At 40.4% G+C, this 121,896-nt stretch overlaps 2 protein-coding genes and 1 pseudogene across 20 annotated transcripts; 2 read left to right on the top strand and 1 right to left on the bottom strand.

Annotated features, from left to right (window-relative positions):
* Window positions 1–1,129: 1,129 nt before the first annotated feature.
* On the bottom strand, window positions 1,130–31,723 carry ZNF829 (zinc finger protein 829). Of its 3 annotated transcripts, none has more exons than XM_007996558.3 (6): window positions 31,428–31,723; window positions 30,535–30,659; window positions 30,370–30,427; window positions 28,333–28,459; window positions 27,929–28,024; window positions 1,130–10,500 (listed from the first exon to the last, which is right to left on the bottom strand). In XM_007996558.3, the coding sequence occupies exons 2-6, from the start codon at window positions 30,570–30,572 to the stop codon at window positions 9,521–9,523; spliced, it is 1,299 nt and encodes a 432-aa protein (XP_007994749.3). In that variant the 5' UTR covers window positions 30,573–30,659; window positions 31,428–31,723; the 3' UTR covers window positions 1,130–9,520. The 3 variants fall into 3 exon arrangements, with proteins under 3 accessions (XP_007994749.3, XP_007994752.3, XP_007994750.3); XM_007996561.3 differs by lacking the exon at window positions 31,428–31,723 and adding an exon at window positions 31,213–31,407; XM_007996559.3 differs by lacking the exon at window positions 30,535–30,659 and having other exon boundaries at window positions 31,428–31,722.
* LOC140711865 (large ribosomal subunit protein eL31-like) lies at window positions 18,556–22,355 on the top strand (annotated as a pseudogene).
* On the top strand, window positions 31,716–115,668 carry ZNF568 (zinc finger protein 568). 17 transcript variants are annotated; one of them, XM_037991242.2, is made up of 12 exons: window positions 31,728–31,819; window positions 32,542–32,880; window positions 32,992–33,061; window positions 37,334–37,550; window positions 38,172–38,431; window positions 40,802–40,860; window positions 50,800–50,926; window positions 51,202–51,297; window positions 90,587–90,633; window positions 103,257–103,380; window positions 104,015–104,110; window positions 108,896–115,668. In XM_037991242.2, the coding sequence occupies exons 5-12, from the start codon at window positions 38,356–38,358 to the stop codon at window positions 110,296–110,298; spliced, it is 2,028 nt and encodes a 675-aa protein (XP_037847170.1). In that variant the 5' UTR covers window positions 31,728–31,819; window positions 32,542–32,880; window positions 32,992–33,061; window positions 37,334–37,550; window positions 38,172–38,355; the 3' UTR covers window positions 110,299–115,668. The 17 variants fall into 17 exon arrangements, with proteins under 17 accessions (XP_037847173.1, XP_037847175.1, XP_072872675.1 ...); XM_037991241.2 differs by lacking the exon at window positions 31,728–31,819 and adding an exon at window positions 31,886–31,998; XM_037991245.2 differs by lacking the exon at window positions 32,542–32,880 and having other exon boundaries at window positions 31,716–31,819.
* The last annotated feature ends 6,228 nt before the right edge of the window (window positions 115,669–121,896 follow it).

Below are 121,896 nucleotides of genomic sequence, written 5' to 3'. Positions count from 1 at the left end.
CTGGAGTGCAGTGGCGTGATCTCAGCTCACTGCAGCCTCCACCTCCCAGGTTCAAGCAACTTGCCTGCCTCAGCCTCCTTAGTAGCTGGGACTACAGGCGTGCGTCACCATGCCCGGTTAATTTTTGTATTTTTTAGTAGAGATAGGGTTTCACCATGTTGGCCAGGATGGTCTCGATCTCTTGACCTTGTGATCTGCCCACCTCAGCCTCCCAAAGTGCTGGGATTACAGGTGTCAGCCACTGCACCCGGCCCCATAGTTTTTTAAAAAATTAACTTCTAGATAATTCTTATTTTAATCTTGATTTCTTTTTGATTCACTAGTTATGTAGGTGTCTGTATGTTTGTGTTTCTAAATTTTCAAAAACTTGTCAAAAAGATTTAGCATATGAAATTATAATGTGCGTGATCTGTGAAATTTAATTAAAAAGTTAAAACATTAATTTATTATTTGTGGCCAAATACAAGTTAGGTTTTTAATATGTTTTATAGATATATGATGTGAAATGATATATATTCTCTATAAAACACAAAGTTCTATTTAATTATATTAAGCTTGGTGATTACATTATTTATATATTCTCTGATATTTTATTTGTTTAGTTCTGAAAAGTGGGCACAAAATGCCCATCTATATTATTTCAAGGTCTTCGGTTAATATAGAGGGTTTTTTATGTTTGATTGCTGTATTTTTCACTATGATGTTGAATTCCAATTTCTCTAATATTGAAAATTCTGCTTTGGCCAGTAGAGCCACACTAGGTCTGTTGTGTGTCAGCTTGTTCTAGGTATATGTCCTTATAAACACCATATAGTTAGTGTTTTATTTTTAACCCAATTGGTTTTTGTATTTTAATTGGAGCATGTCATACATCTATAGGCAGGCTTACTCAATTCCTATGAAATCACCTTTTAAAATATATTTTTCTTTTAAACAGCAGAAAAGTAACTAAAATTCTCAAACTCTGTTGGTTTTTCCTATGTAGCTAATCGTCATGGTCATCTAATGCATTGTTTCTCTTCATCTCTCTGTTCCCTAAAGATTGAAGTTTTCTAAGACTCAGCCTTTGACACATTTACTATTTATACTTATTTGTTCCTTGGTGATTTCATCCCAATGGGTTTGTTTCCCTTGAACTCCATACTCATTATATTCAGTAGCCTTCTCTACACTTCTACTTGAATTCATTTTTATTTAGGTATATAAAATACTGATGGGAATAGCATAAATCCTAAGTGTTAAACTTGATGAAGTAATATTGTACACCTATGTAAGCACTGCCCAGACTGACATACATTTACAGCCTAAGAAGGCTTCTTTGTGCTGCTTTGCTGTTAATACTCCACTGCCCAGAAATAACCTCTCTCCTAATTTCCGTAACCACAGATAAGCTTACATGTTTTTCCAATTCATGTAAATGGAATAGTACGCTGAACCCTTTTTGTGTCTGGTTTCTTTTGCTCAACATTATTTCATGCAACAATAAGGATGGCTCTCTCAGACATAATACATTATTCATTTTTATTTATGTAGTGTTTTATGGGAATTGCACTGAGTTAGGGAAACTGCAGTCTGAGGGAAAAGTTTCCACAAGACTCCCCCTCTTTAGGCACCAGCCACAAGTTCAGAGGTTCCAAGGACTACCCATACTTCAGACCAGCTGACTACAAATTTGGGAGTTGTCATGACTACCCTTGATAATTCAGTATAATAATTCACAGAACGCAAGAGAATAGTATACTTGTGATTACAACTTTATTAATTTATTTTTAAAATTTTTTTTGAGATAGAGTCTTGCTGTTGTCACCCCAGCTGCAGTGCAGTGGCACGATCTTGGCTCACTGCAACCTCCCCCTCCTGGGTTCAAGTGATTCTCCAGCCTCAGCCTCCTGAGTAGCTGGGATTACAGGTGCCTGCCACCACACCCAGCTAATTTTTGTACTTTTAGTAGAGACGAGGTTTCACCATGTTGGCCAGGCTAGTCTCAAACTCCTGACCTCAAGTGATCTGCCCGCCTCGGCCTCCCAAAGTGCTGGGATTACAGGCGTGAGCCACTGCGCCTGGCCTATGATTACAGCTTTATTATAGTGAATGGGTACAAATTACAACTAGCTAGAGGAAGAAACACATAGAATGAAGTCTAAGAGGGGTCCAAAGATGAATCTTCTGGTCATCCTATCTCTGTGGAGTCCTGGATGGTGATACCTCCTTCCATCTACAATGTGGAATAATAAAATAGAGTGTTGCAATCCAGGGAAACTCACCCTAGCCTCTGGTTTCCAGTGTTTTTCTTGGGGTTTGATAACATACTGCCCACATAGCTGACCTTTGTCTTTCTGCCCTTCTTGCTGGTTTGTCTAGTACTGTTTATCTGCCATCTCCAGAAGTCAAAACTGAGATAGCATGTCTCAAAGCACTCATCATAAATCACATGCTATACTGTTGGGTGGTCAACAAAGCGCCCAGCCAAACCAAGACACTGCTATTGGGCAGGACATTCCAGAGGCCTAGAGATTACCTCCCAGTACTCACAGCAAAGGCAACACCTCTCTTTGGGTGAAGTTAATTAATCACTATACAGGAATATACTTTGACTTACTCATTCTTTGGTTGATGGGTATCTGTATTGTTTCTATAGCTCTGGGACCTTCTTATATGTGTCTTTATGTAGACATATTTACTCTTTTCTATTGGCGGTATACTTCAGAATGGAATTGCTGAATCAGAGATAGGCCTATATTTAGTAAATGTCAGTTTTCCAAAGTGATTGTACAAATTTACACTCCCACAAAGAATCTGTAAGGGTTTCATTTGCTCTATATACTCTTCACACTTAGTATAGTATAGTCATTCTAATGGGACTATACTAATATGTTAGTTACTAGTTATATATAGAAATATATAACTGTTATATAAGTATGTAGAAAGTTGTATTTTTGGCCGGGCGTGGTGGCTCAAGCCTTTAATCCCAGCACTTTGGGAGGCCGAGATGGGCGGATCACGAGGTCTGGAGATCAAGACCATCCTGGATAACACGGTGAAACCCTGTCTCTACTAAAAATACAAAAAACTAGCTGGACGAGGTGGCGGGCGCCTGTAGTCCCAGCTACTCGGGAGGCTGAGGCAGGAGAATGGCGTAAACCCGGGAGGCGGAGCTTGCAGTGAGCAGAGATCCGGCCACTGCACTCCAGGCTGGGCAACAGAGTGAGACTCCGTCTCAAAAAAAAAAAAAAAAAAAAGTTGTATTTTCACTTCCTAATGACTAATAATGTTGAATACCTTTTCATATGCTTGCTTACTAGCTTTTTTGGTATCTTGTATGCAGGGTTGGTTAGACTTTGGCCGTTTTAAATGCATATCGTGTCTTTTCCTTATTGCTTTGTGTGAGTTCTTTCTGTATTTTGGATCTGGATCTGAGTTGATATGTATGTTGCAAATACCTTTTGCTCTGTGGCATGCATTTCCACTCTCTTAAAGGTATGGGTTGATGAATTGGAGTTTTTAATTAACTCCTATTTATCAGCCTTTTTCTATATATGGTTAGAACTTTGAGTCTTAAATGTTTGTGTGTGTGTGTTTCATGCCTACAAACTCATGAAGGCATTCTTTCTTCCCCTAGAGGTTTTATTTCACCACTTACATCTTGCCTGGGATTACAGGCGTGAGCCACCGCGCCTGGCCTATGATTACAACTTTATTATAGTGAAAGGATACATATTTCAACAAGCCACAGGAAGAGACACATAGAATGGAGTCTGAGACAAGTTTGGTGTACAGTATGAGATTTAGTGGGTCAAGTTGTTTAATTATCAGTACTCCTGCAGATATCCAAGTTAATCCCGCATTATGTATTGAAAAGTAAATTCTTTCCCCCCAGTTATGTTGCAATTCTACCCACCTCTCATCACCTTTCCTGATAACATCCTGATCCTAACCATAGCTATATGTTACTTAGATATTTATAATAACCTCCTGATTTGTCTGTTTGTGTAGCCTTCAGGGCGTTCACAACAGCATAGCCACAGTGATTTAGATGTGATCACTTCTATGCTCAGTTTCTAGAAAATTTAAGCAACAAATAAAGTGGTATTGGATTGTAACCCAAAGTATAAAATAAATATCCATGCATTCATACTGATATGACTATATTATCAGATAAATAACTAAATAAATGGAGGAGATAAATCTCCAGTACAGAATTCCAAATAATTTATGCAGATATTCTGCCCTCAGGGAAGTGGAGCATAGCCCCCTGCTCCTTAAGTATGTGCTGTGCACAGTGACTTCCAAAGACTACTGTATGGGAAAAGGGAGAAAAGAGTAACTTTACACTGGAGAAACTTGACAAACACTCCCTCACTCAGGTGATCAAGACCAACAAAAAGTCATCATGCTGATAGTATGAATCCTTGATATCTATGAGGAAAATGGCACTTAACCTCTGTGATCTTCCTCCTGCAAACAACCTCAGTCTAATCATGACAAAAACATCAGTCAAATCTTAGTGGAGGAACATTCTATGCTATACTGGCCTCCTCAAAATAGTTAAGATCATTTAAAATGAGGAAGAGTGCCAGGCGCTCTGGCTTGTGCCTGTAATCCGAGCACTTTGGAGGCCGAGGAGGGTGGATCACCTGAGGTCAGGAGTTGAAGACCAGCCTGGCCAACATGGTGAAACCCCGTCTCTACTAAAAATAAAAAAATTAGCTGGGCGTGGTGGTTCGCGCCTGTAATCCCAGCTACTCGGGAGGCTGAGGAAGGAGATTTGCTTGAACCTGGGAGGCAGAGATTGCAGTGAGCTGAGACCACGCCATTGTACTCCAGCCTAAGCAACAAAAGGAAACTCCATCTCAAAACAAAAACAAACAACAAACAAAAAAAAAAAAAAAAAAAGGAAGAAACTGTCATAGCCAAGAGTAACCTAAGTAGAAATGATGACTAAATGCAATGTGTTCTCCTGCTTAGAATGCTGGAACAGAAAAAGGAAGAAAAGCTTAAAAACCTAAGAACATTTGGAATAAAGTGTAAGCTTTAGCTAATAATAATGTACCAATACTTGTTCATTAATTGTAACAAATGTACCATATAATATAAGACGTTTTCAGTAGTAGGGGAAACTAGGTGTAGGGTATATGGGAATTCTCTGTATTACTTTTATAATTATTCTGTAAATCTAAAACTGTTGTAAAATAAACTGTATATTTTACAATAGACAGAGAATTAAGTTGAGTACTCAAATTACTTCTAAATGGCCGGGCGCAGTGGCTCACACCCATAATCCCAGCACTTTGGGAGGCCAAGGCAGGCGGATCACGAGGTCAGATTGAGACCATCCTGGCTAACATGGTGAAACCCTGTCTCTACTAAAAATACAAAAAAATTAGCCAGGCATGGTGGCGGGCGCCTGTAGTCCCAGTTACTCGAGAGGCTGAGGCAGGAGAATGGCGTGAACCTGGGAGGCGGAGCTTGCAGTGAGCCGAGATTGTGCCACTGCACTCCAGCCTGGGCAATAGGGTGAGACTCCGTCTCAAAAAAACAAAAAACAAAAAACAAAAAAACCAAATTATTTCTAAATAGTCATTCCTGTGTATCCACAGAGCCAGATTTATCATGATTTGAGTAATGTTATTACATGGAGTCATTTACATCTATGATATTAGATCCATGTTTTACAAAAGGAACACACATAGAGCCCAGACCACTGTTTCCTGACATGCTAGACTAAAACTCAGATTCGAGACTCAGAATCATTTTGGTCCTCTTCAACATTTTACTGCATCTAATTGCACAACTCTACTTGTTGGTTCTCCTGAACTCTAGAGCCAGTAACAGTGACCCCAAAGTAATTCTCATGATTTTGTCTGAGGTACAATTTAAATTCTCGGATGACTCCAAATCTGCAGAAATATTAATATAAAGAGAAAAAATAATAAGGTTATGTGGTGTATAGGAAAAACTGTAAATTTTACATGTGAAAAAGATTTCTGCTTATTAAAAAATACCAAAGAGGCCAAAAGATTAGGAAAAGTTACTGAAACAACACATGACAAACTTACTATATAAAGAAATATATATATTTCTTAAGTATATAAAGAAGTTTGTAATCAGTAAAAATGACCAACAATGTGATGGAGAAACAGAAGAGTTTATAGTAACATGAACATGCCTGTTAAACATCTGAACAAATGATCAGTTTCTCTCATAACATAGAAATAGAAATGAAATTGTAAATTGTTCTCCTGTCTTGTTTGATCAAAAGTTTGATAAAACATTTAATAGCATACATATTCCAGAGAAGATGTTTCCTGCTCTATCTCCCAACACATACAGTGTTACTATCACAATATAGTGTGAAACCGTCAAGGCAAAAATCTTTAATCTCTTTGCCCTGATGATATCTATCTCTACAATATCCAGTACTCCCAGGTCATTCCTCAACCCAGGGCTCTGACGTCAATAAAATTTATACACCCATTTTCTGTTCCCATCTACCACACTAAATTCTTGTGATCTTTCTACTCTGCACTCTGAAATCCACGGTACCTTATTAGCATAATGCCTCAACCTTTTAAAAAAGCATTCTTAATTTGCCTTTAATGGAAAGTGTTGGCTTTTAATGTACCCATTACCTAAATAACATACATTGTACTCAATAGGAAGTTTTTTTGTTGTTGTTGTTTTCTTTGAGATGGAGTCTCGCTCTATTGCCCCCTGGCTGGAGGGCAAGGGCATAATCTCGGCTCACTGCAACCTCCACCTCCCACGTTCAAGCAATTTGCTCTGTTGCCCAGGCTGGAGTGCAATGGCACTATCTCAGCTCACTGCAACCTCCGCTTCTCAGGTTCAAGCAATTCTCTTACCTCAGCCTCCCAAATAGCTGGGACTACAGGCGCCCGCCACCACGCCCAGCCAGTTTTTATATTTTTAGTAGAGATGGGGTTTCACCATGTCAGCCAGGCTGGTCTCAAACTCCTGACCTCAGGTGATCTGCCCACCTTGGCCTCACGAAGTGCTGGGATTACAGGCGTGAGCCACCATGCCTGGCTTGTTTTTTAATTCTGTTTATGTGATGAATCATGTATTGAGTTGCATGTGTTGAGCCATCCTTACACCCCTGGAATAAAATCCACTCGACTGTGCTGTTATTATCTTTTTTGCATAGTTTGATTTGGTTTGCTAGTATTTTGCCGAAGGTTTTGATGTCTATGTTCATCAGGGATATTGGCTTGTAGTTATTTTGTGTGTTTTACCCTTGCCTGGCTTCAGTACCAGGATGACACTGGCTTTGCAAAATGAGTTAGGGAGGATTCCGTCCTGTAATTTTTGGAATAGTTTCAATAGTGCTGGTACTAGTTCTTCCTTGCGTGTCTAGTAGAATTCAGCTGTGAATCTGTCTGGTCCTGGGCTTTTTGTTTTTGCAAGATTTTTTCTATTACTGATTCAATTTCAATACTCATTAGTAGTCTGTTGAGGATTCCTAGTTCTCCCTGGTTCAATCTCGGAAGGTTATGTGTTTCCAGGAATTTATCCACTTCCTCTAGGTTTCCTAATATGTGCATATAGTCTGCTGATTTTTTATATGTCTGTGTTATCAGTTATAATGTCACTTTATTATTTCTGATTGTATTTATTTGAACCTTCTTTTTTTCTTGGTTAATCTAGCTAGTGGTGTCAGTTTTACCTCTGCAAAGAAGCAACTTTTTCTTTTATTGATCTTTTGCATTCTTTTGTTCTCAGTCTCATTTTCGCCTGCTCTGATATTTGTTATTGCTTTTCTTCTGCTAGCTTTGAGTTGGGTTTGTTTTGTTTTTTTTCTAGTTCCTTGAAATGTGACGTTAGGCTATTCATTTGAGATTTTCCTATCTTTTTGGTATAGGCATTTAATGCTATAAAATCCTCTCTTAGCACTGCTTTTGCTATATCTCAGATGTTTTCGTGTGTTGTGTCTCTATTTTCATTTATTTCAAAAAATTTTAAGTTTCCACCTTAGTTTCATCATTGACCCAACAATCATTCAGGAGGAAGCTGTTTAAATTCCATGTAACTGTATAGTTTTGAGATTTCCTCTTGGTATTGATATCTACTTTTAATCCACTGTGGTCAGAGAAGATATTAGATATGATTTTGTTTTATTTAATTTATTGATACTTGCTTTGTGGTCCAGCATATGACTTGTTTTTGAGAATGTTCCGTGCACAGAAGAGAAGAGTATACATTCTGTGATTATTGGGTAGAATGTTCTTCAGATGTCTGTTAGGTTCATTTGGTCTAGAGTCCAATTTAAGTCCAGAGTTTCTTTGTTGATTTCTGTCCCAGTGATCTGTCTAGTGCTGTCAATGGAGTGCTGAAGTCCCCTGCTATTGTTGTATTGCTGTCTATCTCTTTTCTTAGGTCTAGTAGTATTTGTATTATGGATCTGGGTGTTGCAATGTTGGGTGCATACATATTTAGGAATGTTTTATCTTCTTGTTGAATTTATCCTTTATCATTATAAATGGCCTTCTTTGTACTTTTTAATTTTTGTTGGTATAAAGTCTGTTTTGGCCATCGTGGTGGCTCACGTCTGTAATCCCAGCACTTTGGGAGGCCGAGGCGGGCAGATCCATTGAGGTCAGGAGTTCATGACAAGCCTGGCCAACATGGTGAAACCCTGTCTCTACTAACAATACAAAAAAAAAAAAAAAAATAGCCGGGCATGGTAGCACATGCCTGTAATCCCAGCTACTTGGGAGGCTGAGGCACGAGAATCACTTGAACTCAGGAGCTGGAGGTTGCAGTGAACTGAGATTGCACAACTGCACTCCAGCCTGGGCAACAGAGTGAGACTCTGTCTCAAAATAAAGTAAAATAAAATAAAATAAAAATAAAATATATTTGACTAACAATTTATATGTAAAAGGAAATTACAAACATATTAGACAAAATCATTCTAACAGGGTATTATGGGTTGAACTGTGTCCCCTAAAAAGATATGCTGAAGACCTAACCCCTGGTACCGGTAAATGTGACCTTACTGGGAAATAGGGTCTTGACAGATGTAATCAAGTTAAGATGAAGTCACCAGGTAACCCCAATCTAACCTGACTGGTGTCCAAATAAAAGACAAGACATACACAGAGATACACAGGGAGAATGTGTATTTGCATTCACATTCAGACACTGAAGATGGAGGCAGACATTGGAATGATGTATGTAAAAGCCAAGGAATGCCAAGGACTGCCAGCTGTTAACAGAGGTTAAGAAAAAGGCATAGGACAGATCCTCACTCAGAGACCTCAGAAGGAACCCAAACTGTCAGCACCCTTGATTTTAGATTTCCAGGCTCTAAACTGTAAGAGAATAAATTTATCTTGTTTTAAGTCACCAAGTTTTTGGTACTTGGTACTTTGTTATTATATCCTTTAAAAACTATTATGTAGGAGAACCTTTGATAATGTGTATCCTAATTTGTTCTCATTACCTGTTTTTTAAAAAAATATTATAAAGGTTAACAAAACGGTCTTACTTTGCTTTCTGTCATTCAACCAGTATGAATTCCCTCATGGCGAATGAGGTCAGAGCGACTACCAAAAGCCTTTCCACATTCCTTACAGTCATAGGGCTTTTCACCAGTGTGAATTCTCTGATGTCGAGTAAGGTTTGAGCCCTTATTAAAGGCCTTCCCACATTCATTACATTCATATGGTTTTTCATCTGTATGGATTCTCTGATGTTGAATAAGTTCTGAGCTCTGAATAAAGGCCTTTCTACATTCTTCACATTCATAGAGCTTCTCCCCAGCATGAATTCTGTGATGGTTAGTAAGTGTTGAGGCACTATTAAAGGCCTTCCCACACTGCTTACATTCATAAGGTTTCTCACCAGTATGCATTCTCTGATGCTGAATAAGCCTTGAGTGTTGAGTAAAGGCTTTCCCACATTCTTTACATTCATAAGGTTTCTCACCAGTATGAATTCTCAGATGTAGAAAAAGTTGTGAACTTTTAGTAAAGGCTTTTCCACATACTTTGCATTCATAGGGTTTCTCACCAGTGTGAATTCTCTGATGATCATTAAGGTTTGAGCAATACTTAAAGGCTTTTCCGCATTCCTTACATTCATAGGGTTTCTCACCAGTGTGAATCCTCTGATGTTGAGAAAAATATGAACTACAACTAAAAGCCTTGCCACATTCCTTACATTCATAGGGTTTTTTACCAGTGTGAATCATCTGATGTCGAGTAACGAGTAAGCCACGACTAAAGGACTTCCCACACTCCTTAGATTCATAGGGTTTTTCATCAAAATGAATTCTCTGATGTTGAATAAATTGTGATTTCTGATTAAAAGTCTTTCCACATATCTTACATTCCCATGGTTTCTCTTCACTCATAGTTTTTTGAGGTTGAGTAAGAAATGTGGGCTGAATAAAAGTAGTTATGTCTTCATGGGTAAGTATTACTTGACTGAAATGTCTCTTCTTTAGAGATAATATCTTGGTCTCACACATTGATTCCAGATCTGAAAGAAAATACAAAGGCAAATACATTTTCCTATTCTGAGCGAGTTAAAACTTCTAAAAATGAAATGGGAGGATTAAACTGAAAAGAATATCTGAGAAATTACACATTTAGTTTTCAAAGGTGGCTAGGCAATCTGTAAAATTGACAAGAAAAGCATAGACGTTAGGAGAGGTAATAAAAGAAGTTGAGGATATGGATTTGGAAAGTAGATGACCTCTATGATCCTCAAATTTTGGTCTGAACCACAGTCACCTTAAGCCTTGGTGAATACACAGTGTTCAGGCACCATCTTCCATATTATAGAGAGATTCAAATTTTTTATTTTTATTTTTCTTTGCCCCCACCCCAGATCTCCTACAGACGCTGCCTGAGACCCAGCTCTATGTCTCCTCATCATACAGCTCATGGCGCTCCGACTGCAAGGCCATTAGCATGGCCTGGCGGGGTTCAGCTGGAGGGCCATGGAGGAGGACAGGCCAGCAGGATGCCGCCTCTGCTCCAGGGCATGCACCGTGAGTAAGAGATTCTAATTATATACACATGTATAAATATATACTCACATACACAGAGTATGATACTGTATGTTTTGCAATTTGTAGATAATTGTCAGACCTCATCAAAGGACTATTAAGAATAATAAATGTGTTGAAAGGCTTAAATGGCAGGGGTGGGTGGAGTTCAGTGACTGTGCAAGGGTATACTGTCAAATCACTAGCCTCCAACAAATGTAATATGCTGAACACAACTGGTGGGAAGAGTAGACAGGTAAATCTCTTCTGTGCATAAAGCATGATATGGGTTAGGGACTCACTGAAAATAATTTGCTCTGGAATTCTGTGATGTTGACCTTGGGAGAAAGAAATGAATCATTCAAGTCATAGCAGTGACTGAGAAGGAAGACAGCTCAAGTTTGAGACACAAGAGAGTTAAGACAGGATGAAATGTACTCTATGAGAAGAAAGGAAGTCCATGTCAACATATAAACTGTGAGCCCCAGTTCTACGCTTTAAGGCAATTACTTAACCTCTGAGCCCTCTGTTCCTTGTTTATTGAAATGGGAATGACACTTAACTCATGATTGCTAAAAAGATGAAGAATAATGTATGTAAATAATCTGATGTAAAGTAAGCACTCAGTATTGGTAGCTATTATTATAAAAGAATGCCATAGCAAAAACAGATACTGGGCAAATGAAGTGGCTTGAAGACATCAAAATAAAGCCAGCTAGACTATCTCAAGTCCTCCCTCCACGTGATCATTGGCCAAACTTAGTCTGGGTGAGTCCCTAAAAATCTCTTAAAGTTGTCCTTATTTAATTATTGAATCCCCTCTTTCCTGGACCACTACAGGAATCTCCTAATGGTCTCCCCAATATGTTCCAGCACCCTCTAATCCATTCAGCAACTGGTGTGGTATTTTGTCTCGCTTTGCCCTACTGAAAATCTAAACTCCTTGGTAATTACCAAGAAGACTCCAATAATGAGGCTTTTACCTACCTCTCCAACCTTGTGTTATACTCCACTTCCACTTGCTCAAGAAGCCCCAGTCCGTCAAGCACATCAAGTTCTCCCTGCCTCTCAGGGCCTTTCCACACGCATCTCCCCTTTACCTGGCATACCCCTCATCCTATCACCATTGTTGGCCCCGCTAATTGCTGCTCATCATTTGAGCCTCTGCTCAAACAGCATATCTCTAGAAGGCCATAACTGATCTTCAGTCTAAATTATGGTCTTCCTGTTATTAGGCCTCAGATCTTCCGGCTATTTCTTATTAATAGCACTTATTATTTGTAATATTATATAATCTGCACAGATCCAACAAAATCAAGAAATGTTTTATGTTTTCACTAATATATACTCAGCTCCTGGCAAACTACCTAAAGAATTACTGAGGCAATAAATGAGTCTAGATTTATTGTTCTCAAGAATACATTTTTAGAGTGGGGTTACAAGATGGATGACTAGAGGCACCCAGCATTTATCTCCTTCACAAAGAAGGACCAAAACAGCGAGTAGATAATCACACACCAAACTGAGCATCTATGACAGAGCACTGGAATTCAGCAGGGAAGTAACAGGGAACCTCTGAGGCACAAAGAGAGAAGCAAAGCAGTTGGCCTGGCCAGGATCAGCTTGGAGCCCAAGGGAAAGGTAAGGGAGACCACATTCCCACTGTGGACTCCTGCAATCCTAGCCACAAAACAACCCCTCAGGCCTCATGGCCGTAAGACCAGTAAAGGGAGCTGCCCAGTGTCTACACAATACTGTTCTAGATAGAGAGTTCATGCTGGGTCTCTCCCCAAACCCAAGCAACTGCAGCATGGTGCCATTTTGGGAGCCCAGCTCCCACCAGACTACATCCTGCCCTGGGACTCAACAGTTCTTCCATCTCTACATCCATGGAGCTCTGCTGCCTTCTCCCCATGTCCATGTAGAGGGTTGCAGCACTGCAATGATGGCTGGAACCATTGGTGTGGCTAGGTCCCCAGACTCCAGTCCAGCACTCAGAGTCTTACACCCTGGGGAATGAGCAGTACAGCAGAGTTGGAAGCTGCCTTTGGGACAGAGGGAGCTGAAGTGTGTGCTCCCCAGAGCCTGAAAGTCACCTGCCTGGAGCCACTGCCACTGACAGGAACACCACTACTTCCAAGCAGCTGGGTCCCTATGCATCTGCAAGTGCCTTCAGGGGCCTTAAGACTAGTGCTGGGCAGCATCAAAGGGCCTAACATCAAGCCTACCTGGCCCACCAAAGCTGCTGCCTCCGCACATCATCTGAGGGTCTGGGAATTGACCGACCTTGCTGGCCATTGCTGGTGCCCACATGCACCAACCATCCCCGCAAATGAGGAAAGGCAGAGCCAATGTGCCACCAGGGCCTGAGCATGCTATCTGGAGGCATGGGAATTGACCCACCCTACCCACCACAGCCTGAATCCACATGCACCACTTGGAGAGTGAGAAGACAGGGTTTCCATGCCTGGTACTGCCCCTGCCACTGCCTGTATGCAATGTCCAGGGGTGTGGGGATGAATTCACTCCTCACACTGCCACCAATGCCTGAATATGTCTTCTGGGGGCCTAATTATGGGCTTTCTTAGCCTGCCGGTGCCCACCATCTATCGTTTGGGAGCCCAGAGATTGACTCAGCCCACCCACCATCACTAGCATCCATACACCCCTGCCAGTGACCCGAGGACAGGCCAGCCTAGCCTGCTGCCAACACCACTGCAAGCATCAAAATGTACAAACCAACTAGAGGAACAGAGACTGGCCCATCCAGCTTGCCATTGCCACTGCTGGTGCCTGCATATGTTGCTTCAAAGCCCAAAGAGTTGGCTAACTAATGTTATTGTCATAATCAATGCCATATATGCCAACAAGGAGCCCAAGGACCTGCCTTCCTTCCTGGCCCACTGCTGCTACTGCCAGCACCTGAGCAAGCAATCTGGAGGCCCAGGGATCAACCTTCATGGAGCAGCTACCAACAGTGTCTGAATACACCACCTCGGGCCCCATGATCCAGCATGCCCAGGCTATCACCAACACCACTGGGGCCTACAGACCAGCATAGCTGGCATCCCTATCCCAGAAAAGCCTCATCACAGCTTCCACTAACAACCAAACCCTAAGCCACTGAGGAACTCACAGACACTGCTGCCACTGATTGCAGCCAAAGAAATCATATGGAGATTATACCACTGCATCCACCTAGAACAAAGCCAAAACAACCTACCCAACCAACTCTATAAATACATCTACAGGAAAAAGGTTTTCCTTATGAAAACAAATCCATAAAATTGGAAAAAATGACCATAACAAGAAACGTATAGATATCAATGTAAGGATAAAAGAAACATGAGAAAGCATGGAACCATGACATCTCCAAAGTAACACAATAATTCTCCAGCAACAGATTCCAACAAACAATAAATCTATCAAGTACGTGAAAAAGAATTCAAAATAATGATATTAAAGAAGCTCAGTGGGACCCAATAAAACATAGATAAATACCAAAAGAATCAGAAAAAGCAATTCATGATCTGAATGAGAAATTCAGCAGATAGGTATCACGAAAAAGAACCAAACAGAAGTCCTGAAGCTGACAAATTTCAATGAATGAAATAAACACAATTGAGAGCTTCAACAATAGACTAGATCAAGCAGAATAAAGAATTTCTGAACTTGAAGACAGGTTTTTAAAAATAATCCAGGAAGACAAAAGTAAAAAATAATAAGTAATTTTTAAAACTGAAGAAAGCTTAGGTGACATATGGGACATCATAAAGCAACCAAATATTCAAATTTTGGGTACTCTAGAAGGAGAAGAGATGGGCAAAGGCATAAAATCCTATTTAACAAAATAATAACTGAAAACTTTCCAAGTCTTGTAAGCAATACAGACATCCTGATACAGAAGGCTCAATGATGCCCAAATAGATTCAATCCAAAAAGGTCTTCTAAGGTCCATTACAGTCAAACTGTCAAAAGTCAAAGACAAAGAGAATTCTAAAAAAAGCAAGAGAAAGGCATCAAGTCACATATAAGGGAACCCTCAGGCATCAAGTCACATATAAGAGAACCCTCATCAGAGTAGTAGCAGATACCTTGGCAGAAACCTTCCATGCCAGGAAAGAATGGGATGAGATATTCAAAGTGCTAAAAGAAAAAGCACTGTCAGCCAAGAATACTATACCTAGCAAAGCTATCCTTCAAAAATGAAGGAGAAAGTTTTTCCCAGAGAAGCAAAAAACAGAGAAAATTTGTCACAACTAGGGTGACCCTATCAAAAATGGCACAGGGTGTCCTACATCTGGAAGTGAAAGACATATCTACCATCATTAAACAAATGAAAATAAGCTCACTGGTAGAGCAGATATACAAATGGAAAGAGAAAGGACTCAGATGTAACCATTACATAAAACCACCAAACCAAATGATAAGAGAAAAGAAAAAGGATATAAAACAACCATACAAAAAATTAACAGATTAGGAATAAATCCTCACCTATTAATAATAGCCTTGAATGTAAATAGCCAAATTCCCCACTTAAAAGATACAGTCTGGTTGAATGGATAAAATAAATATGACTCACCTATATAGTGGCTGTGAGAAACTCACTTTATCTATAAAATCACAGACAGAAAGTCAAGGGATGAAAAAAAAAGTACTGCACACAAACAGAAACCAAAAGCAAGTGAGAGTAACCGTACTTAAATAAAACAGACATTAAGTAAAAAACTGCAGAAGAGGCAAAGAAGGTCTTTATATAATGATAAAGGGATCAATTCAGCCAGAAGATATAAAATTCTAAATTTATAGGCACCCAACACTGCAGCACCCAGATATATAAGCAAATATTATTAGATCAAAAAAGAGAGATAGGGCTGGGTGTGGTGGCTCATGCCTGTAATCCCAACTTTGGGAGACCAAGGCGGGAGGATCACTTGGGGTCAGGAGTTCAAGACCAGCCTTTCAAACATGACAAAACCCTGTCTCTACTAAAAATACAAAAATAAGCTGGGTGTGGCCAGGCGCAGTGGCTCATGCCTGTAATCCCAGCACTTTGGGAGGCCGGGGCAGGTGGATCACGAGGTCAGGAGATCAAGACCATCCTAGCTAACATGGTAAAACCTCATCTCTACTAAAAATACAAAAAATTAGCCAGGCGTGGTGGTGGGTACCTGTAGTCCCAGCTACTCGGGAGGCTGAGGCAGGAGAATGGCGTGAACCTGGGAGGTGGAGCCTGAAGTGAGCTGGGATTGCACCACTGCACTCCAGTCTGGGCGACAGAGCAAGACTCTGTCTCAAAAAAAAAAAAATTATCTGAGCATGGTGGCATGCACCTGTAATCCAAGCTACTCTGTAGGCTGAGGCAGGAGAACTGCTTGAACCTGGGAGGCAGAGGTTGCAGTGAGCCAATATTGTGCCACTGCACTCCAGCCTGGGCGACAGAGCGAGACTCTGTCTCAATAAAACAACAACAAAAAAAGATAGACTCCCATAAAATAATAGTATGGGACTTCCACATCCCACTCTCAGCATTAGACAGTTCGTCTAGATAGAAAATCAACAGCTTTGGATTTAAACTGGACATTAGACCAAATGGACCTACCAGACACTAACTGAACATTTTATCCAACAGCTGCAGAATACACATTGTTCCCATCAGCACATGGAACATCCTCCAGGAAGAGACCGTATGTTAGGCCATAAGACAAGTTATAACTAATTTTTAAAAATCAAAATCATATCAAGTATCTTCTCAGACTACACTAGAATAAAACTAGTAATCAATAACAAAAACTTTATAAACCACACAAATACATGGAAATTAAACAATATGCTTGCTCATGAATGCCCACTGGGTCAATTAAGAAATTAAAGATCATCAAAGACTACTACAAGCAACTATATGCTAACAAATCAGATAACCTAGAGGAAACAGAAAAATTCCTGGATACATGAAAACCTACCAAGATTGAACCAGGAAGAAACAGAGCAGAAGAACCTGAGCAGACCAATAACAAGTCATGAGATTGAAGCAGTAGTAAAATGTCTCCCAACAAAGAAAAGCCCAAGACTAAATGGCTTTACTGCTGAATCCTACCAAAATTACAAATAACTAACCTAAATTTTTTTCAAACTATTCCAAAAAATGGAAGAGGAGTGAATTCTTCCTAATTCATTCTACGAGGCCAGCATTACCCTCATACCAAAACCAGAGAGGGACACGACGACAACAACAAAAAAGAGTTGATATCCCTCATGAACATAGACCCAAAACCCCTCAATGAAATACTAGCAAACAAAATCCAATAATACAACAAAAAGATACTATACAACGATTAAGTGAGATTTTTCCTGAAAAGTGCAAGGATGGTTCAACATAAGCAAATCAATAACATGATGTATCAGATCAACAGGATGTGGGTCAAAAACCATATGATCAGCTCAATAGATGCAGAGAAAGCATCTGATAAAGTTTAACATCTCTTCATTATAAAAACCTCTCAACAATCAGGCATTAAATAACATACCTTAACATAATAAAGACCATATATGACAAATCTACAGCTAACACCATACTGAATGGGGAAAAGCCGAAAGCCTTTCCTCTAAGAATTGGAACAAGACAAAGAAGCCCACATTCACCACTGCTATTCAATATAGTACTGGAAGTCCTATCCAGAGCAATCAGGCAAGAGAAAGAAATAAAAAGCATCCAGACTGGATAATAGAAAGTCAAACTGTCCCTTTACGGATGACATGATCTTACATATATATAAAAACCTAAAGATGCTACCAAAAATTCTTGGAACTGATCAATGAAATCAGTAAAGTTGCAAGATACAAAATCAATATACAAAAACAAGTAGTAGGCTGGGCATGGTGGCTCACGCCAATAATCGCAGCACTTCAGGAGGCCGAGGTGGGTGGATCACTTGAGGTCATAAGTTTGAGACCAGCCTGGCCAACATGGTGAAACTTGTCTTGACTAAAAATACAAAAATTGGCATTTTTACGGCGTGTATGTGCAGGCACCTGCGGTGTGGTGGCAGGCACCTGTGGCACCTGCGGTCCCACCTACTCAGGAGGCTGAGGCAGAACTGCTTGAACCCAGGAGGCGGAGGCTGCAGAGAGCTGAGATCATGCCATTGCACTCCAGCCTGGAAGACAGAGCAAAACTCCGTCTCAAAAAAACAAAAACAAAAACAAAAAAAGGATTTCTATACATCCACAATAATGAATTAGCTGAAAAACAAATCAAGAAAACAATCCCATTTATTAATATAATAGCTACAAAAAACTACCTAGAAACAAATTTAACCACGAAGTGAAAGACCTCTACAAGGAAAACTGCAAAACACAGATGAAAGAAATTGAATACAACACAAATAAAAAGATATTTACATACTCATGCACTGGAAGAACTATTGTTAAAATGAACATATTTCCCAAAGCAATCTACAGATTCAATGCAATACCTACTTAAATACCAGTCAGTTTTTACATGAACAGCAAAAAAAAAAAAAAAAAAAAATCCTAAAATTTGTAGGGAATCATAAAAGATGCCAAATAGCCGATGCAATCTGTAGCAAAAGAACAAAAGTGGAAGAATCAAACTTCAAAATATACTACAAAGCTGTAATAACCAAAACAGCATAATAAAGGGTACTTTCATAAACAAGGTCCTGTCATAAAAACAGACTCAAAGACCAAAGGAACAGAAGAGAGAACCCACAAATAAATCCATGTATTTATAGTCAACTGATGGTTGACAAAGGTGCCAAGAACAGACATTGGGAAAAGGACACCCTGTTCAATAAATGGTGCTGGGAAAACTGGATATCCATAGAGTGAAGAATGAAACTAGACTATCTCTCACCATATACAAAAATAAACTCAAAATGAATTAAATACTTAACTATAAGACCCCAAACTATAAAACCACTAGAGGAAAACATAGGGGAAACACTTCAGAAGAATACACAAATATATTTTAGATAAGACCTTAAAGATATTTTCAATAAGGGGCAAACAACAAAAAAAAAGACAAATTGGACTATATTGAACTAAAATGCTTATGCACAGCAAAGGAAACAATCAACAGAGTGAAGAGACCTGTAGAATGGCAGAAAATATTTGCAAACTCTTCACCTGAGAAGGGACTAATATCCACAATTCACAAGGAACCAAAAAAACTTAATAGCAGGGCCACAGTGGTTCATAACTGTAATCCCAGCACATTGGGAGGCCAAGTCAGGAGGATCACTTGAGACCAGGAGTTTGAGACCAGCCTGGGGAACATAGGGAGACCCCCATCTCTATAAACAATTTTAAAGTTAGCTAGGTATAGTGGCATGCACCTACAGTCTTAACTACTTAAGAGGCTGGGGTGGTAGAATCCCTTGAGCCTGGGAGTTCAAGGATGCAGTGAGCTGTGGTCATGACACTGTACTCCAGTCTGGCTAACAGTGAAACTCTCTCACATACACAAAAAAAATGACACCGCGCACATTCTATTAGTAAAATAAAAAAAAATATATATATATATATAAAACAATTGATAAATATTCAAAGTGATGGGTATCTAAATACCTTGGTTTGATCCTTATACATTGTATGAATGCATTAATCTATCCCTTGTACTCCATAAATATGTATAATTTGTATCAATAAAAACTTAGAAAAAAAAGCTCATGAGAAATCTAATGTATAGCAGGAGGACTACAGTTAGTAATACTCTATTGTATACTAGAAATTTGTCAGGAAAGTAGGTTTTAAGTACTCTGACCCTAAACAAAAAAAGAAAGAAAAAAATTATAGTTATTTGATATGACCTGATTAACTACAGTAATTATTTCAATATGTATGTGTATCAGAACTTCATGTTGTACACCTAGAATGTATACAATAATTTTAAAAAAAGATTCATATACAAAAATAAATTTTTTTAAACACATATAAAAAAGAGTAACAGTATTTGCTAGCAAAACAGGGTGACTGTAGTCAAAAATAATTTAATCGAACATTTAAAAATAACTAAAAGAGGCCGGGCATGATGGCTCATGTCTGTAATCCCAGCATTTTGGGAGGCTGAGGTGGGTGGATCACTTGAGGTCAGGAGTTCAAGACCAGCCTGGCCAACATGGTAAAACTCCATCTCTACTAAACACACACACACACACACACACACACACACACAGATTAGCTGGGTGTGGTGGTACATGCCTGTAGTCCCAGCTACTTGGGAGGCTGAGGCATGAGAATCACTTGAACCCGGGAGGCAGAAGTTGCAGTGAGCAGAGATCACACCACTGCACTTCAGCCTGGGTGACAGAGTGAGACTCCATCTTAAAAAACAAAACAAAACAAAACAAAACAACCTAAAAACTAAGAGTACAATTAGATTGTAACACAAAGGATAAATGCTTGAGGTGATGGATATCGCATTTCCCCTGATATGAGCATTGCATGCCTGTATCAAAATATCTCATGTAACCCATAAATATACATACCTACTGTGTACCCAAAAAATTAAAAATAAAGATTAATAAATAAATAAAAACACAGGCCAGGTGTGGTGGCTCGCTCCTGTAATCCCAGCACTTTGGAGGGCTGAAGCAGGTGGATCACTTGAAGTCAGGAGTTCAAGACCTGCCTGGCAAACATGGTGAAACATCGTCTCTACCAAAATACAAAAATTAGCTGGATGTGGTAGCATAAGCCTATAATCCCAGCTACTCAGGAGACTGAGGCAAGAGAATTGCTTGAACACAGGAGGTAGAGGTTGCAGTGAACTGACATTGTGCCATTGCACTCTAGCCTGGGCAACAGAGCAAGACTGTCTAAAAAAACAAAAAAAAAAGATAACAAGTGTTAGCAAATGATGTGGAGAAACTGGAACCATCATACACTGCTGGTGGGCATGTAAAATGGTGTAGCCATTTTGGAAAAGAGTCTAGCAGTTCCTCAAATAGCTAAACACAGAGTTATGATATGACCCAGCAATTGTACTCCTGGGTAGAAACCTGAAAGAACTGAAAGCTTATGTCCACACAAAAACTTACAGACATGTTCATACAACATTATTCAAAATAGCCCAAAAGAGGAAACCCAAATGTCCATCAACTGATCAATGGATAAATGTGGTATATCCATAAAATGGAATAGTATTTGGCAATAAAAAGAAATGAAATATTGATACATGCTACAACATGGATGAGCCTTGAAGAGCATTAAGTTATGAAACAGGGAATTTGCAGAAGACCACATATTGTACAATTCCATTTATATGAAATGTCCAGAATAGGCAAATCCATAGAGAAAATCAACTCATGGTTGTGTGGGGCTGGAGAGGGGTGGGAGTAACAGCTAGAGTGTACAGGGGTTTTTCTGAGGTGATAAAAATGTTCTAAAATTGATTATGGTGATGTTTATACAACTGTTAAATTAAAAGTCACTGAACTGTACATTTTATATGGGTTAACTGTATGGTATGTGAATTATACCTTAATAAAGCTGAAAATAAAACAAAAAAATTAAAGGAGTGCTACTCTGGTTCATAGACAGCAGGGGTTAGGCAACTTTTTTATAAAGAGTAAGATAGCAAGTATTTTCAGCTTTGTGGGCTATTCAGGTGTGTGACTGTAGTGCAAAGACAGTCACAGAAAACTTCTACAAGTTTGAATGTGCTAGCCTTAAAAAAAAAACAAGCCTTTCCAACTTGGACCTGGCAGAATGGTTCCCGCAAAGAAGGGAGGCGAGAAGAAAAAGGGCCGTTCTGCAATCAGCAAGGTGGTGACCCGAAAGTACACCATCAATCTGCACAAGCGCATCCATGGAGTGGGCTTTAAGAAGTGTGCCCTCGGGCACTCAAAGAGATTCAGAAATTTGCCATGAAGGAGACGGGAACTCCAGATGTGCGCATTGATACCAGGCTCAACAAAGCTGTCTGGACCAAAGGAATCAGGAATGTCCCATAACGAATCCAGAATGTCCCATAACGAATCCGGAATGTCCCATAATGAATCTGTGTGAGGTTGTCCAGAAAACGTAATGGGGATGACGATTCACCAAATAAGCTCTATACTTTGGTTACCTATGTACCTGTTACCACTTTCAAAAATCTACACAATGGGATGAGAACTAATCACTCACTGATCGTCAAATACATAAAATAATTATAAAATTGCAAACAAAACAAGTTCCCCCCTCCCCCGCAAAAATAACCCCACAACCTCACAACAACTGCTAGCTCAAAAACAAATTTTTAAAAAGACTGGCTTAATAATTCTGGTTTAAAAATAACTATATATCTTCCTCCTGATTTTATCAGTGCAAAATATAAATTTTAAGATTATAAAAACTAGGCTGGATGCTATGGCTTACGCCTGTAATCCCAGCACTTTGGGAGGCCAAGGCAAGCGGATTACTTGAGCTCAGGAGTTCGAGACCAGCCTGGGCAACATGGCAAAATCCCATCTCCACAAAAAAATACAAAAATTAGCTGGTCATGGTGCCATGTACCTGTAGTCCCAGCTACTAGGGACGCTGAGGTGGGAGGGACGCTTGAGCCTGGGAGAGGTGGGTGTGTGGGAGGTTGCAGTGAGCCAAGATGCACCACTACACTCCAGCCTGGGCAACAGAGCCAGACTGTGTCTCAAAATAAAATAAAATGAAATAAAATTATAAAAACTATACAATTATGTGTTAAACCAAATCAAATTATAGTTCTGTCAGACTTTTTGACATCAAAGTAACTGTTGGGCTGGGTACGGAGGCTCACGCCTATAATTCCAGCACTTTGGGAGGCCGAGGCAGGTGGATCACTTGAGGTCAGGAGTTAGAGACCAGCCTGGGCAACATGGTGAAACCTTGTCTCTACTAAAAATACAAAAATTCGCTGGGCATGGTGGCGCACGCCTGTAATCCCAGCTACTCAGGAAGCTGGGACAGGAAAATCGCTTGAACCTGGGAGGTGGAGGTTGCAGTGAGCCGAGATCACACCATTGCACTCCAGCCTGGGCGACAGAGCAAATCTCTGTCTCAAAAAAAAAGAAGAAGAAGAAAAAAAAAGTAACTGTGTTGCTCTGTAGTGTGTCAGTTTAAATATAATAGTCAAGATTTTTAGTTAACTTTAAGACAATGGACATTAAGAAAAATTAACAGATAATCCTCGAAAACCTGGATGATTTCTAACATAAGGTATTAAAACATTGATTCCCAAGAATAGTTTTAACATATATGCCATTATTATTTCATATGTATGCCTTGTTTTTTTATGTTAGAGGATGGCTATACTTTTGGGTAATGTAAATAAATACATGTGGTTCTTTTTGTTTTGTTTTTGGGTCAAGGCTAATTTTAGTTATGGTATGTGCCGGGCACAAATGTGCAAAAAGGCATTTCTGTTCTTTTCATAAAGGCTTATAAGGAATGTGGGTGGCTATGGGGGAGTGGTATCACATGAACTCAGGAGTGTGTTAAAATGTTTATGTATCACAGTTCTGAATTACCTACCTCCCACATTTTTCTGTGATTAAACATTATAATTTGAGTAGCTGAGACTATCTGGGAATAATCATAACAGAAATGTAATAGATATGCTTTTGTTATCAAGGAAATTATAGGTCAGGCGTGGTGGCTCACACCTATAAAACCAGCGCTTTGGGAGGCCAAGGCAGGTAGAACACCTGAAGTCAGGAATTCGAGACCATCCTGGCCAAGAGTGAAACCCTGTCTCTACTAAAAATAAAAAAATTAGCTGGGCATGGTGACAGGTGCCTGTAATCCCAGCTACTCGGGAGGCTGAGGCAGGAGAATCACTTGAACCTGGAAGGCAGAGGTTGCAGTGAGCTGAGATTGTACCACTGCACTCCAGCCTGGGTAACAAGAGGAAAACTCTGTCTAAAAAAAATAACAACAACAATAGTTTTGTCTTTAAAAAACTAGTTGTTCCAAAATGTAAAACTGATACATAAAAAAGACATCTCAGTTTTGATGGGTTTATTTTTAATTCAGTATTTGAACTTGGGAAGAGTATGTAAAAACATTCCTAAGTGACTATTATTAAGCAAAGATGTCAAAATAGAAAGTACAAACTACAATACAAATAAACGTAAGGCATAACACAAATAGGGATGCACATTAAGTAGGTAACAGGAAAGTTATAACAACGTTTGTGTAATCAGGATATAAACTATGAATATTGCTATAGTCAAGATACGTATGGTGATTACCAGAGACCAGCCCTCAACTATCAGAACAAGACATCAGGAAATACTTTTACAGTTTTATGTATCACAAAATGACAAAACAAACATACTATGCAAAAATTGAAGGTAGGTATCAGAAGAATGAAAGTAAGAGTTGAAAATGTATTGTCTTTGATGAGAGGGACCGGGGCAGTCAGGGTAGGAATGTATACACGAAAAAGCAGGCTGCTCTTTTTCTTTTTTCTCTTTTTTTGAGATGGAGTCTCACCTTGTTTCCCACGCTGGAGTGCAGCTGCATGATCTCAGCTCACTGCAACTTTCACCTCCTGGGTTCAAGCGATTCTCTTGCCTTGGCCTCCCAAGTAGCTGGGACTACGGGTGCCTGCCACTATGCCCAGTTAATTTTTTTATTTTTAGTAGAGATGGGGTTTCGCCATGTTGGCCAGGTTGGTTTCAAACTCCTGACCTCAAGTGATCCGCCCACCTCAGCCTCCCAAGTGCTGGGTTTACAGGTGTGAGCCACTACGCCTGGCCTGGGCTGCTGTTTTTCAATATAAGCTTTATAACACTGTGATTTCAAACTCTGTAAATATATTACTTTAATGAAAATTAAATTAATTATTTTAAAATGAAAAAGATAAAATGAAAAAGAGACCACCTTTCAAGTAGAAAGGTACGAGGTTAAGGTAAGATTAAGAAGGGGGTGAATTAGCAAGTTGATAGGGAGGAAGAGTGTTAGGAGACAGAAATAAAATACTTAAAAGCAGCTAAGATCAACTGATAGCTAGGAAAAAGTGAAGATTCATAAACTCCTTCCTAGGTTCCTAGAGCTTCGTTAAATCTAGAATTCTTTCTCCAGGGAGGCATGGATCTTCTATTTCCAATGCTAACTCTATAGGTAACAACATCTACTTCTAGGGCTCCAACCATTAACTTCTACTTGGATGAATTTCCACTTCCATATTTTCTGACTGTTTTACAACTTTCTTCTGAGCTTCCTGTTTGATCTTCTCATTGATGAATCTTATTCTGTAGAAATTATTTACAGCAATGTTCTAGCTCCTGCGTTAGATAACAAGTTTCTTAATAAGCCTACTTATTTTCTAAACTGTACAGCACCTAGCAGACTAGTGTACAAAAGTAAAAAGTCAAACATTTTTACAAGACTTTCTATTTAAAAATCTTAATTCTCCATAAACTGATATTAATATTCTCATGCAAAGTATAACTTGCCATTTTGATTAAGTTTCAAATGACTCTATATAAGCTAATTCTAATTTTTTTTTTTCTTTGAGACTAAGTTTTGCTCTTGTCCCCCAGGTTGGAGAGCAATGGTGCGATCTTGGCTCCCTGCAACATCCGCTTCCCCAGTTCAAGCGATTCTCCTGCCTCAGCCTCCTGAGTAGCTGGGATTACAGGCGCCCGCCACCACGCCTGGCTAATTTTTGTATTGTTAGTAAAGATGGGGTTTCACCATGTTGCCCAGGCTGGTCTCAAACTCCTGACCTCAGGTGATCCACCCACCTCGGCCTCCCAAAGTGCTGGGATTACAGGCATGAGCCACCGTGCCCGGCCCAATTCTAGAATTTACAATGAAAATGCAAAGGACTAAGAAGCAATAGGAGAACTTGCTCTACTAGATACGATTTATTACATGCTACAGTATTAATAAAGTGTGCTATTGGCACAAGGATAGACAAATAAGCCAAAGGAACAGAATTCAGAGACAGACTCACAGAAATAGGAATACATGATTTATGACAAAGGTAGTCCTATAGAGAATGGGAAAAGGACAGTCATCTCAATAAACACTAAGAAGTCAACTGGATATTCACATGGGAAAAAATGAAATTTGACCCCTACCTCACAACACATACAAATACCAGCTTCAGAAAAGTAGATGTAAATGGAAAAAGTAAAACAATAAAGCTACTAGAATATAACATAGGAAATATCTTCATGACCTCAGGTTAGGCAATGATTCCTACCCAGGACACAAAAAAGCAACACTACACAGAAAAAGATAACTGTGACCACATTAAAATTAATTAACTTCTGTTCATCAAAAGATACCACTAAAAGAGTAAAAGATAAGATATAACGTGGTGGGAGATATTTACATCATGTATAACCAAACACAGGGCTGATACATAGAATATAAAAAGAATTCTTTGAAAGCAACAGGAAAAAGATAGACAACTAAGTTTAGCCAAGAAACTGAAACAGGCATGTCACAGAACACACACAGCAGAATAACTAAAATTAAAGGGCCTGGCAATAACAACTGGTAAGAATGTAAGAATGCAGAGCAATGGCAACCTTCATACTGCTAGGAGAACTGCAAATTGGTATAACTACTTTGGAAAATTGGTATATTTACTAAAGTTGAACACATACATATCCTATTGCTCAGTAATTCCACTCCTATGTATATACCTAAAAGATATGTGTACATACATTTGCCAAAAGTTCTACACAGGAACGTTCACAGCAGCATTATGTGTAATAGCTAAAAACTGCAAACAAACCAGCTGTCAACAGTAGAAAGGTCACTTATAGTAATTAATAATATATAAAGCATAATTTAAAATATATTCATAGAATGAAGCAGGACGCAGTGGCTCACGCCTGTAATCCCAGCACTTTGTGAGGCCGAGGCAGGTGGATCACCTGAGGTCAGGAGTTTGATACCAGCCTGGCCAACATGTTGAAACCCTGCTCTACTGAAAATACAAAAAATTAGCTGGGCGTGGTGGCACAGTCCCAGCTACTCGGGGGGCTGAGGCAGGAGAATCGCTTGAACCCGGGAGGCAAAGGTTGCAGTGAGCCGAGATCACACTACTGTACTCCAGCCTGGGCAACAGAGCAAGACTCCATCTCAAAAAATAAATAAATAAATAAATAAATATGCATATATTCATAGAATGAAATACAACATAGCCAATAAGAATGAACTAACACCAGATATATGCAGCACCATAGATATGTCACATAAACAACATGTTGAGCAAAAAAAGCCAAGGGCAAAAGACTAAATACTGTGCAACTGCATCTATATAAAGTTCAGAAATAGGCAAAACGAATCCCTGGTGCTAAATATCAGGATGGTATTTATTTTGGGAGAGGAAAAAGAGGCTGATGATGGGGAAGGGGCAGAGAAGGGGTTCTGAGGTGCTAGTAATGTTCCACTTATTGTCCTAGTAGTGGTTTCACCATTCTCAATTTCACCATGCTATGCAATCATAGTCGTGTAGTTTTATGTGTGTATGTTATCCTTCAATTTCTTTTAAAGAAAGAAATAATCAAATGTTTGATAAATGAAAGAATGAGCTATTAAATCCAGAATGAACTGGTCAAAGACATTAAATAGCTGAAAGTAGATAAAATGAAAACAAGTACAGGGAAAGAAAAAGACACACACACGCACTTACACACATCTATTTCTTAGGGTAGGAGTGTCTACTGTTATACAATTCTAAACGTAGCATATCATAGGAAGGAATGAAACCTAAAATGTGGGCAGAATAATTATAGCATAATTATAGCCAGGGAGGTACTTGCTATATTGGACTAGGGAGAAAGTATGAGGAAAAAAAAGTGGGATACCTCATATGGAAGAGGCTTTGGGCCTTTAAAGGGAGCTTCCTGATAACATCTCAAAAGTATATCTCTTCATAGTCCTGCTCCTGAGCCATCATCTCTTACTTACCTGAACACAGGCCTCTAGTCAGCTCTCTGTCAACCATCCAGGGCTCTTTTCCTTGTTCCAATAAGGAGATCATAGCTGGCTTAGAATTGGAAAGCCCTGCTCACAAGAAAAGACATGGGACATGGTTATGCTGTGGGCTCCCCAGAAATCAGATCGAGTCCCTTAGTGATCAAAGAAAAGATGACACTACAAGAAGGACCAGAGAAAGATAGAGAAGATGAAGCTTCAGCCGCAGCCCATTGGAGCTGCCCACTTCCAACTCTTCCATTCTATTTCAACTCAAACCATTCCTTAGGGAACAGGGAGCAGAAATGCAGCTGGTTACATGAAGCAAATAATTCACAGTGGAGAAAGGAGACATTTACAAGGGCAGACTCTGAATTTTGGGGAATAGTTATCCTTACCCACTGAAACCAGGTTGCTGAAATTCTCCAACATTACTTCTTTGTATAAATTCATCTGACCAGAGTCCAGGCATTCCCATTCCTCTTGAGAGAAGTCTATGGACACATCCCTGAACATCACTGACCCCTGAAACAACAAACATGCTTTCACAATGGAAGGAGAAAAGAAAAAGATGGTGGTAGAGGTGGCAAGAAAGGACAGAGTAAGCAAAATTAAAGGGGGTGAATCCTATCATATCAGAAGATATATGTCCTGTGTACAAAGGGATGTACAAATAGGCTGGACTTTTCCAGTGATAGGAAACAGCATGCATTCAGTTCAATTAGTGAGTTTCTTCCCCCTCTCCACTTTCCCTTTATGCCCCAAGAGAGGGGAAAATGGGAGGGGCTTTCAAACACATCTCATAATACTTGGAGTAAAAATTCAGAATATCAGGGCAAAACAAAAAAGAAAGTTTCTAAAAGCTTCTAGGAAGAAAACACAGATCACGTAAGTTTTCAGGAATCAGAATGGCAATAGACTTCTCAATAGCACCATTTGAAACAAGAAAAAAACCAAGCAATTCCTTTAATATTATAAACGAAAATAAATTCTGAAATAGAATTCTATCTCCAATCAGATTACTAAGCCACTATGAAGATTAAATCAAGACAATTTTAAATCTGCAGGGAATGATAAAAGTATTTCCAATGTGGCTTTTCTTAGGAAGCTACTGGGCTACATGTTCCATCAAAACTAGGGAGTAAATTAGGAAAAAGAAAAGGTACTATATTAAGACACTGGAAAACTAACATGAAAATGGTGATGAAAGTGCCAGTATAATTATAAAAGGCAAATCCTAGAACACCATCCAGCAGCAGACTGAGAGAACAGCATCTAGGAAAAGAAGAAGTAAGGACTATAGGAAAGACATCTCCAAAGAAAACTAAGGAGCTAGTATGTTTGATCATGCAGAAAATATCGACAGGCAACTGACAGCAATGTTAGAGAATTTGAAAAAAATAGCGACACATACATAAAATCAGGCAAAAGAAGAAACAAGGCAATTTACTCTGAGAAGAACACAAATTGTACTGGAAAGAATCAAGGCGGAGCTTGCAGTGAGCTGAGATCCGGCCACTGCACTCCAGCCTGGGCGACAGAGCAAGACTCCGTCTCAAAAAACAAACAAAAAAGAAAGTGAAACTTATGGCTTTAAGCATAAATATAGGAGAGTATCTGCATGTCCTTGGGACAGGGAAGGATTTATTAAATAAGATACAAAAAGCACTAACCATAAAGAAAAAATATTGATAAACTCAGCTTTTTAAAAATTAGAACTTATCATAAAATCATCTTACAGGAAGTGATGAAATCTTCCAAATATTAGGAAAACACAATAAAGGACTGAGATTCAGATTACATAAATAACTCATATGAATCAATAAGAGCTATTCCAAGAGAAAAATGAGTAAAGATTTGAACTGACATGCCACAAAAGATGAAACGCTAAAAACCAATAAACATATGGAATATATTCAATTTTATTATTAATGATGGAGACCCAAATTCAAACCTGTGGGGGTAGGGGGTTGTTAAGTACAGATATATATTCAAATGAGGATTTAAAAGTCTGGCATGTCTGATTTTAAAAAAGTATATACCATAGTTTCTTCAAACGTAGAAAAATATATTTCCCAAGACCATTTGATGACGTGGGATCATATTTATGACACTTTTTTTGTAAAAATGTAGAACATCAAATGGCAAATGAAACAAAATTTGGTTCTTGACAAATAATGAAAATACATTAAAATATTAACACTATCTGAGTGGTCAAATTTTATTTTTTCTTGGTAATGCTGTATTTTTGAGATATCTAAATTAATCATCCTTTTATTTTTAAATCATAATAAATACTTGAGAAGAAAATTCCGCAAGCATAAGTGGAGCAACCATCCTTTTCTGTGATGGGAAAATTATAGGGACCGAGAATTAAATGGCATTCCTTTATTAAGCAAGAATTTTCAGAAGAAAAAGAAGAAACCCTAACACACCTTGGATACTGCTTGTAGAAGTTCATCATGCATTCTTTCCTCCTCTTCTGGGTGACACCTGGAGAAAGGTAAAATTGGGAGAGGGAAGAGTAACTGTGAGACACCAAGTTTTTCTTGGTACCCAAATTAGTCAAGTAAGAGGTCTTCCCCAGCCCCATTACCCACCACACATGGGGAATGGAGATCAGAGGAGAAAGGGGCATCCTGTCCAATTTCAGTGGCTCAGGGGAAAGGCTGTGTTCACTGCAGTCCAGGGTTCGAATCTGACCACCAGACCTCAGAGAGGTTTCCTAGAGACAGAGTTCTGGAGTCACAATCGCACAGTTGACGGGACCCCATACTCATACACAGAATGCCAAATACCGTTAGGGACAGTCACACTTAAATCAAGGCGACATGCACGTCTCACCTGCACACACGGAGCCACACACGGCAACACAGTTACAATCACATACACACCATAGGAAACACACAATTACAGCTGCACAATCGTAGGCACCCCACACTGTCGCAGTCACAATCACACATCACCACGGGTACACACAGCCACAACCCCTCCAGTGACAGGTATCCCATATCCGCACATAAGCCGCAGTGTTATTATCTCCCAGACAATTCCACAGCCTCCCCTCTCTTTTGGAGGGGTGGGGACAGAGTCTTGCTCTGTCGCCAGGCTGGAGTGCAGTGGCGCGATCTCGGCTCACAGCAACCTCCGCCTCCCGGGTTCAAGTGATTCTCCTGCCTCAGCCTCCGAGTAGCTGGGACTACCTGGTAGCTGGGACTACCGGCGCGCGCCACCAACCCCAGCTGATTTTTGTATTTTTAGTAGAGATGGGGTGTCACCATGTTGGCCAGGATGGTCTCGATCTCTTGACCTCGTGATCCGCCCGCCTTGGCCTCCCAAACACAACCTCCCCCTTTCAGGCAGCTCCGCCCACACGGGCCCAAGGCGCCAGCTCCCCACCGGCCTTCGGTATCCTCAACTAAGCCCTTTCCAGTCATCCCGGATGGGAACTTGCAGACCTGAGCCAGTTCTCCTGGGGACCAAAATATCTCACCTCCCAGATCTAAGAGTCCCGCCAGGAGTGACGAAACGTTCGAATTCCTGCGAGAAAAGTGGCAGGCCACCAGGCCCTCTGGGAAATGTAGTCCAGAGCGAGACCCACGCCGATTCCTGTCAGCTCCTCGCCTGGGCCCACCCGAAACGGCTGCTCCCTCAACTCTCAACATCCAGCCGAGCCTCGGAGTTGCGGGTGGCTGTAGCGCTGGGCAATGGAGATGAGCCTCCCCGGGAACCTGGCCCACGCCTCACCCTCACACAGGAAACGCCGACGTGTTCTGGCCGGATGTTGAGTGGGGCCGCGGGGCCTGCTGGGAGGTGTTGTCCTCGGAAACGTCGCGGACGCGGAGGGATGGTTCGGGGCTTTAGGCGTCTGTTCCACACCTATCTGTGGGTCCCCTTCACCCAGAATCTCAGAAACTGCGCGCGGGATGAACATTCGGGTGTTTCCGGCAGGTGACGCTGCCGAGTCCCCGCAGAAGGGGGCGAGCAAGGGACTCGCGGCTGACGGGACACGGAGCCACTTAGGCCCAGAGTGTCCCGAGTAGCGGCAGTGGGGAGTGCTCAGGGTACGCTACTGCTGAGTGGTTGCAGTTGTCGGGACAGAATACTGTGAAGGGAGTTAGTGTGGGTGTGTGGTTGTGTGTGTGAGTGTGACGGCACGAATAATTGTGATGGGGTGATTGTGATGTTTGGTTGCGCGTGATTATGATGAAATGTGTGATATGTGTGTGATTGTGATTAAGGCTCTAGTGAGTGTGAGCGTGGCGAAGTGTGCGTGATTGTAGTATGTCTAGTATGTCTTGAGCTGGCTTCTCTGTAGCATTTGGCATAGTTGATAACGACTTGAAAAACACTTGTTTTTTACTGGTCCTGTCTCCCTGTTGGCCACTCCTCTGTAGTCTCCTTTGCTGCCTTTTTTACCGTAGTCCTTGACCCTACAATTTATGGTTTTCCAGTATTCCTTAGTGAACTTTTCAGGTTCATTATTAGATTATGACTTGCTGCTTTTATGTATATTAGTTAGCTATTGCCGTGATAATAATGATGTCTAAAAACCACCCCTGAACTCAATGCCATACAACAGCAAGTCCTTATTCTCCTGTTCACAGGCTGGCGCGTTGACGGTGTTCAGCTGATCTAGGTGGGGCTTGGTTGAGTGGATAGGCTGCGCGACGAGTTAAGACCTGCTCCGCATCTGTTCTTTCTGGATCTCAGGCCAAAAGCACATTTATTGCCAGGGCATGCTCTGCTCATGATGGGTCACCAGAGCACAAGAGAGATTGCCTTAACCAGAACAAGTCACATGGTTAAGCCTAAAATAAATTATGCCCACAATTGGAGGGCAAAGTTACCTTCCAAAGAGTATGAATATATAATCTATTAGAGGGGGTGAGGAATTGGACTAAAATTCCAATCTACCACCTTAAGAAACATACCTCTTTATCCTGGTGAGTGCCTTTTAGTCCGGGTTCGCTTTTGTCTGATAATATTGCTTTTCAAGTTTTATTGTATTTCTTAAGAATTTCATTTTCTAACCCCTTTGTGTCTTTATGTTTCAGATCTGTGTCTTGTAAGGAGCATATTGCTGGGTTTACATCTGTTTATCACGTTTGACTGTTGTTTTAATAGGTGAGTATAATTCAGTGGCATTTATTATGATTGCTCATAAAAACGTTTTGTTTTCTATTTATTATGCCTTAAACATTTTTGATTGACATATAATAGTTGCACATATATCTTTTTTTATTGGGCAAATTCACCTTATCCCTTTTTCTCCCCTACTTTGGTTTCTGCTATTATCCTTCTATTTTTAATATGCATACTTAACAAAACCTTAAGACTTTAAAATACTTGAACTCCAAAATATCCGCCAATTTCTGTGTTATTCTTGTCTGGTATATTGTTTTCTTCTAGTTTTTGTTGTTGTTGTTTTGTTTTGTTTTGTTTTGTTTTTTGAGACGGAGTCTCGCTCTGTCACCCAGGCTGGAGTGCAGTGGCACGGTCTCGGCTCACTGCAACCTCTGCCTCCTGTTCAAGCGATTCTTCTGCCTCAGCCTCCAGAGTAGCTGGGACTACAGACGCGCCACCACACCCAGCTGAATTTTTGTATTTTTAGTAGAGGCGGGGTTTTACTGTGTTAGCCACCGTGTTAGATCTCCTGACATCGTGATTTGCCCACCTCAGCAACCCAAAGTACTGGGATTATAGGCGTGAACCACTGTGTCTGACCTATTCTCTTCTAGTGTTAAATCCCCAAATTAGTAGTAGTAACTCATTTATTTTATATACGGTTCGTATCCAGGAGGGGTTGGTTTCAGGACCCCTCCATGGATACCAGAATGCACAGATGCTCAAGTCCCTACATCCTTCTGTATACATTAAATCATCTCTAGATTATTTGTAATACCTAATACAATGTAAATGCTATGTAAATCATTGTTACACTTTATTGTTTAGGGAATAATAAAAAAATCTGTACTGTACATGTTCAGTACAGACACAACTATCGTAGGCCTAACTCTATTTTTTATCTGAGGCTGATTGAATCTGAGGATGCAGAACCCGTAGATAAGGAGGACCAACTATAGACATATATATATATTTAATTGTGGTAAAATACACAATGTGGAATTTATCATCTAAACCATGTTTAAGTGTACAGTTCAGTGACATGAAGTACATTCACATTGTTATGGTACCATCACCACCATCCCTCCACAGAACACTTCTTCTTGCAAAACAGAAACCTGGTACCTATCAAACAGTAACTCTCTATCCCCCACTTTCCCCCGGCCTATGGCGTCTACCATTCTACTTTCTGTCTCTGAATTTGACTATTCTAGGTACTTCATATAAGCAGAATCATATGTTGTTTGTCCTTTTGTGACCCTGATTTAACTTAGCGTAATGTCCTCAAGATTCATCCATGTTAGCATGTATTGCAATTTCCTCCCTTTTTAAGGCTGAATAATAAGTATGTCATATATGGATAAACATTTTGTTTATCAGTTTATTCATCATTGGGTACTTGGGCTGCTTCTACCTTTTGGCAATTGCAAGTGACACTGCTACAAACATGGGTATACAACTGAGTCCTTGCTTTCAATTTTTTATATATACATGTGGTAATGTCTGTTTTTAATCTTTGATTGGCATAGTGTTTTTGATAATGACTGAACCATTTTATCAGCATATTTTTGAGTACCTACGATCAAGATCAAAAACAGACAAAAATAAGTCCTTGTTTTCATGGAGTTTATGTTGTGGGGGGTGGGTAGACAGTATATGTAACTAAATTATAGTCATGTGCCGTATATGTATGGACTATATACGTATATGACAGTTGTCCTGTAAGACAGTGGTCCCCAGCCGTTTTAGCGCTAAGGACTGGTTTTGTGGAAGATAATTTTTCCATGGACCAGGGGACGGGAGGGTTATGGTTTCAGGATGAAACTATTTTACCTCAAATCATCAGGCATTAGATTTTCATAAGGAGCAAGCAACCTATATCCCTCGCATGCACAGTTCAAAAGAGGGTTCACACTCCTGTGAGGTCCTGTAATGCCACCACTGATCTGACAGAAGGTGGAACTCAGGCGGTAATGCTCGCTCATCTGTTGCTCACTTCCTGCTGTGTGGCTTGGTTCCTAACCAGGAACCAGTACGGTACCGGTACTAGTACGTGGCCCAGGGGTTGAGGACCCCTGCTGTAAGATTATAATGGAGCTGAAAAATTCCTGTCACCTAGTGACTTTCTAGCCAATATAACACTGTAGCACAATACCATCACTGGTGTTTGCAGTGATGCTGGTGTAAACAAAACTACTCTGCTGCCAGTCAGATAAAAGTATAACATAAAATTATGTGCAGTACCTAATACTTGGTAATGATAATAAATATGTTACTGATTCCTGTGCCTACTATACTATACTTTTTATCATTAGTTTGGAGCATATGCCTATTTATTTAAAAACAGTTAACTGTAAAACAGCCTCAGGTCCTTCAGGAGGTATTCCAGAAGAAGGCATTGTTGTCATAGGATGTGATTGCTCTGTGTGTGTTATTGTCCCTGAAGATCTTCTAGTGGGGCCAGATATGGAGGTGAACGACAATACCAATGATCCTGAACACTGTGTAGGCCTAGGCTAATGGGTGTTTGTATCTTAATTTTTAACAAGAAAATTTTAAAAGTTGAAAAAAAATTTTTAAGAACATAGCTTATAGAATAAGGATATAAAGAAAGAAAATAGCTATGTGCTAAGAGTCAAAAAGTTTTAAAAAATTGAAAAGCTGGCTGGACATGGTGGCTCACCCCTGTAATCCTAGCACTTTGGAAGGCCAAGGCAGGTGGATCACGTGAGGTCAAGAGTTAGAGACCAGGCTGACCAACATGTTGAAACCCCGTCTCTACTAAAAATACAAAAATTAGCCGGGCGTGGTGGCAGATGCCTGTAATCCCAACTACTTGGGAGGCTGAGGGAGGAGAATCGCTTGAACTCAGGAGGCAGAGATCGCAGTGAGCCAAGATCGTGCCATTATGCCAGCCTGGGTGATGGAGCGAGACTCTGTCTCAAAAAAGAAAAATTGAAAAGCTTATAAAGTAACAAAGTTATAGTAAGCCAAGGCTAATTCAACAATTTGAAGAAATAAAAATAATTTTATAAATTTAGCGTAGCCTAAGTGTACAGTGTTTATAAAGTCTACAGTAGTGTATAGTAGTGTCCATGGCCTTTGCATTCACTCACCACTCACTCACTCAGAGCAACTTTCAGTTCTGCAAGTTTCATTCATGGTAAGTGCCCTTTACCACTGTACCATTTTTTATCTTTTATACTATATTTTTACCATTTCTTTCCTGTGTTTAGGTATGTTTAGGTATACAAACACTTACCTTTGTATTGCAGTTGTCTACAGTATTCAGTACAGTAACATGAACAGTACTGTACAGTATACAGTACAGGTTTGTAGCCTAGGAGCAATAGATTGTACCATATAGCACAGGTGGGTAGTAGGCTATGCCATCCACGTTTGTGTAAGTACACTTTTATATTCACACAATGATGAAATTGCCTAATGACACATTTCTCAGAGCATATCTCTGTTGCAAAGTGATGCATGACTATATTAATAGTTTATTAGAAAGTGATCACTGTCAGCCGAGTGTGGTGGCTTATGCGTGTAATCCCAGCATTTTGAGAGGCCAAGACCGGCGGATCACCTGAGATCGGGAGTGAGCTGAGATCGTGCCATTGCACTCCAGCTTGGGCAACAAGAGCGAAACTCCGTCTAAAAAAAAAAAAGAAAGAAAGTGATCAGTGATCACTTTCATGAAAAAAAAGTGAGCGTGTTAGGGGTATTAGGAGGACGTTTCAAGCATAGCACTTCTCAAAACTTATTATAATTGAATGTTTTCTGTTTTATTTGTTTTATTATACAGGGCAAAAATTAATCTATTTTGTTACATATATATATTTTTTTTACCTTTTACCTAATAAAGACTCATAGCAGCTGCTAAATTCGTATATCTTTTTTTTTTTTTTTTTTGAGACGGAGTCTTGCTCTGTTTCTCAGGCTGGAGCGCAGTGGCACGATCTCGGCTCGCTGCAAGCTCTGCCTCCTGGGTTCACGCCATTCTCCTGCCTCAGCCTCCTGAGTAGCTGGGACTGCAGGCGCCAGCCATCACGCCCTGCTAATTTTTTGTGTTTTTAGTAGAGATGGGATTTCACCATGTTAACCAGGATGGTCTGGATCTCCTGACCTCATGATCCTCCCGCCTCGGCCTCCCAAAGTGCTAGGATTACAGGTGTGAGCCACCGCGCCCGGCCTAAATTCATATATCTTAATAGTCATTTCATATATTCATCCAATATTATTGTGACATGAGTATAATTGTCATTTCAGATGAAGAGACTTGGAATTCTAAATTGCAGTTCTCTCTTAACTCAATTGCCAAGATAATACAGAAATGGAATGGAATAGCTGGTCTTTGAATGAAACTCTCTTTCATGCCAAATTTGGAGTTGCTGCAAATCTGGGTGTTTTTTGACTCAGGTTTATATCTGTCACCTCATCGAGCATACACTTTTAGACACATAGAAGATATTTGAAGAACACATAGGTAAACATCACTTTGTTTACACCTCTGGTCAGTGTGTCTAGAGCGTATAAATTACAAATAAGGAAGATTAGTGTTTGAAGCTGTATTAATTATCTATTAGTGTGTAACAAATTACCTCAAAAACTAGTGGCTTAAACAATAATAAACATTATCTCACAATTTCTGTGAGAAATGTCTTCACTGGGTATTTTGGCTTGGGTATCTCATGAAGTCGCAGTCAAGATGTCAGCTGGGCTGCAGTCATCAGAAGGCTGAACTGGGGCTGGAGGATTCACTTCCAAGATAGCTGGCTTCCAAGTTAGTATTAGCTGTCAACAGGAGGCCTCTTCCTAGGGCTGGTTGAGTGTCATCATGGTATGGCAGCTGGCTTCCCTCAACGTACATGATCCAAACATGTAAGACAGAAGCCCTAATGTCTTATAACCTAACCTTAGAAGTCACACACCATCATTTCTGCAATATCCTATTGGTTGTGCAGGTCAAAGATACTCAGGGTGGGAGGGATCTACAAAGGCATGAATACCAGAAGACAGTGATCACGGCGGCCATCTTGGAAGCTGGTTATCATAGGGAGCCAGTGAGAAGGCACCAGGTAAATTAGATTTATATCCTAATCCACAGGTCCTGGCCCCACAAGGATAAAACACATCTGCAGTGCAAATAGAAGTCTGAGGAACAGGTATCTATCATGGGAGGAGACCTGACCTGAGACCTGCCTTAGAGGCTGGAGAGTCCTGAAAGAGATTGGACCCTGGAGTTGCTGGAGCCTGTCTTGACCCTTCTGCCCAGAGCAGGCAAAGTCTGAATGACATCTCAACCTTCAGTGATCAGCAATAGCTGTGTAACAATGGAGCATTTGAGCCACATGATGGAAAGGAAAGGTGAGGTGGCTCATAGGTGGACAGAGCTTAGGAGAGAAGGGTTCTACATCTGGGGACAGTGGAAAGAAATTCATTACTCCTACTGAGAAAGGTCACGTGTGTGAGTTGACTATGCAGGGGAGACGTTTATTTTTAATCTTATTCATTTGACTACTTGAGTTTTTAAAAATTTTGAAATGCAGTTTTTATTTCTTGAAGAGTATATTTAAATAGATCTTTAAATGCTATACTATAACATAAACAAAAGCTTCCTATTCCATCCATCCTCGTCCCCTGTTCCCATTCCTGAAAGGCAACCACTTTGCACATTTTTGTCTCAATATTCTGGTATTCACCTCCTTTTTTTCTAAATAACATTCTTATACTGCTAATGCTTGATTTCTCAGTTTTAGATATTTCCTGTTGATTTTTGATAATGGAGTTAAGGATTTAGCTCTCTTTCACTACCTAACCCCTTCCTTTTCACCTCCACCCCAACACACTCTTTTGCTTGCCCTTCTTTCTAATATGGTATTATTTTTTGGAGGTTGAAGGTTGACCAGATGTCAGGATCTATAAGCATTTTCTTTTGGGCTAGTCAGTTTCCCCAGCAAGAATTCCTAGATTTTGCTTGAGGAGTACAAGCCAGAACTCCCGCTTTTTGGGAGACGAAGGAAGTGGGCATGTTGGGCACCTCATCTTGCAATATGAGAACTTTTATTTAATTCTTTTTTCTTTGCATTGCCTCAACCCCACCTTTATCTGAATCTGATATGCCTGAAATCCAGAGCTTGTCTCATTCAGTATATCTAGAGAAAAAAATATTTTATTTTTCCTGTTGCCAATGTGAGGGAAATGTGACTATGCCATGTTGGGTAAAAGAAGACATCAGGCGGTCTTAACATCTTTTTATGACATCTTACGTTTGGTTTTCTGGTTTTCAACCCTACTCCCAACCTCTAGTCTGCAGAAATAATTAGTAGCTCCATTCCTGAACCTTTCTAGGGTCCTGCCATGGTTTCCCCACCCTCCTCCCACCCTTACTTAAGCTGCACCTTTCTCTGGTTAAGTTAGATACCACTCATTTGTCTGCTCTCTGGCTTCCCACATTTTGTTGACAGCCCTTATCTGTGGAAGTCTTCTATATTCTTTGTCCTTATGAGTTTTAGCCTCCTTTTTTCCTTTATTAACATTATGATTGGTTTGGGAGAGAGTGGAAATATTAATAAATGCAGGTATTCAGGCTTTCATTTTTAACCAAAAGGCCCTGAATTTTTTAGGGGAAAAAATAAATCAAGTTTTTAAAAAATGTCATTAGAATCATGACTGTATTGCATTCTATCATATGAATGTTCTACATTACCTGTAGTCAGTCTCTCATGAAGGTTTTTTTTCTGAGTTCTTTTTTTTGTGGGGAGAGACAGTCTTGCTCTGTCGCTCAGGCTGGAGTGCAGTGGTGCGATCTCAGCTCACTGCAACCTCCGCTTCCTGGGTTCAAGCGATTCTCTTGCCTCAGCCTCCCAAGTAGCTGGGACTATAGGCATGCACCACCAAGCCCAGCTAATTTTTGTATTTTTAGTGGAGACGGGGTTTCGCCATATTGGCCAAGCTGGTCTCGAACTCCTGACCTCGTGATCCGCCCATCTTGGCCTCCCAAAGTGCTGGGATTACAGGCGTGAGCCACTGCCTAGCCCTAAATTCTTTATGGTTAAAAAATAACATTTTAGGCCAGGCGTGGTGTCTCACGCCCGTAAGCCTGGCACTTTGGGAGGCCAAGGCAAATGGATCACTTGAGGTCAGGAGTTCGAAACCAGCCTGGCCAACATGGTGAAACTCTGTCTCTACTAAAAATACAAAAAAGTTAGCCAGGCATGGTGGTGGATGCCTATAATCCCAGCTACTCGGGAGGCTGAGGCAGGAAAATCGCTTGAACCTAGGAGGCAGAGGTTGCGATAAGCGGCGATAGGCCACTGCACTCACTCCAGCCTGGACGACAGAGTGAGACTCCATCTCAAAAAAAAAAAGAAAAAAAAAAAAAACATTTTAAAGGTCATCCCAATCTTTAAATTTTTGGGGTATCTATTATTATGTACTTAAGTTAAACTTCCTGTTAGAGATAAAACAGCAAGATTCTAGGGAGATAAAATATTGCCAATAGATTCACTGGGCACTGTATACTTAGCCCTCCAGAAATCCCCATCAGACCCCATATAATTAAATTAGCTATCCGTGTCCATTTCAGTGTCTCTGTAGCTAGATGGCGGTTAACATTTCTCATTGCTTCAAGGATCATTCATCTGTAGAGGGTCTTATAGCCACCTGGTACTGCAGATTTCTGTATTCCTTTGTCTGAAACTTTGAAGCAAATCTGTTTTGTTTCTCTTCCTTCAGCTTGGTATTCTCAGGAGTCTGCCCTTTCCGAGGAAGAAGAGGATACAACCAGGCCTCTTGTACGTCTTAAGCATTTATTTGTTTCCTGCGTTATTTTGCAGTGTAGTTACGGTGGGTTATTGTAACCTACCAATATGTTGGAAAAAATAAATTGATGAAAATCAAAGTGAGCAAAAATACAGATAGAAAATCAGAACCTGGGGAAATTTGAGATATGGCTGTCCAGAAGCAGGTACATACAGAATTATTAAAGTTGAGTTCAAATTTAAATATGATCTGGAGAGTCAAAGCAAACTGGGACACTTAAGTTTATTCCATAAGTTGCACCATTTATGAGGAAAAACTTACAATTATTTAAGTAAAGAAAAGACTTTTCATTGGCACCTTGGTCAAAAAGAAACTCTAAAGTATAGTTGGACTTCTGTGTCTGTAGATTCTGCATCCATAGATTCAACCAACTGCAAATCAAAAATACTTGAAAAAAAAAATGGGTGGTTGCATCTGTACTGAACATGTACAGACTTTTTTCTTGTCATTCTCTAAACAATATAGTGTAACAACTATTTACGTAGAAATCACACATTAGGTTTTATAAGTAATCTAGGGATGATTTAAAGTATACGGGAGGATGTACATTTGTTATGTACAAATACTACACCGTTTTATATAAGGGACTTGAGCATCTGTGGATTTTGGTGTCCGTGGGGGATCCTGGAACCAATTCTCCATGGTTTCCTAGGGACACCTGTAATTCCTTAATTCTTACAATTTTTAGCTCAGCTTTTAAAAGTCAGTCTTGGCCAAAGTTCAAAAATTTAAATTATCTGGAAGAGGAAGTGGAACACATACCTTTCAAATGATCCTATGTATATATTTCCTTCAATTGAATTTTTAATCCAAGTTGAGCTAAATTATACTAATATTATATGGCAAAGTCTTACAGTTCTGATATCCATAGCTTTTCACATCTTTTTTATGGTCTCAGAAGATACAGTCTTCATCCTCATCTTACAAAATTAAATATTCTCTGCTCTTGATTCTTTTTGTTTCCATCCCTGATGTCACTCACACACCTATATTTTGAATGTTTTCTGCTTAACTGCCTCTTTTTCCTCAGCTTATGTATGTCTTGCCCATCTTGAAACATACACACATACTTCTTTTGACCATAGGATCATATGGCTCATCCAATTACTTCTGTTGGTGCGGTGGCCCTAGACAAACCTCTGTGGCCCTAGACAGGCTTGAGTTTAAATCTCGCCTCAGTGACTTATGAAGTGCATGACTGTGGACAAGTTTCTTAATCTTTTCGTGACTCCGTTGCATCTGTAAGTCTGTAAATGGGGATAATAATGGTGTTTATCCCATAGGAATTTTGGGAGGGTTAAATACATATAACAAGTACCCCATAAATGGTAGGTATTGTTATTTTTTTCTCAGATATTTTTGGTCTGCCATTGGTTGAATCCATGGATATTGAACCCACATATATGGAGGACCAACTGTTACAGCTTTACTGAGTTATTACTATGTGCCAGGTGTATTGTGCTTTACATAGCTTATTTCGTGTAATTATTATCAGAAGTCTATAAAGTACATATTATTTAATTTTTTTAAGATAAAGGAAATGAAGCACAGAGGTTAAGAGGCTTACATAACATTGTGCATCAGTGTGTCATAAACCCAGGATTCAAATCCATACAGTCTGACTCTAGGGCCCACACTTTACATTACTGTACAGATGGAGGCTTATTATGAGTGAAGAAATACAAAAGCCAATTACCTGTTCATATTGTTTGTCTATTTTGTAATAATAGTTTTTTCTCTATTTGAAATTAGAATATTTTAAGAATGCCTATTTCAGTATTAGGACTTGGGATTATGCAGCTACGTTCTCCCAATCTGTCACTTTTATGTTATCATTTATTTTTTGTTGTATAGACACTGAAGTTAGTTATGTTTAATGTATGATAAATATGTACACATAATAGAATTCAATCAAAATATGCAACAATTAATATTTAGTCTTTTTTCATGAGTTGCCAGTGTTGATCTTTTCTAAGATATCTTTCCTAATTAATATTAGATCATTGAGATAATCTCTGTTCAAAGCTTTGTTTTCCATATTTAGTCTTTAATCCAACTGGATTATAATATTGTAATTGGTTTGAGATAGGAATTTACTGATAATTCTATTAGTAGAATTACCTTTGCATGTAGAAGACCAGTTGTTCCAACACCATTTATTAAGTAAATATTTCCTTTGTGATGCCACCTTTACTGTATACATACAGGATTGTTTCTAGGCTTTTACTTTTTCTTTAATCTATTTGTCTACATTTATATCGGTACCATACTTGTATATGTGTGTTTTACATTGGTTTAATTACTATTACTTTATATGGGCAATGATTTTACCACTTCTTTATGCACACACATTATTCTTAGTTTTTCAGAAATTTTTGAGCTACCTTGGGACCTCTGGGCTTCCATTTGATTTTTAGAATTAGTTTATCTAGTTCTAGGAAAAAATCCTGTTGGGGATTTTCGTTGAATTGCACAGACTAATTGAAGAAGAATTGAGCAAAAATACGTATATATAAAAAGAGATATTTATTTATTTATTTATTTATTTATTTATTTATTTATTTATTTATTTTTGGTGATGGAGTCTTGCTTTGTTGCCCAGGCTGGAGAGCAGTGACATGATCTTGGCTCACTGCAACCTCCACCTCCTGGGTTAAGCGATTCTCATGCCTCAGCCTCCCAGGCAGCTGGGATTACAGGTGTACACCACCACGCCTGGCTAAGTTTTTGCATTTTTAGTAGAGATAGGGTTTCACGGTGTTGGCCAGGCTGACCGCAAATGATTCTGACCTCAAGTGATCCACCTGCCTCAGCCTCCCAAAGTACTAGGATTACAGGCATGAGCCATTGCCCCTGTACTGAAATATATTTTCTGTCACAATTAAAGATGTTTAATTGATTATCACATGTTAAATTAATATTGCATTCTCCTGGGATAAATCCTACTTGGTTATGGTCCATAATACTTTTTATATGTTGTTGGATTAGGTTTGTTAGCATTGAGGATTTTTACCTCTCTATTAATAAGACAGAGTGGGCTCTAGTGTTTTTTTGGGGGGAGGTGCGTGTGTGTGTGTGTGTGTGTGTGTGTATGTTATCTTTGTCAGGTTTTAGTATTAGAGTAATACTTGCCTCATAAAAGATGTGTCCCCTCTTTTTATTCATCCTCTTTGTTTTGTTTTGGAAGAGTTTGTAAATAAGTTAGTATTAATTTCTTTGTTGTTTGGTAAAATTCACCAGTGAAGCCATCTGGGCCTGAGTTTTTCTTTTGGGTAGTTTTTTTTTGTTTTTGTTTTTGTTTTAGTAATTCAGTCTCTTGTTACAAGTCTTTTCGTCTTTTCTTTTTGTTTCAGTTTGATCGTTTATGTCTTTCTAGAAATTCACTCATTTCATCTAGTTTGTTGGCATATATTTATTCATAATATCTCTTTGTATTCCTGTTTATTTCTGTACGATTAGTAGTAATATTTCTACTTTCATTCCTGATTTTTGTATTTTGAGTGTTCTTTTTTCTCTGTCAGTCATATTTGTTCATTTTGTCAATTTTTAGTTTTATTGATTCGCTCTAATGTTTTTCTATTCTGAATTTCTTTGATTTCCATTCTAATGTTTGCTTATTTCCTTTTGGTTACTTTGGATTTAGTTTGATCATCTTCTAATATCTTTTTTTTTTTTTTTAATTGAGACAGAGCCTCACTCTCACTCAGGCTCAAGTGCAGTGGCATGATCATGGCTCACTGCAGCCTTGATCTCTCAGGCTCAGGTGATCCTGCCACCTCAGCCCGGTCCCCCAAACTCCCAGTAGCCGAGACTACAGGCATATACCACCATGCCCGACTAAGTTTTTGTATATTTTGTAAAGATGGGGTTTCACCATGTTGCCCAGGGTGGTCTTGAACTCCTGGGCTCAAGCACTTCGCCTGCCTCAGCCTTCCAGAGTGCCAGATTATGAGCACACCCAGTCCTCTTCTAGTATTTTAAGATAGAAAGTTAGTTTATTGATTTGAAATCTTTCTTCTTTCTTAATAAAGTGTTTACAGCAATAGGTTTCCCTCTAAAACTTGCTTTAATGGCATTCCATAAGTTTTAGTATGTTGCACCCTCATTTTCTTTTACTTCAAAGTATTTTGTAATTTCCATTGTGATTTTGTTGATCTATTGGTTATTTCAGAAGATTGTTTAATTTTTACATATTTTTGAATTTCACAAATTTATTTCTGTTAGTGATTTCTAATTTTTATCCATTGTGATCAAGGAACATACTTTACACAATTCTCTTAAAATTTATTGAGGCTTTGTTTTTTTTTTTTTTTAAAGAGACGGATCTTGCTGCATTTCCCTGGCTGAAATGCAGTGACTGTTCAGAAGCATGATTATAGTTCATGATAGCCTTAACCTCCTGGGCTCAAGTGATCCTCTTGCCTCAGCCTCCAGTGTAGCTGGGCCTATTGAGGATTGTTTTATAGACTAACGTATTTTCTATCTTAGAGAGTGCTCTATATACGCTTGAGAGAATGTGTATTCTGTTGCGCAGTGTGTTCTATAGGTGTCTGTTAGGTCTGGTTGGTGTATGGTGTTTGAGTCTTCTATATTCTTGCTTATAATCTGCCTGCTTGTATCCATTATTGAAAGTGGTGTTTGGGCCGGGCACAGGGGCTCACGCCTGTAATCCCAGCACTTTGGGAGGCCGAGGTGGGTGGAGCACAAGGTCAGGAGTTCAAGATCAGCCTGGCCAAGATGGTGAAACCCCGCCTCTACTAAAAATACAAAAATTAGCCGGCTGCGGTGGCAGGAGCCTATAATCCCAGCTACTAAAGAGGCTGAGGCAGGAGAACTGCTTGAACCCAGGCGGCAGAGGTTGCAGTGAGCCAAGATCGCACCACTGTACTCCAGCCTATGCAACAGACTGAGGCTCCAAAAAAAAAAAAAAGTGGTGTTTGGAGTCTCCAAAAATTATTTGTTAAATTGCCCGTTTCTGCCTTCAATTCTGTATTTTTGCTTTATGTATTTTAAGACTGTTAGATGCATATATAATTGTTACATCTTTCTGCCAGATTGACCATTTTGTCATTATAAAATGTCCTTTATCTTTAGTAACACTTTTGTTTTCAATTCTATTTTGTCTGATATTAAATATCCACTCAAGCTTTCTTACGGTTGTTTGTATGCTGTATCTTTTTCCATCACTTTATTTTCAAGCTGTTTGCATATTTGAACCTAAAATGTGTTTCCTATAGACAGCATATAGTTGAATTCCGTTTTTCGATCTAATCTGACAATCTCTGCCTTTTTTAGCCTGTTTAATCCATTCAGAGTTAATGATAACACTAGAATTATTGGGCTATGTCTGCCATTTTCCTTTTTGTTTTCCATATGTCTCATGTCATTTTTTGTTTCTCATTTACTGCTTTCTTTTCACTAAGCGAATATTTTCCGGGTTTTTTTTTTTTTTTTTTTTTTTGAGACGGAGTCTCGCTCTGTCGCCCAGGCTGGAGGTCAGTGGCCGGATCTCAGCTCACTGCAAGCTCCGCCTCCCGGGTTTACGCCATTCTCCTGCCTCAGCCTCCCGAGTAGCTGGGACTACAGGCGCCCGCCACCTCACCCGGCTAGTTTTTTGTATTTTTTTTTTAAGTAGAGACGGGGTTTCACCGTGTTAGCCAGGATGGTCTCGATCTCATGACCTCATGATCCACCCGTCTTGGCCTCCCAAAGTGCTGGGATTACAGGCTTGAGCCACCGTGCCCGGCCTATTTTCCGGTTTTAAATTATAATTTCTTTAATGATTTTTTCACTGTATTTTCTTAGTGGTTGCTCTAGGAGTTGGATACTATATATCTTATCAGAACCTACTTCAGATTTATACTAAGTTACATTAAGATATGGAAATATTAGTCTTATGTAGTTCTATTCCCTCTTCCCTCATTTTGTACTATTATTGTTATATATATTACAAATTTAACCCATTATTATAATTACTACTGCATACAGTGTTGCATCACTTAAAGAAGATGAGAAAAGAGAGCAAATATGTATTATGTTTATTATATTAACCTTATTTACCATTTGTGTTGATTCAAGTTCTAGTAAATCTTGTGTCATTTGCTTACTCTATTCCAAATTTGCTTTGAAGATTCTCTCTTTATCTCTGGTTTTTAACATTTTTGCTATGGTATATCTGACTGTGGGTCTCTTACATTTGTTTTACCTGGAGTTCATTGAGCTTCTTGAATGTATAATGTTTTTTGTCAGATTTGGGAAATGTCCAGCCATTATTTCTTTGAATGTTTTTTCTGCACCTTTCTTCTTCCAGTACTCCTACCGTTCATGTATTGGTGCACTTAATGGTGTTCCACATTTCTCTGAGGCTCTGTTTATTTCTCCTTATTGTTTTTTCCTTTGTTCTTTGGATTGATGATCCCTATCAATCTATCTTTAAGTATGCTGGTTCTTCTGCCAGTTCAGATCTATGACCAAGCCTATCTGGTGAATTTTTTCACTTTGGTTATTGTACTTTTCAATTTTATAATTTCTGTTTGGCTCTTTTTTATATGTAACTTTTGTCACTTTATTGACATTCTCTATTTGATGAGACATTGTCATCAGACCTTCCTTTTTAAAAATAATGATTTCCTTGAGCTCTACAATGGTTGCTTTGAAGTTTTTGTATATTAAATCTGACATGTGGGCCCTCTAACGGGCAGTTTCTGTTGTCTGCTTTTTTTCCGTTGTATGTTTTTCCTTTTCTTGTCTCTTTATCTGTCTGGTAATGTTTTGTTGAAAACTGAATATTAAGGATATATACAGTAGCAACTCTAGATAAAATTTCCTTTTTCTCTTTTCTTGTTTTTGTTGTTCTTTGTTTAGTGACTTGCCTAGATTATTTCAGTGAAGTCTATTTCCCCTGTAGTGTGAAGTCTTTTGTGTCGCTCCTCAAAGGACATAGCCTTGGGCATGTACAAACTCACTCTGGGATGACAGTGGTTCAATCAGGGCTCTTTTTAATTGTCCCTTTCCTGGATCTGTCTTTTTTTCTTTTCTTTCTTTCTTTCTTTTTTTTTTTTTTTAAGACAGTCACCCAGTTGCCCAGACTGGAGTGCAGTGGCACAATCTCGGCTCACTGCACCCTCCACCTCCTGGGTTCAAGCGATTCTCATGCCTCAGCCTCCCAAGCAGTTGGGGTTACAGGCACGGGCTACCACGCCTGGCTAACTTTTGTATTTTTTGGTAGAAACTGGGTTTCACCATGTTGGCCAGGCTGGTCTCGAACTCCTGACATCAAGCGATTCACCTGCCTCAGCCTTCCAAAATGCTGAGATTACAGGTGTGAGCCACCGCACCCGGCTCTGGATCTGTTTTTTAAACTGTCTTAAATTACTCAATCCCTTGAGCATAAATTACTCCACAGTTTGATCTCAGTCTTTTGAGGTTTCTTTTGACCCCAGGAGGGTCCTGTATTGTCTTTCCCTGGTTTTCTGGTTAATTGTCCTGTGCTTTACCTTGCTGCTTTTAATTAAAAGTAGAGCCAGGTATGGTGGCTTGTGCTTGTAATCCAGCTACCTGGGAGGCTGAGGTAGGAGAATAGCTTGAGCCCAGGAGTTTGAGGCTGCAGTGAGCCCTGAATGCACCAGCCTGGGCGACAGAGTGAGACTCTATCTCTAAAAAAATAAAATAAAATAAAACTAATAAATAAATACAAAGAATTACCACCTTCTCTTAATTGCTCTCCACCAAAATCTCCGTTGTTTCTGAGTACGCCTTAAGCTTGAAATTTGCCATAACTCTGTTGCAAATAAATTCATTTCCTTGTCTCTTCACATTTGTCAAGCCTAAAACAAGAAAAATAATACAATTATTCAAATTTGGGATTTAAAAAGAACATGTAATAAACAATAGAATGGTAAGTTTTAAAAAGTTGAGAGGAAAAAACATAAAAAGTTGAGAGGAATTCCACTTCCAGGATAGCAATGGAAAGTATTCCATGGACCTAATCCACAGTAAAACAAGCATAACTGGTAAGAAGCATTTAAACCTGCAGATTGTGGCTCAAATGCCACAGACCTTTATAGTTTTTATTAAGTTTTAGTGGTTTTTTATTATTATTAAATGGTTCTTTATTTGGTATATGCCTTCAGGGCAACTTCCAGAAATTTTAATCTTTAAAAACTTCTCACCAGTGTTTATCTATATATTAAACTTATCAAGGAGTTCTTACCTTCTAAATGGATAATAATAGTAGCTACTTTATAGCCTTATTAGGGGAATTTTAAAAGTTAACGTAACAAAATATTATAGCATTGTCTAGCACATAACAAGTAGTCAGTAGATGACAGTGATAATATTAATGATAGTAATGATCTCAACATCATAGAGATAGTTTCTCAGAGACATTATTCAGCCTTTGGGCCGTGCGTGGTGGCTCACGCCTGTAATCCTAGCACTTTAGGAGGCTGAAGTGGGCAGATCACCTGAGGCCAGGAGTTCAAGACTAGCCTGACCAACATGGTGAAACCCTGTCTCTACTAAAAATACAAAAATTAGCCCGGTGAGGTGGTGGGCACCTGTAATCCCAGCTACTTGGGAGGCTGCTGTAAGAGAATTGCTTGAACCCAGGAGCGGAGGTTGCAGTGAGCCAAGATTGCACCATTGCACTCGGGCCTGGGCGACAGAGCGAGACTCCATCTGAAATATAAAATAAAATAAAATAAAATAAATTCAGCCTTGGGTGATTTCCATTTGTATTTCCCATTTTATCTTGTCCCATTTGTACTATCTCTTTAATAAATTCCCCTAAGTGTGGCTATGCAGGTGCCTTTTTTTTTTTTTTTTTTTTTTCCCTAGAGAACCTTTGCAGTTTAAAAGGTTTTTCTTTATTTCCTTACTTGGATATATAATTATTTTAATGGGAAGAGCTAGACACTATTGATCAAATCACATTCTTTTTTAGAAATTTGGCATTTGTTTGTTGGTTTCTGTTATATCATTCTCATAGATTTAATTCCCATCCTTTGATTGTGAATAAACAAAAGACTAAAACCTCACTCCCTTTCTTCGATGGTTAACTATGGACTCTGTCCTTAGCTGTATTACTCACCATGTATATTTTCTACAGCTGCTCACATCCTTTGGCCATGGATTCAGCTCCTAATTTTAGGTTGATGACTAAAAACTTTTCATCTCCTTTCTTCTTATATCTAACTGCATAGTGAATATTTCCATCCGAAAGTCCTATAGCAAGCTTGTCCAACCCACGACCGGTAGGCCCCTGCAGCCCAGGATAGCTTTGAATGTGGCCCAACACAAATTTGTAAGCTTTCTTAAAAACATTATGAGATTTTTTTGTGATTTATTTATTTATTTATTTAAGCTCATCAGCTGGTGTTAGTGTATTTTACGTGTGGCCCAAGACAATTCTTCCAATGTGGCCCAAGGGAAGCCAAAGATTGGACACCCTATCCTATAGGAATTTCATACTTTACATGTTCAAATTTTCATGCCTCTCCTCCTTCCTCTTGCCTTATTTCTCTTACCTCTCTACTCTCTGCCATGTTCCCCTTCCCCCTAGATCACGTAAACATCTGGACAGGTTCTGAGCCAGTTACCTGTGAGTCACGTTCAATTCTTCCATCTCTGTCACAGCCGAGTAAAAATTAGTGACCACTGACTCTAGCTTCCTGCATAATAGATGATGAATGAATAAGTTTGCTGACTTAATAATTAACATACCCTTCAAGGATATTTCTGCTATGCTTTATTTTCCCTACAATATAATGTAAAATTAGGTAAATATGAAGACCTGATAAGGTTTTTAATGACCTCTGACCCCTGAGTACCAGCAAAACAAGTTCTTACATGTTTTGATCACAATTCCTAATTTTGATGACTTCAGATTAATTAGCATTATGTTTTTACAGGAAACAGTGACATTTAAGGATGTGGCTGTTGACCTTACCCAGGAGGAGTGGGAGCAGATGAAACCTGCTCAAAGGAACTTGTATCGGGATGTGATGCTGGAGAACTACAGCAACCTAGTTACAGTGGGTAAGGTAGCTTGGTAGCTTTGCAATTTAACAGAGAAATTCTTTTCCATTTCTGAAATGTGTGAAGACTGTAACTTGCCAGATAAGCATAGCCTTTCCTTTCTCCACATGACTGTATGTGCTCCACTCTTCAGTGTTAAAGGCTAATTACTTTGTGTCATTGTGTAAGTTTGTTCATCCTCATCTTTTGTAAACCCTCAAACTTGAACTTAGCCCAAGATTTGGATGGTTGTCTCCAGCATTAACATCCACGTCTTTTGCTATTTCTTGTAATAGGCTGTCAAGTCACCAAACCGGATGTGATATTCAAGTTGGAGCAAGAAGAGGAGCCCTGGGTGATGGAGGAAGAAATATTTGGGAGGCACTGTCCAGGTGAATAAGTGAAAAGCAGCTCTGAAAGAGAAAGCCACATGAGAGTTGTTCAGTGAAGGGTTGATACCATTTCACAGTTTCCAAGCTTTTCTATTTTTTTTTTTTTTTTTTAAGACGGAGTCTAGCTCTGTCGCCCAGGCTGGAGTGCAGTGGCCGGATCTCAGCTCACTGCAAGCTCCGCCTCCCGGGTTCCCGCCATTCTCCTGCCTCAGCCTCCCGAGTAGCTGGGACTACAGGCGCCCGCCACCTCGCCTGGCTAGTTTTTCGTATTTTTTAGTAGAGACGGGGTTTCACCGTGTTAGCCAGGATGGTCTCGATCTCCTGACCTCGTGATCCGCCCGTCTCGGCCTCCCAAAGTGCTGGGATTACAGGCTTGAGCCACCGCGCCCGGCCCCAAGATTTTCTTAAAGGCTCTATTCTTCTAGAGTGACAAATGGGATGGAGTGCTTTAGATTACTGTGACATTTTTAGATATTATTCTTCCTATATTGCAGATATTTTCCTCTTTTAAATTGTAGAGGGCCAGTAGTCCTATCCAATTTCGTAATACCATCCTTCCCTAATTCATTCACAGCCTTCCTTTCAGGATTATTGTTCCTCTCTCTATGATCCTTGGGCACTCTCTTTCCTTTATGTTTATGGTTTAATTTCCTTATGCACTCAGTATTTCATGGTTGTGTAGTAATTTTAAAACATGTTTCATACTTAGGTTTCTTTTCATTTCTTTCCTTCTTTCCATTTTAAAAAGCTTCAGACTTGTGTTTGGTTAACAATAGTTTCATTTCCCATTGTACTTCACAACCCTGACAATCCCATGGCTTAGAAATATAAAAGTTTCTGACTTAGAAATCCCATGGCATCTCCTTTCTGCTTATTCCCGCCTTCCATTCCTTTAATTTTTTTGAAAATACACGAGGTCCATACTTGGTTAAAAAATATAAGCAGTATTATACCTATAATACCAATAGTATACCTTTTGTGCAAAAGCAAATCTTATCCTTGACACAGTCCCTTCCTTTCCACAGTTCCATACATTTCTTTTTTGGAGTTATCCTGGCTATTTTTGATTATTTTACCATATGAATTTTAGACTTAATGTCTATTTCCAGAGAAAAACCTGTTCGATTTTTTTTTTTTTTTTTTTTTTTGAGACAGAGTCTCTCTCTGTCGCCCAGGCTGGAGTGCAGTGGCCGGATCTCAGCTCACTGCAAGCACCGCCTCCCGGGTTTATGCCGTTCTCCTGCCTTAGCCTCCCGAGTAGCTGGGACTGCAGGCGTCTGCCACCTCACCCGGCTAGTTTTTTGTATTTTTTAGTAGAGACGGGGTTTCACCATGTTAGCCAGGATGGTCTTGATCTCCTGACCTCGTGATCCGCCCATCTCGGCCTCCCAAAGTGCTGGGATTACATCGAATTTTTATTGGGATTGTGCTAAATATATAAATTAACTTTCAGAAATTTAACATCTCTTTAATGCCAATGTTTTCTGTCTAAGAACACGCTCTGTTCATATTTTCATATCTACTTTTGTGTCCTTTAGAAATGGAGCTTTCCAAGTTTTCCCATTGTTGCTTTTGTATATCTATAATATGGGTAAGAAAGCTATAAAATCATTCTTATTTACAGATAATGAGATTATAGCCCTGGAAAACACAAGAGAACCAATTGAGAAAGTATAACAAATAGTAAGAGAACTCAGTGAGGTGGTAGGATATCAAACTTAACAAATAAAAATCAATAGCTTTCATATATACTTCAACAACCAAATAGAAGATACTAAGGAAAGAAAACTACATTTATAATAGTAAGAACAAAGATGAAATACCATTCTAGGTATGGATATATAACAGTGTACTGAACAAAATCCTGTCTTTATGAGCTTATAATTTCATGGAAACTAGAGTCCCTGAGGTTTTGCATATGGGAAAGTATCTTTTTAACCTTTACATTTGGTTGATAGTTGGCCATGTGTAAAATTCTTGAGCCATACTTTCTTTTCCAAAGAGTTTTGTAGACGTTACCTGAGGGATTTAGACAATTCTCTGTTGTTTCCTAGATTCAAATGTTGCTTGAAGAAGCGTGAAGCGTGATTATTTCCTCTCGTGGGTGACTTATTTTCTGGGATGCCTATAGGTTTCTTTTTCTTTAAAGCTTAAATGACTTTGTGAGGTTATGTCTTGGAATTGATCACTCAGTATCAGCTTTTCCTTTCAACTTGTGGATTCATGGTTTTTGTTCCCTGAAACATCGTCATATAGCTTTCATGCTCATTTCTTTTATGGTTATCATTGTCATCTTTGGATGAAGGTATTTCCTGCTGTACCCACTGTTTACAGAAGGATAGTGTTGAAGACTGTCCAGAAAAATGCTCTGAGTTGGTAAGAAGCCTGGATACCTCACACTGACCTCCTTTATCACACAAGGTTTTGTGTTGAGAGTTGGTTTACCCTTTCATTCTCCCAAGTTAAAGAGAGATTATTATTTGCATATTTCCTGTAGAACTCAGTGTCTCTTCCATCTTCCTATGCTAACAAGCTGCTTATATAAGAATACTGGCTATTCGCATCTCCTTGTTCAGGCCTGCCTTTGTACCATTTGTCAGGGCCAGATGAAGTCCGTTTTGTTCCTGCTGCAATCTTGACATCTGGCAAAAAAAAATGACTCATTAATTCTGCCCACAAGGGGGTGCCTCTGTTTTAGAGAACTCTGTTCCTTGTACTTTTTGTTTGAGATAAGAAACAGAAACTGCTATCTCTGGGTTTCTTCTCTGCCTAATCCAGTCTGTTTTCTGTTCTTTCCTCCTATTCTGGGGATGGAGTTTAGCTGTCTTTAAGGTTCATTGAAGATGTATTTTCTTTTCTTTTTTTTTTTTTTTTTTTGAAGTGGAGTCTTACTCTGTCACCTAGGCTGGAGTGCAGTGGCACAGTCTCAGCTCACTGCAACCTCTGCCTCCTGGGTTCAAGCAATTCTCCTGCCTCAGCCTCCCAAGTAGCTGGGATTACAGGTGTGAGCCACTGCACCTGGTCAGAAGATGTATTTTCTTTTTGTTTCCTCTTCTCCATGTTTGCAGAGTTGAGAGGAGACAGAGATGTTTAATTCTACCATATTGAAACAGGAAGTCCTCTATGCTGTATTTGATCCATTTCACCCTTCTTGGAAATGTCTTTGTGCTTCTTTGTGCTTTTCTAAAGGATTCAAATTCTTCCTTGGTTCTGGTTTATTGTTTATTTCTTCTTCCCTTATAAAATATCTTTTAAATGACTCCTTTCTCAACACTCACTGGACATCACCCAAAGTAGTTCTGAAGTACAATAGACTTCCTTTTCCTCAAAGTACCTTCATGCTATATCTGTGTTCATGCTATTAAATAGGTATTTAACTCTAGAAATGACAGCATTGGAATATGTATCTTTAATGCCTCCAGAATTTTGAAACTCTTCATATCTCTGCCGTTAATTATGAGTGCTCTTACCTAAGTTCTAGCAGTTATTTAACTTTAATCTTATTTTCTAGTAAATGGTCCTCAGTATTTCCAGCCTACATTGGTCTTGCCCTTCTCTCAACTAACATTCTATTACATGTCTACCAGAGTGGTCGGAATCTGAAAACATATTACATCTTCTGTATGTTTTCATATTTTGATGTCTAACACTTGTTTATTAGTCCATCTGGAGAAAGAATAACTTTAATTCTTCCTATAAATGAGTCATGACTGATGCAGAGCTATATTTGGGAAGATTTTCCTTATTTTTGGTTGTTTTAAAATGTTTACCTGCAGATTTTAAAATAAATGTGGAAGAAATCAGGCTAGAGTTAGAAAGACAGGGCATGGTCACACGAGATAGTGTTGAATGTTAAATTGAATGTAAATGCAATTTAGTAAATGACTAAACCAGACAAAGAACACCTAGAAAGTTTTAAGAGAAGGGCTGTAGAAGGAGTAACAAGATTGAGGCTTTCTTTTTCTTTTTGAAAAGAGCTTGGCATTGAAACCATTTTCCTGTAAGATCTATAGATTATTTAGACTTATTAAAAATTAGAAAATATAACAAAATGTTTGGAAAATAAAATTAGCATGTTTGTTTGTGGGGTAAAATTAGAAACATGGCCTGACTGGAGGGGAGAGAAGATTGTAAGAGATTATTGAAATCAAGGATGAGTTTTGCATTGTAGAGTCAGAAAGTTCTGAATTTTGCCAGCATTCATGTTCTCTTTTGCTGTCTTTTATTTTGAAAATTTTGTTGTCAATTTAGTTTAATATTTCCCGTTTAATCACTGAGGCTATAGTTTTGCCCTGTGCATGGTGGCAGCAAGGTTACAATAGTTATAAGCAGAGGCTTATAAGATAACAGAATATGAAGGTTAAAAAACATCTAGTTATTTGGATTTTAAGTTACCCACAGCTGACGGAACTCCAGGGGCATGGAAAACCATTGTAGAAGTAATGATGTAGGAATGTTATCATTTTGGATGATGGTATGAAAGAAAAAAGTTAAAACACAATGGAATTTGATATAAAGGCAGTTTCAGTGTGTAGAAATAAACATAGGATAAGATGATAGGACCTGCTGTTAGAACACTGTGGTAAATCAAAGATGACTTGCCTTCTGATCAGCTTTATACTTTTTATTCAATAAAATTAGACCTCCCTATTTCTAATATGCCTTGTTCTTTAAGCACATATAAAAATGAATCACAATTAGATGGAAAGTTGGAGCTCTCTCCATATTTATTACCAATTTTGGATCGTATTTGGTTTGGACAGACTAATCTTCAATATGTTTATATAGAAATAAAGGAATTTGAACTTTATGAAAATTAATTTGCTTGTGGTATGCAGACTGCATGCAAGATAGACTTGTCAAGATCGTATGACAGTTAATCTAGGCAAAAGTAATGAGAACTTGGGTTATCATTTGTTTCTCTTCACCTAATGTAGCTGTTATTTCTCTCTTATGCCATTTCTTTCCTTTGTAATATGCATTTTTAGTTTTTTCAAAGTATACCTTATACATTACTTGTTTTAGAGAGCCAGTAGAAATATCAGTTTATAGCAATGCTGTGCTCTGACCTCACATTTCACCTCCATTGGTCAATTATTTTTGACTTTTTTAAACTATCTCTTTTGTTGTCGACCTACATATTTTGAAGCAAATGTTTATACTGCTCTGTAATTTTTTTTTTTTTTTCCGAGAAAGAGTCTTGCTCTTGTTGCCCAGGCTGGAGTGCAGTGGCGTGATCTTTGCTCATTGCAACCTCTGCCTCCCAGGTTCAAGTGATTCTCCTGCCTCAGCCTCCCAAGTAACTGGGATCACAGGCATACATCACCACGCCCAGCTAATTTTTTGTATTTAGTAGAGACGGGGTTTCACCATGTTAGTCAGGCTGGTCTTGAACTCCTGACTCGCCTCGGCCTCCCAAAGTGCTGGGATTACAGGTGTGCGCCACCGCACACAGTCTGTAAATGTTTTTGTAGTCATTTTCAAACATAAGAATAGCGAAATAAAGGAGCCGGGCACGGTGGCTCACGCCTGTAATCCCAGCACTTTGGGAGGCTGAGATGGGCAGATCACGAGGTCAGGAGATTGAGGCCATCCTGGCTAATATGGTGAAACACCATCTCTACTAAAAATACAAAAAATGAGCTGGGCGTGGTGGCGGGTGCCTATAGACCCAGCTACTTGGGAGGCTGAGACAGGAGATGGCGTGAACCCAGGTGGTGGAACTTGCAGTGAGCCGAGATCGCGCCGCTGCACTCCAGACTGGGTGACAGAGCCAGACTCCGTCTCAAAAAAAAAAAAAGAATAGAGAGCTAATAGAAGGAATCCTCATGTATTCGTCACTCAGCTTCAACGGTTATTGACATTTTCTTAGATTTGTTTACTCTATCTCTGTCATACCCCCACTCCACTTTTGTTTTGCTTTTTTGCTGAACTACTTTACCTTTTGTTTTAAATACTACTATATGTATTGCCAAGAGTTTTTTAATCCTGCAATATTTCTAACACACTTAACAACATTAGTAATAATTTCATACTATCTACTACTTAGTCTCTGTTATATATTTCATTGTCTCAAGAAAGTTGTTTATGGTTGATTTATTTGAATCAGGATCCAGATAAAATCTGCACATGCTTAGTTCACAGGCTATACAGAAGCAGGCTGTGGGTATAGTTTGCCAACCCCTGCTCTAGATGTACCTTATTCTGGATTTGGCATTTAACCTCCTCCTAGTGGTGTTTATGGCATGCTTCTTTATCCCATTTTTCCTGTAATCTGGCTTTACTCGATGCAGGTTCAAATCTTTGGCAAGTGTACTTCATAGGTGATGCTGTGTACATCCTATTGCATCTTATGTCGGTTTGTCCCACTTACAAATATAATTGAGATTGATCACTAGATTCTTGTGTTGTCAGGCCAAATCCTCCTATGTCAGTGATTTCTATCAACCTTTCACTTAAGGGTTTTAGCACCTATTGACCATCATAGCCTAGATCCATTATTTTATTAGAGCATCTTTCGCTTTTATTAGCTGAAATTCTCTTGTAAAGAAAAACTCTCTCATTAACTATTTCATTTCACTGAATACAGTTTCTCAAGCCAGGAAAAAGAAATACTCTTTCTCTTTAAAAGCTTTTAGAATAATGATTGATGCCCTAGAGGTTTCCAAAATTTGTCAAGTTAAATCATTATAAATTTTTGTAATTTGAGCATCAGAATATATTATAGGCATATAAATAATATTTTTCATATATTATTATTATTATTGGAGACAGAGTCTTGCTTTGTCGCCCAGGCTGGAGAGCAGTGGTGTGATCTCAGCTCACTGCAATATCCGCCTTCAGGGTTCAAGTGAGTCTCGTGCCTCCACCTCCTGAGTAGCTGGGATTACAGGTGTGTGCTACCACACCTGTAATTTTTGAATTTTTTAGCAGAGATTGGGTTTCGCCATGTTGGCCAGGCTGGTCTCAAACTCTTGGTCTCAAAGTAATCAGCCCGCTTTGGCCTCACAAAGTGCTGGGATTACAGTTATGAGCCACCGCACCAGGCCCATATATTAATACTCAAATTGTCTTATCTTTAGCAAGAGGGATCTTTGGCTAATCTCGTAAATTTCCTGCGTCAGACATGGAAATAGCCATTTCTTTAAAAACTTTTATCTCTTTTAGCAGGAAATGATATTGTGGAGACTGTAGTCTGAGTATTATGGTTGCTCTTTAGTACTGAGTTATTGGTTCTATAGCTTTTAAGTGGACAGAGCTAGGAAAAATGCATCTTTTAAAAAGAAAAAAATAGGCCAGGTGCGGTGGCTCATGCCTGTAGTCCCAGCAGTTTGGGAGGTCAAAGCAGGCAAATCACCTGAGGTTGGGAGTTCGAGACCAGCCTGACCAACATGGAGAAAACTCGTCTCTACTAAAAATACAAAATTAGCCGGGCATGGTGGTGCATGCCTGTAATCCCAGCTACTGAGGAGGCTGAGACAGGAGAATAGCTTGAACCTAGAAGGCGGAGGTTGTGGTGAGCTGAGATTGTGCCTTTGCATTCCAGCCTGGACAATAAGAGCAAAACTCCATCTCAAAAAAAAAACAAAAAAGGGCCGGGCGCGGTGGCTCAAGCCTGTAATCCCAGCACTTTGGGAGGCCAAGACGGGCGGATCACGAGGTCAGGATATCGAGACCATCCTGACTAACACGGTGAAACCCCATCTCTACTAAAAAATACAAAAAACTAGCCGGGCGCGGTGGCGGGCGCCTGTAGTCCCAGCTACTCGGGAGGCTGAGGCAGGAGAATGGCGGGAACCCGGGAGGCGGAGCTTGCAGTGAGCCGAGAGAGCGCCACTGCACTCCAGCCTGGGGCACAGAGCCGAGACTCCGTCTCAAAAAAAAAAAAAAAAGAAAAATATATATGAATTTATAGATACGTACAATTAAAATTAAAAAGTATAGGGCCCTTTTACCTTTTATGCTGAAAATCTTGGCTCCTTATTACATTATTTCCTTAGTTCATATATATTTCTCACTCTTGGCACTATTGACATTTTGGGCCAGATAATTCTTAGCTCTAGGGGACTGCCTTGTGTGCTGTGGGACGTTTAGCAGCATGCCTGCTTCTACTCACTGGATAACAGTAGCACCATCCCTCTTTTTCCCCATCATCTTCCCAATTGTGAAAACCAAAAATGTGTGTAGACCTTCCAGACATTGCCAAGTGACCCTTAGGGAGTAACACTGACTAATCTATCTTCTTTCTTTATATATTAGTTTCAAATTATCAGTAATACTAATATTACTAATAATAAAAAGACAACTAAATGTAGTTTAAGATTTCTTTGGGGTTTCCTCCTTAGACTATATTCTAATAGGGATATATAGTCAAACTACTATGTTTAAGGTTACTTGAAGTAATTTTCTATGTGATTATGGCCCTCATTTGATAAGTAGGGTTACTTGTTTCCAGTTTTTTTCTATTTTTAGGGATTGCTTTGACTTTCTTTCTTTTTTTGATTTAATTTTTATTTTTTCATATGTAAAATATGTGCATGATTTTAATGTCAGAACTCTAAAGTTACAGTCAGAGAAGTCATGGTTTCAGGACATGTAAGTGAAAAAAATTCAGTGTACAGAACGTTGTTTAGAATATGCTATCTTTTTTGTGCAAATAGATGGGAAGAGAGACAGAAGAGTGTGTGTTAGTGTGTAAAATATGTATAAAAATTCAATTGGCCCTTGGACAACTTGGGTTTAAACTGCACGGGTCCACTTATATGCTGATTTTCTTACACCTCTGCTACCCAAGACAGCAAGACCAACCTCCTCCTCAGCCTACTCAGTGTGAAGATGATGAGGATGAAGATGTTTAGGATGATCCATTTAATGAATAGTAAATGGATTTTCTCTTCCTAATAACATTTTCTTTTCTCCAGGTTATTTTATTGTAAAAATGCAGTGTATAATACATATACAAAATATGTGTTCATCAACTATGTTTTCAATAAGGCTTCTGGTCAACAGTAGGCTATTATTGGTTAAGTTTTGGGAGAGTCAGAAGTTAGAAACATTTGCAATTATGTGGAGGATTAGCACCCCATCCCCATGTTGTTCAAGGGCCAACTGTACATATGATATATGTGTGTATATGTACTATATATAAGGAAATGTATGATAAATATATGTGTGTGTGTGTGTGTGTTTGTATGTATGTTTTTTTTAATGATGGAAGAATAATACAAGAACTGGCCGGGCGTGGTGGCTCATACCTGTAATCCCAGCACTTTGGGAGGCTGGGGCAGGTGGATCATGAAGTCAGAAGATGGAGACCATCCTGGCCAACATGGTGAATCCCCGTCTCTACTGAAAAACGCAAAAAATTAGCTGGGCGTGGTGGTGTGCGCCTGTAGTTCCAGCTATTGGGGAGGCTGAAGCAGGGGAATCGCTTGAACCAGGGAGGTGGAGGTTGTAGTGAGCCGAGACCGCACCACTGCACTCTGGCCTGGTGACAGAGCGAGACTCTGTCTCAAAATAATAATAATAATAACAATAATAATAATCTAAGAACTAATAAAAATGGTTATCTAGAGGGCAAAGCGGGAATTGGTGTTTCAGGGACAGGGTAGAATCTGGATTTCCCTAAATATGCTGCTGTTTGATAATTTGTCAGTTTTTATCAAATTGATATAAATGGAAGATGAGGTTTAGTAGCGTTATCAATCACTTCTCCTTTCCCTTTTTTCTGGAATATAGATACGTCACAATTTTTAGCTAATTCAGTTTCACCACTTACTTTGTTATGACTGTTGACGTATTGTTTACTACTGAGCCAAGAAATGACTTTTAATTACATATAATTATATAACTTTTTGTCACTCCTAGAGTTACTACTTGTCTTATTTTTCTGTTTTCTATGTATTTTTAATTTAAATGATACCCTCAAAATTCTTTGTTTAAATAAGGAATCCATCATTGTTATTAGTTTACCTCATTTTGATGCCTGAAGGGATAAAAGGGAAATTCTAAACATCTTCCAAAATTCTAAATTTTAAAGAGGATTTAAAAAAAATTTATTTATTTATTTATTTTTTTTCTGAGATGGAGTTTTGCTCTCGTTGCCCAGGCTGGAGTGCAAAGTTGAAATCTCGGCTCACCGCAACGTGCGCCTCCCAGGTTCAAGCGATTCTCCTGCCTCAGCCTCCCAGGTAGCTGGGATTATAGGCATGCGCCACCACGCCCAGCTAATTTTGTATTTTTAGTAGAGATGGGGTTTCTCCATGTTAGTCAGGCTGGTCTCAAACTCCCAGCCTCCGGTGATCCGCCCAGCTTGGCCTCCCAAAGTGCTGGGATTACAGGTGTGAGCCACCATGCCCTGCCTAAGTTTTTTTAACTAGTGGACTACAGAATGGTTGGATCAGAACCTAGAAGGTTTTTTGTTTGTTTGTTTATTTGAGACTGAGTCTCACTCTGTTGTCCAGGCTGGAGTGCAGTGGCACGATCTCGGCTCACTGCAACCTCTGCCTCCCAGGTTCAGGTTCAAGCAGTTCTCCTGCCTCAGCCTGCTGTGTAGCTGGGATTACAAGTGCACACCACCATGCCCAGCTAATTTTTGTATTTTTAGTAGAGATGGAGTTTTGTCATATTGGTCAGGCTGGTCTTGAATTTCTGACCTCAGGTGATCCACCTGCCTCGGCCTCCTAAAGTGTGGGGATTACAGGCGTGAGCTGCTGTGCCCAGGCTGAACCTAGAAGTTTTGTGTGGGGCCCCAAATGGCAGCATCTGTTGTTCCTTTTAATCTTTTTATCTCTTATGTGTAGGTACATGCCAGCATTCATGAGGCTAAATAACAGAATGGGTTTGTTGATCTCACTCATGTTAGAGTGTATGGTGAATCTAAATCACATGGGAACTCTACATGCAGTTATGTCTAGGAAACATAGTTTTAACTGCCTCAGCCTTTACAGGATGGAAAAGCATGGTGGGAGATTGGAATACATGTTACTTAAGCAGATCCATAACTCTTGCCTTGGTGTGTAACTGCTCCCTACTCAGACTTTAATCCTCTTCTTTTTAGTTCCACTCTTATCCTACCCACTCCCCCTTTTTTTGAGATGAGGTCTTGCTGTTTCCCAGACTAGTCTCAAACTCCTGGCCATTAACAACCCTTCCAAATAGCTGGGAATACAGGTACAGCACAACGCATCTGGTTTTTTAAATTAATAAACTTCATCTTTTAGGCTGGTTTTCGGTTCACAACAAAACTGAGCAGTGTACAGAGCTCATGAAAAAGTACGAAGTATATGAATACCCACTGCCCGAGCACACACACAGCCTTCCCCACTGTCAACATCTTGCACCACAGTGGTGTATTTGTTACCGTCAATGAACCTGCATTACTGTTATTATTATACACATCATTATTACCCAAAGTCCGTAATTTACATTAGGATCACTCCTGGTGTTGTACATTCCATGGGTTTTGATAAATGTATAATGACTCAGATCCATTATAGTATGGTACAGAATACTTTCACTGCCCTAAAACTCCCCTGTCTTCCCCCTATTTATTCCTTCCTCTCCCATAAGCTCTGACAACCACTGATATGTTTACTGGTCATGATTTTGCCTTTTCCAGTTTGGAATCATACAGTAGGTGGCCTTTTCCAGTGGGCTTCTTTCACTTAGCAACATGCATTTAAGGTTCCTCCATGTCTTCTTATAACTTGATGGCACATGTTTTTATCATTGATGAGTATTTCATTGTCAAGATGTACCACAGTTTATCCATTCGCCTAGTAAAGGGCATCTTCCAAGTGTTGGCAATTAGGAATAAAGCTACTGTAAATATCCATGTGCAGGTTTTTGTATGGACATAAGTTTTCAACTCACTGGGGTAAATACCAAGCATGGTTGCTGAATAATATGGTAATAGTATGTCTAATTTTGTAAGAAACTGCCAGACTGTCTTCCAAAGTGGCTATACCATTTTGCAGTCCCACCAGCAATGAGTGAGAGTTCCTATTGCTCTGCAAATTTGTCAGCCTTTGACTTACTATTTGCAGCAGGGGTTTTTTTGTTGTTGTTGATTTTTTTTTTTCAGATTTCCTGTATAGATGATCACATCACCTGTGAACAAAGACAGTTCTTGTTTCGTTTTTCCTTCCTAATCTGAATAGCTTTTATTTCCTTTTCTTGTTGCATTCGGTAGGACTTCTAGTACAATGTTAAAAAGCAGTAATGCAAGGGAACATCCTTGCCTTGTGCTTGTTTATCCCTACCTTTTGAGTGCCTGGATTCTCCAATTCTTGAGGCTTTCCAGTGATTTTTGGCCAAATCACTTTGTTGCTTATTGTCATTTGCATCTTCATGATACTTTAACTTTATAGCTTTGCTATTCTGTTTATGGTTCTCTAAATGCTTCTCATCCTGCAGTATTATGTTAAAATCTCTTGTTCACCTTTTTTACACTCATGTCTCCTTTTTCTTATGGATTTAACCCTTTATTCTTTCACTATCATTTTAATGGAATTTTAGGAAGGAGGAAAACTACTTGCATTCAAGCCAGTGTGTTTAATCACAAATGTTAATTTTGCTCTTTAGCCGTTTGACTCCCTATCAGTCATTTTTGTGTTCACCCTTTCATTTTAATTATTCTATTCATTTTGCTGATTTCTGCACTGTTTTTGGACACTTTACAAATCAATCAAAGCTACTTGGACCTACAGATACCAGTTTTTGTCTCCATATGTTTGATGTAGTAGTTAACTTCTCAAACCTTAGGAACTAGGAACATTTACTCTTAGCTTTCTTTCATATTGGTTGACTAGGCCAACATCAAAGATTAAACCCCACATTAGCCAATTTCTGATATGTTACTAACAGTATAGTGGTAGAATAATTCACAAGTAATAATTTCTGGTCCTCCATTTTAGAAGTTTGGGAAGTTGATGAACAGATCAAGAAGCAACAGGAAACGCTTGTGAGGAAAGTCACATCCATCTCCAAGAAAATTCTGATAAAGGAAAAAGTCATTGAATGTAAAAAAGTTGCAAAAATATTTCCTCTGAGTTCAGACATTGTTACTTCAAGACAAAGCTTCTGTGACCATGACTTACTTGATAAGGGTTTGGAGCATAATTTAGACTTACTTAGATATGAGAAAGGCTGTATAAGAGAGAAACAGAATGGATGTAATGAGTTTGGGAAACCATTTTACCATTGTGCATCCTATGTTGTAACCCCCTTTAAATGTAATCAGTGTGGACAAGACTTCAGTCATAAATTTGACCTCATTAGACATGAGCGAATTCATGCTGGAGAGAAACCTTACGAATGTAAAGAATGTGGAAAAGCCTTCAGTAGGAAGGAAAATCTTATTACACATCAGAAAATTCATACTGGGGAAAAACCGTATAAGTGTAATGAATGTGGAAAAGCTTTCATTCAGATGTCAAACCTTATTAGACACCAGAGAATTCATACTGGGGAGAAACCTTATGCATGTAAGGATTGTTGGAAAGCCTTCAGTCAGAAATCAAATCTCATTGAACATGAGCGAATTCACACTGGAGAGAAACCCTATGAATGTAAGGAATGTGGGAAATCCTTCAGCCAGAAGCAAAATCTTATTGAGCATGAGAAAATTCATACTGGGGAGAAACCGTATGCATGTAATGAATGTGGTAGAGCTTTTTCTCGAATGTCATCTGTTACGCTACATATGAGAAGTCACACGGGGGAGAAACCCTATAAATGTAATAAATGTGGAAAAGCTTTCTCTCAATGCTCAGTATTTATTATACATATGAGAAGTCACACTGGTGAGAAACCCTATGTATGTAGCGAATGTGGGAAAGCCTTCTCTCAAAGTTCATCCCTTACCGTACATATGCGAAATCATACAGCTGAGAAACCCTATGAATGTAAGGAATGTGGAAAAGCCTTCAGCAGGAAAGAAAATCTCATTACACATCAGAAAATTCACACTGGAGAGAAACCTTATGAATGCAGTGAATGTGGGAAAGCATTTATTCAGATGTCAAACCTCATTCGACACCAGAGAATTCATACGGGTGAGAAACCCTATGCATGTACAGTGTGTGGAAAAGCCTTTAGTCAGAAATCCAACCTCACTGAACATGAGAAAATTCATACTGGAGAGAAACCTTATCATTGTAATCAATGTGGGAAAGCTTTCAGTCAGAGACAAAATCTTCTTGAGCATGAAAAAATTCATACGGGAGAGAAACCATTCAAATGTAATGAATGTGGTAAAGCCTTCTCTCGAATCTCATCCCTCACTCTTCATGTGAGAAGTCACACAGGGGAGAAACCCTATGAATGTAATAAATGCGGGAAAGCCTTTTCTCAGTGCTCATTACTTATTATACATATGAGAAGTCATACTGGTGAGAAACCCTTTGAATGTAATGAATGTGGGAAAGCCTTCTCTCAAAGAGCATCCCTTTCTATACATAAGAGAGGTCATACAGGTGAGAGACACCGAGTATATTAAATGAAGGAAGCCCTCTTAAATTCAACCCATGTTTTACTTAAAATATCTTGGCATAAGCTCAAAAAACCAGGATCTTTATGGGAAAATGTTAATACTTTGTTAAAAGACGTAAGACTGGAATAAATGGAGAGAAATACCATATACATAGATGGAAAAACCCCGTATTATAAAAACCTCAATTCTAAAAATCTATAGACTGAATGCACTTCCAAACAAAATCTACTAAGAATCTAGGATCTTTCAAAAATGATTACAAAATTCATGTGAAGTAGAAGTGTATGGATTGCTGAGACAATTTTGAAAAGAACAGAGGAAACACCCTCACTGTATGATATAAAGTTATAGTCATTTAAAAATGTGTGGTATTAGTACATTAGTAGGTAAATAGGCGGATTTTAAAGAATAGAATATCCAGAAGCAGACTCATGAATATATGGGAACTTGGGGTATGTTAGACCTGACATCATGAATTAGTAGGGAAATGATGACCTAGTCAATAAAATTGCTGGGAATATTTGACTCTCCGTATTAGAGGAAATAAAATTACAACATTATGACATATTAAAAAATAAATAATTTTTTTTTTTTTTTTTTTTTTTTTTTTTTTTTTTTGAGACAAGGGTCTCACTCTGTCGCCCAGGCTGGAGTACAGTGGTGCAATCTCAGCTCACTGCAGCCTTTCTGCCTCCTGGGTTCCTTTTTTTTTTTTTGGTATTTTTAGTAAAGATGGGATTTCACCATGTTGGCCAGGCTAGTCTTGAACTCCTGACCTCAAGAGATCTTCCCCCTTGGCGTCCCAAAGTGCTGGGGTTTAGAGGCTTGAGCCACTGTGCCTGTCTAAAAGATTAATATTCTAAAGGATTTAAATACTGGAATCTGAAAAGCCAAACTGAAACCATTGGAAGAAAATAGAGGTTATTGTCTATGACGTTGAGGCCAGGGAGCCTTTTTTAAAAAAAAAAAAAAAAAAAAGGACTCTGTAATTCCACTTCTAGGTATACATCCTATAGAAACTCACAAATAATGCATAAGAAATATTTATATGATATATGTACGTATGTATAACCAGATGCAGTGGCACATGCCTATAATCCCAGCTACTTTGGAGGCTGATAGAAGAAGATAACTTGAGCTCAGGAGTTCAAGACCAGCCTGGGAAACATAGCAAGACCCAATCTCTTAAAAAAAAGAAATATATAGACATATATCTGCCTTGAAAATAACCTGTTCATCATTGGGGTAATGATGAATAAAATATGATGTATTCAAATGATAGAATAGTATACAGCACTTAAAACAGTGACCCAGATCCGTATTGTATAACATGGATAGTTAAAACAATGTTGAGTAAAAAAATCAAAATACAAATGAAACATTGTATAATAATATTTATGTAAATTGGAATGAAATCATTTATAAAGAACAACTGTTTCTATTATTGAAAAGTGTATGTTAAACTATTTAAAATAGAATAGAAGGATACATACCCAATTATTGATAGCATTGTCTCTGGAGATTGAATTTGAGGCTGTTGATTAAAAGGAGACTTGAGCTTTGCTTGTAATTTTTATGCCTTAAAAAAAGACTGGTAGCATATAAAATAAATCTTAAAAGCTAATGATACACAATGATAATATGAATGTTTACTTGTAACAGTGTTTTTCTAGTTCTTTCTCAGAATAGGCCAAGGGAAGCCTATGCCCATAGAAGGAAATGTTATAATGGATTCATATGCCCTATCAGATGCTCAACTATTTTATGAAAAATATCTCTAGAAAATTAGCAATTAGAATATTCCTGTTTATTATATAATGTGAAATTAGCACATTTTAGCAACTTGATGATGCTGTTTTTTTATATTTTAACGTTTCTGAAATTGGACTCCTTTCAACTGATGATATCTTAGATTCAAGTAAATAATTATTAAAACTTTGAAAATCAGATGGCAGTATAACAAATGAAATGTGTTTTTATTTACTAGCTCAGGGCATCATGTCTACTACTCATGGTGCCTGTCCTCTCAGTGTAGCCAGTATTATTAGACAGCAAATTTATTAGGTTCATAGCTAACTGATTACTGATATATTTAGTCATTGTGGAGAGATTAAGATTTTTCCTGAGAAAGTGACTTTGCAATATTTGTTTTCTTGCCCTGTAATTTTTCATACAACCAGCATAGGCATTAATATCATTGTTAATTATAACAATATTTTGAAATGAGAAATCATTTATTTCCTGAGTTGGCCATAAGCAATTGTGTAAAAGTGTGTTGGTCTTAACCTAGAGACCATTTTATTCTTTTTACAACTCTTGACTTACACAGCCCATCCAGTTTTGGTTGGAAATGGTGGTGAACTCAGATCGTGAACACTAATAATAGAGTTCCTCTTGAAGGGTCTCATTCTTTGTAACAATACATGAACCAACCCTTACAGAGGTGATGTTTTTATTATGCCATCTCTACACTATTATTTGGTATACAATACAGAAAGCTGCTGATGCCTTTTTAAAAAGGAGATAGGGCCAGACGCAGTAGCTCAAGCCTGTAAACCCAGCCCTTTGGGAGGCCGAGGTGGACGGATCACCTGAGGTCAGGAATTCAAGACCAGCCTGGCCAACAGGATGAAACCTCAACTCTATTAAAAATACAAAAATTAGCCAGGCATGGTGGCGGGCGCCTGTAATCCCACCTACTCAGGAGACTGAGGCAGGAGAATTGCTGGAACCCGGGAGGCAGAGGTTGCAGTGAGCCAAGATCGTGCCACTGCACTCCAGCCTGGATGACAGAGTAAGACCCTTTCTCAAAAAAATAAAAAATAAAAATAAAAAGGAGATAGGCTGGGTGTGGTGGCTCATGCCTGTAATCCCAGCACTTTGGGAGGCCTAGGCAGGCAGATTACCTGAGGTCAGGAGTTCGAGACCAGCCTGGCCAATATGGTGAAACCGCACCTTTACTAAAGATACAAAAATTAGCCGGGTGTGGTGGTGTGTGCCTGTAATCCCAGCTACTCAGGAGGCTGAGGCAGGAGAATCACTTGAACCTAGGGAGGTGGAGGTTGCAGTGAGCCAAGATCACGCCAGTGCACTTCAGCCTGGGCAACACAGCAAGACTCTGCCTCAAAAGAATAAAAATAATAAAAAGGAGATAAAAATAGGGGGTGTTTATGAAAAGGGATCTTTAGCTTTTATGATTGAACATGAACTACATTTGTTTGAAGTTAATTTCCCAAAAGTAAATCTCAAACTAAGGTTGTGAAGTACAACCGTGACTATCAGTTTTGATTGTTATTAGGTATTTTTGAAGACAGATGGTGACTTAACAGCAGGGACTGACTTTAGTGAAAACAATTACAACTTACTAAAACTGAAATATCTAAATGAGTATTATCATTTCATAGTCCCTTCTTCACTAAGTTTGTTTTTTTTTTTTTTTTTTTTTTTTTTTTTTTTTTTTTTTTGAGGCGGAGTCTTCACTCTGTCACCCAGGCTGAAGTGCAGTGGCTCGATCTCGGCTCACTGCAAGCTCCGCCTCCTGGGTTAGCGCCATTCTCCTGCCTCAGCCTCCCGAGTAGCTGGGACTACAGGCGCCCACCACTGCGCCCGGCTAATTTTTTGTATTTTAGTAGAGACGGGGTTTCACCGTGTTAGCCAGGATGGTCTCGATCTCCTGACCTCGTGATCCGCCCGCCTCGGCCTCCCAAAGTGCAGGGATTACAGGCGTGAGCCACCGCGCCCGGCCTTTTTTTTTTTTTTTTTTGAGACGGAGTCTCGCGCTCTCGCCCAGGCTGGAGTGCAGTGGCCGGATCTCAGCTCACTACAAGCTCCGCCTCCCGGGTTTACGCCATTCTCCCGCCTCAGCCTCCCGAGTAGCTGGGACTACAGGCGCCTGCCACCTCGCCCGGCTAGTTTTTTGTATTTTTTTAGTAGAGACGGGGTTTCATCGTGTTAGCCAGGATGGTCTCGATCTCCTGACCTCGTGATCCGCCCATCTCGGCCTCCCAAAGTGCTGGGATTACAGGCTTGAGCCACCGCGCCCGGCCCTTCACTAAGTTTTATACTAAATCCAGTTTTGCCAGCATACCCAATATTTATGTGTAAACTGTTTTTTGGTCTTTTTTTTTGAGACAAAGTCTTGCTCTGTCACCCAGGCTGGAGAGCAGTGGCGTGATCTCGGCTCACTGCAACCTCTGCCTCCTGGGTTCAAGTGATTCTCCTGCCTTAGCCTTCTGAGCAGCTGGGACCACAGGCACGCGCCACCATGCCTAATTTTTTTTTTTTTTTTTTTTTGGTATTTTTAATGGAACTGGGGTTTCACCATGTTGGCCAGGCTGGTCTTGAACTCCTGACCTCAGGTGATCCGCACCTCCGCCTCCCAAAGTGCTGGGATTACAGGCGTTGAGCCACTGCGCCAGCCTGTAAACTTTTTTTTTTTGGAGAGGGAGTCTCCCTCTGTCGCCCAGGCTGGATTGCAGTGGCATGATCTTGGCTCACTGTAGCCTCTACCTCCTGGGCTCAAGCGATTCTCCTGCCTCAGTCTCCTGAATAGCTGGGACTATAGGCACCCGCCCAGCTAATTTTTGTATTTTAGTAGAGACAGGGTTTCATTATGTAGGTCAAGCTGGTCTGTGAGCCACCATGCCCAGCCTGTAAACCTTTTTTCAAAAAATAGTTTTCACATTTCATGTATCCACACAAGTAACCCCTGTATAAGTATTTGTGAGACATTTTTTTTTTTTTTGGTCTAAACAGTTGTTTTTCTTTGTGATTTTTCTTTTTAATTTTTGTTTTTGTTTTGGCCTGTACTTTATATGCCTTAAATCCTCTGCCCCTTTCTTTACATAGCTTTGGAGTCAACAGAGAAATGTAAAATTCCACTTAAGGCCCATAAGGACAATCTTAGATTTCTCTTTTGGCCTCTCTCACCCCAGTAAGACTGGCCGAGCCTATCAGGTGAGGTAAAGTGCCTCAGAATAGGTCTAAAAGGGTGTTTTACTGACCTTGTGTCAGCAAGCAGATGATCTGGTCTTTGTAAATTCATTTTTTCCTTCTGTCCTAAGGGGTAGAAATAATAAGATAGATATAAGTGACTGAGATAAACTTTGAAAAAAATCATTAATTAAATCATGGTGAATTCTTTTTTACCTGAACACACTTGAGTTACTGCCTAGAGAGTTTCCATTCTAGAGTTGAGACTTCGTAAGAGGTCCAGTTCCTGTGAATGGCCTCAACACACACAGAATAAAATATACTAATAGTGGCTTGGATTAGACATAGCAGTAGAAATTGGTAGATTTCAGATACATTTTGGAGGTGATTCGACATAATGAGTTCATATGAAAGATGAGGAGTAAAGAGATAAAGGATAACTCCTATGTTTTAATGGAAAGAAACTGGCTGGACGGCGGACCATTTGCTAAAAATGCAGCAGGTTGGGGAGAAATATTTTAGGGTAGAGGTTGGGGGTGGAATCAAGATGTGTGATGGACTTTCTTTTCAGCTGTTTCCCAGAAGCACGCTTTGAGATGAGGATTCCTATGCAAGTGATTTATTAAGGAAGTGCTTTCAGTAAGAGGGGTAAGAGAATGGAGGAAGCAGAATAAGAAAGAGAAGTAAGTCAAGGGTATGATTGCAGGCACAGTCCTGCCACGGATGATTTCATCCTGATCCCTGTGGGAACTCGAGTGTAAGCTATGCCTCAGACTTTTCAAGATTCCACCTTCAGGACTGAGGCACTTGTGCTGCCAACTTTTGAGAATCCTGGCTGCTGACAACTCACAGCTAAATTCCTCTAAGGAATTGCTGTTGGATGAAAGGAGCTGCCTTATGCAAGGTTACACTGTCTCCCTGCAGGCAGCTTGGCCCACGTTGCCTCAGTTTAGAGCAACTCTGAAGAGCAGTTACAGCTCTAGAGCTCCCCAGGGAACAAATTTCAACTGCATCAGTTTAATTTCTGTTTCCATCCAATTCTGCTTTATTCATTTCCTTACTGCTGATGTTCCCAAGAGCTCTCCCCAATAAACTCTACCATAGATTTCCGCCTCAGATTCTCTTTTCCTGGGAAACTGACAAAACAGTCGGCATTTTGCAACAGTAGTCCTCAAATTGAAATTTATTTTTTTTATTTTTTTTTTTTTTTGTGAGACAGGGTCTCACTCTGCTGCCCAGGCTGGAGTATGTGATGCAGTCTTGGCTCACTGAAACCTCTGCCTCCCAGGTGCAAGCAATTCTCATGCCTCAGCCTTCTGAGTAGCTGGGATTACAGGTGTGCACCACCATGCTCAGATAAATTTTTGTATTTTTAGTAGAGATGGGGTTTCACTATGTTGGCTAGGCTGGTCTTGAACTCCTGTCCTCAAATGATCTGCCCACCTCGTTCTCCCAAAGTGCTGGGATTACAGGTGTGAGCCATAGCACCCAACCGAAAATCATTTTTGATTCATTTGAAACTAATAAACTCATTACATGTTAATATAAATAATAAATTTTTATGAAATTATGAAAATTATTTCCAAAACAAAAAAAAATTGCATCATTGTTACACAATTTTCAAATACTTTAAATTACTTAAAAGCAGACAGCTGGGTTTTCATATCTGCTTCTACATTCAGTCACATGTAGACTGGGAAACTCATTCTATACTCATGAGTAAATGAGATCAAAAGAAGGAAAAATATGGAAATAGTTTCAATCTCAAGGCTCCCTAGTGATTTCCAGACTGTTCTTCTTTTTTTTTTTTAATGGAGTCTTGCTGTGGCATCCAGGCTGGAGTGCAGTGGCGTGATTTTGGCTCACTGCAGTCTCCACCTCCTGGGTTAAGCAATTCTCCCTGCCTCAGCCTCTCAAGTAGCTGAGATTACAGGCGCCTGCCACCATGCCTGGCTAACTTTTGTATTTTTAGTAAAGGTGGAATTTTGCCATGTTGGCCAGGCTGGTCTTGAGCTCCTGACCTCAGGTGATCCATCTTGGCCTCCCAAAGTGCTGGGATTACAGACATAAGCCACCATGCCTGGCCCCAGACTGTTCTTTAACTGCTGTTTTGACATTTGGCGTGGTTTCTTCAAAAACTTGATGTCATGGGCTAAAGAGGTGTATAGACAGGAGGCCAAGGAGAAGCACTGGCATGCTGTCCGTGAGTGGTCTCAGATGGAGGACTTGCGAAAAAAGGAAGATGGATAAGGAAAATGTTAAATATGTGGGTAAATAGAAACAAATATTGGCAGTGGAAAAGAAGAGCAAAATTGACTTACAAGGTTTTCAAATGCTGTGAAAATACTGGAAAATAATGGTATATAATTCAGTGGTTTGGAGTGGGTTTGATTTAAAGCATTTCAAGTCTCTTTACTATTAAATATAAAGCTAATTTTTTAAGATTCAGATTTTGGGCTGGGCACGGTGGCTCATGCCTGTAATCCCAGCACTTTGGGAGGCCGAGACGGGCGGATCACGAGGTCAGGAGATTGAGACCATCCTGGCTAACACGGTGAAACCCCGTCTCTACTAAAAAAATACAAAAATTAGCCGGGCGCGGTGGCGGGCGCCTGTAGTCCCAGCTACATGGGAGGCTGAGGCAGGAGAATGGCTTGAACCTGGGAGGCGGAGCTTGCAGTGAGTGGAGATCGTGCCACTGCACTCCAGCCTGGGCGACAGTGCGAGACTCCGTCTCAAAAAAAAAAAAAAAAAAAAAAAAAAAATTCAGATTTTGGAGGATTGTAAGAGACCCAAAAGATTGCCTTATTGAATTGAGGAAGTTCCCTTCTATTCCTAAGTTTCTGACTGTTTTATTGTGATTGGGCATTGGATTTTTGTCAAATGATTTTTCTGCATCTATAGACATGATTATATGATTTTTCTTCTTTAGCCTCTTGATGTTATGAATGACATTAATAGATTTTCAAATGTTGAATCAATCTTGCATTTCTGGGATAAATCCCACTTGATTGTGGTGTGTAATTCTTTTTATGTATTACTGGATTTGATTTGCTAATATTGAGTATTTTTGCATCTATATTCATGAGAGATATTGTTCTGTAGTTTTCTTTTCTTGTAATATGTTTCTCCTGGTTTTGGTATTAGGGTAATGCTGGCCTCATAGACTGAGTTAGGAAATACTTCCTTTTTCTAGAAGAGAGTGTAGAGAATTGATAAAATTTCTTATATGTTTGGGAGCATTAATCAGTAAACCCTTCTGGGCCTGATGCTTTCTATTTTGGAAGGTTAATAGTTATTGATTCCATTTATTTAATAGATACAGGCCTGTTTGGATTGTCTATTCTTGGTGAGTTTTGACAGATTGTGTCTTTCAAGGAATTATTCTGTTTCATATAGATTATCAAATTTATTGTCATAATATGCTTTATACTCTTTTGTTCATAATATTCTTTTTTTTCCTTTTTTTTTTTTTTTGAGACAGGGTCTCTCTTTCACCCAGGCTGAAGTGCAGCGGCACAATCTTGGCTCACTGCAAACCTCCACCTCCTGGGTTCAAGCAATTCTTTTGTGCCTCACCCTCCTCGAAAGTGCTGGGATTACAGGCATGAGCTACCACGCCCAGCCAGGTGGAGTCTTTTTAGATTTTCCTAGATATAGGATTATATCATCAACAAAAAGGCACAGTTTGACTTGCTATTTTCCAATCTGAATACCTTTTATTTCTTTCTCTTGCCTGATTGGTCTGGCTAGGATTCCAGTACTATGTTGAATAGGAGTGGTGAAAGTGGGCATTGTTCCAATTCTTAGTGGAAATGCTTTCAGCATTTCCCTATTCACTATGGTGTCAGCTGTGGGTTTGTTATATATAACCTTTGTTATTCTGAGGTATGTACCTTCTGTGCCTAGCTTGTTGAAGTTTTTATTGTGAAAGCATGTTGAATTTTATCAGATGCTTTTTCTGCATCTATTGAGATGATCATATGGTTTTTGTCCTTTATTCCGATGTGATGTATCATGTTAACTGATTTGCATACATTGACCCATCTTTGCATCCGTGGTATAAATCTCACTTGATTGTGGTGTATTATCATTTTGCTGTGCTATTGGATTTGGTTTGTTAGTGCTTTGTTGAGGATTTTTGCATCTACTTTTGGTCAGATATCAGCCTTTAGTTTTCTTTTGATGTTGTGTCCTTCCCTGGTTTTGGTAACAGGATGATCTTGGCCTTGTAGAATGAGTTGGGGAGAATTCTCTATGATTTTTTGGAATAGTTTCAGGAGAATTGCTATTAGTTCTTCTTCGTATGGTGTAATTTGGCTGTGATTCCAATTGGCCCTGGACTTTTCTTGGTTGGGAGACTTTTTATTACTGATTTAATCGCACTACTTCTTAGTGGTCTGTTCAGATTTTATATTTCCTCCTCATTCAGTGTTGGTAAGTTTTATGTTTTCAGGAATATATCTGTTTTCCCTAGGTTTTCTAGTTGGTCAGTATAGTGTTGCTTATAAGTCTCTGATGCTCTTTTGTATTTCTGTAGTATCAGTTGTAATGTCTCCTTCTTCATTTCTAATTTTGCTTATTTGGGTCTTCTCTCTTCTTGGTTAGTCTACCTAGTGGTTTACCAATTTCGGTTATCTTTTTGAATAACCAACTTTTCATTTTGTGGATCCTTCATAATGTTTTAGTCTCTATTTCATTTAATTCTGCTCTGATCTTATATTATTTGTTTTCTTTTGCTAATTTGTGGTTTGGCTTGTTCTTGTTTTCTAGTTCTTTGAGGTACATTGTTAGATTGTTAATTTGTAATTGTTCTACTTTTTTTTTTTTTTTTTTTTTTGAGACAGTCTCCTCGCTCTGTTGCCCAGGCTAGAGTGCAGTGGTGCAACTCGGCTCACCGTAACCTCTGCCTCCCGGGTTCAAGCGGTTTTCCAGTCTCAGCCTCCCGAGTACCTAGAATTACAGGCACCCACCACCATGCTCGGCTAATTTTTGTATTTTTAGTAGAGATGGGGTTTCACCATGTTAGCCAGGCTGGTCTCGAACTCCCGACCTCAGGTGATCCACCCACCTCGGCCTCCCAAAGTGTTGGGATTACAGGCATGAGCCACCGTGCCCAGCCAACTTTTTTGATTGCATTCTACATTTATTGCTATAAGCTTCCCTCTTAGCACTACTTTTGCCCTATTTCACAGGTTTGGGAATGTTGTGTTTTCATTTTCAGTTATTTCCAGAAACTTTTCTTCAGCCTGGCATGGTGGCTCACCATGTAAAAATACAAAAATTCGCCGAGTGTGGTGTCACTTGCCTGTAATCCCAGCCACTCGGGAGGCTGAGGCAGGAGAATTGCTTGAATCTGGGAGGCGGAGGTTGCAGTGAGCCAAGATTGTGCCATTGTTGCCACTCCAGCCTGGGCAACAAGAGTGAAACTCCATCTCAAAAAAAAAAAAAAAAATTTTTTTTTTCAATTTTCATTTTGGTTGTAATCTTTAGTGATTATTCAAGAGTATGATATTTAATTTCCATTTATTGGTATAGTTTCCAAAGTTCCTCTTGGTGTTGATCTCTAGTTTTATTCCATTGTGGTCTAAGATACTTGATAAGATTTCAGCTTTTAAAAACTTGTTGAGACTTGTTTTGTGGCCTACTCAATGGCCTGTTATGGAGATTGTTCCATGTACTGGTGAAAATAATGTATAGTCTACATCTGTTGAGTGAAAGGTTCTGTGAATATCTGTTAGGTGCATTTGGTCTAAAGTCTAATTTAAATCTAATTTTTAAAAACTGTCTAATTTTTTAAAACTAATGCTGAGAATGGGACGTTGAAGTCCCTCATTATTATTGTATTGCAGTCTCTCTCTTTAGATCTAGTAATATTTGCTTTATGAATCTGGGTACTTCAGTGTTGGCTGCATAGATATTTAGAATTGTTATGTCCACTGCTGGTTTAATCACTTTACGTTTATATAATGACCTTCTTTGTCTTTTTTTTTTTTTTTTTTTTTTACTCTTTTTGACTTAAAATCTCTTTAATCTGTTAGAAATATAGCTACTTCTGCTCACTTTTGGTTTCCATTTTCATGAAATATCTTTTCCCATCCTTTTACTTTCAGTCTATATGTGTCATTACCAGTAAGGTGAGTTTCTTTTAAGTAGGATATTTGGGGATCATTTTTGTTTTAAATCCATTCAGCCATTCTCTATTTTTTAAGTGGGGAATTTAATCCATATATGTTCAAAGTTATTATTATTATTATTATTTTGAGATGAAGTCTCACTCTGTTGCCCAGGCTGGAGTGCAATGGCGCTCACTGCAACCCCTGCCTCCTTGGTTCAAGCTATTCTGCCTCAGCCTCCTGAGTAGCTGGGATTACAGGCACGTGCCAGCAAACCTGGGTATTTTTGTATTTTAGTAGAGATGGGGTTTTGCCATGTTGGCCAGGCAGGTCTCAAACTCCTGACCTCAGGTGATGCGCCTGCCTTGGCCTCCCAAAGTGCTAGGATTACAGACGTGATCCACCGACCTGGCTCACAGTTATTATTGAAATATGAAGTTTTGTCTCTATCATATTGTTAATTGGTTTGGGTGTTGGGTTTTTTTTGAGACCTCCTGGGGTCAAGCAGTCCTCCCACCTGAGCCCCACAAGTAGCCCCCCATACACCACCATGCCTGGCTAATTTTTTTTATTTTTATAGAGATGGAGTCTCACTGTGTTGCCCAGGCTAGTCTTGAACTCCTGGGCTCTAATGATCTTCCTCTCTCTGGCTCCAAAGTGCTGAGATTACAGATTTAAACCACCATGCCCAGCCTTTTTTGTTGTGTTATGTTTTTTGGGTTTTTTTTTACCTGTTTTCTTATGGTCACTGTGGCTTGGTAGACTTCTGTAGTAGTACCATGTGAGTCCTTTCTCTTTCTTCTTTATGTGTTTACTTTACCAGTGAGTTCTATAGTTTCACTTATTTTCATGATAGTAAATGTTACAGTGTTATTTTCTTTCTTTTTTTTCTTTTTTTTTCTTTTCTGAGACAGTTTCACTCTGCCACCCAGGCTGGAATGTAGTGGTGCAATCTCCGATCACTGCAACCTCCACCTGCCAGATTCAAGTGATTCTCAACCTCCCAAGTAGCTGGGATTACAGGCATGCTCCACCACACATGGCTAATTTTTGTATTTTTGGTAGAGACAGGCTTTTACCATGTTGGCCAGGCTATTCTCAAACTCCTGACCTCAAGTGATCCACCCGCCTCGATCTCCCATAGTGCTGAGATAACAGGAGTGAGCCACCACACCCAGCCTTCAGCTTTTCTTATGAGGCCAGTCTAGTGGTAACAAATTTCCTTAGCATTTGCTTGTCTAGAAAGGACTATTTCTCCTTCGTTTATGAAGGATAATTTTGCTGGATGTAGCATTCCTGGCTAGTTTTATTTATTTATTTATTTTTAGCACTTTAAATATATCATCCCATTTTCTTTTGACATGTAAGGTTTCTGCTTAGAAATCCTCTATTAGTCTTACGGGGTTTCTTTTACAGGTGACTAGATGCTTTTTTTTCTTTTAAGGATTCACTCTTTATCTTTGTTTGACTTGAAACAATGTGAATATAATTGTGCCATGGAGAAAAACTTTTTGCATTTTATCTCCTTGCGTATTGCGAGCCTTCTGTATCTGGATGTCTGAATATCTTGTTAGACTTTGGAAGTTTTCATCCATAATTTTATTAAATCGGTTTTAATTGTTAAATAATGGTACCACAATCACCTGTTAATGAATAGTTGGGTTGTTTCCAGTTTGGAGGCTATCAAAAACAAGGCTACCATGAACATTTGTGTAAAAATTCTTCGTATAGATGTATGTTTTCATTTCTCTTGGATAAATACCAAGGATTGGATTGGCTAGGTAGTATAGGAAATATGAATTTAATGAAAATTCTTAATTTCAGACCTGTCAATTCAGTCTCAGTAGCTTCATTATTCTTAGCATGATAAACGATGGAAATATTAACCCAGTGGCAATTTTATGTACGAACACTGATGAATATCAGCTGCACTAGGCTTTGGGCAGAGTGCCAAAATAAATGGCAAAGCAAAGCCTGAACAGCTGCTCCAGGGACATAATTAATGACCGTGTCCTAAAGACATTTCAGTGTTAACATATAACCAGCTGCTGTTTCTACTGTAACTAAATTTAACAACTGACAGCAACATGAACAGCATTTTATGAGATACTCCCAATACAGTCTCTATTAAATGAGTTTGGTAGAGGGCTATGCTATGACTGGTGCCCTATTTCAGAGTTGTTTTTTAACATTGGTAATACCTTTTCATGCATTAGAAAGGCCCAAGTTGGCCAGGCGCAGTGGCTCACAGCTGTAATCCTAGCACTTTGGGAGGCTGAGGCAGGCAGATCATGAGGTCAAGAGATCGAGACCATCCTAACCAACATGGTGAAACCTCATCTCCACTAAAAATACAAAAATTAGCTGGGCGTAGTGGCGGGCACCTGTAGTCCCAGCTACTCAGGAGGCTGAGGCAGAAGAACCGCTTGAACCTGGGAGGTGGAGGTTGCAGTGAGCTGAGATTGCACCACTGCACTCCCGCCTGGCAACAGAGCGAGACTCAGTCTCAAAAAAAAAAAAAGAAAGGCCCAAGTCACATAAACATTTGTTAATTCGCTTCTGAACCTGTGTGAAATATTACTTTCTTGTTATGTAGTGGACAGTGACTTTGTAAGATCTCCTGGTGTCCAGAACCCAAGCTTGATTTCTGCTGTTTCTGGATATCCCGTAAAGAAATAAGTACTGGAGACAAAGAATAACCTATTAAATGTTCTCTGAAATATGAGGTATCTGAGCCTATCTGATCTTTAAGTCAAAATAATGAGGTGAGCCAGGCATTGTGGCTCATGCCTATAATCCCAGCACTTTGGGAAGCCAGGGTGGGAAGATTGCTTGAGCCCAGGAGTTCAAGACCAGCCTGGGCAACATAGTGAGACCCTGTGTCTACAAAACAGTTTTTAAAAATTTGGCGGATGTTTTGACACACACTTGTAGTCCCAGCTGCTTGGGAGGCTGAGGTGGGAGGATCCTTGAGCCCGGGAGGTTGGGGCTGCAATGAGCCATGATTACCACTCCAGCCTGGGCAACAGAGTGAGACCTTATCTCTTATAAATAAAAAAACAAAATAATGAAATGAAAGTAGATACCAGAGGTGGTGGAGCTTGTAGCAGATGACAACCATGTCCCCTTAGGTGACTGATACTTCCAGTGTTAGAGGTGGAAGAGCATCACCTCTAAATAAAAAATTACCTTCTGCGCTCTCCTAGTTGGGACAATGGTCTTTAGTCTTTGGGGACAAGCAAGTGCTATAGGAGGGACTTGTATCTATACAAAGACTTGCACAACTGGGCTTGAAATTTTCATTAAGGATGTAAATGTTATCCTACTTTCTTGGGAATCTTTGATTATTGCTATGGTTTCAATATTTGTCCCGTCCAAAATTCATGTTGAAATTTAGTTGCCATTATGACAGTATTTTTTTTTTTTCTTTTTTTTTTTTTTTTTTTGAGACAGAGTCTCACGCTGTCGCCCAGGCTGGAGTGGAGTGCAGTGGCCGGATCTCAGCTCACTGCAATCTCCACCTCCCAGGTTTGCGCCATTCTCCTGCCTCAGCCTCCCGAGTCGCAGGGACTACAGGCGCCCGCCACTTCGCCCGGCTATTTTTTGTATTTTTTTTTAGTAGAGACGGGGTTTCACTGTGTTAGCCAGGATGGTCTCGATCTCCTGACCTCGTGATCCGCCCGTCTCGGCCTCCCAAAGTGCTGGGATTACAGGCTTGAGCCACCGCGCCCGGCCCATTATGACAGTATTAAGAGGTGGAACCTTTCCAAGGTGATTAGCTCGTGACAGCTCCACACTCATGGGTGTGATTAATGCTGTTATAAAAGGACCAGCTGGACGTTTATCTCTTTGCCCGTCTGCCTTCCATTTGAGGACAACCATGCGTCATAAATCTGGCCAGTGAGATATAAGCAAAAATAGTTGGGGGTAATGGGTATTTGAAAGCGTTTTCTTCCTTAATAAAAAGGACATAATCAGCCAGCACAGTTGTTTCCCTTAATTTTTGTCAACAGCAGAGACCAGCATTGAGTCTCTGACATAGCAGCATTCCCTTTTGGAACCAGCCAGCCACCTGGTAGAAGGCTGATTACATTGGGCCTCTTCTGTCATGGATGAGACAGAGATTCATTCTTATAAATATGGACAGATATTCTGGATATAGATTTTTTTTTTTCTTGCCCATAATGCTGCTGCCAGCATCACAACCATGGACTTACAGAATGCTTTCTCCACCATTATGGCATCCCCCCAGTTTTGTGTGTGATCAAGGACTTTTTCTTTTTTCAGACAGAGTCTTGCTCTGTCACCCAGGCTGGAGTGCAATGATGTGATCTCGACTGACTGCAACCTCTGCCTCCCAGTTCAAGTGATTCTCATGCCTCAACCTCCCAAGTAGCTGGAATTACAGGTGCGCGTGGCCACACCAAGCTAATTTTTGTATTTTTAGTAGAGACAGGTTTCACCACGTTGGCCAGGATGGTCTCGAACTCCTGACCTCAGGTGATCCACCCGCCTTGGCCTCCCAAAGTGCTGGGATTATAGGCATGAGCCACAGCGCCCAGCCTGATTACAGGATATAGGGTTAATATTTAAAAATCAGGCCACCTGCGGTGGGTCCTTAGATGGATCACCTGAGGTCAGGAGTTCAAGACCAGCCTGGCCAACATGGTGAAATCCTGTCTTTACTAAAAAATATAAAAATTAGTTGGAAGTGGTGGTTCATGCCTGTAATCCCAGCTACTCGGGTAGCTGAGACACAAGAATCGCTTAAACTGGGGAGTTAGAGTTTGTGGTGAGCTGAGATTGCACCACTGCCTTCCAGCCTGAGCAACAGAGACTCTGTCTCAAAAAGAGAAAAAGAAATGGGGTCTTGCTTTGTTTCCCAGGCTGGTCTCCAACTCCTGGCCTCAAACGATCCTCCTGCCTTGGGTTCCCAAAGTGTTGCGATTACAGGTGTGAGCCATCATGCCCAGCCCGTCTTCTCATTTGGATAGCTGTACCTTGCTAGGTAGAAATAGAGTTGTTTCATTGTTGTAAAGGAGCTCAGGTTGTGTATAAAAAAGTGTGTAGAAACTTAGTACCCAAAGGGTTAGACTATGTCAGTTATCAGTGTATTGCCTCTCAGCTCCAAATTAACCTTTTCAATACTGGTCTGTGAAAGTGGACAACTTGAAGCATTTCTCCTTTACAGTAAGTGTGATATTAAGCTTTGTCAGTAGAGGATGTGGACATTGAAGAGGGACATTGAAGGAGGAAGGGGTCTTTCTGGCTCAGGTTGCAGCATTTTGCTTTTCCTTGCTCTTACTTCATGGTCCATCAGTGGGAGGTGTGTATGTGAGCATATTCAGTGATGCGCAGTGCCAGCTGTGCTCCAGAGCATGCAGTCTCTTGGAGATCTTGCGTATCTGGCCTGGGCCTGGCAGACTACCTTGCAGAGGCCCTTCTCATGAGAGATCATGTGCTCCAGACCTCATGCTCACAGTGGCACCCAAACTCCTCTGCATCCTGGTCATCAGCCATAGCTTGCTTGTGCAATGGAGAATAATTTCCTGTAGCCATCCTGATGTGAATACCATGCATCTCAGGCCTAAGGCCTACAGTGATCTCAACTGACTGCAACCTCTGCCTCCCAGTTCAAGTGATTCTACTGCCTCAGCCTCCCAAGTAGCTGGAAATTACAGGTGTGTGTGGCCACACCGAGCTAATTTTTGTATTTTTAGTAGAGACGGGGTTTCACCACATTGGCCAGGGTGGTCTCAAACTCCTGACCTCCAACTATCTTTGAGTACCTGGCAACATAGCAAACTTCTCCAGCATCACAGTGAGCTACAACCACCTCTTCAGTGAGGTTTGAAACTCACCCTTGGGAAAGACCTCCTTCCAAGTATGTTCTCTCTTGGGTACTCTTCCCTCAGCTCTAAAGGGCCTTTTAGAGGTCTCCTCATGCCCCTATAGTTTCTGTCCTATCATTGCTTAATAATTCTTTATATTATAATTCTGTTTAAATTCCTTTGGCCGGGCGCAATGACTCGCGCCTATAATCCCAACACTTTGGGAAGCCGAGGTAGGTGGACCACCTGAGGTCAGGAGTTCGAGACCAGCCTGGCCAACATGGTGAAACTCCGTCTCTACTTAAAATACAAAAGTTAGCCGGGCATGGTGGCACGTGCCTGTAATCCCAGCTACTTGGGAGGCTGAGGCACGAGAATCACTTGAACTTGAGAGGCAGAGATTACAGCAAGCTGAGATAGCACCCCTGTACTCCAGCCTCGGTGACAGAGCAATACTCCGTCTCAAAAAAAAAAAAGAAAAAAAAGAAAATTTCTTTGTGGTTTCTGTTTCCTGACTGTATCCAGACTGATACAAACTGACTATAGAAGCTGGCTGCTGATACAAAAAGTTTCTCATCCATTTTTGGCAAAAGCCCACCATCATTCATAAATAACTTCACACAAGCTTTCTATGATACCCAACTCCTTAAAGTCTCATAAGGCAGGACAGTTTGCCATCAACCAAAAGCAAAATGAGTTGTTTCACCACAATGGTCCTGTCTGCATGGCAGATCATGATGTCCACAGTAAAGAATCCCATCTTTCTCTCCAAGACAGGTGTTTTTGCCCCACTAGTGCTTGGAATAGAACACTGGGCATGATGGAGAATCTCAACAACATGAAAATGCATATCCGTTAACAGTGGTGTTATATTTTCTTGTGGGTTAAATTGAAAACCCAGGAACAAAATAAAAAATTGGTTGTATTTGAAATTATCCCATAAAATATCCAAGATGTCCTACAAAGCATATAACATGGATCAATTATCCAACACTGAAGAATAATATGTATATATGTGTGTCAACTGTACACCATAATATCCACACATAGTAGAAAGTACACATAGAAAATGTAATTTCATTATTCATATTTATATGAAAGAAAAATACAAATTTATATGAAAGAGTAACATTAATTTACATGAAAATGTAACATATACCTTATATTAAATATGCGTATGGACCAGGTGCAGTGACTCACGCCTGTAATCCCAGCACTTTGGGAGGCTGAGGCAGGTGGATCACGAGGTCAGGAGATCGAGACCATCCTGGCCACCATGGTGAAACCCCATCTCTACTAAAAATACAAAAATTAGCCGGGCGTGGTGGCAGGTGCCTGTAGTCCCAGCTACTTGGGAGGCACAAGAATCGCTTGAACCCAGGAGGTAGAGGTTACACTGAGCTGAGATCGTGCCACTGCACTCCAGCCTGGCAACGGAGTGAGACTCTGTCTCAAAAAAAAAAAAAAAATTAAAAAAAAAATATATACACACACACACACATATATGCATATGATTGTTAGAAAAAAGGAGATTCATATGGTCTGAAGTTATCATCCCTCAGGTTACTTACCAATTAAAAAGGGGAAAATAACAATGGAGACATGGCCATTACCGCCTTAGTCAAGTGATCAAATTTAGCATTGCTAATAGTGAAATGACCAGATTTTGTGTGTCTATTTGTGTGATCTATGTGGTTATCCTGAAGTCATCTATGTAGTATTCTTACTAAATATGTTTAACCTAAATTTTATCACGAGGAAAAATTCGACAAACCCAGAATGTGAGACATTTGGTCGAACAAGTAGACTAGATTCTTAAGAGAAGAATGTAATGCAATAACCTGGATTGTGTCCTGCTTGAAGAAAAATGTATACAAGACATTTTGGGGACATTTAAATATGGATGAATTGTGGAATTATTGTTAATTTCCTTGAGTGTGATCATGGTGTTGTGGTTAGATATGCATGGGATGTCAGCGTGAGACACTGTGTTGTGTGGTGTGTATGATATTGTGTTTCGTGACATATCTGCGAAACACACTGTTTAGTGATGTATGGTAGGAAAATGCCCTTACAAGATACACTCAGCCGAGTGCAGTGGCTGGGTGTGGTGACATGCACCTGTAGTTCCAGCTACTCTGCACACTGATTGAGGTGAGGTGGGAGGATCGCTTGAACCCAGGAGGCAGAGGTTGCAGTGAGCTGAGATCACACCACTGCACTCCAGCCTGGACAACAGAACCAGACCCTGCCTCAAAAAAAAAAAAAAAAAAAAAATTTTTTTGTACTGAAGTATAATGATACTTGAATTTATTTTCAAATGGTAGAGAATCAAAAGTGGCAAATTGTTGACAACTTGTGAATCTAGGGGACAAGCACAAATAAGAGGTTTTTTTTGTTGTTGTTGTTGTTTTGAGACAGAGGCTTGCTCTGTCACCCAGGCTGGAGTGCAGTGGCAGGATCTCGGCTCACTGCAACCTCTGCCTCCTGGTTTCAAGCAATTCTCCTGCCTCAGCCTCCTGAGTAGGTGGGATTACAGGCACGTGCCACCATGCCCGTCTTAAGTTTTTGTATTTTTAGTAGAAACGGGGTTTCACTGTGTTAGCCAAGATGGTCTCGATCTCCTGACCTCCTGATCCACCCACATTGGCCTCCCAAAATGCTGGGATTACAGGCGTGAGCCACCGCGCCCAGCCCAAATAAGAGTTCTTTGTAGTATTCTTTCAGTGCTTCTGGAGATTTGAAACTTTCCAAAATAAACAACTGAAATAAATGTGTCTACGAAGTGGGAAGGCACTGAGCTGATTGGGGAGGTACCCAAAGACCCCACTGGAACAGAACCAGTTCTCTGATTCGTTGCCATAAGAGAGGAAGCTTCAGGAGAAGGAATGCAAAAGTTCTATATCCTAGTTGGAAGAGAGTGAAAGAAAATGTCTCAAGTAAGGAAAGACAGACTTACCAAGGATATGGTTTTTTGATGAATGACAGGTCATTCCAACCTCTTCCTGCTGAAGGAAGATTTCTTCATCCCGATACTGAGGTCAGAAGTGAGAAATGAGTCCTGTGGTCTAAAATCCAGGTGTCATAAAACCATGTTCTTTCTCTAGGTTCTAGGAGAGAATCTATTTCCTTGTCTTTTCCAACTTCTAGAAGCTGCCTGCATTCTTTTGCTTATAGCCCCTTCCTCTGTCTTCAAAGCACATCCTCCCTTTTGTTGTCATGATTTCCTCTCTGACTCTGACCCTTCTGCCTTCCTCTTTTAAGGACCCTTGTTGGGCCTATTCAGTAATCCAGGATAATCTTCCCATCTCAAGATTCTTTTTTTTTTTTTTTTTTGAGATCAAGTCTCAGCCTGCCACCCAGGCTGGAGTGCAGTGGCGTGATCTTGGCTCACTGCAACTTCTGCCTCCCAGGTTCAAGTGATTCTCCTGCCTCAGCCTCCCAAGTACCTAGGACTACAGGCATGCACCATCATGCCTGGCTAATTTTTGTATTTTTAGTAGAGACTGGGTTTCACCATGTTGTCCAGGCTGATCTCAAACTCCTGACCTCAAGTGATCTGCCCGCCCTGGTCTCCCAAAGTGCTGGTATTACAGGCATGAGCCACGATGCCCAGCGTCCATCACAAGATTCTTAGTTGAAGCATATCTGCTGCAGAGCCTCTTTTGCCATGTAAGATATATTCACAGGTTCTGGGGATTAGGATTTGAACATCTTGGATCATTATTCTACCACTTCATCTTATTGGCATCATTCGTGAATTTCTTTTTGCTCTCAATCCTTTGACATACTGTATACATTTTATACATTATTGAAATCAGCCTTTTATTTGGAACTTTTACTCAGTAACCACAAACGATAATACTCTTCTTTTGGCCTGTCTTTATTTCTTTTCTTTTTTTCTTTTCTTTTCTTTTTTCTTTTTTCTTTTTTTTTTTTTTTGAGACAGTCTCATTCTGTTGCCCAGGCTGGAGTGCAGTGGCGCAATCTTGGCTCACTGCAACCTCTGCCTCCGGGTTCAAGTGATCCTCCAGCCTCAGCCTCCCCAGTAGCTGGAAATACAGGTGTGCACCACCACACCCAGCTAATTTTTGTGGAAAGGGGGTTTTGCCATGTTGTCCAGGCTGGTCTGAAACTCCGAGCCTCAAGTGATCCTCCCACCTCGGCCTCCCAAACTGCTGAGATTACAGGTACGAGCCACCATGCCCAGCCATGTCTTTAATAAATTTTATGCCACTTAGACAAAAATTCATTGGATAGCATATGTAAATTAGATATAAATAAATAGAATAATAATTATTAGTTCAAAAATTAGCTAAAATTCAGCTACAACCACCTGGGTATGGTACCTTTTCAATTGTACATACTTTAAAGTATCTTAAATAAAGCATTTCATTATGGTTATTATTCTGTTCAGATTTTCTACTTTTAGTAGAAATCAGTGATTTAAATTTCATTAGAAAATCTACAATTTCCTTTACCAGGGTTATAGAGTTGCACATAACAGCCTCAAAATTCTTTTAAACTCGGGTCTGGGCACGGTGGCTCACTCCTGTAATCCCAGCACTTTGGGAGGCCGAGGGGGACAGATCATCTGAGGTGGAGAGTTTGAGACCAGCCTGGCCAACATGATGAAACCTCATCTCTACTAAAAATACAAAAATCAGTCAGTTGTGGTGGCAGGCACTTGTAATCCCAGTTACTTGGGAGGCTGAAGCAGGAGAATCACTTGAACCCGGGAGGCAGAGGTTGCAGTGAGCTGAGACAGCATCACTGCGCTCCAGCCTGGGCAACAAGAACAACACTCCGTCTCAAAAAAAAAAAAAAAAAAATTTTAAACTCTATGGTTTTTGTGTGTGTGTGTGTGCATTTCTAATGTTTTTGCTTTATTTTGCTCTTGTTTATCAGTCTTTTGTTTATCTTTTAGTACTAAACTGTGGATTTTTAAATTTTGGTCCAGTATTTTGTTTTCTAGTTTGTAAACTAGAAATACTTAAGAATTTTTTTAAATGAAATGTTATAAGTAATGTTTCACAAGGAAAAAACTATAATGGCCAAAAATATAAGGGACTACTTTTTAACTGAAAAGAAAAAAGTCACAATTACACGTCCTAGAAATTAACTACTGTTAACAATTAACTTTACAGCTATTATTGCCCAAGTGCCTATGTAGTCTCGTTCTATTGCCAGGCTGGAATGCACCTCCCTAGTAGTTGGAACTACAGGTGCGCGCCACCACGCTGGGCTAATTTTTGTATTTTTAGGAGAGACAGGGTTTCACCATGTTGGCCAGGATGGTCTCAATCTCCTGACCTCGTGATCTGCGCGCCTTGGTGTCCCAAAGTGCTGGGATTACAGGCGTGAACCACTGCGCCCAACCTATTTATAACTTTTTTTTTTTTTTTTTTTTTTTTTGAGATGAAGTCTCGTTCTGTCGCCAAGCTGGAGTGCAGTGGCACAGTCTCTGCTCACTGCAACCTCCGCCTCCCAGGTTCAAGCTATTCTCCTGCTTCAGCCTCCTGAGTAGCTGAGACTACAGGTGCGCGCCACCACGCCCGGCTAATTTTTGTGTTTTTAGTAGAGACAGGGTTTCATCATGTTGGCCAGGATGCTCTCGATCTCTTGACCTCGTGATCCACCCGCCTCGGCCTCCCAAAGTGCTGGGATTACAGGCATGAGCCACTGCGCCAGGCCTATAACATTTTAAAGTACAATATACATGGTTTATTTTAGTTACACTTTTCCATGTCCTAAAGTATTTCTCGAACGTACTTCTGTCATTAAATATTCCTCTGCAACTTAATCCTAAACTAATGACGTTGCAGCCCACTACAATGGTTTTCTATTATTTCCACTGCAGACCCAAGTATCCTTCATCCTCCTCCAGTCCCTTCGGCATCCTGAGCCTGTGACTGCCCCGCTTCAGTCTCCCCTAGGCCACATCCCCAAACCGCTAGGCCAGGTCGTTTCCCTGACGCCCTCCAGGCCAGCCTGTGGCTCGGCCCGAGCAGACATTAGTGACTTAAATGCTGAGATGCCAGAAGACCTGGACTGGGGAATGAATTCCCAGCCCAAACTTAGCCACCCGTCTTTATCGGGATTGTGGCCCAGGTCATGGAAGCCCCAGGTCCGAGCCGACTCCTAATTCGTGGCATGGCCAGGAGTCGCTCTCTTCTGATCCACCCCAGAGCGCGGCTCCCTGTGGAGGGAATCCTGGGTGGTCTGCTCCCTGGCTTTTCACTGCACTTCTGAGAGGCCTCTGGGCACACACACAAACCCCACTCCCTGACCCTCCGTTTGGGGCAAGGGCGGCTGCAGCCGGGTTAACTTCGCCGACTCTGGAAGCCCTAGCGGCGGGCCGGGCTGGGCCACCCCTTCCCGGGTTTGCGGCTACATTTTTCTGAAGCCTCCACGGCCCTACAGCCTTTTTCTAGCCGTCAGCGGCCACCTATTGCTGCCTGGGCCTGTGTATTTGCCCAGGTCCTGGGAGGGTGCTCTGGCGCGGCTGGGCAGTCTGGCCTCGGCTTCAGTGGAGGCGGGGAACTGGACACGACTGTGAGTGCCAGTGACCGTGGTGCGGTCCAGGCCCCGCGTGGCGCACCCACGTCTGGACTACATTTCCCAGGGGGCCCCGCGGCCCAACCACTTCCGGCCGAAGGGGGCTAGTCCGCGTGACCTGGAGGGGATTGGAACGCAAAGGGCTGGAACGTCCCGGGCTGCGGAGCTCGTTGGGTTGGGATGAACTCGTTCAGAGCTGAGTGCTAGGACGCCGAAGGGGGCGGTGAGGCGTCCCGGCGCGGGACTGGGGTTGTCTGGAGTTTAAACGTCATGTGGCTCTCGGAGATGTGCGGACTGCATGCCCCTGCTTCACCGCTAAGGGAGCTCAGGGCTGTGCGATGGGGAAGGAAGGGAGTGTCGGGGCAGTGCAGTCGGGATGGGAGGAGAGTGTCAGGGCTACTAGCCCCCAGCTCGGGAGAGGGCAGTGTGGGGCCGCGCGACTGCAAGGAGTGAGTGTGGTGTGAGGCTGGCGCAGGAGCGGGCTGGGAATGTTAGGAGGTCTGGGGTATCGCGGCCCTGCGTCCTCTTGGCTGGACTAAAAGTCTGTGCAGTTCTCCCCGGACCTGGATTGTGCGCCCAGCGACAGGTGCTTGGCGATCTGTGCTCGATGTGACCGCGGGGCTGTGGTGGGAGCCCTGTCTGCACGGGATTCTGTGTGGCTGAGCATGTAAGTGTGAGCGTGTGCGCGGACGAGCCCCATGGTGCCGGGTCGTCGACCCCATCTTTGGGAGGCCTGGGAGGGGGCGGGACACCCTCGCTATACATTCTGGGGATATGCTGGGCGGGGTCGGCCCGGTGGATGGGTCCTGGCCTTCTACCCAAACTCCAACTGCGACTGCTAAGTAGGTAATGAATCTCTGTGACTGGCCTTCCCGCCACCGGGTCTATCTCTAGTGTGTGTTGAGGGTGGAAATGGTTCTAGGGTTCGGGGCTAGGGAGTTCCTGCTATATCCACTTCTCTGTTCTTTCACCCAGTAGCCACCAGGGATCTGGGCCCATAAAGGTGACCCCAGCCTAAAGGACAGGAGTTTGAGACCCTGACAGGTGGGTCCACTTAAGCTGTGTCTTGGCGCCACACACTTTTGGGTTCAGTGTAAGACACTAGGCCTGAAAGTTTCCCAAGTTAGTCTCTTATGGAGGAAGAAGGCTACGGTCTAGGGGGGCCCTCCCAGGACTCCTGTCTGGGCTCCTAAGGTCACCTGCATTTCATTGTGAGGATGATAGAGGGCGGTGGGGTTGCAGCTTCTTTGGTCTCCCTTTCAGTGCCTGGGGTAGGGTAGGAGTTTGGCCTCCGGAGGGATTCAGGGAGGGATTGTTGTCTTACGGCTTCTTAATGTTTTCCCACATCTTTCTTTAAGAACCCAGAAGAGGAGAGAACTGCCGTGCATCTGAAGTGATGGCAGAGGTAAGTTGCATTTGACATTTTCTTCTTGGAAAGGACTTATTGGTTTTCAGGACAGTGTCCTATTTCAGAAATTTATCTAAAAGATTTACATTCATGATTTGGAGAAAGGGGAAGAGGGGAGGAAACTGCATTTATGGAGCATTTTCCTAAAGCAGCCCAGGGCTGTCTATTTTGCAAACATTATCTCATCTGATATAGAATTTCCACTTCCCTGGATTTTACTCACGCTCACAACAATGTTGACAGAGAACATGCCTCAGTGATTTGGCAGGGAAATTGAAGAACAGAATTAGCTTTTTCAGTCTCACTAATTTCTACATTGTCCCCTCCATGGTCATATGCAATAGGCTTTGCTTATCTTTTTTTTTTTTTTTTTTGAGACAGCCTCGTTCTGTTGCCCAGGCTGGAGTGCAGTGGTGTGATCTCGGCTTACTGCAACTTCCGCCTCCTGGGTTGAAGTGATTCTCCTGCCTCAGCCTCCTGAGTTGCTGAGATTACAGGCACACGCCACCATGCCCAGCTAATTTTTGTGTTTTTAGTAGAGATGGGGTTTCGCCATATTGCCCAGGCTGATCTCAAACTCCTTAGCTCAGGCAATCCGCCTGCCTCAGCCTCCCAAAGTGCTGGGATTACAGGTGAGAGCCATCTTGCCTGGCCTGCTTATCGATTTCTTTCTTTCTTTTTCTTTTTTTTTAAGATCAAGTCTCCTCTGTCGCCTAGGCTGGAGTGCAATGGTGCAGTCTCGGCTCATTGCAACCTCAGCCTCCTAGGTTCAAGCGATTCTCCTGCCTCAGCCTCCTGAGTAGCTGGGATTACAGGTGCATGCCACCACCCTGGCTAATTTTTTGTATTTTTAGTGGAGACGGGGTTTCACTGTGTTGGCCAGGATGGTCTCAATCTCCTGACCTCCTGATCCACCCGCCTCAGCCTCCCAACGGAATCTTGCTCTGTCGCCAGGCAGGAGTGCAGTGGCACTATCTCAGCTCACTGCAACCTCCGCCTCCCAGGTTCAAGCGATTCTTCTGCCTCAGCCTTCCGAGTAGCTGGAACTATAGGCACACGCCACAACGCCCAGCTAATTTTTGTATTTTTAGTAGAGACAGGGTTTCACCTTGTTGGCCAGGATAGTCTCAATCTCTTGACTTCGTGATCCACCTGCCTTGGCCTCCCAAAGTGTTAGGATTACAGGCATGAGCCACCATGCCAAGCCTTTTTTTTTTTTTTTTTTTTTTTTTTTTGAGACAGAGTCTTGTTCTTTCGCCCAGGCTGGAGTGCAGTGGTATGCTCTGCGCTCACTACAACCTCCGCCTCCCTGGTTCAAGCAATTCTTCTGCCTCAGCCTCCTGAGTAGCTGGGATTACAGGCACGCACCACCATGCCCAGCTAATTTTTGTATTTTTAGTAGAGACGGGGGTTTCACCATGTTGGTCAGGCTGGTCTCCTACTCCTGACCTTGTGATCTCCCCGCCTCGGCCTCCCAAAGTGCTGGAATTACAGGCGTGAGCCACCGTGCCTGGCCTCAATTTCTTATAGCCTGGAATGCCTACCTGTCCACTTTATCTCCAGATAGTTTTTCCTCAAGATAGAAATAACCTGAATGCTCTCTTATGATTAAAGTGATATATGCTTTTTGCAAAAGTTCGAAAACTTGAGGGAGTCACAAAGAAAGTTTAAGTCAGCCATCCATGGTACCACCATCCAGATCGTCACTATTAATGTTTTCAAATTATTTTGTCTGCTCGTATGTGTGGTCATGTGATTTTTTGTTTTTTTCAGAGTGGGTTCATACTACTAATAGAAGTAGCTAACTTATTGAGCATGCACTTTGAGCCACTTATAGTTGGACGTTCTTTACAGATGTGATCTTGTTTAATCCACATAACAACCCTATTAGACAGGTATAACTATATTTCATTCATTCTCTGATGCACTTTTTTCCACATTTTAACCTCTCTGAAATCAAAATGGGCTTTACAAAAATTCTTGGCAAGTCATAGTTTCACTGATGGCATTTTTTTTTTCTTTCCTAGTATATAAAGTTATAAGGGCCTTATAATCAGTGACATCTCAGACTCGATGAAATAGAGTATTATTCTAAGTTGACTACTGAGGAAATCAGGTCACTCGCCTCAAAGTTACACAGTTAAAAATGGTAGAGCTGGCCAGGCACAGTGGCTCATGCCTGTAATCCCAGCACTTTGGGAGGCCAAGGCAGGTGGATCACCTGAGGTCAGGAGTTCAAGACCAGCCTGACCAACATGGAGAAACCTCATCTCTACTAAAAATACAAAATTAGTCATGGCGTATGCCTGTAATCCCAGCTACTCCAGAGGCTGAGGCAGGAGAATCGGTTGAACCTGGGAGGTGGAGGTTGCGGTGAGCCAAGATTGTGCCATTGCACTCCAGCCTGGGCAACAAGAGCAAAACTCCGTCTAAAAAAAAAAAAAAAAAAAATGGTAGAGCTGGGATTTCTAAATCACCTACTGATTTCCTTTGCCCACTTGTCAAAGAATGCTATCTTTTTAAAATTTATTTTAAACAACATTTCATATATTCAGCATATTTTCTTTTTGTCATCTATAAGTTGTTTTAGAAATATTTTTTCACAGTTCATCTATTTTGTGTGCTTTTAGATTCATCTAGTTTTCAGACATGTATTCAGATAAATCAACTCTTTTCTTAAATTGTTTTCCCTTTATGCTATGCCGGATGGTCTTTCCTACCACAAAAATAGGATAGTTACTTTTATATTTTCCTCAAATACGTTGTCTTTTATCCAAACAGTCTAGTCTTTGAGGTATCTCCTGTGATAATCTGACCAGAGAATGTTGGCTATAAAATTCCAAATTTGGAGTGTTTATTTAGATTTTTTATGCGACTTTGGAGTAACATATTTTAAAGAGTGGCATGGTATTTGTAGGATGTGAAATTGAAGGGTTTTTTTTTTTTTTTTTTCCTGGATATGTCTGGATGTAGCACTTACTTCATTAATTCTGGCCAGTCCTCAAGAATTACTTTCACTCTAAGACTAAAGAAACATATTTTCTATTCTGAATTAATCTGTTTCTTTCTCTTTAACTTTTCTTCAGAATTCTGTAGGAATTTGTTGAGTTTCTCTTCCCATTCCTGTAGAGGCCAAAACCTTCCTAAGATTATCAGAAGATCACCACCCCTCCCCATCCATGTCCTGCACACCGGCGGGGAGGAAGCTTCAGTTCCCCTTGCCCTTCAACCCTTCACTGTCTATTTCTCCCTGTGTCTTCTCTCCTGAAAATATTCATTGCCCTTTGTCCCTGCTAATGGGAGGCTGTGCACTGTGATGAAAGGGTAGAATCTTAGCCCATTTCTGCCATTTGCTAGCTCTGTGACCACGGGCTTCCTCATAATTTCAGTTTGGGGAATGTGATGATACTGGAAATTCACCTGCACTTACATTGGCAACCTGGGGTCCCCTAGCTCCTACCTTCTGGTCTCCCCAACATCCAGTGAAGTGCCCAGTTTCATTGCTTCTTTTCTTTTCCTGTTCTGTGAGCTTATGCACTAGGGCCTCACTCCACTGTCTTTTGCCTTGTGGGAGTAGATGCTACATTGAACTAATTGGGCTCCCTGGCTCCACTTTTACTCTTTGCCAATAAGATAGCCCAGTGATGTCACCTTTTAAATTTTGTTCAGTGAATGCCTGTTACTTTCAGGATAAATCTCCAGCTCTTTCACATTCATTGTGTGTTTGTTAAAAAGCACATTCTGTATTTAGCAGAGCACAAAGCCTGGCATTGGAGTAAAGTTGTGAGCAAAGATGATGTGTTTAGTCCTGGCAGGTATAACCTGCCATTCAAAACATTTCCTGTCCTGACTCCTATGGAGTTCTCCAACATCACTTCTCTCTACTCCTCCCTCAGAACCTCTCATCAGCTATCCCAGTTAACTTTCTGCTCCTCAGAAACACAGGATGCAATTGGTCTCCATCTTCTGCTCTCTCTATTTGGAGTGCTGTTCAATCTGTTTTCTGCTGGTTGGAATTCTGTTCCTTTTCTAAGTCCTAGTTAATTTTCTACATGTTACGTGAAACTTTCCCCACACCCCTCAACCTAAGTAAGTCACTATTTTCTTATTTCCTATAACAAGATTCTTTTAATGGGAGGCAACATATCCTGCTTAAAAACCCCTCAGTTAATTCTTTTCATCTGTGAGAACAAGTCTAAATGTCTCAGGATCTGATCCTTCTTTTCAGCCTCGTCTCTCCACTCCCTTCTGACTTTACCCTAGTGATGTTTCTACTAGCAGTTCCCAGAATACACAGTCTATCTCATGCCTCCATTGTACAAGAAACACAAGAAGGGCTTTTATCCATTGCCACACCTTTCTCTAGGTTCTACTGAACCTAGGTCAAGAACCAGCATCTATGAAGCCTGCGTCAGTCTTGTGGTTGCTCTTGGTCTCAATTACTGTATCTCTTATAGTCCTTATCATACTATATTGTAACTGTATTTTTTTTTTTTTTTTTTTTTGCTGTTGTGTCCCAGGCTGGAGTGCAATGGTGTAATCTCGGCTCACCTCAACCTCCGCCTCCCGGGTTGAAGTGATTCTCCTGCCTCAGCCTCCCAAGTAGCTGGGATTACAGGCATGTGCCACCATGCCCAGCTAATTTTGTATTTTTTAGTAGAGACGGGGTTTCTCCATGTTGGTCAGGCTGGTCTCAAACTCCCGACCTCAGATGATCTGCCTGCTTTGGCCTCCCAAAGTGCTGGGATTACAGGCATAAGCCACCGCGCCTGGCCTGTAACTCTCTTTTTAAAACTGCTTTTATTAAATATTGAATAGTAGAACATGTTTAACATATTAAGGGGGACTGAACACCCATGTTAAGAGGTAGAATGCTAATGTTAGAAATCCCATATGTGCTTTGATCATCCCAATCCAAATCCCCTTCTTTAGCTGTCAGAGATATCTGTTATTCTGAATTTTGTGTTTTGCATTTCCTTGTTTTTCTTTACAGTCTTAACCATGTGTTTATTTTCCTGTTCTAATTTGATGTCAAGAAATCATACTGTTTGGATTCTTCTGCAACTCTGTTACTTGTCTTCCAACAAGTGTTCAAGAGATTCATTCACCTTGCAAACTTATCCTACTGTATAGCCATCCATTGTATGAATACATTTTTTCATTGATACTGTGTACATTACTCCTGTGAACATTCTTGAACTCCTCTTATTGTATCCTGTGCAAGAATTTCTGTAAATATGTAACTAGAAATGGAATTGCTAGCTCATAGGTTATATGCATTTTCAGCCTTACTAGACATTGCCCATCTATTTTCTAAAGTGTTTACTATACTCATTTACTATTCCTTTTACTTCATGTCCTCACCAACACTTGGTATTATTAAACTTGTAAATCTTTCCACACTTGGGTATGAGTTGATATATATTATTTTGATTTCACATTTGCGTATTTTGGTACTAAATGAGGTTGAGCCCCCCCACCACCATTTTCATGCTTATTGGCGTTCATGTTTTCTCTTTTCTGAAGTACAATTTTATGTCATCTCTGATTTTTCTATTGATTTTTATATTTCCAGAGTTTTTGTTCCTTTTAATGCTTTGTGTGCATTTCTTAAGTATTGTGGATTGTCGCCCTTGTCAGTTATATGTGCTGTGCATGCTTTCTTACTTTAACCTTTAAATGATGGTAGAAATTCTCAATTTTAATGCCATCATATTTAACGCTATTTTCTTTAATTTATTTACATCTTGTGTATGAAATCTCTCCTCTCCTAAGAGTAAAGATATTCTCCCTGTTTTCTATAAATGATATTATTTTGCCTTTTAAGTCTTCAGTTCACTTGGAATTAATTGTAGGGTATGGTATTTCCGTTTGGATAACTAATATCTGAAACATCATTTATTGAAAAGGCAATTTATTGTAAAGGATTAGGCAAACTGCAGGGTCTGAGGGAACAGTCCCTACAAGATGCCATCACTCAGGCACCAGCTACAACTTAAGGGGTTCCCATGACCACTCTCACTTCAGACCAGCTAGCTAGAAATTCAGGTGTTTCCACCACCACCACCCTTAGGTATCGTAATGCAGTAGAAAGACTCACAGAACTCACTGAAAGCTGTTAGATTCACAGTCACATTTATAACAGGGAAAGGATACATTGGGTTGTATTAGCCTCCCAGTATTGATGTTTGGCAGTACACCCAGAGTATTGTCAACCAGAGAAGCTCGCTCAAGCTTCAGTGCCCAGTTTTTACTGAAGCTTCATTACATAAGCATCCTCGATTGAATCATTTTCCAGGTGCACGAACTCAGTTTCCAGCATCTGTCCTCCCTCCTTGCCTGAAAGTCAAGCTGATATCACATGGTTCAAAGTCCCAAGACCATGGTAGAGGTAGGTGTGGCCAGCCCCAAGCCCTAGTCATCTCATGAGCATAAACTGACAGACATGGTCTTAGGGGCCCACCATAAATAACAAAGTCATTCCTATCACTCAGGAAATTCGAAGTGTTTCGAGGTTACTTCCCAAGAGCTAGGACAAAGGCCAGACCTCTTTTTGGAGGCCACATTCCTTACTACACAGTCCTCCTGTCTCTGTACTTGAGTGGCAGTTCTGTCATAAATTAAGTTTCCCTATATATATGTTGGTCTATTCTGGGCTCTCCTTTCTAATCTGCCAGTCTGTTTGTCTATTGAAACCATACCGCCTAAAGACTGCATTCTAGTAATGTCTGATATTTGGTAAGTCACATTCTGCTACCATGGTCCTGTTCTCTAGAAAGGTCTTAGCTGTTCCTAGGCTTTGGCTTCATATACATTTTAGAATTGACCGATCAAGTTCTGTAGAAATCCAGCCGGGATAATGATTTGTAATGCACTAAACCTTTGATCAATTTGGGGAAAGTTGACATTTTTACAGTATTGAGTCTTCCTCTGCCTCTAAATAACTCTGCTTATCTGAGTCTTGTGAAATGGTTTTAATAATATTTTATAATTAGAGTCTTACACATCTTTTGTTAATTTTATTTCTAGGTATTTTTATGTGTTGTGGTTTTCTTAGATGACATTCATTTTAGAATATAGGCCGGGTGCTGTGGCTCACACCTGTAACCCCAACACTTAAGGAGACCGAGGCAGGCGAATCACTTAAGCCCAGCAGTTTGAGACCAGCCTGGGCAACATAGCGAGACCCCATCTGTACTATAAATAAAAAATTAGCCAGGCATGATGGTGCATGCCTGTAGTCCCAGCTACTTGGTAGGCTGAGGTAGGAGAATCACTCGAGCCCAGGAGGATGAGGCTGCGGTGCGCTATGATTATGCCACTACACTCCAGCCTGGGTGACAGAGCGAGACCCAGTCTCAAAAAAAAAAGTAAATAAAATAAATATAATATAATTTTCTCACTGTTTCTGGTATATAGACTTGCCATTGATTTTTTTTTTTCTTAAAACTCCCATGACAGATTATTGCAGTTGATGTTGAGATATTAATTTTATATCCCCCCACCTTGTTTAACTCCTATTTATTCTCACATCTTGTAGATTCTTTTGGATGTGGGATCATGCAACTTGATCATATCATTGATGAATAAAGACACGTTTTAGTTGTAAATAATTGTCTTTGTCTATTAGTATTGATTTCTTTCCTTCTTTTTTAACCTTATTTTAATTCTTACTTTGCTGCACTGGCTCCACCTCCCAGAACAGTTTTGAATGGTGAATATGGGAACCCTGTCTTATTCACAGTTTTAGATACTTCACTTTTACTTATGTTTGCACTTGTTTTTTTTTTTTTTGTAGATGTCCTTTATCAGGTTAGGGACATTGCTTTTTATCACTAATTTGCTCTTAAGTTTTTATCATGAAGGAATATTACATTTCTAAAATGCCTTTTCTGCCTCCATTGAAATGATTGGTTAGGCACGATGGCTCATGCCTGTAATCCCAGCACTTAGGGAGTCTGAGTTGGGCGGATCACCTGAGGTCAGGAGTTCGAGACCAGCCTGGCCAACATGGCAAAACCCTGTCTCTACTAAAAATACAACAACAACAAAAATTAGCCAGGCGAGGTGGTGGGCACCTGTAATCTCAGCTCTTTGGGAGGCTGAGGCAGGAGAATCGCTTGAACCTCGGAGGCAGAGGTTGCAGTGAGTTAAGATCGCGCCATTATACTCCAGCCTGGGCAACAAGAGCAAAACTCCATCTCAAAAAAAAAAAAAAAAAAAAAAGAAATGATCCTAAGTGTTTTCTTTTTAATCTGTTAATGTGCCTAATAATTTTAATTTATTTCCAGTATCATTTTATTGGAAGAACCTTTTATTGGGAAGAACCTAACTTAGCCATGATGTGTGATGAATTTTTACATATTACTGGATTCAGTTTGCTAATAACTTGCTTAGAATTTCAAATCTGTGGCATGTGTAAGACTGGCCAGTAATTTCAGTTCTTCATAATGTCTTTAACAAGTTACTCTATCCCAGGAGAACTGTGGCCTTGGCCTGTGAACTAAGATTGTTTTCTACATTTTTAAGTGGTTGGGGGAAATGATCAAAAGAATTATATTTTATGACACATGGAAATTGTATTAAATTCAAATTTTAGTGTTCATAAATAAAGCTTTACTGGAACATAACCACATTCATCCATTTATTTATTTTTTTGAGATGGAGTCTGGCTGTATCGCCCAGGCTGGAGTGCAGTGGTGCGATCTCGGCTCACTACAAGCTCCGCCTCCCAGACTCACGCCATTCTCCTGCCTCAGCCTCCTGAGTGGCTGGGACTACAGGCGCCCGCCACCACGCCTGGCTAGTTTTTTTGTATTTTTAGTAGAGATGGGGTTTCACCGTGTTTGCCAGGATGGTCTCGATCTCCTGACCTCGTTATCCGCCCGACTCGGCCTCCCAAAGTGCTGGGATTACAGGCTTGAGCCACCGCGCCCGGCTCACATTAATCCGTTTATGTAACATCTATGGCTGCTTCTGTGCTGCATGGAAGAGTTGAGGAGTTGCAGCAGAGATGGTATGTCCCACAGAGCCTAAGATACTTACTATTTGGCCCTTTACAAAAAAAGTTTGCTGACCTCTGGTCTAGCTTCATAAAATATATCAGTTTTCCTTTTCTTTTTCCCATGGTGGGATCTTGGAGTACTCATATTATCAATGGTGTGAGCAAGGCCACTCTTTTCAGATTATTTGTTTATTCCCTTTCTTCTATGCCATTTACTAGCCCCATCCTCCCCCTGCCCATAAGGCAGTCGTGTCTTAGTATTGCATCGTTTTCTTAGTATGTATTCATTCATGCAAAACGTTTTTCTCTTGCGTTAAGGTCCAGGGTGGTCAGTTTTTCAAAATCTTCCACATATGATTGAGAAGAATGTTATTTGAATTAAGTGCATTGTTCTATATGCAGCCTTTAGATCAAGGTTAATAATTTTGGTATCTAAATATTCTGTTTTTATTGACTTTTTGTCTGTTGTATCTATTAGTTATTTCTAGTGTTTTGTTAAAATCTGCCATTATGATTAGGGTTTGTCTCTTAGTTTCTATTTCATTTATGCATATGTATATGTATATATAATATGTATATATTATTTATTATTTAAGCATAAAGTTATCCTTTTCTAACTTTCATCTTTCTGAATATTTATGTTTTGGATGTGTCTCTAATAACCAGCAGAGAGCTGGGCTTTGGTTTTTGACAACTTTGACCAACTTTGTTCTTTAACAAGAGTATTTAGTCTATTTACAGTGCTTGTAATTAGTGATATAATTGAAGGTATCATTTTTGTGCTTTTTATTCACCCTTTTCTGTATTTCATTATCTTCATTTCATTTTCCCTTCTGTGAGTTTGAAAGTTATAAGCTATTTGTGTTTATTTAGTAGTTACCTTAGAAATTTTAATACACTTTCTTAACTTACTAGTGTCTAAAACTAAAAAATATTCTTATGTTCTTGATAAATAAGGAAGTAGGATATATTCTAACTAATCAAACAACTTACATTATTGTCAGGTATTTTTCTTCTATCTTTTTTTAACCCATAAGAAAATTTTATTTTATGTATTGAGTGTTAGTTTAGATTATCCATGTATTTACCACTTTCTTGGTTCACCATTCTTTCTTACATCTCAGGCTCTCCATCTGGGATCACTTTCCTTTATATGGAAGTAAATAGTAAATTTCTCTCTGATTTTGGTTTTTTTTTTTAAATGTCTTTATTTTCCCTCATTTGTGAAAGGTATTCTACCCTTACACTGGGACATTCGCTGTCTTCCGGTTTACATTTTTGTTGTTAAATAGTCGTCTGTCAATCAGACTTTTTTTTATGTAGATGATCTACCTTTATTCCCAAATTGCTTTTCACGTATTCTCTTTGTATTTAGTGCTCTGCAGTTTTGGTCTGATTGTCTAGGCATGAATTTATTTTTATTTATTCTGTTTAAGACTTACTGGGCTTCCTGAATCTGCTTTTGCCAGTTCTGAAAATTTCTTAGCTGTCCTGTCTTCCAATACTGCCATTTTCTTAATTCTCCTTTCTCCTTCTAGAACTTCAGTTAAATATCTATTAAGCTGTCTCACATTATCTTCTTAATCTCTCTTCTGTACATCTACTCATTTGTCTTTTTTTTTTTTTTTTGAGACGGAGTCTGGCTCTGTCGCCCAGACTAGAGTGCAGTGGCACGATCTCGGCTCACTGCAAGCTCCGCCTCCCGGGTTCAAGCGATCCTCCTGCCTCAGCCCCCCTAGTAGCTGGGATTACAGGCACACGCCACCATGCCTGGTTAATTTTTGTATTTTTAGTAGAGACGGGGTTTCGCTATGTTGACCAGGCTGATCTCAAACTCCTGACCTCAGGTGATCCACCCACCTCGGCCTCTCAAAGTGCTGAGATTACAGGTGTGAGCCACCGTGCCGGGCCAAGGCTGCTGTCTCTTAAGGGCTCCTCTGTTCTCCAAGAACTGTTTAGGTATTTATCAGCAAACCTCTTAGCATTTCTGGTTTTTTGAAACAATGTCTTGCTCGGTCACCCAGGATGGAGTGCAGCGGCACAATCATGGGTCTGCTGCCTCAGCCTCCGAGGCTCAAAGAACTCCTCCTGCCTCAGCCTCCCAAGTAGCTGGGACTGCAGGTATGTGCCACCTTGCCCAGCTAATTTTTGGATTTTTCTGTAGAAACAGGATCTCACTGTGTTGGTTTTGAACTCCTGGGCTCAAGCAATCCTCCCACCTTGGCCTCCCAAAGTGTTGGGATTACAAGAGTGAGCCACTATACTAGGATTAGCATTTTTTAGATTCATATTCTTCCACCAAGAGTACTGATGGAGTAGGAAAACCAATCCTTGATGGAAATTTTCATACCTCCTTTCTTGGAGGTGTGATTTGATGAAGTGGAAATGAATGGTTAAGTGGAATCACATGTTGCAAACTTGAGTTTTCTAATTAGACAAGAAAGGAATTGATGTTGATTTATTGTATTGCAGTCTCAGTATCAGCCAGTATCTCTAGCTGTCTGAGGATTTTAGGATCAGGGATATCCTGAGATATGTAGATTGTATGGAGTTACAGGATATTCCCAAGGAGTCTGTGCCAGATGGATAAAGTGTGTGGATAAAGTGTGTCCATTTTGAACTTGTGTAGTATGTGCGCACCTCATGTGACATCGTTGTGAGTCTGGATCTTTCTCCATCAGTTCTGGTAGCTAAGGAACAAGGAGAGTATGGTTGGGGACATTTGTGGTAACAGGAACAATTTAGCCAGATGTACAAATTGTTGAGAAATGACCAGGCACGGTGGCTCATGCCTGTAATCCCAGCACTTTGGGAGGCCGAGGTGAATGTATCACTTGAGGCCAGGAGTTCAAGACCAGCCTGGCCATCATGGTGAAGCTCTGTCTCTACTAAAAATACAAAAATTAGCCAGGTGTGGTGGCCCATGCCTGTGGTCCCAGCTACTCAGGAGGCTGAGGCAGGAGAATCACTTGAACCTGGGAGACAGAGGTAGCAGTGAGCTGAGATTGCTCCACTGTACTCCAGTCTGGGTGACAGAGTGAGACTGTCTCAAAATAAAATAAAATAAAATAAAAATAAAATAAATTGTTGAAAAATAATGACTATTATAACTGCAAAAGAACCTTTAGGGAACTTCTCCAACCAACTTCCTCAAAATAAGAACATAATATGAGGAATCATGCAGCCAGTAAAATTGCTGTCTATTTAAGAATGGTGATGTAGAAAACTGATTTAGGATTTAATTTATTGAATGGGAAAGAGGAAGAGGCAATGAGAAGCTTGCGTGCTTAACATAGGGTGTGCTGTGTACTTGCAAGCACAGTTTCATTTAATTGGGAAAAACCACTTACATGGACTTAGTTTATTCTCCGACGTGGGTGGATAATGGAAGTGCCTAGAGGCTACCTCTGCAGGAGTAGGCATGCCCAAGAACCATGTGGGCACTTGACCCTGATCACCCTTGTTTCCACACTGACCCATCCATGTTGAAGGGGCCTGTATGGCCTGTTTTCCTAATGGAACTTCCCTACTGAATTGCTTTCTCCATTTTCTTTTATATTGTCTTAAAGATTTTGTCCATGAATTTCACAAATGGTATATTTATTTGTGATTTCAGGGCTTGAAGTTCAAAGATGTGGTCATTTACTTCTCTCAAAAGGAGTGGGAATGCTTGCCCTCTGCTCAGAAGGATTTGTACCGAGATGTAATGTTGGAAAATTATGGCAACCTGGTCTTACTGGGTAACTTTATTTGCCCCTCTGCACACCCCCTGCCCCGCCAAACACAGAATTGGCCTTCTGGAATTCTTAGGTTCTTTTTTCTGAGTTTGTCGCAAGTGCTTTTCAAGTACCTGGATGAGTTCATGTTTCTTGCTCACTAAAAGAATGGTTTGTCTCTTGTGAAGTTGGAAATAGGCTGTTCCAGTAGGCACCTTTATCTTCCCTGGTGCTCTGACCTTCACTCCTTCTTCTGACCCTTAATCTACCTGCTCCGGCCGGGCGCGGTGGCTCACGCCTGTAATCCCAGCACTTTGGGAGGCCGAGGCGGGCGGATCATAAGGTCAGGAGATCGAGACCATGGTGAAACCCCGTCTCTACTAAAAAATAGAAAAAAATTAGCTGGGCGCAGTGGCGGGCGCCTGTAGTCCCAGCTACTCGGGAGGCTGAGGCAGGAGAATGGCGTGAACCCGGGAGGCGGAGTTTGCAGTGAGCCGAGATTGCGCCACTGCACTCCAGCCTGGGCGACAGAGCGAGACTCCGTCTCAAAAAAAAAAAAAAAAACAAAAATCTACCTGCTCCTCTTTCTTGATAATTAGGGACTGATTTTTAATTCTGACACCCACAGCAAAACCTTGTTCCCTTTGTGTTTGAGCAGGGCTTTCTGATACTAAGCCAAATGTGATCTCCTTATTGGAGCAGAAGAAAGAGCCCTGGTTGGTTAAGAGGAATGAGACAAAAGAATGGTGTCCAGGTGAGTGATGATGAACCGGAATGGGGAAGCCATAGCAGTTGGTCACTTAGCTCATCTGTGAGAAGGCAGCACTTTGGGGATTTTGGTAGGAAAGCTACCTAAAAATGCTTGAGATTGGGAGGAGAAAGTAAGGATGTTATAATCCCAGCACTTTGGAAGGCTTTTTTTTTGAGATTAGGAGTTCGAGACCAGCCTGACCAACATGGTGAAACCCCGTCTCTACTAAAAATACAAAAAAATTACCCGGGCCTGGTGGTGCATGCCTGTAATCCCAGCTACTCAGGAGGCCGAGGCAGGAGAATTGCTTGAACCTGGGAGGCAGAGGTTGCAGTGAGCTGAGATTGCACCACTGCACTCCAGCCTGGGCAACACAGCAAGACTCCATCTCAAAAAGAAAAAAAAGGCCAAGGTGGGTGGATTACGAGGTCAGGAGTTCAAGACCAACCTGACCAATATGGTGAAACCCTGTCTCTACTAAAAATACAAAAATTAGCTGGGCATGGTGGCAGGTGCCTGTAGTCCCAGCTATTTGGGAGGCTGAAGCAGGAGAATTGCTTGAACCCAGGAGGCAGAGGTTGCAGTGAGCCGAGATCACGCCACTGCTCTCCAGCCTGGGTGACAAAGCGAGACTCCATCTCAAAAAAAAAGAAAGTAAGGATGTTTCAGCTCCATTTACCAGGCTTTCTTGCTCACCTCCTATAATACTTCCGCCTCATTTCAGAGCGCAAGTGCCTTCTTTCTTCCCCTATGACAACCATTTTACTTGCATTTTGGGTCCAATTTTGTCCTGACTTTTAAAAACAGTTTTATTGAGATAAAATTCATATATCATAATATTCATCCATTTAAAGTTCAGTAATTTTTAGTCAGTTTGCAACCATCACAACAGTCTAATTGTAGAACATTTTCATCACTCAGAATGAAACGCCATACCCGTTAGCAGTCACTCCCCAAACCCAGCCCCAAGCAACTACTGATCACTTTCTGTCTTTATAGATGTGCCTGTTCTGGACATTTTATATTAATGATATCACACAACATATAATTTATGACTGGCTTTTTTCACTTACCAGAATATTTTCAAAGTTCATCCATAGTGTAACATATACCAGTGTCTCATTCTTTTATATTGCCAAATTGTATTCCATGGTATAGATATTACCATTTTGTTCATTCATCAGTTGGTAGACATTTCGGTTGTTTCTACTTTTAGGCTACTATGTATGACTAAAGCTGCTATGAACATTTGTATATAGGTTCCCTTCTTCTCTTAGTTTGTTGAGTATTTTTGTCATGAAAGGATTTTAGAATACTTTTTTCCGTTACTTTTTCTGCATCTATTAAGACATCTGTAGTTTATGTCCTTTGTTGTATTAATATGTTTGATTACATTGATAGACTTTTGGATGTTGAACCAACCTTGCATTTGTAGGATAAATTTTACTGGATGTGGTATATAATCCTTTCTCTAAGCTGTTGGATCTGGTTTGGTCTTTTTTGTTGAAGATACTGGTCTGTAGTTTTCTTGTGATATCTTTGCTTTGTCTGGTTGGTATCAGGGTAATACTGGCCTCAGAATTAGGAAATGTTTCTTTGTCTTCTGTCTTTTTGAAGTGTTCATGAAGGATTTATATTAAGTTTTCTTTAATGTTGGGTGAGGCCATTTGCTCCTGGGCTTTTCTTTGTGGGAAGATTTTTTTTGTTTTGTTTTTTTTTCTGAGACGGAGTCTTGCTCTGTCGCCCAGGCTGGAGTTCAGTGGTGCAATCTCGGCTCACTGCAAGCTCCGCCTTGGGTTCATGCCATTCTCCTGCCTCAGCCTCCCAAGTAGCTGGGACTATAGGTGCCCGCCACCACGCCCGGCTAATTTTTTTTTTTGTATTTTTAGTAGAGACAGGGTTTCACCATGTTAGCCAGGAGGGTCTCGATCTCCTGACCTTGTGATCCGCCCGTCTCGGCCTCCCAAAGTGCTGGGGGATTACAGGCGTGAGCCACCGCACCCGGCCTGGATTTTTTTACTCTAATTCAATCTCTTTATTTGGTATAGGTCTATTCAGGTTCCTCTTGAGTCAATTTTGGTAGTTTCGGGTCTTTTTAGGAATTTGTCCATTTTGTCTAAGTTGTTTAATTTATTGGCATATAGTTATTCATAGGGGTTCCTTATAACCCTTTTTATTTCTATAAGGTCAGTAGTGATATCTCCTATTTCATTCCTGATGTTAGTATTTTGAGACTTCTCTCTTTTTTTGTTGGTCAATCTAGCCAAAGATTTGCCAATTCTGTTGATCTTTTCCAAGGACCAACTTTTGGTCTCATTGATTTTCTCTGTTGTTTTTCTATTCTCTATTTTGTTTATAGCTGCTGTTATCTTTTATTATTTCTCTCCTTCTGGAAGCTTTATGTTTTTGTTTATTCTTTATTATCTGGTTCCTTAAAATACACAGTTAGATTGTTGATTTGAGATATCTCTGGTTTTTTTTTTTCTTCTTGTTGTTAATATAGGTGTTTTTAGCTGTAAATTTCCCTGTAAGCCCTGCTTTAGCTGCATTTCATAAGTTTTGGTATATTGACTTTTCATTTATCTCAAAATATTTTTTAATTTTCCTCGTGATTTCTTCTTTAACACATTGGTTATTTAGGAGTATGTTATTTAATTTTCACATGTTTGTGAATTTCCCAAATTTCCTTCTGCTGTTGATATCTAAGTTCATTCCATTGTAGCTGCAAAACATATTTTGTGTGATTTCAATCCTCTTACATTTATTGAGGGCTGTTTTATGGCTTAATATATGGTCTAACCTGAAAAATGTTCCGTACATGCTTGAGAAAAATGTGTATTCTCCTGTTGTTGAGTGGAGTAGTCTACAAATGTTTTCTTAAGTTTAATTGGTTTATAGTGTTTTTCAAGCCTTCTGTTTCCTTGTTGATCTTCTGCCTAGCTATTCTATTCATTATTGAAAGTAAAGTATTGAAGTCTTCAATTTGTTCAATTGTCTATTGCTGTCTTTAATTCTTGCTTTACGTATTTTGGGCCTGTGTTATTAGGTGTATATATACTTACAACTGTTACAGTTTTCTATCATTATATCCTCTTATCATTATAACATACCCTTTTTTCTGATTTGTTTTCGTTGTTGTTGTTGTTTGAGATGGAGTCTAGCATTGTCGCCCAGGCTGGAGTGCAGTGGCACAATCTCTGCTCACTGCAACTTCCACCTCCCGGGTTGAAGTGATTATCCTGCCTCAGCCTCCCGAGTAGCTGGGATGACAGGTGCCTGCCAACACATGCAGCTAATTTTTGTATTTTCAGTAGAGACAGGGTTTCACTGTGTTGGCCAGGCTGGTCTTGAACTCCTGACCTTGTGATCTACCTACCTCGGCCTCCTAAAGTGCTGGGATTACAAGCGTGACCCACTATGCCCGGCCAAAATATCCTTTTTTCTCACTGGTTGCAATTTTTGTCTTAAAGTTTATTTCGTCTGGTATTAATAATGCTATTTTAGCTCATTTGTGGTTACTCTTTGCATGGTATATCTTTTTCCATTTTTTCATTTCAACTATTTGTGTCCTTGAATCTAAAGTTTGTCTCGGGGGCTGGGCATGGTGACTCATACCTGTAATCCCAGCACTTTGGGAGGCAGAGGTGGGCAGATCAATTGAGGTCAGGTGTTTGAGACCAGTCTGGCCAACATGGCAAAACCCTGTATCTACTAAAAATACAAAAAATTAGCCAGGCATGGTGGCCCGTGCCTATAGTCCCAGCTACTCAGGAGGCTGAGGCATGAGAATCACTTGAACCCAGCGGGTGGAGGTTGCAATGAGCTGAGATCACGTCATTGCACTCCAGCCTGGGTGACAGAGTGAGACTGTGTCTCAGAAAACAAAAACAAAAACAGTGTGTCTCTGGTAGATTGCATATACTTGGATCACATTTTTTAAAATCCATCCTGCCAACCTCTTCTTGTAGTGTTTAACAAAGTCTGTAGTATTTAATATGTTTACATTTAATACACTGATGGGGTGGGATTTACAATTGGTATTGTGGTATTTGTTTTCTATTTGTGTTGTTATTGTTTTATTCCTCTATTCTTCCATTACTACCTTCTGTTATATTACCTAAATATTTTCTAGAGTACCATTTTTGTTCCTATATTGTTTCTTGTACAATAGTCTTTGAAATTATTTTCTTGCTGGTTGCCTTCAAGATTATAATTAGCATTTCAACTTAAAACAATCTAGTTTGCATTAATATTAACTTAACTTTAATCTTATATAAATACTTTGCTCCAAAATACTTCTGTTCCCACCTCCCTTCTTTGTACTATTATTGTCATACATATTACATATTTATACATTATAAGCCAATATTGGCAGAATAATGACCCCCTCAAAGATGTCCATATCCGAATCTCTGAAACTTGTGAACATGTTACCCTTACATGGTAAGGGGGAATTCAGGTTGCAAATCTGCTCAACTTCAGTTGGGGAGAGGATCTTAGGTTATCCAAGTGGGCCCAGTGTAATCACAAGGGTCTTTAAAAGTATCAGAGATGTGGCTGGGTGCAGTGGCTCACACCTGTAATCCCAACACTTTGGGAGGCTAAGGTGGGCAGATCGCTTGAACCCAAAAGCTCCTCATTTTCTCATTTTTCACTTCCCTTTTTTTTTAAAATTGCAGTGTAAAGAATTGTTTATTAACTATTTTTAGTTTGTCATTTCTACTTCAGAACTTTTCTTTGTCCTGCAATGTGAAAATACCTCCCATTTTCTTTCTTGTTATTTTACAGATTGGGAGTTTGGAAGAGAAACCAAGAATTTATCTCCAAAGGAAAACATTTATGAAATTAGATCACCGCAACAGGAGAGGGTCAGAGTTATCAGAGAAATCAGATGCCAGGTGGAGAAACAACAGGGTCTCCAGGAGGGACATTTCAGACAAGCTGTAATACCATTTACTTCCATGCAGTGCACAGCCCATAGAGAACATCAGTGGATTCATACTGGAGAGAAATCCTGTGAATGCAGGAAATGTAGGAATGCTTTCAGGTGCCAGTCATGTCCTATTCAACATGAAATAATTCATAATAAGGAAAAAGACCCTGAATGTGGAGAATATAGGAAAATCTTTAACAGTGGATCAGACTTGATTCAGCATCAGAGGCTTAATGAAAGCAAAAACCATAGTGAAAATAACAAATGTGCCTTTAATCGTGATTCTGGAATTACTCAACCTCGGAGCATTAATACTGGAGAGAAACCTCATAAATGTAAGGAATGTGGGAAAGCCTTTCATTCCAGCTCACAACTTAGTCAGCATCAGAGGATGCATCTTGGCGAGAAACCCTATAAGTGTAGGGAATGTGGGAAAGCCTTTCCATCCACCGCACAGCTTGATCTACATCAGAGGATCCATACTGATGAGAAATACTATGAATGTAAGGAGTGTGGGAAGGCCTTTACCCGTCCCTCACACCTTTTTCGACATCGAAGAATCCATACTGGTGAGAAACCCCATAAATGTAAGGAATGTGGGAAGGCTTTTCGTTATGACACACAACTGAGCCTTCATCAGATAATCCATACTGGTGAAAGACGCTATGAATGCAAGGAGTGTGGGAAGGTATACAGTTGTGCCTCACAGCTGAGTCTACATCAAAGAATTCATACTGGTGAGAAACCCCATGAATGTAAGGAATGTGGGAAAACCTTTATCTCTGATTCACATCTTATTCGACATCGGAGTGTCCATACTGGGGAGAAACCCTTTAAGTGTAAGGAATGTGGGAAGTCCTTCCGTCGTGGCTCAGAACTTACCCGACATCAGAGAGCTCACACTGGTGAGAAACCCTATGAGTGTAAGGAATGTGGAAAGGCCTTTACTTGTAGCACAGAACTTGTTCGACATCAAAAAGTTCACACTGGGGAGAGACCCCATAAGTGTAAGGAATGTGGGAAGGCTTTTATTCGAAGGTCAGAGCTCACTCATCATGAGAGAAGTCACACTGGTGAGAAACCCTATGAGTGTACGGAGTGTGGGAAGGCCTTTGGTCGTGGTTCAGAACTTAGTCGACACCAGAAAATTCATACTGGTGAGAAACCATATGAATGTCAGCAGTGTGGAAAGGCCTTTATTCGGGCCTCACACCTTAGTCAACATCAAAGAATTCATTCAGGAACCAGGAGTGAATGAAGAAATGAGGGATGGCTCAGAATTTGATTAACATGAGAAAATTCATACTGATTTGGAAAAAAAAAACCCTATAATTCTAAGTGTGAAACACCTTATAAATGTTACGAATTAGCGGGGATTTATTTGTGTTTCAGAATTTATTACACATCATGATACAACTGGGGAAAAATTGAAGAACTCCATGAATATAAAGAAAGTAGGGAGACCTTTTTGGTGGCTCAGAACCAAGTCAACCTCAGGGAATTCATAACGGGGAGAGGAGGGCAGTGAATGTGCTGAGAGAAGTTAATCGTTCAGACCTTTCTCAGCAGCAGTCATTAGCCCTTAGGGGAAATCAGATGATTCAAAATATAAATGCAGGCCGTGCGCGGATGGCTTCCGCCTGTAGTCCCAGAACTTTGGGAGGCTGAGGTGGGTGGATCACAAGGTCAGGAGATCGAGACCATCCTGGCCAACATGGTGAAGCCCCGTCTCTACTAAAATGCAAAAAGTTAGCCGGGCATGGTGGTGCGTTCCTGTAATCCCAGCTACTTGGGAGGCTGAGGCAGGGGAATCACTTGAATCCAGGAGGCAGAGGTTGCTGTGAGCTGAGATCGTGCCACTGCATTCCAGCCTGGTGACAGAGCAACACTCCGTCTCGAAAAATAAGTAAATACATATATATATACGTGTATATATATGCAGGCTGGGCACAGTGGCTCACACCTGTAATCCCAGAACTTTGGGAAGCCAAGGTGTGTGGATTGCTTGAGTCCTGGAGTTTGAGACCAACACAGGCAACATGGTGAAACACTGTCTCTACAAAAAATATAAAATAAATTAGCTAGGCGTGGTGGTGCACGCCTGTAATCCCAGCTACTTGAGAGGCTGAGGCAGGAGGATTGCTTAAGCCCAGGAGACAGAGGTTGCAGTAAGCCAAGATCATGCCATTGCACAGCAGCCTGGGTGACAGAGCGAGACTCTTGTCTCAAAAAAAAAAAAAAAAAAAGATGGGGCCGGGCATGGTGGCTCATGCCTGTAATCCCAGCACTTTGGGAAGCTGAGGTGGGTTGATCACTTGAGGCCAGGAGTTCGAGACCAGCTTGATCAACATGGTGAAACCCCATCGCTACTAAAAATACAAAATTAGCTGGGCATGGGGGCACATGCCTGTAATCCCAGCTACTTGGGAGGCTGAGACATGAGAATCTCTTGAACCTGGGAGGCGGAGGTTGCAGTGAGCTGAGATTGCGCCATTGCACTCCAGCCTGGGCAACAAGAGTGAAACTCCATCTCCAAAAAAAAAAAAAAAACCAAAATATAAAGGCCATATATATGGGACACCAATTTGCTTTAGCTAACAAAGTATTCATCTGACAGTACTTGAGGAAGCCTATAGTAGTATTTAAAATTCAGCAGATTCTTTCACCCCACATAAATCTTGTTAAATATTTGCAAGCTAATTCTCTAAAATTAACTGGAGCTGAATCAATGTGGGAAAGAATTTAACCACTGTTTACTTTTTACTCACCCTCATCATTATAACATTTCTTTTAGGGTGAATTTTATTAACTGCATCTACATAGTCTCATTTATAAATTAGTACTGTTAGCACCATATTACTTAGCTGCATTGTGAGGGTTAAATACATTTATATTATTTAAAGCAGTGTCTGTCTAGTGTTGAAAGTGTGCTAAATGAAGGCATTTATTATTTTTCTTTGTTATTTTCTTAATCGTGCATTATTAGACTTGAGAGGAAGGACTTATATATATGCAGTGACTATAGGAACATCTTGCATCATCTCTTTTTCTTTATTGAAGGCTAGGTAATTCCTTCTGGAGAAAAATTTAATACTGTGAAGCCTTTATTTATAGCTCACCCTTTTGCCTTACTAGGGGATTCATAATGTAAAGAAACTCAGTAGAATAAAAGTGAGTTGCTGTGAAGTCAGGTGGAAGATTTAGATGATTTATTAAAACTTTTCAAAAGGCTGGGTGCGGTGGCTCACGCCTGTAATCCTAGCACTTTAAGAGGCCAAGGGGAGGCAGATCACTTAAGGTCAGGAGTTCGAGACCAGCCTGGCCAAAGTGGTGAAACCCAATCTCTACTAAAAATACAAAAACTAAGCCGGGTATGGTGGTGTGCACCGGTTGTCCCAGCTACTTGGGAGGCTGAGGCAGGAGAATCGCTTGAACCCGAGAGGCAGAGGTTGCAGAATTAAAAAATAATACAGCCCTAATCAAAATTCATTTCTCCACTAGAAAATTTGAAAACTACCTGTATAAGTAATTTTTATATTAAAAAAGATGTCCGCCTGGTGGAGTGGCTCACGCCTGTAATCCCAACACTTTGGGAGGCCAAGGAGGGTGGATCACGAGGTCAGGACATAAGACCATCCTTGCCAACATGGTGAAACCTCGTCTTTACTAAAACTACAAAAATTAGCTGGGCGTGGTGGTTCACACCTGTAGTCCCAGCTACTCAGGAGGCTGAGGCAGGAGAATCGCTTGAACCCGGAGCGGGAGGTTGCGGTGAGCCGAGATCGCACCACTGCACTCCATCCTCGCCCAGACTCCGTCTTGGCCAGGCGAGGTGGCTCACGCCTGTAATCCCAGCACTTTTGCGAGGCTGAGGTGGGCAGACCATGAGGTCAGGAGACAGAGACCATCCTGGCTAACATGGTGAAACCTCGTGTCTACTAGAAATACAAAAATTAGCCAGGCGTGGTGGCAGGCCCCTGTAATCCCAGCTACTCAGGAGGCTGAGGCAGGATAATCGCCTGAACCGGGGAGGCAGAGGTTGCAGTGAGCCGAGATCGCACCACTGCACTCCAGCCTGGGCGACAGCCAGACTCTATCTCAAAAAAAAAAAAAGATGTCAAGGCAGGCCTTATTAGGAATGAATGACAAAGGGAATACGTATGGAAATGTATAGGGTGTGAACAAAGCTATACTCTCAAGAAAATTAATATGTATAGAAAACGGCCAGTTAAGGACCAGGATTCATTCCGATTTCACCCTGTGTGCTCCCTGTTCCTAGCAGTTTCTCAGTAAATATTTGATCATAGGAATGTGTGAATGATCCAAGGAATGAGAGTGAATGAATAAGCATTCAACCCTTGGATGTAGAAAAGCTCTAGAAAAATTAATGGAAGGCAAAAACAAAACACAAGACTTTGAAATGAAAAGCATTGCACCCTATAAAGAAGAAACTAGGCCGGGCACGGTGGCTCACGCCTATAATCCCAGCACTTTGGGAGGCCGAGACGGGCGGATCACGAGGTCAGGAGATCGAGAGCATCCTGGCTAACACGGTGAAAACCCGTCTCTACTAAAAAAACAAAAATAAAATTAGCCAGGTGTGGTGGCGGGCGCCTGTAGTCCCAGCTACACAGGAGGCTGAGCCAGGAGAATGGCGTGAACCCGGGGATCCAAGATCGCACCACTGCACCCCAGCCTGGGCGTGAGAGCAAGACTCCGTTTCAAAAAGAAAAAAAAGAAACTCAAGCATAGTTAGTTGCATATTCATTGGTGTTAACCATTCTCCTTTTGGCAGGATTGCCTGCTGCTCTCCTGAGTCTGTCAATGCCAGATATTTGATCTCCTAGCTTGCCTTGCATCTGGTCACACCTATAATAGCCCTGGATACAGAAGATCTGTGCAAAAGTCTGTAAATGGGTTTCAGTTAAATTTTGTTTCCTAACAAAATGGGAGAAAATGGTCTGCTTAAATACAAGATATATGTCTGTATGTCACCGTGACACCTGGAATTGTAGGCATTTTGCAAGCAGAGAATCAAGAGTCTGAGATTGGCACGGAATAAGTTGGAATTATGTGTGTTCTTGATATTGTTGTTTTGTTTTGTTTTGTTTTTCTTTTTTAGACGGAGCCTCACTCTATCACCCAGGCTGTATTGCAGTGATGCAATCTCAGCTCACTGCACCCTCTGCCTCCCGAGTTCAAGGATTCTCCTACCTCAGCCTCCCAAGTAACTGGGACTACAGGCGCGCGCCACCATGCCCGGCTAATTTTTATATTTTTAGTAGAGACGAGGTTTCACTATGTTGGCCAGGCTGATCTCTAACTTCTGACCTCATGATCTTCCCACCTCAGCCTCCCAAAGTGCTGGGATTACAGCCATGAGCCACTACTCCCAGCCAACATTGTTGATATGATGAAACAATTAAGAACTGCCCTTTCCCTGGACTTGGTGCATGAGTTGTTGTAAGTTTATTTTTATTTATTTATTTTATTTTATTTTATTTTATTTATTTATTTTGAGATGGAGTCTTGCCTTGTTGCCCAGACTGGAGTGCAGTGGCACAATCTCAGCTCACTGCAACCTCCACCTCCCAGGTTCAAGCAATTCTTGTGCCTCAGCCTCCCGAGTAGCTGAGACTACAGGCACCTACCACCATGCCCCGCTAATTTTTTTCTATTTTTGGTAGAGACAGGGTTTCACCATGTTGCCCAGACAGGTCTTGAACTCCTGGCCTCAAGTTGTCTGCCTGCCTCAACCTCCCAAAGTGCTGGGATTACAGGCATGAGCCACTGTGCCCGCCTTCATATGTTGTAAGTTTATACTCCACTTTTTACAATATATCTGAGTCCTGGAAAATTATCTTTAAAGACATTTTTATATACACACACATTCAACTTTAGCAAAGTTTATATTCAGCTTTTTATAGTACATCTGACATTGTAGAAAAAGCATTTTCTTATATATAGTTGAAATATACAACTTTGATTTAGTAAAGTATATGTAACACATTACATTCAGCATTTTATAGTGTATGTTTATATTCAGCTTTTTATAGTATGTGTGAAATCCTAGAAAAGTATTATTTTCCTGAATAAGAACCAAGAAGAAACTGATTAAAGAGCTACACCACATAATTTCTCTAGTGCTAGAGAAATTATCTTACAGTCTTCTACCTCTTGAAGATACAAAAGTCATGGCTGTGAGGCTATCCTTACCCTTTTACCAAACTTGGAAAAGGACAGCATCCAAAATAAGTCAGCTATTTAAAAAAAAAAAAAAAAAAAAAAAAAAATGAAGTCGACCGGGTGCAGTGGCTCACGCCTGTAATCCCAGCACTTTGAGAGGCCGAGGCGGGTGGATCACAAGGTCAGGAGATCGAGACTTGCCTGGCCAATGTGGTGAAACCCTGTGTTTACTAAAAGTACAAGTTAGCTGGGCGTGGTGGCACATGCCTGTAATCCCAGCTACTCAGGAGGCTGAGGCAAGAGAATTGCTTGAACCAGCGAGTCGGAGGTTGCAGTGAGCCAAGATTGCACCACTGCACTTCGGCCTGGCGACAGAGTGAGACTCCGTCTCAAAAAAAAAAAAGAAAAAGAAAAACGGCCCTCCATATACATGAGCTTCACAGCCTGAAAATACTATATATTTTATTCACATTTGGTTTGAAGAAACCCACATATAAGTGCACCTACACAGCTAAAACCTGTATTAGGCCGGGCGCAGTGGCTCATGCCTGTAATCCCAGCACTTTGGGAGGCCGAGGTGGGCGGATCATGAGGTCAGGAGATCCAGACCATCCTGGCTAATACGGTTAAACCCCATCTCTACTAAAAACACAAAACTTGGAAATTCTGTTTATCAGAAGGTGTATGACTTGCCTATTAATGCTGGGGACAAAGAAGATCCCAGAATTTAGGATGAGTATGGGGACTCTCAGAGCCTCTGATGAATGAGGAAGGCATGGTTTCTAGGGATATACTATGATGTGTCCTATGAAATGCAACAATAGCTGAAATACATATGAACAAAGGAAATAAGAATCTTAATTCAACAACTCAAGGCTGTACCCACTATGCCACTTAAAAGCCTTTACATTTCAGAAATAGAGAATCTGATTTTCAGAGAGATTATCCTTACCTACTGTGAATAGTTTTTATAGTTCTCCAGCATCACATCTCTGTAGAAACCCCTCTGAGCAGGTTTCAATTGTTGCCATTCCTCCTGAGTAAAGCCAACAGCCACATCCTTGAATGTTACTCTTCCCTGTAACAACACGTTCCTGATCAGTCTGAGAGCACTGGGTGACACGTGAAAGCATTTAGGAGTCTCAATTATCAAAAACTATATAGATGCCTAATATTTGTCTAGTTTTGTTTCATATTCTAGGAGACAGTAAGTCATATAGAATGTGTTCTCTAAGTACAGGTAACTTAAAGGTTCATGACATACTTAAGGCGATCTCATGTTGGGAAATGACAGAGATGGAATGGCTGAAAAGATGGTTATGTGATTCATCGGGACAGGGTATATGGCAAAGGGTGTTGGTGGCAGAAAGTGGTAAAAGGAAGAGAAGAATAAAATTTTGGACTGTAAAATTCAGGTTTTATATAGCATAGGTAAAGATATCCATCAGACCGTTATGTATGCTCATCAGGAGCTCAAGTAGGGATTGGAATGCAAACGAGTAATTTGATATTCATCAGTGTATAATGATGACTGAAACCATTATAGCCATTGCAGTGGGGTGTGATAATTCATTGATGCTCTGCAGAATGGGATACAAAGAGGGGTCTAGGGACAAGTACCAGTTGAGAAACAAGCAAAGAAAAAGGATTCATAAGTGGAAAATTGTTTTTAAGTTGTCAGATGATTCTAATTAGCATCATGAGAAAACAATATGATGAAGCGAAGGAAAATATTTAAGATGTCTTTTTTAAAAAGAGCTATGATGACCAGATTTTAACTTTACCTCTCATAAAACCAATTAAAACAAACAAACAAACTTAATTTCCAAAGGAATGTAAAAATAAGGAAAAAATCTTAATTTGCCATAGAAATAAGAAATTGAGGCATCCACATATCCCATACTTCGAGGACTTTCTTACAGGAACAATACACGTAAGATGAGACAGAAATCACCAAGATCTGAGTCATAAGTTTCTGAGGAAGAAATGAGGCAAACGTTAATTCAACGTTGAATGGTGACAATCACTGCTCTGAGCAACTTAACAACTCATTAATTCTCAAAAAAACTTCCATCTGTAGATTTAGCCTCACTTTTAGGTCATAAAACTGAAGAACTGACAATTTCAGTAACTATAATTTGCTCACGTCACACAGAAAGTAGTGGAATGAGAATTGAAATCTACATCTTTTAACCTCTAAAATCTTTGCTTTTGACCTCTACACTATTAAAAGTAACTAACTGGACACATGGACAGAAGAATGGTTGGTATGTTTGTTGTCTCCTCAGATGTGGAGAACCACGTAAGGGGAATCACGCAGTAAAGAAAGAACTATGTAATATATTTAAGTATTAACTAGTGGGGAAGGGTTCTAGAAGCCATAGGAAAGATGGCATGAAAAACAGAAAAGACATTACTTTTAAGAGGAGGAACATCTCATTTTTTGAGACCAGAGCAAAGAAGATATGGAGAGGGTTATGGACCACAATTTTAAAACTTAGCCAAAGTATTTTACTTCATGTCCATGAAAATCTTTTATGTTCCTCTGAGAAATTAACAGACTTTTTCATGAAAGACAGTGCAAACTATATAATGAATTTTGTTAATTTTAGTTTTATGTCCTAATTTGTTTTTCCTATGAAGGCCAGATTCAAATTTGAAGCTTAATTCTTAATGAACTTATTTCTGTATATTTCTAATTGCAAGTTTCTCCTTAATCACTTATGTTTTCCTGACTAATTTTGATTCACTTAGGGTTTTCCATCTTAATTGTTGAGATTATTGTGATCTACTTTACCTGCCTTATAGAATAAGATAATAAAATAAATACATCATTTAAAATTCACATAGGACTTCATCATTTCTTCTTCCTGGGAGACAGTAGAATCCTGAGATGACCAAACGAGGGGATGGGTGAAAAAATAAGCCATGAAAAACCCCACTTGCTTAGCATCTCTAGGAAAGGCAGATTAGGAATCTCCAGGTAGTTAAGATCATCTGGAGGAACTTTGTGGAGAAATAATCTTAAAGTCTATCAAAAAGTCAAGAATAACTACACCGTTTGCAGGCAGCAATATGTACAAGCATGACTGACAAAAATCCTATGGAGCTTCAATGTGGATTTTTAAAAATTATTTTTATATTAAAAGTATAATTCAGAAGATATTTTTAAGCTAGCTCCATACTTCATTCTTTGATCTATCCATCCATCCATCCAATCACAAACTTACAGAAAGTTGCAAGTATAGCATAAGGAACCCGCTTGTTACTGAACCATTTGAAAGTAAATTGCTGACCTAATGCTACATCACCCCTGAAACAGGAATTAAAAGAAATTAAAGAGTGTGTAAGCAAAAACTCAGTTGTATGTGAGAAAACCCAGTTCCCCCTGAGAAAGAGAAAGAGCTGGAGTCCTTTAAAAAATTAACTGCCTGTTTTCCTGTGGCTAGTGAGCCTTATCTCTCCTCCCTTCCCAGGCATTGTGAAGACCCTGTTTCCCTAGATGTGCAGCTGCAAAGTCACTAGACAGATTAAACTCAAGTTGCAAAACGTGTTTTTCCTTGAAAAGTAAGAAATGATGTAATGCATGTCTCAATTGAATAAGTGCCTTTGTTTCTTGCTTTTGTAGTATGCTTCCACCTGCACAGATCTCCCCCTCCCCCTCACCTCCACCTGATGAAATGCTTAAAAGGTAACTTAACTCTTTGTTCAGGGCTCAGTCCTTTGGATGTTAATCTGACTGGGTTGGTGCACCGGAATAATTAATTAATATCATATCCTCCTGAACTCCATCAGTCTAATTCCTTAAAGATCCCACAACACCCCTGAATATGCTGTGTATTTCCTACAAGAAGGACATGCCCCTACCTACATAACCACAATCCAATTACCAAAATCAAGAAATTAACCTTTATTTATTATGACCATCGATATCAGATTCAAGTGTTGCCAACGGTGTCATTAATTGGATGGCATGAAAGGAACAAATTTAGAATCATGCATTGCCTTTAGATGTCATGTCTCTTTAATCTCCTTTTGTCTGAAACAGTTTCTCAGTCTCGCCCTTTTATAACCTTAACACTTTTGATTATTATAAGTCAGTCTTTGAAGAATTTCCTTCCAATTTGGTTTTCTCCGATGTTTCCTCATGATAAGGTTCTGAGTTGTAGACGGAATGCCACAAAAGTGATGCATGTGCCTAGCAGGGGCACATGATGACATTCTGTCCTCTTACCGGTAATATTCCTTGATGAAAGAGGATTACATCTTAATCAGTAATTAAGATGTACCTGCCAGGCTTCTCTACTGCAAAATTACTCTTTTTTTCCTTTGTAAAGATTTTATGGGGAGGTACTCTGAGACTATGTAAACACACCATTCTTCATCCAACTTTCAATTTATTAATTTATGCCACTATAGACTTGTGATTTCCTATTTCATTCAGAGGTTTGTACTGTATTATTTATTTTAATGACCAGTTTGCTGCAGATTTGGCAAGTGGGAGCCCCTCCTGTGTGGGTTTTGTGGCCTTTAACATGTTCCCATCATTCTTTGAACGCCCCTTACTTACACATATAAGATGTTCCAGGCGCATCTTGTATTTGCCCTGCCCAACACTGGAATCAAACATTTCTTCAAAGAACCCTGATTTTTTATCAGAGGAAATAATAATAGTAGCAAAACATATATTTTATGTGTGTATTTGTGTGTATGAAACATATTTGATCAGTCCCCCTAGAAGAAGCCACTATCCCATTACTGCCGCAATACTCGCCCTGGATAATACCTCCTCATTGCACGCAAGCTACAGTGCCCTGCTTTAGGCCTAAGCAGCTTCATTGGCATGTATGCCTAGCTTGCTCAGCCCCTAATGGATTTAGGATTATATTATTAGGAAGAGAAGGGAAAATGAAGAATCTTTCCTGTTGGGGTGGATCAGACCCAACACCAGGTCATCAGGGTGACAAAGTCCGGTGGAGTCAAAAGATTGAGAAAAAGTTCGAAAGAGAAAAGTGGGACCCAAGTGGCCATCGTGATTGTGGAGGCTGCAAAGGCCCGAGCTCTGGGAGCCCACGCTATTCATTGGTAATCAACAAAAAACAGGTGGTGAGAATGTGGAGGTCAAAAGGGCACATTGCATTAAGCACATGATTGACAGCTGTGATGGTTTAGCATTTGCTCTGCTACTTGAGATAATGGAGAGCAGGTTCTTTTAACTCAAGATACAATCAATTCTGGCAGAGCAAGGAGCAAGGAGCCAGCAAGTCTAGACACATTCCAGAGCCATGAGCCCTGGATTCTATCCAAGCCACGAGGGATTTTATGCTCTGGGCTTAGACTATGGTATGTCGGGGTAGCCTTCCACCCTTTAGCACAGAGCTTGGTGTTCCAAAGGCCACAAGGGGTTTTAGACCCTGGACCCAGACATGTTCCAAGACTCTTTTACATTATGTCAGACATGCAAGCCTTGCCTCAGCTTCTCCCAACACTCAGCTTTTTCCCAACACTTTACCAGCTGGATCAGAGAGATGCAATGTTTGAAGGACTTGACCCTCTATTGCTGGCTTTTGAGATGGAGGTGTAGCAGGATGAGCCATGGACAAAAACCCTCAGACGTTGAGATAGTGAAGGGAGTGACTTTAATCAGCTGGAAGCATTAGCAGGCTAGCGTCTTAAAATCCGAGCTCGTTAGGTGCTCAACTTCTGTCCTTTCTAAGGGCTCACAACTCTAAGGGGGTCTGCGTGAGAGGGTCGTGATCGATTGAGCAAGCCAGCAGGTACGTGACAGGGGCTTCGAGCACTGGTGGTCTGAGTGAAACAGAACGGAACGGGAGGTTTTACAATGTCCTTCCATACAATGTCTGGAATCCATAGATGACAACAGTTGCTAGGTCAGGGGTCAAATTTTAACTACCAGGCTTAGGTCAGGCAGGCCCAGGCCTGGTTTTGGGTCAGGTTCCTTGGTTTCGGGTCTGGTTGCTAGGCGCCGGGCTACCTGCCTTTAGTTTTGCTTCTCTTTCCTTTTCTGAGTATTAAACAATATAAAACAATATGAGAGGGTCTCTCTCTTCCCTCATTTCCCTGCTTTGAGACTCTCGCTTTTTATTAGTAGGAGTTCTCTTGTTTTTGCTACTTTATGCCTTCTTGTGCAATAGATTGATAGTGATTCATATAGTACACTTGTGCTGAAGCATTTTGGCGAACTAAGGTAGCAATGAAGCTTTCTATCATTTGAAGAAGTACAGGTAGCAAACAAAGGAGCAGTAAGCAGGTTTCTTTTACTATTATAACTCCTATTATAAGAGTTTTGAATCCTCCTAGTGCTGGGAACCACCTTCTAAACACGGCTTCAGGGTCGAATCCATGCTACACTTGTACGGGCACCTGTGCCAGTTTTGTTATATCCTTATGTCTTCAACTACTTGCCCTTGGTCATCTACGTGTAGACAGCAATTAGTAAGGTTAAATTTCTTTTTTTTTTTTTTTTTTTTTTTTGAGACAGAGTCTCTCTCTGTCGCCCAGGCGGGAGTGCAGTGGCCAGATCTCAGCTCACTGCAAGCTCCGCCTCCCGGGTTCCCGCCATTCTCCTGCCTCAGCCTCCCGAGTAGCTGGGACTACAGGCGCCCGCCACCGCGCCTGGCTAGTTTTTTGTATTTTTTAGTAGAGACGG

The sequence above is a fragment of the Chlorocebus sabaeus genome, chromosome 6, assembly GCF_047675955.1.
Source record: "Chlorocebus sabaeus isolate Y175 chromosome 6, mChlSab1.0.hap1, whole genome shotgun sequence".
Lineage (NCBI taxonomy): Eukaryota > Metazoa > Chordata > Mammalia > Primates > Cercopithecidae > Chlorocebus > Chlorocebus sabaeus.
The sequence above is the reverse complement of the archived record's forward strand: the minus strand, read 5'-3'. Positions and strand labels throughout refer to the sequence as shown.

Bases quoted from the DNA above. Each gene is read 5' to 3' on its own strand.
- ZNF829 (XM_007996561.3), bottom strand. From the start codon at position 31,371: ATGACTGGAAAGGGCTTAGTTGAGGATACCGAAGGCCGGTGGGGAGCT. The intron at 30,660-31,212 runs GTGACACCCCAT...CTCTGTCTCTAG, and splicing joins AGACCATCCTGGCCAACATG to GAAACCTCTCTGAGGTCTGG. The intron at 30,428-30,534 runs GTGGGTAATGGG...ACCTTTCTCCAG, and splicing joins ATCTCCATTCCCCATGTGTG to GTGTCACCCAGAAGAGGAGG.
- ZNF568 (XM_037991247.2), top strand. From the start codon at position 38,356: ATGACATCTCAACCTTCAGTGATCAGCAATAGCTGTGTAACAATGGAG. The intron at 38,432-40,801 runs GTGAGGTGGCTC...CTCTTCCTTCAG, and splicing joins CCACATGATGGAAAGGAAAG to CTTGGTATTCTCAGGAGTCT. The intron at 104,111-108,895 runs GTGAGTGATGAT...GTTATTTTACAG, and splicing joins GACAAAAGAATGGTGTCCAG to ATTGGGAGTTTGGAAGAGAA.